This window comes from Notechis scutatus, chromosome 1, assembly GCF_049901735.1.
Source record: "Notechis scutatus isolate UNSWTSFEM ecotype Mainland chromosome 1, rNotScu1.2, whole genome shotgun sequence".
Classification (NCBI taxonomy): domain Eukaryota; kingdom Metazoa; phylum Chordata; class Lepidosauria; order Squamata; family Elapidae; genus Notechis; species Notechis scutatus.
Window position 1 is genome coordinate 100,372,521 of NC_142009.1, and position 144,179 is coordinate 100,516,699.

Genomic DNA, 144,179 nt, shown 5'->3' on the forward strand with positions numbered 1-144,179 from the left:
TTAAGAACCATTGTAAAAATAATAATAAAATTGAGTTTGCTCACATTGTGATTCAACTTATGGCCACAACATCATAACTAAAATTCTAGGTTCAGTTGTGGTCAAAAGTTGAAGACTCACGGTATATTCAATTATTTAAAACTAAACCAATGAAAAATTGGAAATTTTCTTACCCTATGATGCTTATAGACTTTTTCCCTATACATATACATATACAATTAAAAACAAAGGAATTGAATGTTTCCTCTATGACAAAGATAGAGGTGACATCCCAAAGATATGTTCTTTAAAATGATTATCAAAGCAATTTCATGACACAGCAAGGAGAACATGATGAGGTTGTGAAAAAAGAACCCAGAATGTCACATGTGCATATGAGCAGGAGGAAGGAGGGTAAAGAAAAGATACAGAAATTTGAGGTGTCACAGAAAAGTATTTTATTTACTTAGATTGAAATAAAGGCAGAAAAGATGCATGCATTTTATCCTGAGTCCCAAGGATAATTGTTCTGGAATTAGTTATCTAATCTCCTAAAATGCCAATGTGAAAGATTTTACTTAATTCACAGTGGTCAAGAGAACATATATAGCAATGTGTAAATTAATAACCTTATTATATTCTGCCCTGACTGTGAATCCATTAGTCATCTAACACCAATGAACTCCAAAATGGATTATGCCATGGGCATTGGTACCCAAATTTTGCTAATAGATGTCAGAAAAGAGCATAAAGATGTACCATTGAAAAGAGCATAAAGATGTAACACCATTGTATTGTGCAAGCCACTCTATCTTACCTTTTTGGATCTAAGTAGGGAAATGGGGAAATGAGGCTGAAAAACATAATACCCTGGGCTGCCTGCCAGTGCCATCACCTGGTTTAGTTGAGGAGGGCCAGCAAGTACACCAGGTATTCCTTCATTCTATCCAATTTGTTGTCTGCTATGCCTGGTGAATCCTATGAAGACTGTTCATCATTGAACCTTAAGGTGATTGAAGCTAACAAGCAGAGGTCTATCAACGACCAAAGATAGGATAATGGAAATTAGGCTGAAACTTTGTCAAGTGAAATTAGAGTGCGTGAAACGAAGGAATAATGACTGTTTTGCCTCAACAAGAGCATTTTTTTTTTGTTTTTGTTTTTTGTTTGTCCCAGAAACAAATTTTGGAATTTGCCATTTCTTTTTAACGTAATGCAACTCTCTTGCATGGCTGTTCCATTCACACGTACATAACAACAGTGCTAGTTGGTATATCCAAGCTGCATTCCAAGTAGCATAGCCACTACTTTTAAATCTCCACAGATGTTCCAGTTGTGCTTGGTATACTGGATATTCTTCAAAAAAAGGTTCCATGTTTTCATATGTCTCTTTTGTGTGCTCAGCAAGCCAACTAGTACTGAAAGACATACATTGCCATTGTATAAAATACAGTAGTTTTCTATAAAATGGTATGCAATAGGTTAAATTATGGTTTATTTTCGTGATTAGCAGCCAAACTATATAAGATACACCCAAGTGTTCATGAAGCAATTTTTTTGTTATCCACTTTTAAAAAAAAATAGACAAATGCATCCCAAAACTTATTGCAGGCATTCTGTAGTGGTCTAATGAAGCATGTTCACCCCCTTTCCTCACATACTTTGCTTTGGTAATCAGGCTCCTGGTTTTCTTCAAAAAGGGAAAGTTGCTTTGGAGTTTTACCAATAAAGGAGAATATTTGTAGTTTTGGTTGACATGAGGAGTCCTTGGTGCTCTCTGAGTTTGGTTGTTTTCTTGCAAATGTTTCATTACCAAAACTAGGTAACATCATCATCAGAACACAAAGGACCGCTCGGACTATTTAAGTCACAACATTTCCCTTCCTAAATTCTCATTTCATTTCTGACATTTACTTATCTATTTATTGTTGTTGTTCTCCCATAGTGAGACATTAATAAACATTTACATTCTTTGTGGGAAATGACCAACTTCTATCTACTTGCAGCTGCTAAATTGTTAATATTCTTACAATAGCCTTTAGGAATTCTCATTATTATACAAATTAATAATAATAGGCGAGGTAATGAGATTTAGAAAATGAATTTTAAGAGGATACTTTCAAATACAGCTACCCAGAGATGTTATTGGTGAGGCTCAGGGAATTAGGTCCATGTAAGCAGATAAAGAAAAAGACTTTTTAATTGACTTCAGATCTGCACTTTCTTTCCTATCTTTCCCATAGCAACATACTCAACTCCCCTGAATATTGGCATGAGACTTTTTCCAGCACATTTAGAGAGATGAGGAAGGAGAAAGAAGAAAAAAATGTAGGTGAAGACTTTAGGATTTCAAGAATTACTTTCAGGGGTTACTTTTTCTAGTACTAATTGGAATAGTTCCTTGTCACCCTGAAATCTTTTTGTGCCAGGAATAGTTTTGCCTTACAGTGCAGCTTTTCAGATGCATTATGAGGATGAACAGCCCTGAACAGTTGAGGAATGGGGAGGGTCACAGGAATGTAGGCGCAAATGTTATTTAATGCAAAGAACAAAGTTTAAGAAGTTCCTGATTCTGCTATTTTCTCTCATTGAGGTCCAATAGACTAATAGACAGTGGGTGCTCCAAGGTCAAAAGCTCCATGGCTGAGCAGGCACCTCTATTTTCCCAGCTCAACTCCTACTCTGTACACTAACCATTATATCATACTGACTCCTACTTTTAAAAAAATGTCCTAAAGATTATTGGACCAGAGCTTTTGAATAAACATCATTGGCTAGATTCACATAACATACTATAAGCCATAAACCATGATTTATAAATGATAGTAATTGAATTCATATACTAAGCCGAATGAAAAAAAATCATGTTTAACAGAATAGCAGGATAACGGAGTTGGAAGGGACCTTGTAGGTCATCTAGTCCAGTCCCCTGCCCAAACAGGAGACCCTATAACAGAGATGTCAAACTCAAGACCCGCGGGCCATACCTGGCCTGGCCCGCAGGGTGCTTAGATCTGGCTCATGGGGACAGCCTGGAAACAGCAAAGGACTGGCCCATGGTGCCTCTGCCAGAGAAAATGGAGCTTCGGGGGTGCTGGCAGAGGGCTGCAGGAGGCCTTCGCAGCCCAAAACAGGGGCCCCAAGCACCGTTTTCACTGGCAGAGGGCTATCAAAACAAACTAAAAACAAAACAAAAGGAGAAATGTTTCCTCTTTTGCATTTGAGCATGCAACAAGGGACAGGAAAGGAGAAAGGGAAAGAGGAAAGGCAAAGAAAAAGGAGGAAAGATGGGGCGAGAGCAAGGAAGGAAAAATAAGGAAAGAGGGGAAGGAAGAAGAAAAGAGAAGGAAAAAAAAGAAAAGGAAGGAAGGAAGGAAGGAAGGAAGGAAGGAAGGAAGGAAGGAAGGAAGGAAGGAAGGAAGGAAGGAAGGAAGGAAGGAAGGAAGGAAGGAAGGAAGGAAGGAAGATTATAATGAGAGTGAGGGAGGGTCTCAGGTAAGTCCTGCCTTAGCACTTGGCCATCACAGGTGCCTCCTGACACAAGTCCCATGTCACGCCCACCATGGCCAAGCCCAGGCCAGCCATGCCCATCATGGCCACTCTCACCCCCCGGCCACGTCCAAGGTCAAACACAACTCTAATGTGGCTCTCAATGAAATCAAGTTTGACACCCTTGCCCTACACCATCTCTGACAGATGGCAGTCCAGTCTCTTCTTGAAAGCTTCCAGTAGTGAAGCTTCTGAAGGCAAGCTGTTCTATTGGTTGACTGTTCTCACAGTCAGGAAATTTCTCCTTATTTCTAGGTTGAATCTCTCCTTGATCGGTTTCCATACATTATTCCTTGTCTGGCCTTCAGGTGCTTTGGAAAATAGCTTGACCCCTTCCTCTCTGAAACAGCCCTTCAAATATTGGGAAGTATGATAGTATATAACAGATCATTGTCAATGTAATATTCTATATCGCTTTTTGTGTTTTGAACCCAATATCTCAATGAAAAAGAGTGTGCCACAGAGCTTAAAGTATTTAAAAACTGGGAATGATATTTTAAGAGACTCAGTGACTGACTTAAATGAATAATTCCAAGTTCTGCCATTTCAATTTGATATTTGATGATGAAAATACCGCCACAGTTCTTCTAGAACCACAACTATGGAACTGGAAACATTAACAGAAACAGCAAATGATTTTCTTAATATCATGTCACTACAAACAGGCAGTGGCAGATTTCTAGTAACACATTATCTCACTCTCAATAATGGCTATTATTTTTGGCTGCATAAGCCGTAGTTGCAGATGTCAGCTTGTCTCTATTGCGAAATATAATAACTGCATCAAGGCTGTAATAGACTGATTTATCACTGTCATATTTTTTATTATTATTATTCAATTTCAAATGGCTATCATTATTAAGGTACTTTTAGTGATTACACACATATTTATAAGTATATTTTCTGTGGGCTTATAAGAAAACACTATTAGGGCCATGGAGTTTTCAGAGATATTTGATCTTTGTTAGGTAGTATGGAGTTTCTCATTCCCCATCTATGATAATTGTTGCCTGTAATTCAGAGCATCTGCTGTGTTTATTGCACAAAACCTTGCTTTCGTATGGATTTGCCATTTTCTTTAGGCCAAAAGCAGATTTTTATCTTGATAATAGGCAAACTCTATCCCAATGTACCAGAGCCAAGGATGCCAAGGGGCCCTACATTTTCTATCAATTCAAGGAATGATATGGAGTTAGGGGAAATTCACTTGGTTTGCTTTTTTTATACAAATTGCACTCCTGTCAATACAATTTAATAATTAAACAAGTATTCACTGTGGAAAAGGTATACCTTTTCATATTTGCAGACTTTAAAAATGAAACGATACAATGCAGAAAAATTACTTTACAAAATTATAGAAACCAATCTGATTTGTCCACCCTTGTCCACATTTACCTCATAACTCTCATGCTAATTGTTATTATCGAGGTCTATGTTTCTTAAATTCTTTTTTTCCAAGAACCCCTTCTCATTTTTTAAAAAATATGGAAAGCATTTGCTTATGTGGGTTATATTTCTTTGTAGGTTTTAACTATAGGTATTAGAAAAATTCAAATAAAATTGCTGTAATCCATTAGTTCAATACATCCCCTTTAATATTAACAGGACTATTTGTCAGGATGTGCTTTTGTATCTTCCTTGCAGCTGTTGAAACCAATGCAATAGAGTTATATTTATTGATATTTTTTCATGTTAAAAAGTGTGGTCATATAATATTTATTTATTTATTTTAAAAGATTTATATTACAGTTGTATAATATGGGCAAATATGAATATTCATAAGTGTCCCCCTCTCCCATTCTACCCTTCCCCTTCTGCCATTCGTAAGCTAAAGGGCCTATGCTACTTAAAATAAACAACAAGAAATAGATTAGATCCATCTAAGCTACCAATAGAAGAGGACACATCTCCCTCAGGGTTGAATTTTGGGGTCTTTGGTGCTCTCTGAACTTGGTTATTTTCTTGCAGACATTTCTTTACCAATCTAGGTAACTTCTTCTGTGCAGTAAAGGAGTGGGTTTTGCTCTCTGTTTATACATAGTAGCTTGCATTGTCAGAGTGAATAGGGATGTTGTTTTCTCTTTGGTAGTTCCTTGATTAAACTGTTGTTTATTGCTTGATTGTTTGTCTGAGTTGGTAGTTCCTTGATTAGAGTATTGTTTACTGCTTGTCTGGAGTTGCTTCTGGTGTTAGTTCCTGTTTATCTTGATTGCTGGCAGGAGGTATTCTGATCTTTTTCTTCCTTAGCTTTTTTGTTCTCTTTTGAATAGTTATGGATTGGTTTATCTTTGTCTTCTTTAATTCTGGATGCACTTTCACTACACAGTCAGATCTGGTCTGCAACTTGGGAATTCTCCTGGACTTGTGACTCCTGCTCAAAGAGCAGGTGGCACTTGTGGCTAGGAGAACCTTTGCACAACTTTGGATTATGCACCAATTGTGACCTTTCCTGGGTCAAGAGTCAATCATTTAGGACATAGTTATCTTATGATTGGACTCAGGGGTGGGATATGACAGGGTTAACTACTGGTTCAGGATTTACGAGCTTCCCTGCATGCTGTGAGCTGTGCATCTGTAAATCGTCATCGGCATGTTGTGTGCAGATACACAGCCTTTGAAACAGCCAGCTTTTCCTGCTTTTTTAACTGCAGCTGTGCCTCGTTCGGCAGCTGAAGTTGAAAAATCAGGAAATAAAGATCAGGTAAGAGTCCGGGTGGGTGGGTGAGCAAAAACATCAGCAGACATAGAACCGGTTCTACGTCTGCTGCTCTTCAGAGCTACCGGTTCTACAGAGGTGGACAGAACTGGTAGAAACCCACCCCTGATTGGACTACTGTAATGCACTCTACATGGAGCTACATGGTGCAGAATGCAGTGGTGTGGGCAGTTCTTGGGGTCCCAGGAATGGCTTATATAACACCACCTCCGCAAGCTATATTGGCTGACAGTCTAATCCAGGTACAATTCAAGGTATTTGGTAATCACCTTTAAAGCCCTTCATGGCATGAATCCGGGCTTCTTCGGGGACCATTTCATCCCACTGGGATTGGCCTGCCATACCCATGCTGGCAAATGAGGTATGGTGAGGGCCCTGTCAGACCGATTATTCCAGCTGTCCAGAAGACCTTTTTTGTTGTTGCAGCTGCCCTGGGGAACATCTTGCCCCCTGCCCCTGTGTGAAGTTGGCCCCAATCATCCTGACCTTCTGGAAGAACCCACACCTGGCTCTGCTGGTTAGCTTGGGGGACCAACTGGAGTGAAGATGATTGATTAACAACAGATCCCACCTCCCTACCCCATCCTGTTCCTACACCACCCCCCATCTTTTAATCGTGCTGTGGTGTGCTGGATTTTATATTTCTTATGTTTTTATTTTTTATAGTTTTATTTTTATGACTGTAAGCTGCTCAGGGATACCTTCAGGTAAGGCAGCATATAAATTTAATAAATAAACACACATGTAAACAAACCTGTTGATGGCTGATTTATCTAAATATCAAGATTCCAGGAATTCCCTAGCATTTTTGGATTTAGCTTGGTCTAGGATGGTTAGTTTCCCAGCCAAGAGGCTATCAGTCACCCCATCATCACTCCAAATGCAAGGGATTACAGGGTTGTCCAAAGGAAAAGATATTCTTTAAATTAAACATTCATGATGGTAATCAACTGGCACTCAACCACCAAATTCCTTTGATAAATACAGTAAGGGACATCTGATTTTTAATGAAGTTTCATTTTTATTCAGGCAGCTATTTGAAAACAAGGATGAGATGAGTCTGCTTCCCCCTTAGTCTTACTGGTTCTTCATATATCCATGCAGGTATTCAAGCAAAACTGAAATCACTTCTCTAATAAGAAGATCAAAAATTCATCTGTCAAATAAAGGTCAGTTGACAATCTGTTTAATAGAAATGCCAACCAATACTGCTTTAAGTCATTTCTTAACTCTGGACAGAAAGAGTTATAATATTTAGCAACATAAAATGTTATTTACATTATACATCATACTTATAAAAGGTATGAGTTTGATATTAAAGTAAAGGGGAAATATTTTCTCCTATACTTTTCAACGAAATACAAAACAATTATTCTAAAAAGTTTGGCTGAATGTCTTGTCTCAAGTGAATAGTATTAAAAACATGAAAAGGTGCACATTTTTCCTCTTTTAATCAGCTTCTTTGAATCTTTAAATGTACTTCATTGTTACACAGATGAAATCATAGGCATGAACAGATTTGGCACAGATAGAAGGATTCTAAAAAATACAAATACCAGGATTCAAAGGTTTTGTAAAGATGTGAGTTAAAAAGATGCATAAATCATATTTCACCCAAATGGTCTGCAACATACTACATATGAAATAATCCCTGATTTAGTCACTACCACTGAACTATGGAATTAGAAGGTATTGCAAGATTCATCTAGTTTAACTCTCTGCAATGTACAGGGAATCCAATTACTGTAAACCATCCTTGAAATATGGCTTTCCAAATTCTTAAATTATTTGTTAAAAACAGAGTACCGCAACTTATGAAGGTAGACTATTCCATTGTTGTACAGGTCTTACCATCAAGAGTTTTTCCCTTATGTTTAAGTGAAATAGATAGAGTTACTACTTCTACGTATTATTTCTGATCTAGTTTACCTGTGAATAGAAAATAATTCTTGACCATATTCCTAATGGTACCCTTTTATGAACTTAAATACTGATATCATGTTTCCCTTCAGTCTTTTTTTTTTCTAAACTGAACATATGTTCCTTCAACCTATTTTCATAATACATATCCTCAGTTTCTCAAATAATGTTTGTCATCCTCCTCTTAACTTGTTAATGTCCTTGTGGTGTCTAGAACCATAGAGACCTCCAAATGTGGTTTTCTTACCAGTCAAGTTTAGATTAAGGAAGCAGGGATTTCACATGTCTTTGTAATGCTTATTTTAACATAACCCAGAATGGTGTTAAACCTTGTATCAGCTGTCTTACACTAAGCTCAATGCAGAGGTGGTATTCAGCAGGTTCTGACCAGTTCTGACTGGAGATTTTACTGCATCCTTCCCCTGCCATGCCCACCAAGCTACGGTCACAGAACTGATAGTAAAAAAATTTGAATCTCACCACTGGCTCAATGATCACACATCCGGTTCTTTCTCAAATGTAGCCATAAAACCCAAACTTATATATATGATCTGCACTTTTCCTCCATATATGTAATGTCTTTTTGAAGGATATCTCATTCCTCTTAGAGCAGTGGTTCCCAAACTTTGGCTAGACCTCCAATTTTTATGTCAACTAAAATTCTGATTACTAACACTCAGCTGTTACTCCAATCCAATAAGGAAATACATCTGTTCTAGTTGTCTGAGCATGCTTAGCCAGCCAACTGTGGACCCATCTTACTGAAATGCCATGCAAGTCATCAAGAACTTCATCAAAAAAAAACTTGGCTTAAATTAAAATAGATAATAGTCCCAGCATTTTCCTTATCCAATAAAGTAGATACCTTATCAAAAGAGATTTGTCTCACATGATTTGCTTTTGACATTGCTGACACTTAAGACTCTCAGCATTTCCTCTCAACATGCTCACAAATCACCTGTTTTATTACCTTCTATAACATCTTTCCAGATATTGACATTAAGTTTACTAATGGAAAATTGCTAGATCTTCCTCTTTTTTAAAGAAGGGGGGCTGTATTTGCACTTCTCTTGGTCTTCTGGCACTTTTCCAGTTCTCTATGACCCATCAGAGATAATTGGCAGATAGCCCTGATAGTTCTTCAGCCTGCTCTTTCAGTTCTCCAGAGTGTATTTCATCAAGGCTTGAAGACTTCAAACTCACTTTAATATCTTCAATCAATTACTCCTATTAATAAGAACCAATAAAAGCAGCAGAACCCTAACACTTATCTCAAACTTTTGAAAAAGAAAGACTTGTCATAAACTTGTCAATTTACGTGACATCTTACAATTGGTAGAGTTAGTTTTCCAAACATCAAAATAATTGAAATATCCCATTCCAACCACTTCATGAGATATTTTTGTTCTTGAAGCTTCAGAATCAGCTTTAATAAGTCTTCATTTATCTTTTTTAACTTATTTAGCACTATGTTCATTTGCTTTTTATCTTAATTTGTTTCACAATTTACAAATTTGCCCACCATCTTGCAAATTTTGACGCACAAATCCCTGTGCACACTTATTAAATTTAACGTTCTATGAGTGGGAATTATTCCACTATATTTCTGTATTCCATATTAGAACATACTTGCCTTTGTGCCTAATAATATTCATATTATCTTGCCCATACTTCATACATTATAAATTATATGTGATAATGGGTTTCATTTCCTCTGTTCAGTCTCTCTTTTTCAGTTCCACTATTTCTGTGCTGCATTTAATTCATTAGATGCAAACTGATTCCTCACTAATGTCTCTGACTTTCCTGTATTTCAGCCACAAGCACTCCAAATCTAGTCAACTATCTATTGTTCAAAGATGTACTTTGCCCCTTAGTGTGATGAATTCTAATCTCTGCAAAGTACCCCTTCATCCCTGAAGTTTGCACCACTGTTGAAAAATCAAAATTCTTTCACTTATATCAATCTTTCAATCTGTTCTTTGAAAAAATAGCTTCATCTTGCAGGGCTTTTGCCTTCAACGTGAAGTTCTGATGAAAACACCATCTGGGTCCCAAGATCCTTCGCCTTCCTCTCCAAAGCCAAGAAATTGCTCTTGATATACAGGAGTCTTGGCTTGCAGTTTCATTTGTGTCCACATGGACAGGTCAGCAGGTTTGATTGAACTTTGCCAGTCTTTCTGTCACATCTTAGATTTGCTTCCAAGGACATAACATACATGTCAAGATGAAAAATCCAGATGATAAATAGGCAGTTCTCTGCCTCTTAAGAGGAGTCACCTACAGGCATTACTAAATGCCTTTTATAGCTCACTCAGGATTGTAGAATCCTGAGATATTCATAGTTGGAATCAGTTGCCATGGTTCAGGGGAATCATCATTTTTATCTTTTTATTAAAACTGTTTTCTTCAGATAGTTCAGGTTTCATGAACAACTGCTTCCAGCAGCAACTGTTAGAAGTTACAACAGTCCTGAAAAAAACTTTTTGCAACAAGGCACCATTTATGACTGTTGCAGCATTTCTCTGTAAGTATAATGATGAATGCATGTTCATCATTACATTCAATACACATTGCCCTGTGTCTGACTCTTTTCCCCCTCCTCCACAGATTATTTACACAAGCTATCTGTTCCTGAGCTGCTTTTCTCTACAGTGCAGCTTTCCCTCCCAAAAGATCCTGACTGCAAGTTAACAAGCTTCTTCTATGACCCTAATTAGCTGGCTTGCAGCTGCTACCTGTAACTGACAATATTTTAATCACTTTCATAACTTTTGCCTCCTAAGCAGCTGAGGATCAGAATCAGAAGCACACTAGGCAGATAATCAGTAGCTTTTATTTCAATGTGTATTCACTACTGTGCCTGCTTACTCTCTTGCAATCACTTTCTCTCCAATAAATGTGAATACATACTTTAATTCTCTTTCTGCTAATTATCCCAGCAGTAGGAGGAGCATTCCACAGTGCAGGGGAATGGGAGGAAAGAAAGCTGAAGTAAAATTGTAAACACAGTTGCAGTTGGGGATGGGATTCTACAGGTTCGCATCTATTCACTAGAACCGGTTGTTAACATTCTAAGCAGTTCAGAGAACCGGTTGTTAGAAGAAATTACTGGCCTAATCCTGTAAGAAAGGCAGGAAGGAAACATTCTGGTGTTGCTTACAGAAACTGCCTCTCCGTCAACCCTTTTTACATTCTTGGCAGGACTAGACTTCCTGTCTCTGGAACTTCTCTGGAGGTTTTTTTCCCCCTCCTTTGCTGGTACTTTGCTTGTGTGGAGTGACCATTGAAAAAAGTGACTTATGACCGTTTTTTATACTTATGACTGTTGCAGCATCCCCACAGTCACAAGAGGCCAGGCAAGGAGATGCGTGCCTCGATGTGAGTGATGTTGAGTTGGCCACACCCAGCCAATAACATGACCACCAAGCCATGTCCACCCAGTCACATGATCACCAAGCCACGCCCACCAACTAAGCCATGCCCACAGAATTGGTTGTTAAAAAATTTGAATCCCACTCCTGGTTGCAGTCACATGATTTTCCACTTAGAAGGTGCATCATTTAGCAGCTGTCCCAATAAACAAGGCCTATAAGTTCCTCCTTCAATTTATCCTTTTATTCAAGATGTGTAAAGGAGAATGGCAGTTACCTTGAAGGAGGAATTGAACAATGATTATGGAAACATTAGCTTAACCTGGATAGATAAGAGGGGTGAGGATTTTATATATGAGGGATGAAAGAGAATTTCTGTCAGACTTTCTAGATTCTATTATTACTCTCTGTGACAATAGAGTACCGGTAGTTCTTGTGGTATCTGTTTCCTGATCTGGTCTATCTGAAAAGGGTGACAAGGAGTAGTTATTTTGACTGAAATGAGTGTAGAAATGATGGGCTAGCCTCCAATTCATTGATCTTTGTCTTCCAAGTTTCCAACTGCTGACATGTTATCAAGCTGAAGTCTGCTTTATCTTTGAAAAACAGATAAACATAGTCCATCTATTGCAGGTGAGTGCCAGGACGCTATCTCCCATATTTTGTATAGCAGATAGATTTGTTAAATTTCACATGCCTTTACAGAAAAGTTTATTTGATACAGGAGATGGGGGAAAACATGTTAAACAGACTCAGATTCCACCTTAATTATGCTAGGTATAAGTTGATCTGCAGAACTGTTTGCTACCTCACTAGCAATAAAGATCATTCTAAAGAGTCCAAGTAGTTCTTGTTCCTGTGGATGTAAGTTTCAAATGACATAATGTCATCAGGCTTATGGGCTGCTAGCTTGAAATGGTCAGAAGTCCATCTTTTCCAGCTCTTGCAGTAACTTCTATTCCCTTCCCCAAATATGCCAGAATGCTCCTATAAATATACATCAGTTGGTCCTCAGATCTTGGTTGTTGTTTTTTTTAAAAAAAATCAAAGTCATGGCATACACACAAATGTTTTAGTCGTTATGCAGAAGAAATGAATATTTTGCTTCAGAGGAATGCAGTGTGGCTACATGTCCCAAATATTTACTGGCAAATTTTATATTATAGCCAAGCCTATATGGTTTTCCAGTACACAATTAAATGTGCATCTTTGAAAAAGCTCTTGGGATCAACAAATTACAGTCCACTTTGCCTTGAAATTGCCAAGCATATCCCATATTAATATATCTGGACAAGAAAGCTTAACCTTGGAAAGAGATTAAGTGAAGAAGATCAGTAGGATGTATAGATTTCTAAGCTAGATTTCCCTCGCCTATATTCAAAAAATTGCTTAGTAAATAAGAAATGCCACAGATAAATACATGAAGATGCCAAACCATCCAAACCAGTGAGGTTTATTGGGAGATTGCAGAGTTGCTGTCTGAATGCTGAAGGAAGCAGTCTGTCTAGTTATGTGAGCATAATTCATGATAGATGCTAAAGCCAAAGTGCCAAATAGTAATTAGCCTGGCAATCATTAAAACTGGAGCTAAATTGTGAAATTAGTGATTATATTTATATACTGTACTATACTAGAATATTTTAGGAGCACATATGAACTGAAGACCAGAACATACATATTGATTTTATTGGCAGTGCTTGAAATAAAGATAGGTCTAAAGAGGGATGATGTTATAGTCCCTTTATAGACCTATACAAATTAGAATTTGCATGTGATTACATTGAGTAAGTAGGCATTTCATCATGTGTCTAGTAAAATCAATGAGGCCATTAGGATGTAACTACAGATAATCCTAGCTTAATGACAGTAGACTGGAATTTCAATGAAATCATAAATTGTGACTTCACATCACCATATCACTTAAAGATGGCAACCCTGGTAGTCCCCATTGCCACCATTGAACAAGGATTGGAGTTGTTAAGCAAAGACCTCATGTGACCCTGATTTGTGACTTCCTGCTGGCTTCCCACAAGCAAAATCAATGGGGAAGTCAGAAAGAAGTTGCAAGTCTCAGACAACTTGCTAGCAGGCTGGACAGTTGGTGAATATTAGGTTAGAGGGGAGATGCTCCAGTAAGTATCTTTGGAGAGGTTTTTGCACCACAACATGAGAGTGCAGGTAGGCTGGAAAGGTAATGTTGTGAAGTCACAAGAGTGCATGTAGACTGGGGAAGGTGTGGTGCAGATCCATAGGAACACAGGTGGTATTCAGCAGGTTCTGACCAGTTCTGGAGAACCGGTAGCAGAAATTTTGAGTAGTTCAGAGAACCAGCAAATCCCACCTCTGATTAGCCCCATCCCCACCTATTCTCTGCTCCTGAGTCTCGGCTGATCGGCTGGGTCTTCTTTTGTTTCCCTGCGCAGGAGAACGGAGCTAGAAAGCAGGTTAGTGGGATGGGGAGGGAATGGGGATTTTGTAGTAACCTTCCCCCAGGAGTGGGGAGGGAATGGAGATTTTACAGTATCCTGCCACGCCCTCTAAGCCATACCTACCAAGCCATGCCCACAGAACCAGTAGTAAAAAAAAATTGAATCCCACCACTGCACAGGAATGCATGCAGACTTAGGTATCCTGTGGAGCCAATAGGAAGTTTGCACATCCTGGATGATTTGCAAGTAGGCCAGAGTATTGATAGATACTATGCAGTGGGAAGGGGGATGCTTCGGCGAGCGCATGCAAGCTGGGGAAGGAATTCTGCAGAGCCACACAAATGTATGCAGGCTTGAGATGGGGTGCTGTGAAGCTACATGAATGTGTGTGGGTTGAGAAAAGGAGGATGCGGTGCAATTGCATGCTACTGAGGAAGAAATCTCTGAGGATGTGTATGGGATCGCCTATGCCTTAGCAGGGAGAACAAGCGGGAGCAACTTGCAACCTTCCCTGCAGGCTTCCCTATTGACGTTGCTAGTGAGAAGCCACACAAAGAACGCAAGTGGTAATCAGGAGATTATGAGACAGTGCAACCATTGAAAGGGTGAGCTGGTTATCAAGCACCCAGGTTGTGATTGCAAGGCCACAATGGTCTGCCTATGTAAGGCAGTGGGGCAGGTCTTCAAAGACAACAGCACTTTGAAAGAACAAAGAGGCAGGATTTCATGAACATTGCGTCTTTCTAGGGAGAAATTTTCTTCTACTTTCCCAGAGTCCTGCTTGTCTCCAGTATATCTGGGGTCCCCAACTCCCAAGTCATGGGCTGGTAATGGGCCGCAGCCCATTTGGAACCAGATTGTGCAAGTAAGTGAGTGAGATCACTTGCGTGCGCAGCTCCACTTGTGCAAATAGTGAGCGTGTGCTCATATGTGTGAAGCTCCATTCGTGTGAGCAGTGGGCATACGCACCTGCCACTTGCACAAATGGGGCTGCCCAGGCAAGCCCACGTGCTGCTGCTCATGCCCATCATCCCCTCTCCCCACCCCACTGCCAATGCCACTGGGCCACAAAGCTAGAATTGGGGACCATGGCAGTATATTTTCCCATCTTACAGTACAGGTAGTTCTTGACTTACAACAGTTCATTTAGTGACTGTTTGAAGTTACAGTGGCACTGAAAAAAAGTGACTTATGACCATTTTGCACATTGATAACCATTACAGCATCCTTGTGGTCACGTGATCAAAATTCAGACACTTGGCAACTGTCATGCCCCCTGGTGGAGACTGACTCTGAGGGAGAGGAGGAACAGCTGACAGGGAGTGGAAGTGTCACTCCGGCGGTTGTGGAGGAGGCTGGGGAAGGGCAGAGGCCAGCTGAGCAGTCAGAGGAGGACCCAGGCCCATCCCCTATCCATCCTAGGGCATGCAGGGAGGAGACAATAAGGGAGAGATGTGGTCTACTCGGGAGAGGGCCTTGATCCTCTTCATGGGCTGCAGCTGTGACAACTGAATAAGAGGACAGACCTGTGTATGGATGAATGCTGGAAACAAAGCATGGAAATATCTCTCGTTTATGGTTCCTCTCTGAGTTTGGTGTCCTTCCCAGTGTGTGTTATCTGTGGACGCCCTCCAGCCCTTATCTTGCCTGGTTTGTGTTGCTTTTTCCCTTCTTCTTGTAACTGTTTGTGTGGGAGTTTTTTTTTTTTTTTTTTGCTTCCGTCAAGAATATTCAGAGCTTGGAAGCAAAGTAAAGAAATAAAAGGGGCTTCACCTGTTTTCTGTGATTTGCTTGTTTCCCACCCTGGGTCATCACAGCAACTGAGTCACATTTATAATGTTTGCAGTGTCCCAGGGTCATGTGATCATCTCTTGCGACCGTCTGACAGGCAAAGTCAATGGGGAAACCCAGATTCACTTAACAACTGTATGACTAGTTTAACAACTGCAGCTATGCATTTAACAAATGTGGACAGAAAGGTCGTAAAATAGAGCAAAATTCACTTAACAAATGTCTCACTTAGCAACAAAAATTTGGAGATCCATTGTGGTCATAAGTTGAGGACTACCTATACCAGCATTTTTTGGCCTTCGAAATGTTTTATGACTAAGCTAAAAATATTAGCTTTTCTGAGAAGCTGTGTATGGAGTAGTGGCTTTTAACTTGGCTTAACTTCCTATTTAGTTTCTTACAGATTCCCTTTGAAATGTGTCAAATAATATATAAATGTTTTTGAAATAAAGGTGAAAGGAAAAACAATAATAGGATTGAGTACAGAAAAAGCCAAGGTGTTCTTCAACATTGACTGCCTTACAAATATCTTAGTCTGTTAAAGAAAAACCTGACAAAAATAACACAATTACATCCCTAAAGGATGTAATATAATAATGATAATGATAATGATAATGATAATGATAATGATAATGATAATGATGATGATGATGATGATAATGATAATAATAATAATAATAATAATAATAATAATAATAATAATAATAATAATAATAATAATAATAATAATAATAAGAAGAAGAAGAAGAAGAAGAAGAAGAAGAAGAAGAAGAAGAAGAAGAAGAACTCAGTTTTGTTCTCAAAGTGCCAGGCATACTGATCACACAGCAGGAAATGTATTGTTTTATTTTATGATAATGAGTATACTTTGATTAATTTTTCAGCTGAAGTTGTCTATTGAGATCCTTTCCATGTTTATTTAATAAAAAAAACATTGCCTGTTAATAGATAGAAGTTTTTTATACGATTGGCTGGTCTGCACAGAAATAAGACAAACATCAGCCTGATATTCAGCAGTCTTGAACCTCACATAAGGGGTAATTATGCAAGTAAATGTCATGTCACTCTGTCCAAAGCAAAACACTACAGGTACTGTCAAAAAGGGATCAGCCTGCCTTAATATTTCTTCAACATTTCCTCTGAATTTGGTCTGATTTCAACCCATCAAAACAACAAAAGCTATGGTGGTTTGACATTGAAATGAGACACAGGGAACTGTCTCTGAGAAAAATGCCAACCCTGAGAGAACTCAGGTAGCAGTATTTATTGAGAAAAACACAAGCAAAATATACAGTATGCATATTCAGAAAACAATGACCTCAACAGGAGATTACTTCACCAGCATGAGAACACACAATCTTGGAAAGTCCCAGATGTTACCTTGCTAGGATGAGATCATACAGCCACGGAAAGTCTCATGGGAAAGTTTGGAAAGTCCCATGAGAAAGCACAACTGTGTATCTTGTACCTTGAACTTTCACCCATTTTCCTATTCCTTCTAAACTGGCAGAATCAAAACAGAATGAGGCACTCTGAGCAAAGATACTCCTACCCCCACCAAGAATGCCCACATCTTCCTAGACTTACTGCTAGTTATACAAAGGCCTTACAGAAAATGATAAAATGATCAATAGGTTATATTACCACATTCCCTCCTTTTTTATTTATTCAAAGATAGGGGTGTTTTAGTGGCATAGTACACAGTTCCCTCATGACCTGATCCCTCACGCCGGAAGACTGAGGTACAAAAGGCACTCCATGCAATGTTAGTCCTTCTCCCACTCTCCCAGGAAGGTGCATACACAACCAACAATTGGTGATGTTCAAGTTTTTGGCAGTTGTGCGCAAATCTTTAATGTAATTATTATCTGTCCACAAATCATCGCCCAAATCTCCGGCACGCTGAACATACTGTCGCTGCTCTCTCCGCACCCGAGCAGCCCAGGACAGATTAGGCAGAATCAGCAGGATCAGGAACCACAGATGCGCCATCCTGCTGTTCCGAAACTTCCTTCACAGGTGCCTGCGAATGATCAGGTCGAACACACCCGACCAGGAACCCAACGAATTTGACCAAGATGTTCAACTGCTGCATAACCACGTCCCCACGTTATCAGCTCAGCAGGAACCCATGCTGGATCTGGAAGGAACCGCACCAACACCCGAGGTCTTACCGCATCTGTAGAAGGAGAAGAAAATGCCTGCTGGCCGCTACGTAGGGGGTTACCAGACAAATTTAAAAATTTAAAGTATATAAAGCTAGATTTAATTGATCTTGAATCGCCGGAAGCCCCAGGAGCTTCCCTCCTTTTTATTTAATTTAGTCAACATGGTCTTGAGCGTGGCATGTGAGCAACAAAACACACATTCACACGCTGCTCCAAACATCCTTGTAACAGCAAAAGCAATCTTAAAATATCAGGTGATATTCCAGGAGACAAATAAGAACCTGCTACAAAGGGTAACAAATTATACACATACAATGAATCCACTATTAAATTAAAATCCTGATTGTGAAAATTTTGAAAAGCCAAAACTACAGCAGCAAGTTCTGCCTGCTGGGCAGACTTCTGCTCTGATGTCACTTTTGTATGCCAAATTCCAGATTTATCTTTCCAAACACAAGCACCAAAAACTTTCCCTCCATCAGTAAAAACTGTAGGAGCATCTGATATGCCCAATGGTATCCTTTCTTACATTTTGGGCACACTGATTTAGGACGAACACCCTGTCCCATTGATCTCTTATTCTGCTGACTTTGACCTCCTCCAGGAGCCCGACATTGTGCTTTAAAATGTCCAGGCTTCCCACAATTGAAACAATTCCCCTTTTGAGCATGTCCTGTTTGTAAAGCCAAAGCTAAAGTTTCCATGTTAAAAGACTGACTCCCAACCTTCCTACATGCATTAATCAAATCCGCGATTTCTCGCTCTCCACTTGCTACCAGTGGATTTAAAATCTTTCTGCAATCTGTGTTAGCTTGTTCTACTGCTAACTTAAAAAGCAACTCTTTCTGGGCGAATTGATTATCAATTTGTCTTTCAATAGCCAATTTCAATCTGCTAATGAAATTTTCATAGGGTTCATTGTTCCCTTGTTTGATGTTAGTAAAGGTCTTCTCACCACCTTCGCCGTCAGGGAGAGACCCTATGGCTTGAAAAATTATTTGTGGGAGAAGAATGAACCCTTCCTCAGGCATACCATCTCTCTGTTGTTCCACTGTTGTAAAATTACCAGCTCCGTAAAGCTGATCTGGGGTAACATTTGCTGTTCCCCTCTGGACTGCCAGCTGTCTCCATTTCTGATCTAACACCAAATATTGAGCTGGAGTTAAATCATATTCAACAGAGCTTTCCAGTCAGCTGGAATCATTTTATTTCCATAACCAACTGCTTCTAACAATGCCTGAGTATATGGCGTTCTAACACCATATTCTTTTGCTGCTTGCTTAACTTCCCTCAAAATTCTGAGCTGTAAAGGCTTCCACTCCCGCCATGGATTTAATGCAGCATCCATGACAATTTCCACTGGATTAAGTTGAACTTCTACTCCAAACTCCACCAAATCATCTCCTGATAATTCCCTCTATTCTTTGCTTCTTGAATAGCTGCAGTAACTGCATCCACCTGAACCCTTAAAGGTAAACTCTTATCTTCTGACAAAGTATTTCTAGCGCCAGACAGTCCCCAGATTTATCTGGAGGTGCCGTCGGCGGCAACAAACGTCCGCATGGTAAAGCGGCAAACCTTCTTCGGGGGTGATAGGAGCGGTTGTTCATAAGTAGCTAATGCATCCATAATCACTCTCCAGGTTAACAAAATTGAAGAAGGGGCACGAGGTTCCTCGTGCAAAAATTTCCCTATCTTTTTCCAGGACTCTACTTTAATACTACCTCCCTCCGGATATGACTTAATATTTTTCCAAACATACTGTAGTAAGTCCTCAATTTCTTTCTTTCCTACAGCACACCCCTACTGCCAATTCCAAACCCAAAACTATTCCCAATGATCCCTCTCAATTCCCTGATGTGCTCTTTCTGAGCCTTCGAGAGATCTCCCCCATACTCACGAAAAGAATCTATCTTCGTCCAGCGAAGAAGATGAGGGCCCAGTCGACGCGTCGACGATGAGTATAGGATGCGGGAAACGTATAGCCTTCCAGCTATCACGTCGGGGTCACCATTTATGGTGGTTTGACATTAAAATGAGACACAGGGAACTGTCTCTGAGAAAATGCCAACCCTGAGAGAACTCAGGTAGCAGTATTTATTGAGAAAAACACAAGCAAAATATACAGTATGCATATTCAGAAAACAATGACCTCAACAGGAGATTACTTCACCAGCATGAGAACACACAATCTTGGAAAGTCCCAGATGTTACCTTGCTAGGATGAGATCATACAGCCACGGAAAGTCTCATGGGAAAGTTTGGAAAGTCCCATGAGAAAGCACAACTGTGTATCTTGTACCTTGAACTTTCACCCATTTTCCTATTCCTTCTAAACTGGCAGAATCAAAACAGAATGAGGCACTCTGAGCAAAGATACTCCTACCCCCACCAAGAATGCCCACATCTTCCTAGACTTACTGCTAGTTATACAAAGGCCTTACAGAAAATGATAAAATGATCAATAGGTTATATTACCACAAAAAGCATTGACTTCCTTTATGAGTTTTCCATGCTAATCAATAGCAGACACAAATTAGACCACTTTTGATTTGATCTTAATATTTTTTTTCCCTATGTACCAAAGAAGGCCCAAACTTGTGGCAGTTGTACAAACTTATTCCCTTTATTTTGTGGAGAAACAAATAAAGCTGAAACCCGAAAACCATTTTTCCTTCATAGAAATTCACCTCTGACACTAAGAAATCAGCTCGGAAAATAAGATTTATCCTCCGGCTTTTCCGCGTTTCTATGCAAACCTTCCAAAAAGGGAAGTTGCTTAGTGATCAATGAACTGAATGTAAGGTAAGGCCACCCAATAATTACTCTGGCATAGAGTCAATGTTCACTGCACCACACAACCTGCAATACTAAAACAAAGTCATAAATCAGATCACTTCCCCCCTCCCCTTTGGGACACTTGAATCATCAAGAAAAACTGTAAGCTCATATTATGTTCTCTCCTCTTCCGATGCAACCAGAAAAAAGCAGAAATTTCCATTTAAAAAGAAATCAACAGCACATTTTAGTTTTAAGTGCAAACATTAAATGCTGGCAAATTATGGTTAGAATAACAGAGTTGCAAGGGACCTTGGAGGTCTTCTAGTCCAGCCCCCTGCTCAAGCAGGACAGCCTATACCATTTCAGATAGGAGACTGTCTAGACTCTAGACTCTTTTAAAAAACCTCCAGTGATGGAGCGCCTACGATTTCTGGAGGCAAGTTGTTCCACTGGTTAATTGGCCTCACTGTTAGGAAGTTTCTCCTTAATTCCAGGTTGCTTCTCTGTTTGATTAATTTCCAACCATTGTTTCTTGTTCTGCCCTCTGATGCTTTGGAGAATAATTTGACACCCCCCCACCTCAAATTTTTCAGTTTTCATTTTATAGTTTTTCAAATATACTTCAGTATTATTGAGAAAGTGCTGATGAGAAGTTGCATGTTCATGTTAACTAGCTAAAATTAACATCTTATATAAACACAAATATTTGATAACTTCCAACAAGCCGATTTTAGATTTTTCAAATGTTAGAAAAAGCATTTGTTATGTTTGATTATTGCTTGTCTTCAGGCAAAATGATATGTTATTATTTATTTTTTTAAAAGGAGTGAAATGTTCCCCTCTACTCCTTGTTCCCAAGACTTCTGACATGTAGAGATAATTTCAACTTATAATCGGTCGCTTAATGACCATTTAAAGTTCCAAAACCTACCTGGGAGGTACTTACAACCTGCATTCAAAATTACAACAGCCATTCTCATAGTCACATGACCACACTTCATATGCTTGGCAACCAGGCCACATTTACAGCCATTTGAAGTGTCCCACAATTTTTTGATAGTTTTCCTGAAAACTGTCTCACTTCCAGGTTTTGGTTTTTACTACAGCAAACCATTGGCTCATTTAACAACTACAGATTTGCTTAACAACTGATGATTTGCTTATCAAACATTGCAAGAAAGCTAATCAAACTGACTGGGAACTGATGCCACAAGTTACGACCATGATGAGCAGGTTCCACTACAGTCATAACTCAAGGACTATCTGTATTCTTTAATATATACATATAGAAAATATCATCAAATAAGAAGGGTTTGCCCATAGCAGCTTTCTAGTATTACTAGAAAGCAGCCTTAAATTGGCCTCTCTAAAAGAATCTAAAATGCAAATGACCAGCTATCTACAAGAAATATAAATCCTTCCATTCTCCACCATCCAGTCGGAGCTAAGCTTCTTGGATGAAAAGCAAAACATCTTCCAAGAAATCAAGAAAGTTCAGTTGCCTCTTGAAAAAGCACCTTTGGGATAATCATGAATGACTGAGAATCTCCATAGACATTCTAAGCTAGGATCAGCATTTTTCTCTGCCTCTCCCCTTTCTCTATCTATCTATCTATCTATCTATCTATCTATCTATCTATCTATCTATCTATCTATCTATCTATCTATCTATCTATCTATCTATCTATCTGGCAAGATGTTATTTCTGTCTATGTTATTTCCACAAGCAAAGCAAATGGGGAAGCTGACAAGAATTCCAGACATGTGAGCAGGAATTTTAATTGTTTGCTAGGCTATTCACTATTGGCAGAGTTCACACATAACACCAAGCTATAATGTATTACATTCACTTTTGGGTTAGTATGGGAAATGATTCCATTCTATATTATAACAGAATGTGCAAATAAAGATGGCTGTATTTCTGGAATCCCCTAAAAATAAATGTTCTCTGAAACATTATTTTTAACAGACATGTCTAGGATTAAATACAGTATTTGCTAGTCCTACTAACTAATCAGAGCTCATGATTAAAGATGGAGAGAAAGCAGATGAAAATCAACTGATAGAAATTTGGAAGGATTTCCACACTAGCGATTTATAATGTCATCCAAGCATCTCCATGATAACAAATCACTAATGCAGACAGGCTTTATATCACCATAGCGATGGAGAGGTGACGCCATAAATCACAAGTCAGGAAACAGTCTTAGTGATTTGAAGCAGATCAACAAGGATGTCTCACTCCCAATTGTTTAACATTAGCAAAGGCAAAATTAATACTTTCTAAATACAGTATGTGCACTGAAGGAAGCTTGTAGCAATTAAAATTTCTGTAGAACTGTGTTCTGCATTTTTTTCCTACAAGTTCTCATTCATTGTATTGAATGAATATGATATACTATCGAAATTAATTCCAAAGAGAAAATAATTTTTGAGAAATACTTATACATGGAGTGTAGGTTTATAGCTATTAGGTAGTCAATCAGTATATAGGAATGTTTTTTAAATCAAATAATTTTCCAATAAACTGCACCCTTCCTAACTTGCAATACTTTGAGCATACCCAAATAAAAAACATGAAACCATGCCCACTGTTTTCACACACACACACCACCCCCAGCAATGATACTGTTTTTTAAGCTATCCTGGAAAATTTGCTGAAGTTCTCTTTCCCTTGGAAAAAAATTAAGATAATTCTTTGATTTAATTTTTCTGATCATAAATTTGGTAGAGAATGTTGAAAGCTCAATAAAAAACAAGTCACAGGGCTCAGACTATATTAATCCTAAGGGCTCAGACTATATTAATCCTAATTCAGTTGCATCCAATTTTAACAATTGATTATACAATCTAAAAGTCTGTTCAGTCACAGACCTAATATTAAAATGGGATTGAAATAATTTGATTTCTCTAACTATGAAATGAATTTGAAAACAACGTATTCTTTACTTTTTTCTTTCTTTCCTTTCATTTTTGTGCCTTCAAATCAATGTTGGTTACTGCAAGGACAAGTTCCTACAGTTTTCTTGGCAAGATTTTGTAAGTGGTTTATCCTTACCTGATTCCCAAGATAGAAAAAGAGTGACTTGCTCAAGGTCATCCAACTGGCTTTATGCCTAAAGTGAGACTAGAATTCATGGTCTCCCAGTTTCTAGTCAGATGCCTTCATCACTACATCAAACCATCTCTCACTATTGCCAAAGATTTGTACTTACAGAGAAGACCGTGAGAGAGAGTGAAGGTTACTAACATGCTCGCTGCTAGAAAGTTTAACATCCCAGAGTAAACTATTAATAATAATAAAATAAAATGTATCAATGGTTGTACCTAGCCAACTTTGACTGCTCCTGAATTGAAAAGTTAATCAGGTTTTGTCCTGTTTAGTACTTGAATGGGGGAACCACTTGGGAATTTCAGACTATATTATAAAGTAAGAAAAAAATCTTAGCAGAAAACAATAGCCTAACAATGATACCGTATTTCTCCAACAATATGGCCTCCACCAATAGGAAGGCCCAGCATGATTTCTAGGCATGAAGTAAAATTAAGCACCGCCCCCAAAATTTAGGCCTATTTAAACCATGCGTTTCCCCGCCATTTCTCACGTCGTTCATTAGAACTACACGAGGTGAAGAGAAATGGGGGGGAAGGGCGGGGGGGAGAAAACTTGCCTTTAGGAGTGCCCTGCAGGTAGCTTAGGCTAAAATATTCCGATCTACTACTGATAGAACATCAGCCAATAGAAGCTCCCCGAAGGCAGAGTCACTAGCTGCTTCAATTGGCTGGTAGAAGCTTCGGGGCGAGGCGTGGCTGCCCATGTCCCCTCACCATTAGGCAGTGTCTTTTGGGCGATGGAAGCTCCCCAAGGGCAGTCACCAGCCACTTTGATCGGCCGATAGAAGCGGCCTCGGGCGAACACCCACGCACACTCCCCTCGTCGCACGGCCACTTCTATCGGCCGATCGAAGTGGCTGGTGACTGCCCTTGGGGAGCTTCCATCGCCTGAAAGACACTGCCTCATGGTGAGGAGAGTGTGTGTGGGCGCTCCTGTCAGGAGCGCCCCACGGGCAGCCACGCCTCGCCCGAAGTAGCTGGTGACTCTGCCTTCTGGGAGCTTTCATTGGCCAATAGAAGCGGCCTCATGGCGGGGAGGGTGTGTGGGCACTCGCCCCGAGGCCACTTCTACCAGCCAATCGAAGTGGCCGGTGTCTGCCCTTGGGGAGCTTCCATCGCCCGAAAGACACTGCCTCATGGTGAGGGGACGCAGGCAGCCACGCCTCACCCCAAAGCAGCTGGTAACTCTGCTTTTGGGGAGCTTTCTTCAGCTGATAAAAATAGCCTTGTGGAGAGGTACGTGCGCATGGGCCACTCTAGGTGGGGGAGGAAATTAAGTCACCCCCGAAAAGACAGCCTAGCCATTTTTGGGTGGGTCAAAAAAAGGCCCAGCCTTATTTTGTGAGAAGCATGGTAAGAAAATATGCATAAATGCAGCCCCCAGTGCTCAAGCTTGATTTGAGGATATCTTTACTTTTAAAATGATTTTTAAAAATTGTATTCCATTTTTTTTAAAAAAATGCTGATACACTAAATAGAATCTATTGTTGTCATATCATTTGTTCACTTGAAATACTTTTATATATTTTTCAAAATAGCATTACAATTCAAATGTATATTTCGCTGTGTTGATAAAAATGATGCATTATGATCTATCATATAATTTAAGGTATTCTCTATTTATAAGAACACAAATTCCAAATGTAGCGAAGGAAACACAAAATTAAAGATTTAAAGTTTATATTACATATTGCTGAATTGCCATTACTGTACCTGTATATTTTACCTTTTTAAATTCATGCTACCTTGCTTTTATGAATACTCATTCCTGAAAGCTACATGGACCTGTAGTATATCATATGATTAAGTCAACTGCAAAAATACAACACATGATCAAAGAGCTGACTCCTACAATCATTTTCACAACAATAAATGACAAGAATGTTATTGTTTCATCTACCAAAAATAAATGATTTCTGTTTCAGTTTACTATTTTTAATAACTTGTGTATGGCAATGTCTGAGTGTACAATAATTGTATTTCCATTCTTATATTTCTAGTGGGTTTTTTTAAAGAAACTGTTTTACTTTTGGGGGAAGAATACCAATGCTATGCTCTCAAGCCTTAAGGCTAAAATCACTTATACCATACTGTCATCCACTGTGCAGCTCAAAGTCGTGTTTTGTAAGTAATGCTTTAAAATGCTTCTTGTTATTGCTCATTGGTTTAACACTGAGGAGAAAAGTGTTTAAAATATGTGAAAATGGCTGGAAAATGCCACCAAAAAAGTAGTATTGTCATGTTGGTCTTGATAAAGGTATTTGTTTAGTTTTTTTATCTGGTTTAATCCACATTCAGGGTTCTTATAAATATACTGGACTTGTCTGGATATAACGTTATACCACTGTTTAATCATGTTTTATTGAATAAGCCAAGATCTGTTTTTCAAATGCTAGGCCCTCATATGTGAAATAATTTGTTTCATAACAGGCTGACACACAGCCTTCTCTGTAAGTACAAACCTTTGGCAATAGCCAGTGAGTTTTCACATTACCTACTGTCTGGCCAGTCATCAGCTACAAAAATGAAAGATGAATGCTTTGTTCCTCAGACTACTTTGGCCAGTCTTGGCACTCTTAAGCAATTGAGAAAAGAAGGAGCAGTTTGAGAAAATGTTGCACTTCAAATACTGAAGAAATTATTGCCATTTGGCTCAGAAAGTACCAGTACCAATACAGTACTTGCCTCGATACAAAGCAAAGTAACCTAACATGTAACCTTTCAAATGTTAGTTATAAATGCTGGCTCTGTGGAAGCTGAATTACTTAGGGACCACAAAATATGTAATTGAGATGGTCCATGCATCTTGATGCTAAACTGAAGTCAATTATTATTAATTATATGTACATTATACTACAGCAATCCTATAGAAGGAGGCAAAGAATGGAGGTGTAAACTATTTTTTCTTCCTTCCATGGAAGTAAGAATCTTATCTCTCCCACATTTAGAGATTAAAATAAGTGAATGTTCATGAACAACAGCAGAAAAAAACCATTTCTGCATGTTGTTCTTCAGAAAAAAAAATTTAAGAACATTCAGTTATGGAACAGATTACCTTTATTTTTTCAAGGTCGGTATCTACGTGGGCTGTCTCCCAAGTAATTGTCAGTCATTTATGTTGAAAAGGACCAGGGTCATTTTAACAAACAAAAGAGAACACAGACATTTGGTGTTTTCTTATTTTTGTCTTGTGTTATTATAGAATTGCTACTTTGACAAAACACATCAGGAAGACGTACTAAGCTGTCATTTTAACCACTAAAGGAACTTACTAGATAGCAAAAATTTTGTGGTTAGCACTAGACTTCTGCCACTGGGGGGAAAAGGTTGAATTGTTCTCCCATAAAAATAAATCTGGGCTCTCAATTTTAAATAGTTTAAGACAAAAAGGTGTTGTCAGGAGGGGTTAAGTGAGAAATCTGCAGAGGATGTGAGTTTGAGTGACTTATTCAGGACAAACAAATCCTAGGCAGCTTACTTAGAATTAGTTGTAACCACTTGTGATATAGATTATATTTTTGACTGGGCCCTTCACACATCCTAACATTACCTACTTTAGTTTCCTCTGTTGTTCTTGTTAGAACAAACTTCAAAAGGTTAGAAAAGGAACCATCCTAGAAAGAGTGCCAATGTAATTTACAAACATGACAGATATCAGGAGTAATCTGCTAGCACCTTTTCAGACTAACAAATGTCATTTTAAGGCACAGCTTTTGTAAGGTACAACTCATTTCATCCAATGCACTCTTATCAAATCATGAAACTATTCCTTTTGATAACATTTGTTAGTCTGAAAACGTGTGGCAAGACTTTTTTGGGGGGGAATTGAGATGTGTGCAAGTTTATGCAGCCTTTTCATTCCCGTGTTGAAGAAATGTCTCAAATTCCCTAATGTCCTTTTTTAAGATTCTATACACTATATACTAGTGCCAACCAAATATATATTGCAGAATTCTAAATATCTTTCTCCTAGAAAAAAGATTAAATGGCATAGCAGTATATTTGCAAACGGTTTCTATCCATTTCAATGGAAATTATCTAAAGCTTCTTCTGCAGAAAATGTAGCTAAATGAATATGGAATATGTAACATTAATATTCCCTCTGGGGCATTAAAACATATAGCCTCTCAATTTCCACTCATCAACACATATCTATAGCTGTCATATATTAAATAGGATACTGGAATAATCAGTGTTTTCTTTCATGTCTTGTAATAATGCATTTTGTTTGTTGGCTTTCTGGCCAATTTCACTTCATTCTCATTTTCCCAAAAATAAAACTGAAATAAATAGTCTCAGGTTAATATCAGTCCATAGATTGAAAGTATCCTTGGTTTGCTTGTTAACTTTGATCTGAAACAGTACTGTGAAAGAAAGAAAAAAGTTCTTCCACGTTATAAACATTATTGTGACAGTTATTTCACTCGCTCTTTCTTTTTCAGATCCCTGGTAGGCAACCCTCAAAACCATTGTGTTTGTATTGATTTATGTATTTTACGCTTTTGATCCAATATTTCCCAATTGCCAAATTTTAAAGCTTTTCATTCCCTTTCTTTTTTCACACTTTTTTTTGTTCAACATCTACAAAACAAAGACCAAGCCAAAAACCACTGTTCCAGTCTTTCAGTCCTCAACAAAACCAGCAAAGAAGAGTTATTTGCAAATTGACAAACCTAAGGTGGTGTTTTGCTTGACCTGGTGAATATAAAGACAGACACACAACTCTACAAAGGCTTCCATACAAAGTTTCTTTATTGGGTCACCAGGCATCCTCAAATATAACTCACGGTTATGTCAAGATCCATCTAATGTCCAATTCTTTGTATAGCTGACTTCATAGTGTAAAAGAATAGTGATCTTTCATCCCATAATGAAGGAACAAGGAGGTGAGGCACCAGCACGCTGCTGGGGTCCAGGCAAGAGTGAAGGAACCTCCCCCAACCCAACCAAGAGTCAATTCAGTGACCAATCAGGATTACAGATGTGACCACATGACATGAACTACATTTCCCAGGATGCATTAACTACATTTACCATGAAGCATTCCCTTAAGGGGACAGCTCCCAATTCTAACTTAACCATTTCAATTCCCATTACCTATATATTGATCTGGACAGCACAAGTGGAATGAAACTTGTTCAGTAGTTCAAAATATACAAATCGCCTTTTAAGATAAAGTTAAGGTCAGGCCGCCTTCCACGCTCTGTTTACTTTCTTCTGTTATTAATTGTTATTCTGTTAACAATTGGCAAATCAAATAAATAAATAAATAAATAAATAAAATAAATTATGTGTATTAAACATTCTTCTTTCACTGAGTTCTCATGCTGTAGTGCTCCTCTTCTTCCAGTAGATGGCACTCCTTCCAAGTTCCAGCATTAAACAGTATGTCAAAAACAGCTGATTTTCCAATAAATTCAGTGGGTTTAAGAATACAAATAAAAAACAGTTTCTCCCCAAAATCATCTTTCAAGTTGTTTAGCCTTTTTCCAGGCTTTCTATATTTTAAAACTTCCTTTGAGCATTCTTTCGCCTCTTAATTTTCAATCTTTAATCTTCTCCATGTGTCTAATCACCGCTTCCTTAGTGCTTGGAGGTTATTTTTTTAAAATTCTTATGTTTAAATCAAGCCTTTAGAGTGAGAGTTGGACATTATCTCACCCAGTTTCAGTGCTCTGTCCACACACCGCTCCAGCACAAATCTTACTGTCCCGGTTGTCCCAGCTTGTGACTGCCAAAAATGGCCGTCATCCCTACTGCCACTCAGGAGAGCTTGCTTCTGACCTAATAGGAAATTGCGAGTTCCTTGTGGTCCACAAAGTGCCTCTCCTTTCTTTGCTGCTCCTACAAGGCGGCTTTGATCCCGTAGAGTCTCCTGACAGCAGTTGCCGGCTGGCTTTTGTGGGGCTTGGCGGAGCCCGGTAATTTTCAAGCTCTTCTCACTGAGACATCACCCAGAAGTCTCTGACTTCTCAGCAGCTTTTGATACTATCAATCATGTAAACTCAATGTATCCTATAGACTACACAGGTATGTGGAGATTGAGGATAAGGGAAACTATTCTACAATGATGTCATTCTTTTCTCCATAGACAATGTTGGTCTGTTGTAGTGGGAGAAACTAAACCACATACCATCACCTATGGGCTATTACAGGGGTAATTCCTAAACCCTCTCCTGTTTAATGTCTATATGAAACCACTCAGGGAAGTATAATTCTTGTATGCTGATAATACCTAACTATTCATCAGTACCCCTCACTAGTGGGAAAAGGCTGTTATATATATATGCCAATGCTGGAGACTGAGAGTTGTCTGTCTTGGCACTACTGACTGCTAGCCAACAAGAAACTAAGCTGGATGCCTGCCACAGTCCAGCCATATGCAAACTCTGAAGGAATTTTCAGAAGTGTCTTGCTTGCCTATATCTAAGAACAGCAACAGTAAACACAATCAAAGGCTTGGCCAAGACAGAGACCAGGAATCCAATAAAACAAATGACAAGTCCAAGGGAAAACACAAGAATCGCAGTGGGTTTGAATCCAGATTTCAAAGTGTGGCACAGCCAGGTAAATATGACAGGCTGAAGTTTGAAAAGTTGATTTCTTAGCATTTTCTTTCAGCCTAATAAATAACCCAAGCTGTGCTGAGGTGCATTACTCCTTAAGTCTACTGTAGTGCTGTCCTACTTTTTTGGTTGGTCTATCTGACCTGCAGAACTCAGCCTCTGCTGTTAGATTTTTAAAGAATGTCTCTATTTGGGACTGGATGAATTGCTTGTGGGGGGAGCGTGCGGGTAAGGAATCCTGAAATCTTGTTGGATCTGCCTCAGCCAGAGTGAAGTCACTGGATCAAACACTACTGGAGTCATTCCCCCCAGGACTATTATTCCTAGATGCAGCTGGCTCTATTCTCTCCTTCTTTCCCTCACAGAAAACAAGTCCAGTAGGGTCTATGGAGATTCTCAGTCATACAGCTCACTGTTGTCCCAAAGGTGCTATTTCCAAAAGGCAGATGGACTCTGTTTTTCCCTTGGAGATGTTTTGCTTCTCATCCAGAGAATGAATTGAACTGAGGAAGCTTCTTGGATGAGATGCAAAACATTTTCAAGGAAAAAAGAAGTCCAGCTCCCTTCTGAAAAAAGGAGCACTTCCAGCAGGGTCACTACAGTGGAGGTGTGTAGGGGAAGAGAACCGGCTCAAATTAAAACCAAACAATATGGAATTGCTGTTAATACATTGGGGTCCTCCTTTAGTCAGTAATATCCTTAGACGAGCACTACCACAGCAGGAGGAGGTTCATTATTTTGGGATCCTTCTGGACCCATGGCTCCTGCTTGAACCATTGGGAGGGGGGGGGGCAGCTTTAAAAATTGCATCTATTGCATCTTTATCTGATGCAGAAAGGCCTAGTGATTGTAATGCCCTCATCTCCGCCTAGATAGACTTCTGCATCTGTTTTCCATAGGGCTGCCTTTAAATTACCCAAGAAAATACAATTAATCCAGAATGTGGTGGATCATATGTTAATTAGATCAGGCTGCTGAAACTGCAAACATATTACATCTGTATGCAGAATGCAAAATAAAAGAGTTGGAAGGGACCTTGGAGGTCTTCTAGTCCAACCCCCAACCCCCCGCATCGGCAGGAAGCCCTATACCATTTCAGACACATAGTTGTCCGATCTCTTCTTTAAAACCTCAGGTGTTGGAGCATTCACAACTCCTGGAGGCAATTAATCCACAGATTAATTGTTCTAATTTTCAGGAAATTTCTCCTTGCTTCTCTCCTTGATTAGTTTCCAATTATAGGCCCTGCCCCGGTTTCTAGTTCAGCTCTAAGAACAATTTAAATGCTAGTAATAAGCTATAAAGCCCTTCATGGCTTGGCATTTCAGTATGCTAAGAACTGCCTCCTCTAACTGGATTCAACCTAGCCTGTTGTCATAATGTAGGAAGGGCATCCTTGTTTCTCTCATTTCTGGGATGTTAATAGAACCAAATCTAGATGGCACTGTTTCTGTGCAGCAGTGCCAACACTATGGAATCACTCCTCCATGAGATCAGACAGCTTTCCCCTCTAATTAACTATGCCTAATAATTAGGGAAGTATTAAAATGGAAGTTTTGTTTTGTTTTTTAAAAAAAACCTTTCACCTGCAACTATTGTTATTACTTTGCTCTCTATTTTCTACTGGTTCTACTGTCACCATCCAAATTGTACCATTTCAATTCTATTGTTGTTTTGATAGATATCTAATGGCAATAGGATAAAAATCAAATCAATAAATAAATGTAAAGCATTCTTAAAGTAAGGGAGGAGTAAAGAACCAGTAATAATTTAAGTGTTTAACTTGGTGTACTTTCCTACAAAATTTAGATCTAAGTGCCTCCTTCTTCAGGATCACTGGTCATCTTAAGAAAACTTGTTTTGAAAGATGGCATAGAAAGTGTCAAGTAAAACTTCTATTCTGTCTTAGTATCTATCTGTTCCAAAGTGCAGCTCATTTTTTTTAGTTATTTGGTGGATTTAAATGTGTCTGATGGCAATAGATTGATAAGATGTCAGTGTTCTTTTCCTAAAATGGAAATATAAAAAAAAGAAAATAGAGAAAATAGAGAATATTTGAAGATGGAATAGGAAATATTTAGGACAAATTATGAAGACTGCATCCTATTCTCTTGTGAGAGCTAAAAATAAGTATTTTCATAAAACCTTCATCTTTAAAAACTCTCCCAAAAACGGCATCCAGCCGTCAACCAAATGATAAGACAGAAAAATCTGACAAGATTCCTATTCACATGCACCATAAAAATGGATGCATTATTCCAGTCAGAAAGCAAGAAAGATAATAAATACCATATGGCCACTCACTAATAAAGAGACTGCAAAAGAGAAACTTTACAAGAGTACAAAGTATGCAGGTTCCTTTTATACTCATGGGATACTTCCTCCACAAAGAAACTGAACCCATGTAACACAAATGACAGGGAGATTTAGGATTTAATGAGTAGCTTCATTCAGAATATTCCAACAGCAGAATATTTTAATACAAATTATTATTGCTCCCATCCTGTCACTACCAAGTGCTAATGGTGTTTTATATTATAATAGCTAAGCACCTAAAATATCTATGATTCAAATAACTCCCATACGTGGTTTTTAAGGCAGGACTTGGGATCTACTGCCCTTGTGTGGTTGGACTAACAATTCTAGTCTCATGGCTAGTTCTAAGTTAGCAATTGGCAGCAAGTTTTTCAGCCTCTTTTTAATGCCTCCCGTCCACCTAAAATAAAAGGACATAATCTTTATATAATATTTAAATTTTTAAAATTTCACAGAGCAAACTCACAATTCAATATTCTATAAGGTATTATATTCTATTATAACTTTTATATTATTATTATTATTATCTCTTATTCATTAAACATAAAACTCAGTCAACTGAACATTTAAAAATGTATCACAATATAATTGACTGGCACTAATGGTTGATACAGTTGGCTGCCAGCATCCTAGGTATCAACCAAGTATTTTCTTAAGATGTACAATGCTCTGAGTAGCGCAGTTTTTTGCAGTTCCACTGGTGTTATTGCAGGAAGCCGCAATTTCTTGATGTATTTTATAAAATTCTTGGACATGGTACCAAGTGCCCCAATGACAATGGGTATCACTGTTACATGTTTCATCCATAATCACATAGTTTCGATGGCCAGATCACAATATTTCATGATTTTTTCCAGTTCTTTCTTCGACTCTGGTGTCTCTTGGTACAGCGATATCAATAAATTGTACGCTACGATTTTCAACAACTGTGATATCTGGTGTGTTGTGTTCCAAATGACAATCTGTCTGTATTCAAAAGTCCCACAAGATCTTCACCTTCTCATTTTCAACAACTTTTTCCACTTTATGATCCCATTGCTTTTTGGATACAGGTAAGTCATATTTTTAACATAATGACCAGTGGATTAATTTAGTAACTCGATCATGTTTAGCTTTGTAATCAGTTTGCACTCATATATTAAATGTGAAACAGTTTCAACTTTGTTATTGCAAAGTCAGCAGTTTGGATTGTCAGTGTTTTTTTGTATCTTTGCTTTCATGACATTAGTTTATAATTCTTGTTCTTGAGCAGCAAGTATTAAACCTTCCGTTTTTTTCTTGATAGTTCCCATCTTAAGCCATGCCCATGTCAAGTTGTTATCACATTTTCCTTCAATGTTTTTCAAGTGCTGTCCATGCAAAACTTTGGTTTTCCATCCATTTAATCTGTTATCCAGTTGTTTTTCTTATATTCTGCCTTTGTTTGTTGTTTTTATATTGTTCTCCATTTTCACAGTCTGCAGCAATTTTTCTGTACTTTGATTCACATTGTCATTTAAATTTTGTTTTTCTTCTACTATAGTTTGATGGATTTGCAATCGCCCTCTGCCTCCTATTCTTCTTGGAAGGTACAACCTGTCAATGTCATTTTGTGGATGCAAAGTGTGGTACATATTCAAAAGTTTGTGCATTTTCCGGTCCATGTTTTCCAGTTCAGCCAAAGTCCAGTTGTTGATTCCAGCTGGGTAGCATATCACTGGAACTGCCCATATATTAATGGCTTATGTTTCCAGCATTTAGCTTTGATTTTAATATTTTGTGGACCCTCCTGATGTATTCCTTTTGCATTATTATTATTATTATTATTATTATTATTATTATTATTATTATTATTAGTCAGTGTCAACACTTAGTTACACAAAGATTTTCTCCAGGAGGGTCTGTCATCAACCTCTTCCTTCAGGGCTTACAATGGAGCACCTATCACCACTAGAATTGAGCCCATCTATTTTAATACTAAATATTCTCTCCTCTTTCCTTTTGCCTTTCGCAACATTAGATACTTCTCCAGAGAGCAAGGTCTTGTATATATAATATGCCCGAAATAAAATAATTCCAGTCTGGTCATGTGTGCCTTCCCTCATCCATTTGTTTGTTTTCCCGGGTAGCCATAATATGCTCAACATCAAAGATCAGAAACGTCAATGCTTTTCTATCTTGCTTCTTCAAAGTTCAGCCTGTTTCCTGGGATTGCTACAGGGGAAATTATTTCCTGCACAATTTTGATCGTTGTATGTATAATCATGTCATGACATCCAATCTGTTTGCTATGTTCTGTCCTTACTGTGGCTTCCTTATCTCTGTATAGATTTTGTACAAGAACAATTAGAAGTTCTAGAATTCTCATTTTTAAACATATTGCACAACTTGACATAGTAAGAACAATCAAAGGCTTTTCTATATTCAATTAAGTACACATTGACTCTTCTAGTCACACTTTGCTGTCTCAATTACTGCATCCAGTGTGCATCAGAATTAACATTTTTTTTCTAAAACCAGCTTGGACATCTGGCATCTCCCTTTCCATTTAGGGCTTTAATCTGCATTAGATGATCTTAAGCATTATTGTGATAGCACATGAAATTAAGGATATTGTATACAGCTTGCACTTGTAATTTGTTAAGTCCCCTTGGTATAGAATAGAATAGAATAGAATAGAATAGAATAGAATAGAATAGAATAGAATAGAATAGAATAGAATTCTTTATTGGCCAAGTATGATTGGACCCACAAGGAATTTGTCTTGGTGAAAATACTCCCAGTATACATAAAAGAAAAGATACATTCATCAAGAGTCAAGAATCATAAGGTACAACACTTAATGATAGTCATAGGGTACAATAAGCAATCAAATCATACTAGGAAACAGTCAATATAGATCCTAAGGATACAAGCGACAAAGTTACAGTCATACAGTCACAAGCGGGAAGGGATGGATGATAAGGAATGATGAGAAGATTAACAGTAATAGTAATGCAGACTTTGTAATAGTTGAACAGTGTTGAGGGAATTATTTGTTTAGCAGAGTAATGGCGTTCGGGGAAAAACTGTCCTTGTGTCTAGTTGTTCTGGTGTGCAGCGCTCTATACCATCGTTTTGAGGGAAGGAGTTGAAAAAGTCTATGTCTGGGATGTTAGGGGTCTGTAAATATTTTCACAGCCCTCTTTTTGACTCGTGCAGTATACAGGTCCTCGATTGAAGGCAGGTTGGTAGTAATTGTTTTTTCTGCAGTCCTAATTATCCTCTGAAGTCTGTGTCTATCCTGTTGGGTTGCAGAACCAAACCAGATAGTTATAGAGGTGCAAACGATAGACTAAATAATTCCTCTGTAGAACTGTATGAGCAGCTCCTTGGGCAGTTTGAGCTTTCTGAGTTGGTGGAGAAAGAACACTCTTTGTTGTGCTTTTTTGATGATATTTTTGATGTTAAGTGTCCATTTTAGGTCATGTGATATAGTAGAACCTAGAAATTTGAAGATACCGTTGATACTGTGTTGTCTAATATTGTAAGAGGTGGTAGTATGGGGGGGGGGGGTTTCTTCTAAAGCCTACCACCATTTAAGTCTGTTCAGTTCCAGATTGTTCCAGTTACACCACGAGGCAAGTTGTATTACCTCCTGTCATATACATATTTGTCGTTGTCTCAAATGAGACCAATCACTGTTGTGTCATCAGCAAACTTCAGTATTTTAACAGATGGATTGTTTGAGATGCAGTCATTGGTATATAGGGAGAAGTGGAGAAAGCACACAGCCTTCAGGGGGGGCCCTGTGCTAATTGTACAGGTATCAGATGTGATTCTGCCTAGCTTCACCTGCTGCTTCCTGTCTGTTAGGAAGTTTATGATCCATTTACAAGTGTGTTCAGGTACCGCTAGTTGATTTAATTTACTTAGAAGAATGTTTGGAATGATGGTATTGAATGCTAAACTGAAGTCTACAAAGAGGACCCTTGCTTAGGTATTTGGAGATTCAAGGTGTAGGATGTAATGCAGAGCCATATTAACAGCATCATCTGTCAATCTACTGGTGTATTGCCTGACCTCTTCCAATCTATTGGTCACTGTGCTATTCTCCAGACTTGCTGGCATAGTTTGATTAGAACATTTACAGATTTTTCTTCTGTTGCATGCCACATTTCTATGGATACTCCATCAACTCATCTAGTCCTCTGATTCAGAAATAGCTTCATCTTCTGCTATTAGAGATTCTTATAGATAGGGAATATCTTCAAAGGTATTGTGGATATTAATTTCACTGTACAGAATATGGGTACATTCATTCCATCTTTGTTTGATCTTTTTTGAACCCATTACCTTCATTAGTATTCTTTAGACTGCCAAGGCTGGGTATTCCTTCTGAATTTGATCAACTTTTGGGGAAAAATTCATATATTTCTGTTCCTACTGGTATTTCCATCTTTAATGTGTTTACAGATGTCCTGAGTAGTAAACAATATGATCTTCTGACTGCTGAGATTACATGCAGATAGTCCTTGACTTACAACAGTTTGTTCAGTGACTGTCAAGTTATAGTGGATTGTTTTTCATACTTACAACCATTGCAGCATCCCCATGGTCATATGATGAAAATTTATACACTTGACAACTGGCATGTATTTATGACAGTTGCAGAAAAGTTGTAAAATGGGGCAAAATTCCCTTAACAACTGTCTTGCTTAGCATTATATATTTTGGGCTCAACTGTGATAATAAGTCGAGGTCTACCTGTACTCTTGGCATACATTGCCAGTATTTTTCATTAATCTCTTTCAGGAACACATCTTTCCTCACCAAAATGAGGAAGCCTATATGCTTCTTTGAAGCTTCTCTTGTTTTCTATTTGCATTGATTTCTAATTATAATTATGGATTTTATTTTCATGCAGTCATGCTTCCAAAGAATTGTTTTATAGGTGCAGCCTATGGTACAACGAGGGATGAGTACATTGATAACTTTATCTGTATATATATTTTTAATATAAAAATAAATCTTGGTTCCTGCAATGATTTTGGAAAGTATTTTTTTCCTTTTTTCAATCATTTAAAAAATCCCCAGAAATAAGTATTCCAACTGGGGAATATAGTTTGGTTTTCTATGAAATAAGAATGTATTTTTTATAAGCAGAAAACTATGCATTCAAAGAAATATGTTGTCTTCTAACTTTCATTTCTTTTAAAATGATGTTCTGTTACAACTTAGAGATTCCCTCCCCAAAACAGCCATTTTGCAATAGCATTTTCTCAAACATCCAAACATGTCTACAGCCTCAAAAATACTAAAGAGATATTTATGTTGAGGTTCCCTGATTCAAATTAACCAAAGGAAGAAAATATGTGCTCTTCATTTCTTAGTCTATCGCATTCTCCCTCTCCATTTAAGAAGAAAAAAATCCCTGTGTACTCCACTTACATTCACATTCAGATGATCATGCACCTCATAATTGGTTTCTGGGTACAGATGGAGGAAAGTGCAATCTAATTTGCACATCTCAAATAAATGCATGAATCAGGTTAGTTCTCTTTCAGACTGTACACATCTAAGAATTCTGCTATACAGTATAGTTTTTTTATCTATATTGTTTTTTTATCTTTTCCACCTCAAAAAAATTGTGTCCCTTTAAATTAACCTTATTCGTTTCTCCTAATTTTTCCAAGAAGAGTCCCTTGGTTTTATTGCTGAAGATTAACATGTCCACTGTTCTTGTCAAAAATACCAACAACAAAAAAACCACCTTTGGATTAAAAAGAAATTATATTTGAGACTGGATTTTTGTTGATTTCAAATGGAAAGAGACAAGTATTCATAATGCCTAATCACCTATACTTGAGTTACATTAATCAGCCAGTAGCAGTTTTACCCCAAGAACTACCATCTCATGAGTGATTGGACTACCTAAACTTTTTAGGGCTACTAGACCGAAAATGGCAATACCAACTTGAACATCAGAAGTCACTAGATCACTGTTGAAAATTACTTTCAAAATAATGTTGTTATGTTCCAAAAGAAAGTTAAATACCTTGGCAGCAATAGCAGGCATACAGTGTAAGGTATTCAAAAGTACATGACTCTTTTCTCTATTATTGTTTTTGTTGTCTGTGAATAAGGTACATGCGATAAAAGTGGGGGCGGGAGATACTGACTAAAGGTGTTTCTTTCTCCACGAAAGAATACTTAAGGAAACTTAACTAAGCTTAAATTAACTAAACTAACCTTTTTCTTGAGTATTGTTTGATTCATGTACTTGCACTTAACACTTCCCTAACTTGGAGAATAGAATATAGTAGCCTGTTATAAAAAAAAGAGTTAATCATACTTCATTATAGAGGTAAGTTAGGTAGCTTTCATTTTCATACAGCTAAGAAAAGAATGGCTTGGTCTGACATTGTGCTAGAAAATAGTTAACTAAAGTTGGCAGAATTTGCATGACATATTTTCTACAAGGCACAATTTGAAAACCCCCCCACAAAAGATGGGGTTAAAAAACAGGTTGAGCCAAACCCAATAAACCACATTATGACTTAGTGCATAATGTAAAATCAGACAGTGAGTTATGATATGTTCAACACTAATCTGATGAAAGCTTAAATTCAATAAAAAAAAATAGTCGCATGTATGCAGTTACATCATGTCTGAGATAGAAACTGCAGGGGTGTTAAGACATATGAGACAGCTTTGGTTGAAAACGGTCTTTCAGGCATGCTGGTGCCAAATTATGAAAACATCAAAAGAATTTCAAATTTGGCCCAAATACAGAATGGAAACCAGCACAGTTTGGGTTCTCATATTATGTTAAGTCATAATGGTGTTTGTTTTAATTTTATTAATATATTATATGAAATTGCCCATTACATTTTAATCAACAAATTGTGATTAAACAATAGTTTAAATACCTAGGCCTGGTATTTAAATAAAGGATTTACATGCTTTCAGAAACAGCCTTGTTAGGAAGTTGCAGCACTATTAAGATAAAGCAGTCGGACTGGAATTCATTTTCTCATACCTATTCCACTAACTATATATCATATTCATTTCAAAAAATATATATTCCAAATGCCCAGGGTTTTATAGCATTTAAACACAAAATAACAATGTATAATAGATACAAGAAAAAAGCTTTCCACCCATTTCATATAAGGATAATTTCCAAACCTAACAAATCAACTAAAATGATGCTTGGATAATAATTTTTAAGCAATAATACATGGCAGAAGAGAAGCCAAGAAACAGTATAATGAATTTCTTTTAGAAGAGTTTTGTAGTTTATATGGATCCACTGGGAAGGGTCTCTAAGTATAGTGACTAACTACATAGGCAGGAAGAAAAAAATATCTGACTGATCAAGCAATATTTATTTATATACTTACTCAAGTTGTTATTTAAACCAAAATCAATGAAAAAGGCAAGAAAAGAAAAAGAAAAAACATATACAAAAGTGTAAGATTGAATAAAAGTTTTAAAGTGATATTAATTTGATGATGCATATTAAAGTATCTTGTATCAAATTAAGATTTTAGAACCATTATTATTATTAACATCAATACTTTGTAATTGACTAAAGCAGTCTGTATAATATGAATGATTATTTATTTTATTTATTTATTTGATTTGTCAATCACTTACAAGATAATAGGTATAAGTATAAACATGAGTAAGAATACAGGAAATAGGTATGAATAAATGGGGATAAAAGGACAGGGATGGTAGGCATGTTTGTACTTATGCATGCCCCTTACAGACCTCTTAGGAATGGAGTGAGGTCAATAGTGGATAGTTTGAGGTTAAAGGAGTGGGGATTAGAGGATGTAACAACAGAGTCAGGTAGTGCATTCCAGGCATTGACCACTCTCTTGCTGAAGTCGTTACTTTCTGCAATGAAGTTTGGAGCGGTTTACATTGAGTTTGCATCTGTTGTGTGCTCTTGTATTGTTGTGGTTGAAGCTGAAGTAGTCATTGACTGGTAGGACATTGTAGCAGAAAGCTTTGTGTACTGTGCTTAAGTCCAACCATAGGCGGCATAGTTCAAGGTTGTCCAAGCCCCAAATCTCAAGCTTGGTGATATAGGGTATTCTGTTGCAAGCAGAGGAGTGTAGTACTCTTCTTGTGAAATACTTCTGGACTCGCTCAATTATATTAATGTCCGATATACAGTGTAAGAGTCAAAGATTGCAGGACATTTTTTTCCTGAAACCAAATTGTTTTTTGGAGAGTAGATTGTTTGAATCTAGGTGGAGGGTGATGAATTGGTTAATGATTGATTCCATTACTTTGCACGTGACACAGCACAGTGAGATTGGTCTGTAGTTTTCAACCAGGCTGGGGTCACCTTTTTTGAAGATAGGGATGGCCGTAGCTAAGGACCATAGGTTTGGTAAGGAACTGGTTCTGAATGATATCTCATGTATAACGCTTAGGGGTTCCGCTATGGCAAAGGAGAGCTTTTTTAAGAAGTATGCACATAATCCATCAGGGCCAATAGATAGGGATGGTTTTGTGTTACGTAGTGCCTTTTCTACATTATCTTCTATAAAGTCAATATGTAGTAGATTATTAGAGTTAGTTGTGGTATAACTAGGAAATGTGGGGCATGAGCCATTGCTGTTTACAAACAGTGAACTGAAGAATGTGTTGAAGAGGTTGGCCTTAATGGCTTCATCATTGCAGTCTTTCCCATTTGGTCCTTTTAGAGGTGGGATGGTTCTTGAGTCTTTAAGTTTGGTGTTTACAAAATTGAAGAAGGTGCAGGTGGATTTTGTATGTAGGTGGTTTTCCTCTTGCTTGCAGTGGTAATTTGTGCATTCTGCCTTTATCTGTCAGCATAAGGTATTGTATTGGTTTTTAAAGTTTGCTACATAGCTAGTTTTGTTTTTACACCATAGCTATCTTTTTTTTATTGAAGTTTCCTTATTGTTATGGGTATTTTGGTTTTTTTTTGTTTTTGGTACTAATGGTACATATAGTTCAATGACTCCTTCAAGTTCAAACAAGAATGCATTATAATGGTCTTCTGTAGTATTAGAACTAGAGAACACAATATGCCAATCAAGAGATGATAGGTCGGCATCTATGAAATCATAGTTGGCTTTTTTGAAGTTGTATTTTGGGGATCCATCAATATGTTCCTCTTTGTGAGGGTGTAAATTGAGACAAAAGTCAATCATATTGTGGTCACTGTTTGCAAAGGGTTCTTGTATTTGTAGGCCATATATTGAGTTTGAGCTGTTGCAGAAGATGAGGTCCAGGCAGTTGTTGAGTCTAGTGTTGTTAGTTACTAATTGATCCAGTCCCAGTGTAGTAACGGCATTGTACAGGGTTTCATGGATGGGTTCAGATGTACATTCATTTAGGGTCCAATTTATAAGAGGTAGATTGAGGTCACCAAGGAAAATAAGAGGGTGTGGGCAAGAGGCAGCCCATGTTAGCAGTGAAGTTAGATTGTTTGCATGAACTATGTCATAATCAGGGGCTCTGTAACATAGTAAGAAGCAGATTGTGGTATTTGAGGACAGTTCACAGATGATGGTCTCTGGAAGAGCAAGTTCCTGTATAATTTGAATCTTTTTTAGATTTAGGGATTTTTTGTAGAAGATAGCAACTCCACCTCCTCTACAGATTTCGCAATCTGACCGATAAATGTGATATTCTTTAACTGTGGTAATGGAATCTGGAAAAGATGCATTTAACCATGTCTCACAGACAAATATGTCAGATGTGGTCATACCTAAGATGAGGAATTCATGCGTTTTGTTTGCGAAGCTTCTTGCATTGAGTAGTTTGCATTTTAGATATATAGTAGTGGGTCTCAAGGAAGTAAGGAGTAAAGAATTAGGAATAAAGTAGAAAAGTTTCTATCTTAATCTAAAAATTCTATCCTTATTTAATAAATTAAATTTAAGCTAATATATTAAAACCCTGTGTTGGGAGAAATATAATAACCACATAATTTAATTAAGACATTCTGAAAATTATCTGGAAAGAATAATAGCCAAGAATTATATGTTCAAGGATAATAGCCAAGAATTATATGTTCAAGGAATTTTTTGGCTAAATGAAAGCGAGAAATGGACCATAATATCTAAATGAAAAAACTGAAAATTTTGAGGCATGAAGTAACATGAAAAGATTTAGCCTATAGTGTAGCGTAATCTTAAATTGTTCTGATGATCACTTACAATTACAGAGTACATATAGAAAATTCCAAATAAATAATACCAGAAAATGCTAAAGGCTTACCAAAACAAAATACAACTATGAATACTGAATTTAAAAAATTGTAACTAGAATATAGGGACTTTTTTTCTTTCTGGATTAGGATTTTGTGTAAACCCAGCCACTGTGGGTTTATCAATAGTATTTTAATATTTAGTGTGCTGTACAAATTCAGCTGTTGTGGCTTATTCAATAAATTATCAAACAATAAAACAAACCAGGGCTTTGTATGAACTTTCAAGTGCTTAACTAAAAACAGCATCTCAGAGAGGACAGCCATGAGTAAGCCAAGCAATGCTTATTCTTCCTTTCCTTTCAGATTCATATGCTGCTCTATCAAAACATCAGAAACTGAACTCAACATAGAGGAAACTGTTCCTTTTTAACCTTAATATGAGGAACCTGGTGGTTAAAAAAAAACCCAACCACGTAGTAATCTATAAAAAGCATTATCAAACAGAATATTTATTAATTATTAATTTGAAAAGTTATGTTAAGAGTGCTTTTTATTGTCTCTTAATAAAATTCTACCTACAAAGCAACATCTCAGAAATTTTGATCTTCCTTTAAAATGGGGGAAAAGGTAATGTTATTATTGAGTTGTGACTTGCTTTGCCTTCCTCTTCACATACTATTTTGATCATGTGATTGAAAAATAGCAGCAGGAAGCTACACATGTTCTGAAGTTACTGTACCATAAATGTGGTTTAATGTCAAAGACTTCACATGTTACAAATTGTTGGATAAACAGTTCAGTAGCAAAGCAAAAGAACACAAAGAAATGCTCATTAAAAAGTTGAGTTAGAAATAAAATCCACCAAATTAAAAAGTTGACAATTTAAAAGCCTGGTAAAGTGTACATTTTTTTTTCTTATAATACAACAGAAAGTTTTCTCCTTTGCATCTATTTCTTGGTTCATAAAACTCACAAACTAATAAGATTTCTGATATCAAAAATCAGTACTGTATCCTCTGCTTACCCCTCTGCTTACCAAATGCCTTTCCCATTATCACCTTTAAGCCAGGAAAAATGCCTGACCATGGAACACATTAAGGAGCACTTGCTCTGAACATCTGTAAATTTGCTCATCCATTTGTACTTTATAGTACTGCTCATTTTCTACTATTGCTGGAAGGGCAAATTTAGTAATACACAGATCAGCCTGAGCAGCAAGAATACTTGTGCACAGAAAGAAAATTTTTAGTCTGGTTAACAATTTACATTTTAACTACAAAGCTTTTTATGTTGCATCACAAGCATTTAAAACTCTTGAAATAGTCACCAAATCAGAAGTATTTTGAGTACCTACCTACCTAACAACTTTGGAAATCTTTCTCTGAAGAATCACTTAAGCTATTGAGAAATGGAGTACTTCCTATTTTAGCAAATGAAAATAAGTTATGGTGCAAAGAAGGATAATGAAGAATTAGCATATTTTACCTGACCCAAATTTTTGAAATATATCAGGTTGAAAATAAACAAAGAGAGACAAACTGTTCTATTAATGAAGAGATTTGGGCAATTCAAATAATCAGTGATGTAGTACAAATAGGAAAAACTATTTGCATGCATCCTGTCTATTGGTAGTATGTACTGAAGCCTCAGCTATGTTGAGGAATTCTGGGCATTGAAGTCCACAAATCTTAAAAGTTGCTAAGGGTGAGAAACACTGGTATATACAATCCACCTTCCTTTAAGTTTCAAGGCAATTATTATATTGTTATGCCCCCACATTGCAAAGTTTTACATAATTTCCATCACCAGCTCTTGGACCATGACCATGTAAAATAGAGGTGTCCCCCTTTCTAAGCCATAAAGTATGCAAGTCTCAGAGTTCAATTTCTGGTAGAGGGTTTGAACCTTCCTGAATAACACTTGGATATTCATGTCTGAAGAGCCCCTATAAAAAACAAAAACTGGTCACAAAGTACTTCCTGGTAGTCAATGTAATTGAAATAAACCTTATAAGAGTCTCACCCTTATCTTCCAGATTTCCTTTTGCCCCATTCTTTGATACCATCTATAAATGAACATAACATCCCCATTGACTGCTGTTCCCAGTGCATTGTAAACTCCTTCTATCTTTGCTGTGTTGTTACTGACAGATCACAAATACTTCCAGAACCTCATTGGGTATGTGCAAAGGTAAGTAAGTATACAATGAGCAGTCAGTCTTTCTAATGAAAAAAGAAAGCACCAAGACAGATATCCACAATCGTATTTTCCACCAAAGCAACAGCATAGAAGGAAGAAAAAAAGCTGGGTTTCCCAAAGCTATAGAGTAGTTGGTGGTTTTAAGTTTTTGTTGCTTTCAAAGTACCATACCATCCATCTAGTGCTGCATGATTGATAGGTGCATGTCCTTAAGCAGACACAAGTCTAATTTTTTTTGTGGTAGACCTCAATGATTGGCAATTAAAGTTAGTGGAAGGCTGCATATCAGATGCAGAATAAAAATACAACTTACAGATCTGGATAAGACTGAAAACTTGCACAGTGCAATGCTTATTCCATGTAAGTAAGAGGAAATACAGTACAGGTAGTCCTAAATTTACAACCATTCATTTAGTGACCGTAAAGTTACAACGGCACTGAAAAAAAATAACTAATGACAATTTTTCAGTTACACCTGTTAGAGCATCCCCAAGATCATGTGATCAAAATTCAGATGCTTAGCAACTGGTTCTATATATGTTGGTTACAGGATCCCAGAGTCATGTGATCTGCTTTTGCAACCTTCTGACAAGCAAAGTCAATGGGGAAGCCAGATTCACTTAACAACCATGTGAACAAGTTAACAACTGCAATGATTCACTTAACAACTGTAGCAAGAAAATGGGGCAAAACTCACTTAACACTGTCTCACTTAGCTACATAAATTTTTGGCTCAATTGTGGTCATAAGTTGAGGACTATCTGTATAAGAAATAGGAGAGCAGGGAAAGTTTGAGATTTGCTAGATTTATATTTTGCCTTTCAAGAAGTCAAGGCACAATGAAGGAATCTCCATTTTATCCTATCAATTTGGTGGGATAAATTGGACTGAAAACAAGTGGTTGTCTAAAGTAACCAGTGAATTTCCATAACTGAAATTAGTTATAGTTCCCCAAAGTGGTCAATATAGACTCCCCCAACAATTGATGGGACTATAGAGCCATGTGGTGCAGTGGTTATATTGAAGAATAGAATAGAATAGAATAGAATAGAATAGAATAGAATAGAATAGAATAGAATAGAATAGAATAGAATAGAAGAGAAGAGAAGAGAAGAGAAGAGAAGAGAAGAGAAGAGAAGAGAATTCTTTATTGGCCAAGTATGATTGGACACACAAGGAATTTATCTTGGTGCAAATGCTCTCAGTATACATAAAAGAAAAGATACATTCATCAAGAGTCAAGAATCATAAGGTACAACACTTAATAATAATCATAGGGTACAATAAACAATCAAATCATACTAGGAAACAGTCAATATAGATCATAAGGATACAAGCGACAAAGTTACAGTCCTACAATCACAAGTGGGAGGGGATGGGTGATAAGGAACGATGAGAAGGTTAATAGTAATAGTAGTGCAGACTTTGTAAATAGTTGGACAATGTTGAGGGAATTATTTGTTTAGCTGAGTGATGGCATTCGGGGGGGGGGGGAACTGTCCATGTGTCCAGTTGTTCTGGTGTGCATGCAGTGTTCTATAGCATTGTTTTGAGGGAAGGAGTTGAAACAGTTTATGTCCAGAATGTGGGGGCTACATCCCTCTTTTTGACTCCTGCAGTATACAGGTCCTCTATGGAAGGGAGGTTAGTAGTAATTGTTTTTTTTTCTGCAGTCCTAATTATCCTCTGAAGTCTGTGTCTGTCCTGTTGGGTTGCAGAACCAAACCAGACAGTTATAGAGATGCAGATGTAGGTTAGCTCTGCCAAATGCCAGGAATTCGATCCTGACCAGCTCAAGGTTGACTCAGCCTTCCATCCTTCTGAGGTCGGTAAAATGAGGACCCGGATTGTTGGGGGCAATATGCTGACTCTGCAAACCACTTAGAGAGGGCTGCAAAAGCACTAGGAAGCAGTATACAAGTCTAAGTGCTATTGCTACCCAAGGAGTTGACATTATTTGTACTTCCATTAGTTAAATAGCATTCATTATATTATTTCCATATAATAAATGTTTGGGAGTCAACAAACTGAAGACTTTGAGTAACCCTGCCTTACAGCAAGGCTAAAAAAATGTCCCAGTTTTATAAAGCAGCTCTAAGGTGCTTGAAAATTCATCCCATTCTGTACAGTAGGGGATAATTCTATGCATATTTACACAGAAGCGAAAGAAGTAACTCAATATTTCATTCCCTGGCACACAACCTCCGTAACAAATCGTCAAGCGTTAAGTAACTATTTTTTAATAAGTGTCGCCGTGTTGCAAAAATATAGAGATAAACTCCGTGACCCTCCCACTCCGTGTATGAGACAGATACGAAAAAAGCCTAAACCCGCGCTTAAAAAAAAAAATCACCTCCAGGTCCAGCACACACACAGAGAGAGAGAGAGAGAGAGAGAGTTTTGCGCGGTTAAACAAACGGGCGTTTGCAATTTAATGTCCTTCCATGAAGCACCGACCCAAGTCGCCTGAATTAACAAGACAGAGTGGGGGGGAGCTAACGAATCTGGGGCTAACCGGGACTGTCTCTGGCGTGAGGGGAGACCCTCATCGTCAGGGAAACACGAGAACTGTAGCGGCACCCTCAGTTCGCAGGTTCGGATCCGGGAAAAGCGGCCCGGAGCCTCCTCCACTATTTCTAACGGAACGTCTTTCACGCCCACGTCAAACGCCCGCCTCGCCTCGCCTTCTAAACTCCGCCCAGCTTTTTCCCTCCCGTAACGTTTCCCTGCTCCGCCTACTCTGTGATTGGCCCGGCTCGCTCCTTCCCCGCCAAAAGGGAGCCTCCCCTTCTTTTCCTCTTTAGCTCTCTGGGCTCGGCGAGCCTCTCTCAGTTCCGCACTCCGTGTCCGGGCAAAGCGATCGTTCTGCTTAGCGCGGAAGGGGTCAGGCAGCACCTCGGCGAGGAGTAGAGGTTGCCTTTTCCTACGGTCGAACGGGGGCGCCTCTAGGGGACCGCAGACGCTCCGGGACCCGCCTTCCCCTCCGCTCGTCGGATACCTGACAGTCAACGTTGGAGGCATGGCCAGTCCTGGAGAGAGTAGCGGCAGCACCCGCCCCAGGAGCTGACAAGAGTCTGCCCTCCATCCCCCGTTCGTCGCCGGCCGTTTAACCACGGGTCGCCACCGCCTTCCTGCATTCAGCCCGGGGCTCCAACCGAGCGGGCGTCGTGTTTTTTGCGAAGAAGAGGCGGCGGCCGTGGCGGCGGCAGGCACTCGAGAAAACTTCCTGTCGCTGGGGAAGGCGGCGAAGTTGCCCCCGGCAGCGGCGGTCCGAGACGACGGGCGCGGGCTAGCCCCGCTGCTCTCTCGCTCTGAGTGGGGTTGGGGAGGCGGCAGCGGCGGCTGCCGCAGGGGAGCCTTGCAAACGGGCCGCCCCGTGGTTGTCCCGCGGCCGTCGCCATCCTCTAGCAGCCGGACTTTATCAGGGGGGCTGCCATGCCAGCCGTCAGCTTGCTGCCGCTTTTCGGCAGCCCCGCGAACCCGGGCCCTTTGGGGGGCTCCTTAGTCGGGGGGCCTTTGGGGGGCCCCGGGAGCCGAAAAGGGCCCGGCCCCAGCGGTGCGTTCCGACTGACGGAAAAGTTCGTGCTGTTGCTGGTCTTCAGCGCTTTCATCACGCTTTGCTTCGGGGCCATCTTCTTCCTGCCGGACTCCCCCAAATTGCTCAGCGGCGTCTTCTTCCACTCGACCACCCTCCAACAGCCGCCGCCGCCTCTGCCCGCCCAGGGCGATCCGCACGTCCCGCCACCGGCGGGGGCCGGGAGTAGCAGCAGTTTCGGGGCCGGCTCGGCGGCGGCGGAGGAAGCGGCGGAGAACTTAGCGAAGATCCGCGAGGATCACGAGCGCGCTTTGCGAGAGGCGAAAGAGACTCTGCAAAAGCTGCCCGACGAGATCCGCAGGGACATCCACCAGGACAAGGTGAAGCTTCTCCTGCAGGACAAGTTGGGCCGGGGAGAGCCGGGGGCTCCCGGATTGCCTGACCTGCCTTTCCGCAAACCTATCGGGGCCGTCGGAACGGAACCCAACGATCCCGCCATCCAGCAGAAAAGAGAAAAGATCAAAGAGGTGAGTAATTACTGCAGGCATTCAGATATACAGCCCTTATGGCTACCACACACACACACAGTTCATTTTTCCCATGGCTACCACACACACACACACACACACACAGAGTTCATTTTTCCCTTTCTCCGAGTGTAAATTGGTTTGTTTATTTGCACTCTTTATACCTTTACTTGGTAATTCGCGACCTTCGACCTGCTTCCGCTTGTTTGCAAGTGATTTAAAAGCTATTGTGCTTGGGTGCGGTCCTGTGATGGGCACGTCTTTTGACGTGAGCAGGAACTTCTAATGGGGGAATAGATAGGACACGTGTCACTCTTGTAAAATTGACAACGTGGGCAGTCTTCCGAGAAAGCAAATTGTACCAATCCATATTTCTGAAGCCCTTAGTCCGAAGCTAAAACATGGCGAACAAATTATAGTGATTTAGTTTTAATCTCTATAGTTGGGAAACCACAACTACAGAAGGTGTGATGAGGAGAATGGTGTCAAAGGCAGAAGAAGGGGAAGAAAGAAAATGTCTTATGCTTTTGCTTTAATTTTGCTATCAGAAACAACTACTGCCAGAAAGTTTGAAAGGGGTGGGGGGATAAACAATACAGTATTGGTGCACTTCTGTGATCAATTGTCACTCTAGATTTCAAACCACAATTGTAAAATTTAATGGGTAATGGGGGGGATTACTGAAAAACATAGGAGCTTTATAAACTGATTACATTAGCATACCAGTCTCCAAACTGAAATTGTTTAATATTTCAAGACAAAATTGAAGAACTTAAACCTTAGGTACATATTTTAAATTAATAGACTCATCCCTAAGATGTTAACTGGTAAGAATATAAAAATTGTAAAAAATACAGTACTATTTTACAATTGGTATTGTTTATTTTCTAATGCTGTAAAGTTTAGAGCACTTTCCTCATCATACCTTGAAATTGTTTGCCACCTCTAGTGAATTAGAGGTTTCCCTATTGTGCTGGGGAAACAGTGATAGAATTGTCTTTTAACCCGTTATTAAGAATTATTCTATCCAAGTATATCTCATGTTTGTTCATTGAGGGAGTACTAAAGCTCTTTAAAATATAAAGCGTTTAAAAGAAGCCTTTATATGGAATAAAACACCTGCAAGTAAAGCAAGTTATGTAGCAATAAATATGAACAGGTAGGTGTTTATAGGTAAGAGTGATAAATACTGTAGAAATTATTTAGTGTGTCATATAACCCACAAAAAGACTATCCTATGGAATATAAGTAACTGGCTGCAATTGCAATAAGATCTGTTTAGTGCAAAAATATCTATTTAGTATGATATATTAAGCAATATATTCCATAAAACGTTTGTGCAATTAAGTACCACTTTATTCATGCTAGGAGTCAAAGGTGCTGAAATAGAAGAATTGGATGAACTCCTAGGAAGGTATATCTAGTATCTAGAACAAATTGCTATGCAGAGTCTGGCTTGTGCTATCTATAAAACTATGTCACATGTGACGATTCAGGGTATATTATAGGGCATTTGATCTCTGATTTATAAGTTATCTGCTTTCTGAACTTTGAAACAGTAAATAGAACTGATAAAAATGTTCTAAAGGTTGTATATAACAGTGGTGATTACATGCATCAATTTTAAAGTTTTTTATTTGGGAAATTCAATATAGTTAATCTCTAGGGTTGGTCTAAGTTTATGAGTTTGAACTGTTCATTAAATCAGCAAAGTTTCAAATTAAAACTGCTACTGCTATCAATGACTGGCATGCAATGATTGGCATATCTGGCTCGTAATTCTTTGAATCTGATATTATGGAATTGTAATACTATACCTGTGGTGCATATTTATATGATAAGAGCTTTTTCACGTATTTCTGTCAGTATTAGTGAAAGATATTAAAGCTGTCTTCAAAGCTGTCTTAGAGTCATTATCAAAGAAGTTGAAATTGTATACATTGTATTCATGAATTTCTGCCTAGAATTTTTTATCTCTTAGAACAGATCTTTTGAGTAATAGACTCAGGAATATGCAGTGTGCCAATACTACATTGTTCATTCTAAAATGCTACTATCATACTCTGTAGACATGTGGCCACTGTGAAGTTTACAAAAAGTAAAAAAAAACATTTTGAAAAAGATGCAGCTCTTCTATAGATGTGCATCTATCTGCAAAATTACAGTCGCAGGACATTCCCCAAGCATAAAACAGTTCATTTGCCTTAGTTATCTGTTAAAAAACCCACAACTTATAAACAGAAGTATGCATAATTTGAGTCCTCATTGAAATTCATGAGGTCTCTTAATGAAGCTGGAAGAAAATATTATATGACTTGTGGGGCAGTAAATTTTTATAGTTGCTCTAGGGACAGGGGAAAAAAGAACCTGAAGAAAATCTGTAGAGTGTTGGAAGAATAAAAACGTTTGTAAATCAAATGAGAAATAAAATCATTCATAAATCAAATGAGGTGGGTCTTGAGATCCTTCTACTGTCCATTGCAATAGATGAACACCAATGTAGATCTTGATCCATGCCATGTCATCTACCACAGAACATTTTGCTTGATTAACATGTTCAAAATTTTGTCATGAAGGCTTTCATTTTCTTGTCATCAGCATACTTTCCACTAGAAAAATGTAAGCTGTATTTAGATAGTTGGGCTCTCTTTAAGTGTCATTGCATGCGAAATCCTGAATAAGTTAACATAAAGATAACCTCAACTTCAACATTTTTAATGTCTCTGTCCCTGAAGTTTCCTTTACTTTTTTGTCAGTTTTAGGGAAGTAATTTGCACTGCTTTCTTTGGCATGGGGGTGGGGTGGGGGTTTATACTCCAGAGTTGACAGTTGTAGAAGTCCCAGGTATTCCCCCTAGACAATAAAGGTCTATAACATTTCCAAACCAGAGAAAAAAAATACTTTTAAATATCTTTCATCAATCTGAAGTCATTTTGTTACAATATGATTGCTACCTGAATAAGAGTGAAAAATTGTTTTAATGAACTAATTGGAAAGAGAGTTTGTCCATTATTCTCCACAGGGCTGGTAAATTGAAAAACTTGTCATTGCAGCAATCCAGATAACTTCATTTGTGTTACCTATATCTGCATGATAATGTTGTTTGCTTCATGACACCACATTATGTCAAGAATGTTGTTTTCATAATGCTATTGCATAAAATGATGTAAACTGCTGCAGAATTTAATCCACTGCATTGACATCTAGAAAATTGACATTGCAGTGATTTGGTCTTGCCAGATTATCCTGTATGTAGTTGATCTATAGATTTAGTAACATAATTGGATAAGTGATTTTGCAACAGCTAGACTATAAATAAAGCATTCAGGTTATAAAAGGGCTTCCCTATTTTTCATTGTATCTGATCAAGTTTTTCTTCCTATGTAAACTACTTCTTTGTTAAAGAGTTGGCTGAAGTTCTGAGATCAGTGTAGTATTCTGCAGATAAAAATATCATATATTGAAATCTAAAATTAAGTATTTAGCTTTAGGACATTAACCAACTAAATGGATGATATTCCATCAATATAGGCTCCTTTAGCTTTTTAGCTTTCTATCATGGTGGGGGTTTTTATGATTCAGTGGTAAAAGTAATTTTTCTATATCTTGAGTACATTAGTGTTGCTTCCTGCTGGTTTTTTATTTGTTTGTTTAATTTTTGGTAATGTTTCTTTGAAATATATAATACAAGCATCTTATAATCTTGAGCCCAATCATAATAAAACTATATGATACAGTGTTATTCTGTTCATGTAAACTTTGAAAATCTCACTTGTTCAACAAAGTTTTTTAGAAAGGATGCATTGAATATACAGTAATTTGAAGAATACTTTAGAATACACTTCTTGAAGTATAAATTAGTAGTGCTAGCAGAGATAAAAAGATTCTTGGGCATTAATTCAAGAATGTAATAGTGTAGTCGTTAACTTATTAAAGCTGGTAGTTCTTTTTTAACATAAAAATAAAATAAAACTCCTTAAATTTGCTTTCTAAAAATTATAGTTTGGGCTACAGTTTTATAAGTTTGCTCAGACTATTAAATTAATAGAGCTGCGCAGAACAGGGATGGACATTTAAGTCATGGCAAGACTGCAAGTGAAACTTTCAAAACTTTGTGACCAATCTCTGCTTGACAATTCAGAGCAGCCTTATGATAGCCTTCTAGCCCTGGTTATCTGTTTATGCATCAATTTACCAAATAAATAAATCTATATGGGCAAGCACAATGAATGTTGCTGCTGAAACTGCCAGTTTGTCCCTGAAGTGAAGCAGCTTGCCTCATTGCAGTCCCAGTCAATTCTCCCAATGATTTGTACAGCCGTAGCATAAATGCCATAGCGTTTAGAAACTTTAAAAAGAAGCTAATTTTATCTTGACAAAATAATAGCAAAAAAGAATTTAAACTCTAGTAACACAGTAATTTAAATTTCAAAATAGGATGTATTATCATCAGAGCATAATGGATTTTACATGTTTTAACCTGATTTGATATTGCCATGTGATAATTACATTTCCGTTTGGCTAAGCCATTCCCCAAAAAAAACCCATTAAAATAATGTAGGCACTTGACCCTTCTTTTTAATTATGTCAATCTCTAGAGACACAGTTGTCAGGAAAAGAGCAGTAGCATGACATGAGATTCTTCATCACTCCAGTGGTTCTTTGTTCTCCCAAGAAAGGGAGAGAGAGAGAGAGAGAGAGAGAGAGAGAATCATATGCATAACTGGGGAAAACTAAAGACCATTAGAGTGATCGATGTTTATTTTTTGCATATCCACAAGTAGGATTGACTTCTCACTTCTCTCCAGTTGATTATTCCTCACCTGTGCTAGAAACATATTGTATAATGGTCTAGAACTAGAATACAGGGTTGCTGTTGTGCTTGTCTTTGAGTTATTGTTGACTCCTGTCAACTGCCTGGACCAATGCCTGCAGTTTTCTTGGCAAGGTTTTTTAAAATGGTGTGCTATTGCCTTCTTTCTAGGGCAGAGAGAATAGTAACAGATAACAGATAATCAGAGTTGGAAGGGACCTTGTAGGTCATCTAGTCCCCTCACCCAAGCAGGAGACCCTACACCATTTCTGACAATGGCCTAAAGTCACCCAACTGGCTTCTTGCCTAAAGCAGGACTAGAACTCATAGTCTCCCTGTTTCTAGCCTGGCGCCTTAACAACTGTATCAGTCTCATAATGCAGTTTAGGATTATGCGTTTTTAGGAGCTACATAAAATTACTTCTAAACATATTTTAGACAAGAGTTTTACTCTACATTGAATCAAGTAAACCACTTAATTATTAGAAATAAAATATCACAAGGTTATTGACAATGATATAATATTTCATTGACTAAACTTCATCTGCAGACATATGTTTAAGTATTTTATAATATATTTCGTTAGCTCTGGCATGGCTAACTGCTGAATAATTATCAAAATACAGCTTTCCCAGGAGTTGCTGTATAAAAGGAAGAGTTAGGCTTGCTTACATGGTTCTTGTTCTCCACCCATCTGCAGCTTTGAGAAATGCAGTGCATGTATAAATTTACAGGATTAAAAGTAAAATGTCAACATCGTTATCATTGTTCCCAAATCATTAACACATTTATAGTGGTGGTTTATCTATGAAATTTATATAACATTTTGTATAATATTCAGACTCAAATTGCTAAAATAATTGAGTCTTGCTTAATTTATAAAAGTTTTCAGGAAAGATTAAAACCATAACAGAATAATCCAAAATCAAATGTATAATATATTTCTTTACCAAGCACAAGAACCGTAGTTTTCATTCAAAAATGAGAACTTTAGTTCATTGCTAAATTATATTTTCCTGCTGTAAAGAGTTTCAGTGTTCTTTCTGACTATCTCTTGCTGTCAGTATATTAATATCTTTGTACTTTGAGAAGAAACGATCTTTTACTTCCTTCCTTTTCTTGACAATGCAACAGCTGATACACTCAAGTCAGCAACAATCCACAGTTTACACATATTTGTTTCCACAAAATATTCATATATAAATCATCACTGAGTTGATATTGACTTTGGAGACCCATCAGTCATAACTGTATGTACTCATCAAACTATTTTTTTTCTGAGATAAGCAACACAATACACAGCACAGAAAAAGAATAAAAGTAGGAGGCAGCATTATTCAGTATACTTACTTGACGTCATATTTCCAAATTTTGCTCCTTGCTGCCTGCCATTTTTCAGACAACTGCCAATATACCTTTCCAGATGAAACCTGTAAATCTGCCTGATGTTTTTGTATCTAATCTCTTTCTGTAACAATAATAGTATTGTTGGGAGAGAAGCAATCTTCATAAACATGTTTAACATCATAAGTATAAGGAACCCATATTTGTATTTTAGCATTTCTGCTGAGACGCCATCTATACTTGCAACTTTTTCTACATTCATGACTTCAGGTTTTTTCCCTTAGACATTATCGTTTATAGAATGTGTTTCAGTTCCACTCTTCAACATATCTTTATTAGTCCTATGCAGCTCTCTGAAATATGCCTCCAGTATACCCTACTTAAGCATAATTTCAAATAATTTAGCCATTTTTGTTTTAATTCTCTTCACTTTGCCCTCTTAACCCACTTCCAAAATCCTTTTTCCCCATCAATTCTGTGTTTTTGTCTCTTAATTTTAAGCATTTCTTACTCTTTTTATCTATAGCTATACTTTTCTGTATATCTTTCTCTCACTCTTGATTATTAAAACATTTACTTACATGTATTTTTTTTCTAATCTTTAGCCTGTATATTCTACTTTTTACTCATTTTCTTTACTTTTTGTAAGCAGTGAAACTTTTGTAAAAAGCCTTTCAAGTTATCTGAGATGTGTTGTTACGTATATAAAGCTATTTTTCTATCTCATTTTATAAATCCATGTTCTTTACTATACACTCTTTATACATTGCCTCATACTTTATATGCCATGGTCATCAACAGATGGCCCTATGAACCTCCACTATCCGTCATTCCTCTGGTCAGCCAAGATTTTGACATATTTCTTCTCGTGGCTCTTCCACCCAGAAGAAAGCTAAGAAAACTAAATAGAGCCATGCAGATGTTGTCACTTTTGTTGCTATTATTCTTCAGCCACTGTCTCCTTTGTTTCTCTGTAAATAATTCTGAACCACTATTACTGGTTCTCAACTTTGATCCTAACTTGTTAAAAGAAGCATATCACAGTGGCGATAATAAACCATGAGTAGAACCGTCTGGGTTAATTACTCATATCCCACTAGGAAGCAGAGTCCAGTGAGAGTGATTGAGTAGTATATAACAGCATGCTTTTTCTTCCTGGGTAATCTAGAATCCTGTTCAACTGTTTGTGGAAACACTTCCATTATCACTCCTTCATTAATAAAAATGAAATAGTATTATATGGTTGTATACATACATTTTTAACCAAAATGTTTTCTATTATGGCATCAGTTTTAGAGTATTTAGGTTAATTTTGTTCTTCTCTAGGGAAAATGCAAACCCTAGTGTGGATTAAAATTTATCTTCTTGCTTCACACTGAATTGTTTCCCTTGTTCTGAATAGGATTTATTACTATGCTTGTAAATCAGTTTTAGTTAATGCTCTACAATAAATATATGAAATTTGTTGTACATGTGTTAAAATACACACCAGAAGAGGATGACAAATAAATTAATCAATATCTTCAAGTCTTCCATTTCATACAATGCATGTTGCTGAGATATTTTTTTGGTGCCCAGACTCAGGAATCCTAACTACACATGTATAGTTAGGCCTTCTAATTTTGATGGTACATACATAGGACAAGAAAAAAATAACAAAAAAGTATCTTTGGTTTTTATACATATTTATATGGACTTTTACATTTTATATCCATGTTTTTTTAATATTGTTGTTTTATCTCATTGTGCCCTGCCCCAAGTTGCTTTTGGTGAGATAGGCGACTGTATAAATTTGAGTAATAAATATGTGAACCCACACTGTCCTTCTGCTCTATACCAATTATAAGGCAAAGGGCTTTTCATCGCATTTTTGCTGCGTGTATTAAAAAAGAGTTAATCCCTTTATTGCTATATTGATTAGGTCAGGACCTGTGGCACAAATGAACAGAGTGTCATAAAAAGTTGGATTGTTACTAAATGGGATTCTTTGCAGTTGCCAGGAAAAAATCAGATCTGGATAACCAAATAAAGAATTCCTCTATGATTTCCTCAAACTATTTCCATTTGTGTTATTTAATAGCTGTTGAATTATATTAGCTTTACATCTTTGGATCGCTGAGGACAATAATGTTAGAAAGTCATTTGATCCTTTTTTTCTAATGGCACATATCTAATATGACGCAGTTGTTCACTCAGGTACATTGAGTACTTGATAAAAAATAGTAACTTGTAAATAAAAGTACAACTTGTCTCCATTGATCTTTATGCAACAATGGTGACAGTATAACAGTGCTGATATTGTGGGGTAGATTTCCTGGGAATTTTCTGAACTTTCAGCAAGTTCAGTGGATTGGCTTCCCATTTTATCCTCCTTTACAACTTCCATCAGATGAAATAATTGAGGTTGGCTGGCAATTGAGAGAGGAACCTATTGGAGTTAGTTTTTTTGTCAGGATTGGTAGAATGTTCCTACTTTCTTTCTTGTCATCTTCTATCCCTCAGTGGTTGAAATTTAATCCCTGACGCAAGAGGAGATCCAGGAAAAAAAAACAAATGACTTCGCTTCAGGTTGTCTTTAAGAAATAAGGAAATGTTTAGGCAGAAACTGCATTACCAATTTCTTTGGTCTGGGCATGTTTTATTTATTTTTATTTATTTATTTGATTTGCCAATTGTTTACAAGATAATAAGTATAAGTATATACATAGTTATGAATTCATGAAATGGGTACATATAAGAAAAATAAAGAAACAATAGGACAGGGACGGTAGGCACGTTGGTGCGCTTATGCATGCCCCCTACAGACCTCTTAGGAAAGGGGTGAGGTCAATAGTAGACAGTCTAAGGTTAAAGTTTTTAGGGTTTGGGGAAGAAACTACAGAGTCAGGTAGAGTATTCCAGACATTGACCACTCTGTTGCTGAAGTCGTATTTCCTGCAATCAAGTTTGGTGTGGATAACCTTGAGTTTGTATCTATTGTGTGCTCTTGTGTTGTTATGGTTGAAGCTGAAGTATTCATTGACAGGTAGGACATTGCAATGTATGAATTTATATACCATACTTAGATCAGACCGAAGACAGCGTAATTCAAGGTTTTCTAGTTCTAGAATTTCAAGTCTGGTGGCATAAGATATTCTACAACGAGTAGAGGAGTGGAGAACTCTACTTGCGAAATATTTCTGGACTTTCTCAACTGTGCTAATATCAGATACGTAATGTGGGTTCCAGACTGATGAGCTGTATTCGAGTATTGGTCTAGCAAATGTTTTGTATGCTCTAGTTAGTAGTGTGATATTACCAGAGAAAAAGCTACATAGAATTAGGTTAACAACTCTTAATGCCTTTTTGGCTATGTAGTTACAGTGGGCTCTAGCACTTAGATCATTAGAGATGAGTATTCCAAGGTCCTTTACAGAGTTTGGATCATCAACAAGATCTTGACTATTCAGCTTGTATTTTATTTTCTGATTTTTTTTGCCAATATGTAAGACAGAGCATTTATTTGTTGAGATTTGAAGTTGCCATTTGTTTGACCATTCTGATACATAGTCAAGATCTTTTTGAAGGGTAGCAGTATTGTCTGTGGTATTGAACAGCTTTACATCATCAGCGAAAAGAACGCAGTTGCTCTTAATATGATCACAGAGGTCATTTATGTAGAGTATGAAGAGAGTTGGTCCTAGAACACTGCCTTGGGGGACACCACTATTGACAGGTACAGAATTTGATAGGACACTCCCAATTTTGACCATTTGTTGTCTGTTTGACAGGAATGCTTCTATCCAGTTATGCAGTTGTCCAGAGATACCATAGGATTTTATTTTTAGGAGTAGTTTGTCGTGTACCACTGAATCAAAGGCTTTACAGAAGTCTATGTAGATTGCGTCTATTGCTTTGCCATGATCGAGTTGTGTCGTCCATATGTTTTTGCAGTGTAAGAGTTGCAGATTACATGATAGTTTTTTCCTGAAACCAAATTGTTTATTGGAGAATAGGTTGTTTGTCTCTAAGTGGAGGATGATGGATTGGTTAATAATTGATTCCATGACTTTACAGGTGACACAGCGTAAGGAGATTGGTCTGTAATTTTCAACTAGGCTGGGGTCTCCCTTTTTGAAGATGGGGATGACCGTGGCTTGTGACCATAGGTTAGGCAAGGAGCTGGTCCTGAAAGATTTTTCAAAGATTATGCTTAGAGGTTTGGCTATGGCAGTGGATAGCTTTTTTAAGAAATAGGCACATTCTTGCACTGTATGCCCTTGTACTTCTAACAATCTACTCAGGGTCCTGATTAGAGCAACATATAAACCGCATCAAGTAACCAAGTAAGTGATAAGCAAGTCAACAATATTATATGTACTTTAATCATATATTGCACAGATGAGGTTTGTGTGAAAACACTTCATTGCTTCCAATCACTTGTAACAATTTTTCCTGAGAAATTCTTAAGAGCTCAGTAAAACTCAGAACCTGGGGTAGAAAGTGAAGTTGGAGAAAGAGTTGGGGAGAATCTAAGCAATCAAATTGTGGCTTTCCAGGGAGGAGGCAACACACATTCAAGAGACAGCCCAAGATAAGAGACTATGCAGTCCTGAACTGCATGGGGGAGCGAAAGAATCTCCCAGGGTATATCTATTGAAGTTAGAAATGTATAGCTTTAGCCTGGAAAGATTCTATTAGTGTAAACTAGGGTTGTCAAAGTCAATCGCGGGCTGTATTAAGATTTTGTTTGCCCGGGGGGGCGTAGACTGGTTGCAGCTGACTGGGTGGGCATGGCTGAGGTGGGTTAGGGCAGCACAGGCTAATCCCCCGCCGTCTCCAAGACAGCCCTGCATGACAATTCTGGGCCTATTGCAGATCTGGCCCGTGGGCTGTGTGTTTGACACGTCTGGTATAAACAAATAAAGAATAGGACTCAATTGGATTTGAGCCTAGGCCTGACAGAACCTGATGGAATTGTAACAGCCCAGCCCAGTGGTATCTTATGATTTTTGGATTTTTATTCTTGTTCTTATTATTAAGCCAATATACCAGCCGCTGTACATTGTAAATTGGTTCACTCTACATTTTCAGTCCTGCATATTTACAACTGTAAGATTTAAAAGTTGAGAAGTGTTTTTGCATTTCTCTTTTTTTCCCTAGTAAAGTTTGATCTTTCTTGCCATCTTGGGAGACTGGGAGTAAGAGAAAAGCTGATATCTCTACTGTGCACTTCTCAATGCTATATGATAAGGAGGCAATGCGATAGCAACTATTTCATTATTTCCTCCTTATATTCTGTATAATCAGAAAGAGGCTGATTAACAGAGAAGACACTAGGGAGTGTCCCCTTGAAAGATGGGTTATAAAATGTCTGCCAAGCTGCTACTTCTACAGTACTAGGCCACAGTACTAGGAATCTAAAGAGAGCTAATTTGTATTCTCTTATTTTCATGTTTTTCTTAAAAAAAGTATTTCAGACAAGTTTAATTTGGATCCCAGGAGGATGTCATTAATAACTTAAACTGTTATTTATTAGAGCAACTAACAAAACTTAGGAAAAAGTGGAGTAAACAACCACACATCCACATCCACATAAATACTTCATAATTCTAGCATCTGGCTAAAGCAATAAAGGCACACATCTGCAATATATTTAAGTGTTCTGGAGATTACTGCTTGCACGAAGAATGAGCTGTGATAATATGCCTGCAGCTTGTTTAATGTTGGCAAATCCCTCCTTTTTTTTTCTTAATCTTTATTTAGCTGTGTTTTATTCTTCATTGTGAAAAGACAAAAGCTCTGTTTGTGAAACTGAAATGTCCGTCCCTTATAGCTAGTTGACCTGTGAAAAGGAGCCTGACAATTATTCAGAAAGCCATAGAAAGTTTGGCAGAATGCTGTTCCTCTACTTGCTCACACAAACTCTTCTACCTCCCACAGAGCTTTCAGGTGGCAGTAACAACCCATGGTGCTTGCATTCATGTATAACAGGGATGTCAAACTTGTGGCATCACGTGACATATCAACTTTTTTCCCCTTCCCTAAAGTAGGCATGGGCATGGCCAGTGCATGATGTATCCGGCCCATGGCCCACGACTTTGACAGCCCTGATGTATAGAAGTGACTGTTGCTACTATAACATTATTATTAAAAAGTACCTCCCTTGAAGATGAGATATGGGTTAATGTCATTAAGCACAAGTTCAGAGATAAGGGCAATGTTTTCTATTTTGATTAAAAAGTATTATATAAAAAGTATTATATATTATAAAAAAATGTATTATATTATGGTCACCTCTGAATTAACTTCTGTGATGTCATCATACATTGAGTTAAGTCTTGGGGGTCCATGGCCACAAAAGGTATTTAAAGGGATCAGTGGTGAAGAAAAAGTTGCAAATCATTGCCTTATGATATTGTAAGATATGGCTGGTGGGAATTGCACAATGTAATGTAAGGAACATGAGAGTTCAAGAGTTCTGCAAGATTTATTCTGATTCCAAACACATACAATATGTTAGAAACAGAAACCGTTGTCTTAAAACAAAACTAGAAATAGTGGAGATATGGTTCTTATCAGTTTGAAATAAATCCTACATCAGTTCTTCTTGCTGCTAAAGTGCTATTGAGTGGCAAGCAAGGAATGGCCATAAATTTGCAGTTTAAGTATTGAGAAGACATTGGACTTGGCACTTACTGAGATAATTGCAATGGCTTGTTTGGCCTGTTAGAACAGATAATAAAATAACTTTTTGGTTCTCTTGAAAGCTACTTGATGGCACGTAGTCAGTCAATAGACTAAAATCACAAATAATTATATGCATAAAACCTCAGTGAAAGGCAGAATAATTCAACAGGCTAAAGAAATGCACAATAAACAACCAGCTATAAAAACTGTACAAAAGAGAGGTTTTGGTTCTTACTTTCTGAACAGTTAATGAAGATTGAATCAATTTGCATTTTTAAATCAAGTGGAAAGGAGAAAATTAGCTTATAGTTCACGATTTTAAATGGGCCATCTCCTCAAAGGTCATCTCCAGAATAGTTGCTGGGGTGTAACCAGACAACTTCAAATTGTCTTTGGCAGACTGTGTAAGCAGAGATTGTAAAGGAATATAAGCTAGGTTCTAGGAAATGAACCCATGGAGCCTGTAAACAGGGAGAGTAAATGGGAATTGTGAGTCAACCTCAGCAGGCAAATTTAAAGGGAATAGTATAAATGTAGAATTGAAAGTGACCAGAAGGATCACCTTAAACCAGCCTCCAGTAGTTTATACACAAGCCAATTAAAATATCCACAAGAAATGGCTGGTCAGCCTCTTTTAAAAGTCCTGCAGAATTGAAAATCCACAATCTTCTTAAGATTTGTGCTTATTGTGACACAAATCTTTGACTGTCAGGACATTTTGGCTTATAATTCAACTAAATTTTGATAATTGCTGTTTATACCCATTATTTCTTAAAAACATGAATTGGATTTGGAAACAAGACAAAATAAAAGCTGGCTGCTCTTGATTGCTTGGGGGGGGGAAAGGAACAGAACCTGTGGTCACACTTGCAACGCAGTATGTTTGGGTTTCCGCCTGAGAACATCCTGGCATATACAAACAAAAATTATACAATTGTAACACTCATTCAAAAAGAGCAGCAAGCAACAATACTTTAACTGAACGATTTAGATCACAGAATGAAGGGCATCACAAGAAACCAACACAAAGAAGCAAGCCCAGTGAACAAAAACAATACAGTAATGGATACAAGAGATGTAGAAGATATTCTGCTGTGTAGGAATGAACTCAGAAACAGACGAAAATACTGTAAGTCCTTGTGAAGATTGTTTGCTGTCCAAGGGCATGGACATGCCATAGTGTTAGTGTAGTAAATATATATAGGATTATTTTATTACAAAACACATCTTCCCTAAATAACAAGGCATTTGTGATGACCCAAGGCGTGGCACAAAGGCAACGCAGTCAAATAAGCAAGAAGAGTCCCTTCAATACCCCCAAATTTGCCCCCAATGTCCAGATTACCTTCAGCTGGAGAAAATACTCTCCCAAGGGCAGTCTTTAAGTGGAGGAAATTCAGTCTGAAAACAAAGTACATACAAACTGTAAATAAAAATCCACACAAACCACGCTGCAGTAATTAACTTGACAGGGCAGAAGAAGGAATTGCAGACTTGAAAGGCCAGCAAAACACACATAGAAAACGCCAGATAAGCCTCGACAGATAACTCACAATTTGTTTCCAACAACTTTGCTGTGCGTAGCTTCCCTTTTTAAACACTGTGTTCCCAGCTGCAGCTAATGAAGGGAATCAGAGCCCTTTCCTCAAGTCACGTTGCTCCCTTCTCTGTTCCTCCCTGCCTGCCCTAGGATGAAGAGGGGGTGGCCCTGAGTCTTCCTCTGAATTCCCTCTGCCTTGTTCTACCTCTCCCCTGCTCTGCCCTTTCTCAGTTTCTTCCACAGCCAATGGAGCCACACTCCCACTCCCTGTCAGCGGCTCAGCCTCCCCCTCGGAATCAGATTCCAACAGGGGCATGACAGTATTGCTCTGGATTACCCCCTCACTTCTAGGCTTCACAAGGTGATGTCATATGAATATGTCTTAAATACTCAGTCCTTTAATATTTATTCTTTTAATACTCAGTTCAAACTAAAGTCTCAAAGTCTTTAAAGCAACATACAACTTTTGCCTTTCTCCAAACACTCTTGTACTAGTTGGGATGAGGTGCTGTTTTAGTGCGGTTGCTGCTTTTCTAATTGCTGCCAAGATCAAGCAAGGTTCCAAGCTCCTATCAGGATAGGCTGCTCAGCATAGCTTATGGTCCCAGCAGGTGACTGAAAGTCCTCTTGCCTGCTTGCCTCTTGCCAATCTATAGATATCACTTCCACTTTCTTGTTTCTAGGCTGTATGCTTTTACCTTTCCTGCTACACATACCCCTCTCTCCACTCTGTCTTAGCATTTGCTTGGTAAACAGCTGTTTTTCCAAGCATAGGCAACAATCCCAACCTCCCTCCCTCCCAGTCCTTAGCCTTCGGAGGAAAAGAGGGGGAAATACACTGCAGAATAGGAGATAAATTAATGAATCCATAAATGGCAGAAAGGGTGGAATTGTTCCTTGCAAAATGGGTAGGAAAATAGGTATGGAAGATGGTGACTCACTAGCACAAAGCAAATGTGTTCAAAGTGAACCCAGAGGCTTAATATTTATTCTCAAATAGGACCAAAGGTTATGCAGCAGTTTAATGTAGTGGTCAAGGCATCAAGCTAGAAACCAGATGACCAAGATATGACGCCAACTGGGTGACCTTGGCCCACTCTCTATTTTAGCCTTAAGAAGGCAAAATATGGCAAAATAGTTCTGAAAATCTTGCCAAGAAACTTCAGAGATAGGTCCAGTCAGTTGCCAGCAGTCAGCACTGACTTTTGACCTTGGCCAAATAACTACTCTGTATTAACATTGTAGTTTCCTGGCTAATGTAACAATGCTTATGCAAAACAAATAAGCACTGACTGGAAGACATTAAAAAAAGAACCAAGGTTCAGGGATGTCTAAATCCCTCCCAAGACATGCCAAAGCCACTGATGATTTTTCAAATGTGCAGCATTAGGAAAAAAATGTTTCACAGTGCATGGGAACATGAACAAAGCATCTCTTATCAGATTGCTAAAACTGCCATGTTTTTTTCAGAAGCGAATGTGCTCTAAAAGATGTTCCCAGATGATTTGTCTTTGTAAAGAGAGAAAAGGGAAGATGCATGGTCCATAGACCAGCCAGCCTTCATCAATACAAAAGAAAGTGATTCTTCTTTCTGGTGAAATGATTCTTTTGGTCAAAAAGGATACTGAAAGTTTTGCTTTGTTTCCCCACCCACTAAGGTAATTGTTAGCATTTTAAAGAAAAAGCAAACAAAGAAGCACAGATAAATTCTTACAGTGCAAGCTGCCAGGAAAGATTACTAAAGCATATAAAAAGATCTTGAGTAAAGTATAAAAATTACCACTAGTTGGAAATATATAGTGTGGCATGCAAAGTTTAAGAAGTTCTACATAGATGAACTAGATGTGTAATAATAAAAGACAAGTGAGAGAGAGAGCTAATTTAATAGTTAAAAATACCAGACTAAAAAATGGAATACAGTGGTTTCTAGTGCTACTTTAGGCAAAAAGTCAAATAGATGACTTTGGGCCAGTCCACTCTCTCAACCTTAGGAAGAAGATGATGGCAAACCACTTCTGAAATGTTTATTTGTTTATTGTTGCCAAGAGAACGGTGTAGACTTACCCAGGTAGTGGCCAAGACTGACTTGAAGGTGAGATGGAAATAGATAGAAATGATATGTGAAGGTTAAAAAGATTGGAAAGAATAATCTGTAAAAATTGGCAGCCATATTCAATTAGCATATGCTTAGGATGGAGTTTTCAACATAGAAACATCTGAGCTTTGATTAAGGAGATCTGATCAAAGTTCTGTGCTTCACCATAAAGGGAAAATGAAAACAAGAGCCTGCAACACTAGTTCCAGTAGTCCTTGTAAAGTTTGCCTGACCTGCTACTTTGAAGGACTGACAGTAACACAGTGAGATGTATTAGGGGCAGATATAGTTCTTCACTCAAGAAACGTAAATATACAAGCATCAGATAAACAATAGCTAGTATGATGTAAAAAAAGATCCTGGAATTACAGTTGTTTCCAAACTGAATATGTACAAAGTAACGGTTAAAAAGACACTCAATTCTAAGTTGCATGAACAGAAGCATAGTTCCCAAACCACAGGTTGTAAGAGTTCCAATATATTCTGCACTTCTCAGACCTGACCTCGGTTATGATGTCTAGTTTTAGGCTCTGCACTTTAAGGGTTCAGCGAAACTTAAACCCAGGTTGAAAGAAATTGGGTCTATCTACCATTGGGGAAAAAAGAAAACTGAAAGGCCATATGTTGACAACGAGTCAAATACATATGTAAATAGACATACTGTTCTGTATCATCTCAGAATACAAGACAGAAAAAATGGATCCTCGTTACATGATTGCAATTTCTACCAGAACATTTTTTTAAAAACCACCTAATTGTAGGAGCCATTTGACAGGAGGATCCAGTGTACACCGAGATGATTGTCTGCCTTTCATTAGTACATGAGTATATTCATATAGAAGCTAGGCAGACATCTGATCCAGAGAATCAGATGTTTGGATTTGTTTAATTTGAATTTCTGTACTCAGCAGGACAGTTGAGTTTAATAATCTAGTTGAATATTTCTGATTCTGTCACTCTAGATAATTAGTTCTTCAGTCAAACATTTCACTTAGATGTTTCATTCAAATACATTTCTTAAATGAGACCATTCTGAGTATTCTTGAAATCTAGCCACAGTACAATATTTCTGTCTAGCAGATTTCATACTGGAATATTTTATCTGAATCCAAACTTTTACTGCAGAATGACTTAATGGAGTGCATGCATTGCCAGTTTTAAATATAATATGAATACCATTTTCCATCCAAACTCAAGTAGAAGCAGAACATGATGTATATGAGTTGAATATTACAGAATGTTAACACAGTTTAAAGAATATATAAACATGGAAGATTAGATTTGACTTATCTGGCATCTTTTTGATAAAGCCTTTTTTTAAAAAAAACAAACCTATTTTAGTACTCCATTAAAGTTGCTTTCTGCTAACTTGGAAATCAATTTAATAAGCTTAGATTAGAATGCCGATGTGTTTTGGAAAATAGTATCTGATCACTTAGCTGATTCACTTCCCAGATTATTTTCTTAATTCAGTCTTCATTGGCTTGTTGCACTTTAGCATATAACTTTGGATTACAGAATTCCCAGAATAATAAGAGGGCACCAGAATGAGAAAGTTGGCCTTGGTTATTTAAAAATTAATTTGAGTGAGACAATCTCTGTACTACTGAGCTGTTTTAGCTTTAGCTTTATATATCATTTGGGACAGCTTAGCCCAAATGATATAGCTTAGGGCCTTAGGCCCAATTGATATATAATACTTGAACAAGCACATAGGGTAAAAAACAAAATTAATCATGGGAGAATGGGAACTGATAGCAGAGAGCTCTCTTCAAGAAGAGAGATCTTTCAAAGGGCAAGTGATACATTTATACCAAACTGTGGTGGATCATGATGAGACTCTGAAATATATTTCTTTATGGAAAGGAATGCTCTTTTGCACAGAGGAAACATGTACTTCTACTCTCTTGTTTGTGAGAGGAGAGTTGTGACTATATTTAAATGTGCACATTCATATCTGTTATTCAGCACCTTCCAAGTATGAATTCTAGCCTATATATCAAAAATAAACATTTAGGGGATGCAATAGGAGGGTTGATGGGAATTTGCAAGCATTCTGGTGTTTGCATCTGGCCTGTGCATTGGAAATCACATCTGTCTTATGAAGGAAGTACTGTTTGCTGTAGAACAGGCATTAATTTGATTGCATCATTTTTTAAAAAGAATAATCTCAGAGTTATACTAAAGTCAATATGAACAGATTATATTTTGTTTTTAATGCCAGGAAACACTTTGGAATAGTAAGGAAGATACTTTTCCTGTCCTATCATCCAGAAAAAAATTAGCAGCATGCTAGGGTAGTACAGATAGAAGATTGTAAAATTTATTAAGCATTCTTTCCAAAATCTTAGGATTTAAGCATCTCAGTAGATTGTAGATATTTAAATTATTATTTCTTTTAAAAATATGTTCATTTAGTATCAGTCTGCTGAAGGTATACATCTTTGTGCCAACAGATGCCATTTTGCTGATTCCTAATTTGCATAATAGTATTCAAAAGTTTATGAAATTTATATAATAGATTGAGATGTAAAATAAGTATTTCTGCTTACAAAAAGGATGCCATCCTGTGTTTGAATTAAACAGCTTTGCATTTGCTGAGAATGTCCATTAGTTTTTCTTTTACCTTGCTAAATTATTTCAGTAAATTCTGCAATGACTAGAGTTTGGATTTGCTTTATGTCATTATATGCTGTAGGTGAATAAAATATCAGAATATTATTATTGTTGTGATTGTTGTTTATTAATTTTAGCCAACAGACTTAAAACAGAAATTCTGAACAGGAATTCTTAGTCTGTTCACTGAACTGGGAATATATGAGTCTCTATTATATATTTCTAAGTAAGAATTGGGATTAGAATAGAATTAAAGTAGGTTCCCTGTGTAACTGAGTAACTAAAACAGCAAACATCAATATGATGTTGCTGCTAATAATGTTTAACATTAAAATATATCTATAATATAATAGACATTTAATTTACCATTGAATGAGGTGCATTGATCTTTGGTTACAGTATATTTCCTGCTAGTTTTCTTGCCAAATCCAAATTATAATCCTGTTTACATTTCCCACCAGATGATGAGCCATGCCTGGAATAATTACAAACATTATGCCTGGGGATTAAATGAATTGAAACCCATATCAAAACAAGGACACTCAAGCAATTTATTTGGTAAGTAGTATGTACTTTCTATTTAATGATGTCAGCTGATTTACTAGTCTGAAGTTAAAGACTACATTAGAAGCAGTGTTTTTATCAAAGTTTTAACTCTCTGGTTGTATCATGTCTACTGTTAAGAAAATTAGCAGCTCTTGCAGCCAGAGTGAGAGGCAATGTTACTTCATATTCCAAAGATGGCAGAAGAAACTAACTTGCTACAGCTTTCCCCTTATATATTTTGGTACAAGTTTTTATATATTCCCTATGCATAAATCAGTAAGATAATGCAAACAAAGGAATTGATAGAAACTGTGAGATCCTGAACTCTTAACCGCATGCTATCTGTTAAGATATAGGCACTTAACAAAAGTCTTGAGTGTAAAAAGGAATATATATATTTTGCAATGCATGTTTGAGATCAGCTAAATATCAGTCTTAGCTGAGCTCCATCTGAGAGACTTAATCACTTCAGTGGTAGAAGAAATTATATGTTCAAATCAAGCATATATTAAAAGACCATTTGCCAGAAAATGTTACCAAGTACTATTCACTTAAACAAAATCTATGTAGAAGTACACAAAAGGTCAAATGGTGGTGAAGGAGGGGCTTTCCTAGTTTCTATTGGCTATCCTGGATTATAGCCTGCAGTAGGTAAACTGAGAAGCTTCTACAGTAATTGCTTCTTTGCAATCATAAATCCTGGTGTAAACCACAATTTTTCATCAAAGATTTCATTTTCCCTCTGCTTATATGCTCAATTTCATGGGCTAAATGAACAAAATATGGAAGCAGTGCCTTGGGGGCCACTGAGTATCCATCAGAGGAAGCCCATTGACTAAGAGTATTAATAAGAATCTTATGAGAGCTCCAAACATGCATTTTTGATTTGGAGTTCTACAGAGACATCTGGACCACCCTTTGCCGAGTCTGGAAAGGATTTAAATAAGTTTGTGAGGGAACGCATGTTTGGCAAAAACATCTGCCAATGCATTTCTAATAGCATCAGAAATACTCTGATGAGACAGAGAGTGCAGAGGAGAAGAGCAAGGCCTCTAGGAGATTTTTTTACCAAGGAGACGTGCTTAATAGGCGAATCTGAATTAGTTAGATCTCAGTTTCCATAAAGCTCAAATTATGCATAACTGCAAAGACTACATAAATATTAGCAGATTTCCCTTTGGCTAATTTAAAGGCACATGTTAGCACATCTAGCTACTTGAGTCTGGCATTTAAGCAAGAGAGGAGAAATAACATGTGATAACAAAATGCTGATGGCCCAAGGCAAAGATCCACAGACTAAAGAGCAGCAGCTATTGTGCCCAATCATGGAAGAAAAGCAAGAGCAATTAGACCTAACACATTTTGCTGTAGCAGGCCAGTGGTCTGTTTTGTTCCCTGTGTTTTGGTGTTGATAGATGGAGCAAAGATATAGAGTGCAAAGAATGCGAAAGGCGGTTAGAGCAGTCAGGAATTTCTACAGCAAAAATAGAAACAAACACAAATGTTAAAGCCAGAAAAGAGGATTTGGGGGATTTAGGGCAATAAAAGGGAGTAGCAGAAGTTTTCAGAGGAGTTAGTTAACTCTGCAAAGTTCAAAATCCACTGGCAGCATTAGCCCATTCTCTCAAAAGTGTACACCTCTGCCACAGAAGTTTTCAAGAGAAATTAACATGGAATCAAGGTGAGAAAGAGAGCCTACCTTGGGAAATACCATGACCTAGATAAGGCACAGAGGTTTTTCAGAGCTGCAGCTTGGTGTTAGAGACCTTGTGTCCTTTCTCGGCTGTAACGGACTGTATCGGTCTGGCAAGTTTCCAGAAGAAAGCCACAAGGAAATCATCAACATACTGAATTAGAGCAGAAGATGCAGAACAAGATCTAACTGATTATACAGGTACTCTACATACAAAACAAAGCTGTTTATTAGGATGAATAGAAACAAAAAAGAAAAGTTTACAAAGACTATTTCATGAAAATAGAAATAGAATAACAGGGTTGGAAGGAACCTTGGAAGTCTTCTAGTCCAACCCCCTGCTTAGGCAGGAAACCCTACACCACTTCAAACAAATGGTTATCCAATCTCTTCTTAAAAACTTCCAGTGTTGGACCATTCACAACCTCTGGAGGAAAGTTGTTCCACTGATTAATTGTTCTAACGGTCAGAAAATTTCTCTAAGGAGCTGACTGAAAAGTTAGGAGCATATAGAAAAATGCTGACCAGAAGAGGAAAGGTGATGATCATAAGTCTATTTGTCATTCTTAGATGCTACACAAAGTGTCATTTATTATTCTACCACCATTTTTAAATGAGGAAGATTGAAGTGCTGCTTCTAGTGGTTACAATTATACCCTGCTTCTATAGTACTTCAGTTACTGGTTTAATTCCTTCCTTACCTTCTAGGTTTAGGGGATATTGCATTTTCCTTGTTAATGGGTATTTTTTTGTCAATTGAAATTGAAATTTTAACAGACAGAACTGAAAGTATGCATCCCATTTCATTATTAGAATGTTTTGTCCACAAAATATAGCAACTTGCTTCAACTTGTAGTCCTCTAAAACATAAGACTGGCTTACTTCCCAAAGAGGCATTGCAAATAGGACCATTGTTGCTTCTTTATCCTGTGAAAGTATATCTAAATAAATCCCATTTGGTACACAATATGTAATGGCTGTTAATTTGCATAGCCAGACCTAGCTCTGAGGCCATTTGCTACAGAGAAATATTGGGAATTCTGATATCTTGAAAGCAGAATACAGAGCAGGAGTATCTGGAAGGCAAGGGATAGTTTTTCCTCCTATGGTGCAATCAGCAAATGGTTCAGAGACAAAAAGAGATAAAAGAAGGTGAGATGCTATTACTTTCACCTGCACACATCCTTGTGCTATGTTTAGGACAATATGTCTTCAAAGCCCAGGATCTCTATAGGAGTAATGTGATCCTGAGGGCTTTTGAGCCTGAAAGGATAAGTCAAAGACTTGTTCCAGAGTTTGTTGCCTGTTGCTATATTTAGAGATGTCCTTCCTTTTCCTTGTCTATGAGTTTGGAAAGTGGGGAACCTGCAACCTGACTCACTTGAAGAGCCATAAGCAGTGTCTTCAGCTTTTCCTTTCCTATAAGAGTGGTTGTTGTAATAATCTTATTAATATTTTCTCCTTCCAGCCCAGTAAGATAGAAGATGTTCCATAAGGCAAGCACCACAACAGAAAAGGCCCACTTCCTGGGACTCACCAAGTGAGCCCCCCAGTTTGCAAGTGGCACACAACATGGAGCCATGCAAAGGCCTTCTGAGGCACATCTGCTTTTTAAGCAGGAATCATGAGTCTAGAAGGACTTCCAGATTGCTTACTGGGTCTGTCTGGGACAGTGCAACCCCACCCAGAACCAAAGATGATATAAGCCTAACTGGAAAGTCCCCAAACCTCACCCCTACATGAGTTCACCCAGCAGGCTCATGTAGATGTTGAATAGGAGCGGAGAGAGCAGAACTGCAGAGTTCTCTGCAGTGCCCCCATGTCACATGATCAAATTTTAGGTATTTGGCAGCCCACCTTGGCACACCTTGTTAGCAGCAGGAGCAAGAAGATGGCAGTGGTGAACTGGGACAGTAGAGGGCCAAAAGGGCATAGATGTGGGAGAGATAGGTGAGTGGGGGAAGTTGATATGTCCCTGCAGTTGTAAGTGCAGGTGGGTTGCCAAAAACCCAAATTGTGACCACAGGGGCACTGCAGCAACTGTAACTTTCAAGATGAGTCATAAGTCTTTTTTTTTCTTTCAGTACTGTAGTAACTTCAAATGGTAATTGAATTAATGGTTGTAAGTCAAGGACTACCTATATTTTAATTCTGGAATTGGGAATATTTCTCTTCACCATGCTATGTCCCCTATCCCTCTTAAACAGTATTTTGGTATAGATTTTATGTATTTCTTGTGCATTTAGTCTGTGATGATTATTGCACATCTGAAAATATTTATGTGTGCGATATAATTCTAACAATTGATTTCATTGGCTCATGTACAAAGACCATCAACAAAAGGTTTTTTATCGTGGTATAGTTCATTCCTAATGCATATAATTATTGTGTCCCATAGATGACATTATGAGTCAGTATTATATGAGAATCAGGCTGTTTAATTCTTATTATCTGATTACAAATATCTTCATACTTTATATTAATTTATAATATTTTTATATACTATTTCTAATATATATAATACATCTAAAATTAGAATTCATAAATATATGCTTTATACTTTCCTAGTGAATGATGGCTTCAGGTAGCAATACTTTTTAATTTGAGGTAAAATTTTAAAATAAAAGAATATTATGGACAGCAATATAATAGGATGCTTATATTGTATATTTTAAAAAATATGGTCATTTATCTTTATTTCTTAATGGCATCCTAACTTTCATGTCACTTTATTTGTTTCTTCATCCAGTTTTTTTTTTTTTAAAGGAACGTGTGTTGTCCGTTTTTGGAAATAGCTACTTTTCTTCAAGGGGAAATTAAAGTTTGCTTTTTCAATCTAACATATTGCAGGAAATTTGTGAAGAACATAAATATCAAGAAAACATTTAAACTTGACTCACAGGTTAGGAAAAGTATAATAATAAAATAGTAATAACAATGATAAATCTGAATTGTCTGCTGTCAAAATTAGGAGCTCTGGTTTTCTAATATGGTATTGATGCTGTGTTTGCCATACTGTAAATTTCCCCACTTTTATCTCACTTCATTAGTTTTGAGTGTAAAAAGAAACTGGAGGAAACTGAGGTAATTGTATTATCTTCTAAAGTATACCTTTGCCTACCTGCTCTTTTTAGCAGAAGCCTGTATTTCAGCCAACTAATTCCAGATTTCATTTCACTTCCATAATTTTCTAGGATCATTTTTAATTGTTTGGGTCTTCAATCTGTCAGACCTTTTTCCTGTCTAATATTGTCTATGTTGCCTTTCAGTCACATCACAAACTAGCACTGAAGCTGATTGTTTTATCTATAGTTAGTTGAAACCAAATTGTTTTAAAGTTTGAAATGATAAATCACAAGTTAAAAATATAATTCAGTTATATAACAAATAATTTAGATTTTTTTATCTCACTTTTTTAAATAAATAACTCAACCCAGCAAACATAGCTAATACTCCTTCCTCCTATTTTCCCTACAACAACAACCCTGTTGGGCTGAGATAGTGATCAATCACCCAGCCAGTTTTCATGCATAAAGTTTTCATGCCTCGCAGTCTCTTGGTCTCTTGCCTGGTGCCTCAACAACTAGACCAATGATAAAATATTATTAAGGGGAAAGAATATCAGTGAGTGAGAGTCATATGTTTCAGTTTTTATTTGTTTTATCTTTTAACAATAGCCCCTGAATTTAAAGCATTTCTTATACAACTGTGTACTGTCATACTATATGACAAAAGATGGGAATCTGAACCTTTGCAAGCTTAGTGTTTGAAATATGTATTGTCTAGAGTTCTCCTATTACCAGCCCAATTGCCATTAACCCTTGCCCTTGCTGGAATTATTAAATATGATCATTACTGTAAATTAATTTTAGTGGATGACTGTTTTGATTAGCAATTCAGAATTGCTACTTTTCCTCTTACTTTAGAACTACAGTCTGAAATGTCAAGGTTGAAAATTAAATGTCAGACTCTTTTCTGTCAGGCCTTCCATAAAATGACCTTTGTACATGTTCTTCATTTTTAGCAACCCAATGAGCAAACAAAACAAATAAGTTTCAATACCACAGAAAATCAGATGCTGTACCATATTCTAGCTAACTCAAAGCTTATCCTTGTGTAATTGGAGGAATATATTTGCCTGAGCGTGCCATGTGAAATAGTACCAGATCACTTATTGTACCTAGTAGTAAATGTTAGATTATTTTCTATTATTTACTATTAATTTCAATATCTCTGTCACTTTCTGGCTTTATGTTAGGAACAAATGTTAGCAAAATAAGTGTTTCCAAATTTGCCAGTTTTTAATTTTATAAAGAAACATTTTTGGAGCAAAATTACCACAGCCCCATTGGAGAAGTGCCAACATTAATCACAGAATCATAGCATTGGAAAGAGCCTTTTAAGTATTGAGACCAAGCTCAGTTCAGAAATCCAGATTAAGACATCTCTGACAGATGTCTCTCCAGCCTTTGCTGGAACACATCCAGCGGCAGGGAGATCACTTTCAAACAACTATCCACTCTTACTGTTAAGTAACTTCTCTATCACCCCTATTTGTGGGACACAGAACGATGATCTCAAGTTAACAAGCGGGTAGATTCCAGTTGTATGTTACATAACATTTCCTAATAGTATTACTCACCGGTTGATTGAGTTAACTGACCTGAATTGATTGATGTAGCTAATTCTTTCTTCTTTATCCAACAAACCCTGCCAAAATATAAACTGGGCAGTAAACATTGCTGCAATACTTAATAAGCAGATAATCAGACTGAAGTTAGTTACCTATTCTTAGTTCTTTGTGTGTGTAAAAAATTAAAAAGATAACTGAGTTAGTAAAGGAAATGAAAACCTAAAGTTTACACAATGCTGGACCGAAAATGCTTTGTATGTTATCTATTTACCATTAGGACATCCCACCTTTCAAGATGACTAATAATTAAATGCAATAGAAATAATTGTAATTGAACAAGTGTCAGTACAGTGTACTAAAAAGGCAACTCCTCAGCCATTTTTTTTCAAAGCACTAGCTTTTCAATACTTGGTTTCTCATGGAAGGCAGGCACTCTCCTGCAGGACATTGTGGATAAGAGCGATGTGAAAACACAGCCAGCTAACTTAGTCATGAAGTCTAGCAGCAACAAATCTTACGTAATAATATAGAGAGAAGACACTGGGATTGCTTGGGGAGGAGCTGAAAGGGCCTCCTCCAGATAACGCTTTGAAATATAGTTGCCTCTAGATATATCTGCTTACATGTTTTCTAGGGAGAACAGGACACTCTGAACCAAATTAAGAAAGAATACAGGGGAGTGGAAGGAGAGGAAACCATAGAACATTTATGTCATTGCTCTCCCCAGCTGTGCTCTAATGAAAAAAAAATCACTATTCTTTTATTGGTGTGTGGTTAACTTAGAATTTAGAATTGGGAGAAAATCTTAGTGTGAAGTGCTCATTTTCAGAGTCCCACTACCCATACTTTGAGATAAGTATGTTGAGTTTAAGAGAAGGATGAAAGTGGACACAGAGTATAACATTATAGAAAAATACAGTGGAAAATAGTGTTCTTGCTTTCTTCTTAATTCCTAGAAATAGAGGAACCCGCCTTATACTAGTATTCCAAGTTGCAGCTCAGCCTACTTTATTTGGCTTTAGCTCTTCAAAATAATTGCTCCCAAATGTAATCATTTTATCCATGAAACTGCCGAGCTCCTGGTTTTTTTCTTTTGCTAAATACTGGCATATGCAACCAGTATATGCTATGCAGCTACTAAATGTAATAAAATAACATGAAATCATTGTATTGTCTGATTCCACAATACATTTGGTTTTTTTAAATAATTTTAAATGAAGAGTGCATTCAACAAATAAAACTAACACAACTGCATACCACAGAAATACATTTAAAGAATTAAACATTTGAAAAAGCGCAGATAAAAAATTACTTCTATCTTCAGCTTTAGCAAGCAGCAACAACATTAACAATGTATCACTGTTAAAATACAACCACACATTCATTCTCTATAAGTCCATCTCTAGGTCTTCATCTCTCCATATTAGTCAAAATCCAGTGAAAGTAAGAACATAAGTATTACAAACTATATTTATTACACCCAATTTGAATCCTCTCATTTATATATTGAATCCTCCCATTATATCTCGATTTCCATTGAAATAAATCCCCCCTTTCGTCTCTTCAGTCTAATCCCAGTAAAAAAAAGAAAAAAAGTAAGATTACAAAAAAATAACCATCATCATTCAGGCCCAATCAAAGAAACTAATAAACATCATCAGAAATAGCAACCTATTATTTGTATACAAAAACTAAAAAGATAGTTTTACATATTAAATCCTTTAACATTCAATTTGAATCATTCCTTTTATATTTATGTCCATTTCTATTTAAACAAATCCTCTCTTTCTCTTCTAACAATCCCAATCAAAAAAAATTGAACCTCATCAAAAACAGCAAACCATTATTTTAACCATGATAAAATAAATCAATTTTCCTTTTTTTCCCCTTATTCCCAGCAATCTTTAAAGTTCAAAAAGAAATTTCTAACTTATGCTTTCTCATACAAGTAATCCTTGATTTACAACTATTTGGTCATGTGATCAGAATCTGAGTGCTTGGCAATTTGTTTGCACATATATACCAAGTGCTCCACAATCATGATCACTGCTTGTAATTTTCTCTGTTGACTTCCTTGGAAATCAAACATTGGCTGGCTGAGTGAAAGAAAGGACTGCCTGCCAGAGAGATTCAGCTCTACAAAGAGCTGAAATCCTTTGGTAGGCAGTCCTTTTGCTCTATTCTCTTAACAACCTTAGACAACCTTAAACTTAACTTGCAACTGGGAGTGCAAGGATTGTGATAATTGAGCAAAGGAGTCACATGACATGACTGTCTGAAATACATTTGTGTTCTCAAGATCTCTCCTTGATCCGCAGAGAATGTTTGGCAGTATGGATCCAGTATCTAGCCGCCTTCGACCATAATGCCTCCTGCTAAACCATGGAATATCAGTTCAACATTTATCACTAGATGCTTCTCCCAGATTCCATAATACATTTTGGTGGTATTCTAAAGTTGTACTTGCACAATAAACCTGAATGAGCCTCAAACAAAGGATGAAAGATATCTATTATTCTAGTTACTCTTGCTCTTCATAGGTTGTACTAAATTGCATTTGATTGAAATCAATGTCTCCCATAGTTGATAATGCAGAAGAGTTGTTAGCTGTTCCTTGTGATTTTAAGAATTGCTTCACTTTCCTTTATTATTACATAGAAAAAAGCAATAACCTCTTCTGCTGGAGAAGTTTTAGTTTGGGTTCCTCTACACGGTAGGTATCTAGATTTAAGTACATACCTGACCCTTTTCTGTGCCTTCCTGCAAAATTGTCACTTCTACTACCATATTATCTTCTGTGTGTCATTAAAAAGGCTGCACTCTAAGCCCACTGAGCATGCTTACTCTCACATGGGTTTCAGGAGAGATCTCTTAATATGGTTTAAATATCTTACTCAAACAATTTTTTAGGATTTCTTTAATTGAAATGTTTGTAAATATTTATTGAGAAGTCAATATCCTTTGCATTCAACAGCTCAAGACAGCATGAATGACCCTCCCTCACATTTTTAGTAATATCCTATATTATTTAGATCTTAATAATATAAATATTATGTATGTTTATTTAATAGTAAGTCTTACAGAATGAAATGGAATTCATTACCTAGTAAGTATGATCTGGATCCAGCCTGAGGAGAAGGACTGGAAATACTTAAAATTAAGACATTAAATATTAATATGCTCATATATCATGCCAGCTGTTTGCATACATATATGCTTCCTAGCAGTAGGCATCTGGGGAAAAATTTTTGTTGATATTGGTTCCTTTCCAGTTATTCAATTTATCTTGTGTAACGTTCAATCATTGTAATGAACAATTAGCTAGTATAATTAAATTTCTATTTTCAGGACTATGAGTTTCTAATGTCTGAAAACCATTCAGTGTAAAAAGTACAGTACTCTACTGAACCTTTTGCACATAATATTGCTCTGCATAAGTTTTCTCTTGTCATTTTACCATTAGAAAGCCTATAATTCTTTATCCACATATGGCGGTGTAATGTAAGAAATGTCTTTCATGATAAGCACTTCTGGTCTTTCCATATGTTTAGTATCCTCCCAAATGATGTCAGCTTACTAACTTGCTTTGTCCTGCTAATCTTTCTTCGCTGTGTTCAGTTGTGCTTTCTTCTACGTTATGTCTCTTCCCTCTATCCTTTCAAATTTGATTCCAGTGCATTAGGACCATGCAAATTTTCTACTTACTATGGGGTGTTTTGTTGTTGTTGTTGTTCTTTTGGAGGGGGGGTTACAGGCAGTTGTGCATTCAACAGGTATTGTGAATTAGGAATAATAAAAGATTGTCACTTACACAGCATCTGTTTGAAAAGCTGAAGTCAGGGCCCAAAGATACGTGATTTCTGCTCAGCATGACACTGTTAAAGTCAGAGGACATTAAGTTTTTTTGCAGACTATCACTGCTTTTAGAAATGATTAAGGAATGGTCAGTAAATTGAATTGTTTACTGGAGCCATAAGCTGGAGTTTGTATTTATTTCCATTAAACTACTTAAAATCAAGGAACATTTCCTTCTGACAGTTTAGATAGATTCTAAGATTAATTGGTAAATCAAATAATTTTATTCTATATGAGCCATGCTCATTTTAAATAGAGTTTTGTCAGATTGCAAATACGTTTCTTACAAAATTTTGTTGTTTTTTTTAAATTTGTTTGAACTATGATGTAAGATGTTTTGAAGACCAGAAGTAATCAGAATCTACCTTCCCAACATATCTTGTTTAAAAAGCATTGCATATTTGTGAATAAAATAAATAACTGCATGATGATACTTTCCCCAGTTTTCACAACAAATTGTTATAAACTATTTTACTGAGTACAGTATAGGAAAACAAATTTGATGTGAAGCAACTCTGGGCTAATACCCAGAATAAACATTAGATCAATAAAATGCTTATGGATTAATCGGAAGGAGTTACTTCTCTGTAAATATGTAAAAGATTTAAACAGAACATAAAAATAAAAAATGCATGATATACAGAATAGCCTACATTTGTTTTTACATGAATAGTAATATTCTTTTTGCTCAGTATATGCTGATTTCAATATTTACTTCCTGCTTCATTTAATATTTATTTATTTTTATTTGTCAATTGCTTACAAGATAATAGATATAAGTAAAAACATAGTTATGAATACATAGATACATATAAGAAAAATTATATATATAATAAAAAAATATAATATATATATATAAAAAAAACAATAGGACAGGGACGGTAGGCACATTGGTGCGCTTATGCACGCCCCCTACAGACCTCTTAGGAAAGGGGTGAGGTCAATAGTAGACAGTCTAAGGTTAAAGTTTTTGGGGTTTGGGGAAAAAACCACAGTCAGATAGAGTATTCCAGACATTGACCACTCTGTTGCTGAAGTCGTATTTCCTGCAATCAAGTTTGGTGCGATTAACCTTGAATTTGTATCTATTGCTTGCTCTAATGTTGTTATGGTTGAAGCTGAAGTATTCATTGACAGGTAGGACATTGCAATTTTATATACTAAATTATATACTTACTTAAATTATATACTATACTTAGATCGGACTGAAGGCGACATAGTTCTAGGTTTTCTAGGTCTAGAATTTCGAGTCTGGTGGCATAAGGTATTCTGCAACTAGTAGTGGAGTGGAGAACTCTTCTTGTGAAATATTTCTGGACTTTTTCAACTGTGTTAATATCAGATACGTAATATAAGTTCCAGACTGATGAGCTGTATTCGAGTATTGGTCTAGTAAATGTTTTGTATGCTCTAGTTATGCTCTAGTGTAATATTACTAGAGAAAAAGCTACATAAGATTAGGTTAACAACTCTTAATGCCTTTTTGGCTATGTAATTACAATGGGCTCTAGCACTTAGGTCATTTGAGATGAGTACTCCAAGATCTTTGACAGAGTTTGGATCATCAACAAGGTCTTGACTATTCAGCCTGTATTTTATTTTCTGATTTTTTTTGCCAGTATGTAGGACAGAGCATTTATTTGTTGAGATTTGAATTTTCCATTTGTTTGACCATTCTGATACATGGTCAAGATTTTTTTAAAGGGTAACAGTATTGTCTGTGGTGTTGAATAGCTTTACATCATCAACGAAGAGAACGCAGTTGCTCTTGATATGATCACAGAGGTCATTTATATAGAATATGAAAAGAGTTGCTCCTAGAACATTGCCTTGGGGGACACCACTGCCTTGGGGAACACCAAGGTACAGAATTTGATAGGACGCTCCCAATTTTGACCATTTGTTGTCTGTTTGACAGGAATGCTTCTATCCAGTTATGCAGGTGTCCAGAGATACCATAAGATTTTAGTTTTAGGAGTAGTTTGTCGTGTACCACTGAATCAAAGGCTTTACAGAAGTCTATGTTGATTGCGTCTATTGCTTTGCCCTGATCGAGTTGTGTAGTCCATATGTTTTTGCAGTGTAAGAGTTGCAGATTACATGATAGTTTTTTTCCTAAACCAAATTGTTTATTAGAGAGTGGGTTGTTTGTCTCTAAGTGGACGATGATGGATTAGTTAATAATTGATTCCATGACTTTACAGGTGACGCAGCGTAAGGAGATTGGTCTGTAATTTTCAACTAGGCTGGGGTCTCCCTTTTTGAAAATGGGGGTGACCGTGGCTTGTGACCATAGTTTTGGCAAGGAGCTGGTCCTGAAAGGTTTTTCAAAGTTTATGCTTAGAGGTTCAGCTATGGCAGTGGGTAGCTTTTTGAAGAAGTAGGCACATATACCGTCTGGTCCAATAGATAGGGATGGTTTTAGATTGCGCAGTGCTTTTTCAACAATGTCTTCTGTAAAATTGATATGTATTAGATCATTGTAGTTGTCTGTGGTTTGACTAGGAAATACTGGACATGATCCATTGCTGTTTATAAATACTGAGCCACAGAATGTGTTAAAGAGGTTGGCTTTAAAAGTGTCGTTGTTGCAGTCTTTACCATTAGGTCCTTTCAGGGGTGGGATGGACCTTGAGTCTTTTAAAATTGTAGAAAGCGCGGGTAGAATTGGTGCGTAGAAGGTTTTCTTCTTGTTTAATGTGATAATTGGTGCATTCAGTTTTTATCTGGTGGCATAATTTGTGTGTGTGTGTGTGTGTGTGTGTATATATGTGTGTGTGTGTGTGTGTGTGTGTGTGTGTATGTATATATATATATATATATATATATATATATATATATATATATATAATATTATAATATTATAATATAATATAATATAATTAATATAACATTGCTCAACTAACAACAGAACTGCTTTCTCATAAATATTAGTCATACTTTCTAGTTGAAGAGAGGGCATAATGGCTTAATGGTTAAAGATGCTGAGTTTTCGGTTGACAATCCAGATTTGAGACCTCAGTGCTATGCAACGGGGTGAGCTCTCATTAATGCCCAGCTCCTGCCCACCTAGCAGTTTGAAAGTATGCAAATGTGAATAGACAAATAAATATCACTTCAGTGGGAAGGTTACCTGCACCTCGGCGTATAGTCATGCTGGCTACATGACCATGGAAATGTCTTTGAACAATGCTGACTCCCCCAGCTAAAAAATGGAGATGAAAATGGCCCCCTAGAGCTGGACATGAATGGACAGAGGAAACTTTAACCTTTACCTTTTCCACTTGAATCCTTGACAACTGATTCAGTTTTTCCCTGATTCAAATTTAAGGAATTATGGAGAAATTGAAGTATTTATGCACATAACAGGTCTGGAATAGTATAGTAGTATTATTTTTGAGCTATTGGTGTAAGATAGTTTCATAATGTTATTGTTGACAGGGGTAGTCCAATTAACTTGGATAATACTTTCAGAGAAATAATACTCATCATGTCTAGGCATTTTAATGTACCTGTATTGCCAGAAAGATATTTTAGATATATTTCATCAATCACTGAATGAAATCAACCACATCAACCATTGAGAGCCTTTAATAGTTTAATGTGGTAATAGAATCTATTAATCAAAATTAACTTTTCTTCCTGGAACTGATGGATAAACAACTAGAAAAGAGTCACAGAACTTTGCTTTTAATATATGAGATTATTGAATGCATCAGCATGGAAAAATTAGCAATACTTGGAGATAATAGAACTTGCAAAATGTCTGTGGAGATTCTCAGTTATCCAGATCATAGTTGTCTCAATGATGCTTTTTCAAATGGTTTTTTCCTTTTTTTTTTTTTAAAGCACCTTTGAGACAACTTGCTGAATGTTTAAACTGATGTTTGGTTAAGGAAAAGATAATAGCTACATTTATTGATAACTGGAAACCCAAAGTGGACTTTTTGTGGGGGGAAAATGAACCTATAATTTATGGTTTTGATATCAAATAGGATAGATTATAGAAAGAAGGGAGTTAAATATAACTATAATTATTGCTACTATGAAGAAGATCAGAAGCTTCATTTTATTTTTCCTTATATATTTTTTCTTATCTGCACTTTTTTTTTCTCTTTCTGTTTTTTTCATTCTATTTCAGTTTTTGTTAATTCTCATTGTTGCTAAAATATCAATTGTACAATAGACTAGATTGTACAAAGGACTAGAACAGTTAACTAATAGTCTAGAAATTTAAACATGAATATTGCTATAACTTCTCTCTTCATAAATATGGAAGAATAAAAAAAACTTATCAATAAAGTTGCTGACTCTTTTTCAGGTAATATTCAAGGAGCAACTATCGTTGATGCCTTAGATACTCTGTATATCATGGAAATGAAAGAAGAATTCAAAGAAGCCAAAGAGTGGGTAGAAAAAAACCTTAATTTTAATGTGGTGAGTATTAACCTGTAATGTTGCTTCTGTATACACAGTTTGCTGATGTGACTGGAAGAATGTTCTTCTCCCTCGAGCCGCTCGGAGCATCCAGACTGTGGGATGTGCTTCTGAGTCCTCTTCTTTCAGGCTGAGCTTTAGGCAGGAAACTCTCCGCCCCTCCCACGTGGCATCGCGCAGCCTCTCCCCAGTCTTTTGCTCAGCCTCGAAGAATCAGGCTGCGTTTCAAAGAGCTCCTTGGCTGTTTCATTGAATCCTCCGTCCTAATAAGGTTTGCTTCCTTCCTCCTCCTGCGCAAAGGGTCAGGACTCAAGGAAATTTTTCCCTGTCCTCAGGCGGTTGCGGGCTCGCAGCGCCTTCAGCGACGCCCCCCACCCTTATCAGATCGTGTCGCTGCCTGCGCGTTGCCTGTGGCACGCGCTCCTCCGCTGGATTCCCCCACCCTAAACGCCAACCGGGAGGGCTCGCCCCTAGGGCTTTAGGAGCGCCGAGCTGACCGGCCAAGCCTTCCTGTTCTTTCCGTCCCGAAGGCGCCCAGGCAGTTCAGCTCGCGGACGCCATTTTGGCTCCACCTCGTGGCCGGGCGCTGAAAGTTTCTTTTTATTTAATATTCAGCTGCGGTGAATTAAATCTCCAGGCCTAGGGTTAAAGCCTAGCTGCCCATCGAACTGCCTGGCTAGTCTTGGTTAGTGCTTGTTGGCCTCCCGCAGCCCTTTTCGGGCGAAGTTGCAGCCTCCCCCTCCGGTTTTTTCTTCTGTTGTCTGGAGGCTGGCTGCCAGAGGCCTCCTATTCAACTCTAGGCCTCAGGCGTTATTCGACTGATTCGGCACTGAGAGATATACATCCAAGGAAATAACTATAATAGAATTTATATTTGATCCAAATACAAAAGGAATAATAACAAAAAGAAATAATTTTTTTGGTACAGCAATTTTTCTCTTAAGATATTGGATATATCGGAGTACCTGTATATTCAGCTGATATAAAGAATATAAAAAGCACTACAGAAAGGATCAAAACAGGATTACATAGCTAAATATATATATATATATATTTCTGTTATCTCTGTACAAGTAAAATTCCAAAAGGGGAGCGGGCCAGCCTCATCCTCACCCGGCCTTATCCAGGCCTGATCTGGGCGAGCCAACCGCCCTTATTAATCTCTATTGTTCAATATGGCAGACGACAATTCCTCTAAACGTCCTTCATTGAAGGCCAAGGCAAAGTCCCACTATTTGCGCAAGAAGCAGGACAAGGAACCTAAGGGCTCTAGAAAGGACAAGGAACCTTCCAAGGCCTCTCAACGTGACGCCTTAAGGCGCCACAAGGCGTTAGAAAAAGAGTTCGACAGGCGTTCAAGGGAGTCCCGCTCTGAACCGTCTCTACCTCCTCCTCCACCCCTACCTCTATTCAACCTCTCCCCCAGGCCTTTCTTCCCTACCTAGGCGCAGTTCGCCCCAGGGTCTCCCGACCCCGGTCCCTACGATGAGTCTGACACCGAAGCCACTTTTACACCCACGGCTGCTGGTCTGCGCCAGGACGAACCTTCTACATCTGAGGTGCCACACTCACATCAGGGCTTGGATGGAATCAGCCATCCGCCAGAGTGTTATAGAGGAACTACAGCACATGTCCAGATCAGGCTTCTCTCCTCGAGTCTCCGAGCATGACTCCTTGTCTATCAGATCCCTTCCACAACCGGTCCCCCGGTTGCTCAGGTACTCTCTCAGAGGGACAGCCCTCCTCCGGTTGGGGCCCAGGTTGAGGAGGAAGGGGACTTTAGGGATTCGAGGAGGAGGATTCCCAGATGGGATCCTCCCGCTACAGTGAACCTCCCTTAGAGACTGACATCATGGAGGAGATGTCCGAGGGGCGAGGGCACTTCGACTGACCAACCCTCCTTTGGGGGCTCTTCAAACCACACATGTTCAAGTCCCTCCTTCTTAAGGCCAAGAATGTCTCGGGCCTTCTTTCCCAGGCCCCTGCTGACCTCCCCCATCCCAGAGGGCCCAGAAGATTCCATTTTCACCCAACCAGTGGTTGAAGCTGAGGTCATCCCTTCCCCCCCATATTCGTAGATCTGGTAGCGAAGCAACTATCCTCCACAGGGACCCCTCCCACACCCTCTAGCCAAGACAAGAGGTTCTTTAATCTCGATTCGGCACTGTCCAGCCTCCTGAACATTCCAGAGGTCGATGACCCTATTGTGGGTCTAGCTTCCTCCTCTACACCTAGTGAGGCCCTAGAGGCCTTGAAACCTGAGGATAAGCGGGTGGAGCTGGCCCTGCGCAGGGCCCACCTATCCGACGCCTGGGCCATTAAGTCAGCTACCGCCGCCTCTTTTTCACTAGGTCCTCTATCCGCTGGCTACGTCAGCTCAGGGAACACGTCCCTGCTTCCAACCTGAGGCGCACCAGGACATTGCGAAGCTAGTGGCTGCAGCCGAGTTCTCGGCTGACGCCACTTACCAGTCGGTGAAATTCTCTTCCAGGGCCATCACGTCCCCGTCACGGCTCGTCGCCTGCTATGGCTCAAACACTGGCAGGCGGACGTAAAGAATAAGGTCAAGCTGGCCACTGCCCCTATTACAGGAGACAAACTGTTTGGCCCGGCCCTCGAACCCCTGCTGGTCGAGGGTCGCAGCAAGAGGAAGTACTTGCCTTCCCTTCTTCGAAGATCGGAGACCAGGGCTCTCAGCCCTTTCGGAGGAGCTTTCCCGCCTTTCTACCAACCCCCTTCCCGCCCAGATTCCCCGACCCCCTTCCTTCCGATCCCAGGATCGCACGGACTCAGGCGACAGGACCAGGCGAGGGGTGGTTATAAGAGACCCTTTCGGGCACGGGAGGAAGGCCCTACCGCAGAAGGTGAGCCTCCTTCTCCCTCCCCATTGGTGGCCGCTCCGCCACCGCCGCCCAATGGGACAAATCCACTTCCGATGCATGGGTTAGAGACACAATAAGGTTTGGTCTCGCCCTCGAGTTCAAATCCACTCCCCTGATCGTTTCTTCCCATCCCCTCCTCAGGGGATCCCACCAAACGTGCATTAATGGATGCAGCCATCCATCACCTGCTTGATATTCAGGCCATTCAACCTGTCCCTCCGGCTCAGAGAGGAAAGGGATTTTACTCCCATCTCTTTGTCGTGCCCAAACATTCTGGGGGCTGGAGAGCCATCCTAGACCTGAAACGGCTCAACCGTCACCTTATCCAGCGCAAATTCAAAATGCACACCTTGCAATCCATTCTCCTAGGCACCAGGTGGGGAGACTGGCTGTCCTCCATAGATCTCTCTGAGGCATACCTTCATATTCCTATCAGGCCCTCTCATCACAAATTCCTTAGGTTCTGTTATAATGGCCTTCACTATCAATACGTGGCCCTACCCTTTGGGCTGGCCTCGGCCCCAGGACCTTCACCAAGGTCCTGGCGGCCCTGGCGGCCCACCTCAGGAGCATTCCTGTCCGCCTCCACTGCTACTTGGCGATATCCTTATCCTGTCCCGTCCAAGTCCCAGGCAGTCAGGGATACCAGGGTCACCCTTCCGCCCCTACGGGCACACGGGTTTCTAGTCAATTGGCAAAAGAGCCAACTTACCCCTTCCACCCGAATCAACCACCTGGGTGCCATAATTGATTCGGTCTCAGAGAGAGTTTTCTCTCCCCAGAGAGGTTTCTTAGCATTCAAACCTGGTCAAACAAATTAGACGTTCTAGGAGGGTGGCCTTGCTTGACCTCTCTAGATTGTTGGGAAAAATGGTGTCATGCATCTCTATTATTCCCTGGGCCCGCTTACACAGCAGGCCCCTCCAGTGGTTCCTGCTCCCGCTCCAAAGATCCGGAAGAAGCAACTCGAAGATCAGAGTCAATGTCCCTCCAAAGGTCCTCACGTCTCTTCTCTGGTGGACCAATCCCGCCATCAACAGAGGCCACCTCTTTGCGGAGCCTCAAAGACTCACCGTCACTACCGACGCAAGTCTATCCGGTTGGGGCGCTCATCTCAACTCACTCGGGCGCAAGGCAAATGGTCGCCGACCGAACAAAGATGCAGCATCAACTGGCTAGAGCTCCATGCCGTCCATCTGGCTCTGCGCTGCTTCCCCAGATCCGCAGTCGCCATGTTCTCGTTCTCACAGACAACGTCACGGCCAAGGCCCATATCAACAGGCAAGGGGGCACCCAGTCAATTCAACTGATGAGGGAAGCCGAGCGCCTTTGCCGCTGGGCAGAGGCCAACCTCCTATCACTAAAAGCCGAACACATCTCCGGGATAGACAATACCCAGGCGGACTGGCTGAGCAGGGCCACGGTGGACCAAGCAGAATGGCGACTTCATCCATCCCTGTTCGAGGAAGCGTCCAGGATATTCGGCCTTCCAGTGGTGGATCTGTTCGCTTCCCCATCCAACACACAACTTCCACGGTTTTCTCCCGGTATCCGTCTCACGGGCGGAGAACCACAATGCTCTGCGCTGCCCATGGCCCCCAGGGCTCCTATATGCCTTCCCTCCGCTCCCGCTAGTGCCCAGAGTCATTCAGAAACTCATTCAGGAGAGGGCAGACCTTCTCCTGGTGGCTCCCTATTGGCCCAGGCGACCGTGGTTTGCGGACCTCCGCAACCTATCGGTAGCGCCCCATGGCGGATCCCCGGACAGGGTCTCCCTCTCTCAGGGGCCCCTTCTACATCCGGAGCCTCAATGGCTACAGTTAGCCGTCTGGAAGTTGAGCGGATCCGTCTGACTAGCGAGAACCTATCAAGCCATGTCATCGACACTATTTTGCCGCCAGGCGACCCTCCACTACACGCAATTTATGATGCCACTTGGAAGGGTTCTGCAAGTGGTGTAGTGGGTCCCAGGTTGACCCTCTCTCTCCCTCCGTGGCTCAGATTCTGGAATTTCTTCAGGAAGGCCTTCGCAAGGGCTTGCACCTAACACCCTGAGACGACAAGTCTCTGCCCTCTCAACAGTGGTCTCCTGTGATAACTACGGCTCCCTTTCCCATCACCCCGGGTTAGATCCTTCCTTAGGGGTGCCACCAACCTGTGCCCTCCCACTGTTCACAGGTTTCCCACATGGGACCTCAACAAGGTCCTAGTTTCTCTTACTCGTTCTCCGTTTGAGCCTTTGAGGGAGTCATCTCTTCAGTTCCTCACCTTTAAGGTAGTTTTTCTAGTAGCCATCACTTCTGCTCGTCGAGTGTCGGAATTAGCAGCTCTGTCAGTCAGGAGCGATCTATGTGTGTTCCATGCAGACCGGGTCGCCCTGCGGCCTGACCCCACTTTCCTACCCAAAGTTAACTCGCCCTTCCATAGATCTCAGGAACTGGTTCTACCAAATTTTTGCCCTAGACCCTCCGGGAACAGGGAGGTTCTTTGGCACACCCTAGATGTTAGACGGGCCTTGCGTATATATATTAAGCGCACTCAGTCCTTACGAAGGTCGGAATCTCTTTTTCCTGTCCTTTCAACCCAAGACACTAGGGCTCAAGGTTTCTCCTTCCACTATCAGCCGCTGGATCAGGGCAACCATCGCCAGGTGTTACCTTTCCCATTCTCTGCCGGCACCGGTGGAATAACTGCCCATTCCACCAGGAGTGCGGCCACTTGCGGCCTGGGCCACACAAGCCCCATTGCTGACATTTGTAGGGCAGCCACCTGGGCCTCTCCGTCCCCGTTTATCAGGCATTACAAGATCGATACGTATGCCTCAGCTGAGGCCTCCTTTGGCCGGCGGGTCTTACAGAGGGTTGTCAATGATCCGGAGGGGCCTTGGGCCAGACGGAGTCCCACCCATAGGACAGCCAAGCTTTGGTATGTCCCACAGTCTGGATGCTCCGAGCGGCTCGAGGGAGAATGGGGCGTTGGTCCTTACCTGATACGCCCCTTCTAGGCGAGCGCGAGGAGCATCCAGCCCCACCCTAGCATCTCCGTCTGGTGGGGACTCCTGTTTTCAGCCAAGGAGCCAATAGTTGATTAGAAAGGATTAATAACTTCTCTTCTCGTTATCGCAAAAAACTGGGGAGGCTGCGCGATGCCACGTGGGAGGGGCGGAGCGTTTCCTCGTCTAAAGCTCAGCCTGAAAGAAGAGGACTCAGAAGCACATCCCACAGTCTGGATGCTCCTCGCGGCTCGCCTAGAAGGGGCGTATCAGGTAAGGACCAACGCCCCAATTTGCCTACATTATTTATCATTCTTCTCAAAAGGCACAGGCAAATTCTGATAAAACTAATAAAAGGTTAAAAAATTAAATTGATTAAAGTTTAAAAGATTAAATAAGAAACTAAAAAACAAGGTAATAGGCAATGTGGGGGTTTTCTCTAACCCATCAATCACCTCGCACTTAGAGCACCCCTATCAGAATACCAGGCAGCCAACAGAGCCAGGTTTAAGGCTTTTCCAAAAGGCCAGGCGTATGGAAGTTCCAGTGGGAAAATATTCCAGACGGTGGGGGCCACAGCCTTAGCTTCTCTTCTGACTCTGTGGATATTTGTTTATTTAGAAGGTCGATTCCTTTCTGCTGCTTGAAATACAATATATAGATAGGTGATTGGATCATTTTTAAATGAAAAGGTACAAACTGCTTTAATTAGTGCCAGATTATACAGCTACTGTTCTGGAAACAGTATGTGAATGAGAAAGCAGAATATGAAAAATAATTGTGTTGACATGAGACCTGGCAATAAGTATGGTCAGTTCAAAGTTACTAATCTCACATATGTTTTAAAGAATCAGTATTGCCCACATATTTCAGAACACTTAAAATGGAAGAAAATCCTTCTCACAGGAAGGGAAGCAAGTGCTGACTTGCCTGATTTATTTCCTACATGATTTTTATGCAAATATATTTTTGTCATTATTATAAACATAGAATTTATCATTGCCTATTGTAAAATGATCTGAAATGGTATAGGATCTTGGCAGGGGGTTGGACTAGAAGACCTCCAAGGTCCCTTCCAGCTCTTTTCTGATTGATTGATGACGATGATCCATAGTCCTCATACAAAGGGAAGAAAAAAGACCTTCTATGAGGCCCCTCAAAGAAAAAGATATGACTCAAGAAAATAGGCATGTCTCAATCAGAACTATTAAAAAAGAGCTTTGACTTCTATTGCTAAACACCTTTCCGGTCTTAGACCTAACCTGTATGGAACTTTAGCATCTGAAGTCAGCTTGTTTGTTTTCCTGCGCTCTCACATTCCTGCACTACAATAAAATGCACAGCTGCCATAAAGTACTCTAATCTGTTAGGTCTGACCTCCTGCACTTATAATTACTGGCATAGAACAGGTTTAAACTGTCTGCAATTTATCGTGGAGATGTCTTCAAATTATAGTGGATAGTTCACTGGCCATGTCAATTCATTGTACATGGCTGATGTGGGGGGAAAAAACAAATTTCATACTAGGCGTTCCTTAAGAGATCAACAATAAAACTGCATTGTTAACACTGTAATACCCTTATACAAATAATGTGTTGTATGTCTGTATCTGAAGTACTTTATACAGTCTGGTTGCCACAGTTAGAGAAAAAGATATAAGACAACATGCAAAAAAGAGCAATGAAAATCATCAGGGGTTCAAAATCTTCTGTATGAGAAAAACCAAGAATGTCTGGGAATCCTTAGCTTGGGAGGAAAAAACAACAACTGAGCAGGGATAGGGCCATCTAATGAAACTGATTCAAAGAAGTTTAGAATTGGGGGGGAGTTATTCATACAGCATGTAACAAACCTATGGAATTCATTATGGGAAAGTTGGTAATTACCATGTAATTACCTTTACATGGTGATTTAAACAGCTTTAAAAGGGCTTTGGATAAATTCATGGAGAATGGGTCTAGTCAGAGCTATTGTTATTGAAGATACAGTGCTAATTCTCAGCAAATACCTCCAATTACTGGTTCCTGGGAAAGTGATGGAAGGTGAGTGTGTCTACTGCTTGAGAAACAGCCCAGAAGCATCTTGTTAGTTAATGTGAGAAATAAAAACAGAAATAAAGTGAACCTTGACCTGACTAAGAGCTGTTCGTATGTACAGGTCAGAAATAAACCAGCATGCAATATTCAGGCAGTGAGTCTAGAGTTAAAGCTCTTCAAGTTGCAATAAATGCATTTTTTCAAACAAAACAAAATGTGACACTGAGATATAACTTATTGTGAGCAATACATCAAAACCTTTGTTTGGAATAGCTTCCTACAAATCTAAGTGAGGATTTATTTGAGAAGCAGAAGTCGGCAACTCTGAAAACAATTTTCATTAAATGTGGGCTATTCTAAAGCATAGTGGTAATTGTTTTCAAACTCTGATATGAGTAGTAAAAACAGCATAATTTTCAATTAAGTACACATTGATTTCTTAAAATTGCTGTTGGCAGCCCCATGTCTGGTGTTACACGTTATATTTATTTATTATTTTGATTTATATTCTGAGATTCCAACCTAGAGCATTCACAATGCCTAACAACAACAGAAACAGTTAAAACAACAGCCAGTATAATCATTAACCTCAGAACAATCATTCAGCTCAAAAGAATCCTGAGGCACTCAATAATTCAACTGCTATGAGGAAACAGACATATCTAAATAGAAGTGGAAGCACTTTAATACAGTGACCTCCTCATCCTAACTCCAACAGCCTATCCAGAAAAAAAATATTGATGGAATCAAAAGCTGCTGATAAGGTCCAGCAGAACTAATAGGGATGCACTCCCCCTAGATTGGGTTAGATTGGGTCTTTTATGGCACAGGTGATCCCACAGAGAAGGAATGGGCAGTTAATTTTCCCAAAGGATGACTTGAGAAACTGGGACTGTTGTGGAGGGTTGCCCTCTCCCCATCGCTGCCTCTCCCCACCAGACAGGGACAGTCAAAGGCCAGCTGTGGCCCATGGACTGTAAAATGCTCAAGTCTGCTACAGAGCAACCAAAATAATTTCCGTTCCATAACTAGACTTCAATTCACATTGAAAAAGATCTAGAAAATGTGTCTCATTCAAGCGAGCCTGGAGTTGATCAGCCGTTGATAAGGAAGAAAGAAGGAAGAGCATATTAGGCACTAGCATGTTAACCAATTACAGTTGTTTTCATCCTCTGGAACCACATTTGGTTTCTTCAGAAATGGCCTGAGAATTGCCTCTTTTGAAGAAACTTCAGTACTTCTTGCTTTGCTGAGGTATTTATAACTTTTGGTGCTCACCCAACAGCCCCTCCCTATTAAATAAGATAAGAAGGGCAGGGATTGAGTACATGGTGCTATTTCAAACACTTCAAGCTCAGCAATTGAAACTCATGCAATAAAACGGAACAGAGTGGTGCTTTGGACACTTCCTCTTCTGGAGTTACTTTAAGTGCAGACTGTGCTGTATGTTATATTGGAATCAAGAATAGGGAGCTGGCAGTGAACACAATTCTTTTACCACAATTAATATTAAAATTCTATTACTCTAATGTTTTATATCATACTTTTTTGTATACATTGTATGCATAATAATACATATGTAAGGCATCCAGAAAGTATCCATGATATCAATCACTCCGAGACATTTCTCTCTAATTGATTTATTTAGGAACAGATCTGGCATGTCAAAGGCAATTTCCCAAGTGAAATTATTTTCATGCTTTACACAGAATCCACCTTCTCTCCTCCCTTCTCTCCTCCCACTTCTACAGTTCATAAATCACAAGAACCAATTAACTGCCACTGGAATTTCTTAATAAGACATACAGAATAACCTTGAGCTTTTCAACTCCTCCAACTCTCTTAAAAAAATGTGGCAGCTGAATTTTAAAGCTGACAGGCGTCCCCCCTTGAAAACTCCTCCTCCTAAAAGAGAAGAAAACAAAACCAGATACAGGGGTTAACACATTTTCCTTAACCCCCTCTCCACCCTCACGAGGACCCTTCAGTTTATGGGGAAAATCCTCATGGAATTGGTTAACCAATTGATCAGCATGAACATTCCAACTTTTTACCCAACTAGCATCCGAGAGACAGTATCCTTTCCATAAGACCAGATATTGCAATCAGCCACGCCGTAATCTAGAATTGAGAATTTTTTTAATTTCATAATGTGTTTCCCCCTGTACCATTAACAGTTTAGGAGGAGCGATTGGTGGTGGTCTTATCATTGATGTAGTAGCTGGTTTTAGTAAACTACAATGGAATACTGGATGAATTTCCCCCAATATTCAAGGAAGACTTAATTGGACAGTGACCGGATTGATTATCTTTTAAATTGGGAACGGACCCAAGAATTTTGGACCCAGCTTCTTACTGGGCAGTTTCAATCTAAGATACTTGGTCGACAAATATACTTTGTCCCCAACTTTAAAAGGCGGTTGAAGGGATCTATGTTTATCCGCCTGTTTTTTATAATTTTTTTGCAGCTTTGGTCAAAGCTTTTTTTGTATCTTCCCATCCTTTCTTTAATGAGTTCATCCATTCTGTTAGGGACATGGATGAGGGAGGTTGTCTAGGTAACTCTGGCATCGGGACAAAATCCATTCCAGTGTTGATTTGGAATGGAGTTAATCCCCTGCTGCTATGTACTGCATTATTGTAAGCAACCTCTGCAAAAGGCAATAACTCAGCCCAATTTTCTTGTTGATAATTTACATAGCATCTAATGTATTGTTCAATCATGGCATTAGCCCTCTCTGCTGCTCTGTTACAAGAGGATGGAAAGAGGATAACCCTTGAGAGGAACCAATGGATTTCAGAAATTCCCTCCAAAATTTTGCGGTAAATTGTACCTCTCTGTCTGATATTACCCTGTGAGGTACACCATGTAGTCTATAGATAAGTTTCACGAACAGCTTTGCAAGTTTTTTCGCAGATGGAACTCCTTTGCAGGCTATAAAATGGGCCTGTTTAGAGAATAAGTCAATTATAGTCCCAATGATCGTATTCCCTTCACTCTTAGGTAATTCAACAATAAAGTCCATTGTGATCTCTTCCCAAGGTTAGGTTGGTTCAGCAACTTGTTGCAGGAGGCCAGGGGTTTTACCAGTTCTGTGTTTCATTGTGGCACAAATTGAGCAACTTTTTATATAGTCCTCAACATCAGGTTTCATTTTTGGCCACCAGAACTGTCTTCTCAGTAAATGTAGGGTTTTTAGGAATCCGAAGTGGCCTCCCAGCCGGGAGTCATGGCTATGCTTTAGTACCAGTAGTCTTAGGGTTGTGGGTACATAAAGCTTAGTCCCTTTCCAAGCCAGTCCATCATTCATTATCAACTTGGTTTGATGGTCCAGGAACCAAGGGTCGGTCAATAGGGCCGTTTTCAATTCTGTAGTCGGCTTATCTTCCAGGTGTTTGGGGTTGCAGTTGGCTTGGGCTCGAGTAGTCACTTAGCCTGCCAATTGAGCTTCTGAAATTAAGTTTTGTACTATTTCCTCTCAGTGGCTGTCAAACTGAGGTTTTCTGGACAGAGAGTCCACCAGTACGTTTTTCCCTCCAAGGATATATTTAATGTTAAAGTTGAATTGTTTGAAATATTGGGCCCAGTGGACTTGTTTGGGCGATAATCTCCTAAGGGTCTTTAGAGCCTTGAGGTTCTTATGATCAGTCCATACCTCAAAGGCCTCTGGCGCCCCTTCTAGAAAATGCCTCCAAGTCAACAAAGCCCGTCATACGGCGAATGCTTCTTTCTCCCAGACCACCCACCTTCGCTCTGTGTCTGTCAGCTTTTTGGACACATAAGCACAAGACATCAGTCGGCCTTGAGAGTCCTTTTGTAGCAAAAAAACTGCCACCACTACATCACTTGCATCCGTTTGGACAATAAAAGGTTTGGTCGCATCTGGGTGCTGGAGGATGGGCTCAGCTGCAAAGAGGCATTTTAAGGCCTCGATAGCTTTCTGACAGTCCATAGTCCAAGCCAGGGGTTGACTTGGCTTTGGTTTGATGGGCAACGGGCCTGTTTTTAATAGCTCTGTCGATGGGAGGGCAACTTCAGCAAAGGATGGAATGAATTGTCTATAGAAGTTGGCAAACCCCAAGAAACTTTGAAGTTGTTTTCGGGTTCTGAGGGGTTGCCAGTCCAGCACCGCTTTCACCTTTTTGGGATCCATTTCAATCCCCAGGTTGGATATTCAGTAGCCTAAGTAGTCCAACGACTCTGTGGAATTCACATTTTGAGAGTTTCACATATAATTTGGCGGCTAGAAGTTTTTCTAGAACTTGTCAGACCAATTGAACATGTTCTTCCATGGTTTCGCTGAAGATAAGGATGTCATCCAGGTACACAAGGACACCCCCCCCGGTAAAGGTGAGGGTGTAGCACCTCATTGATGAGCTGCATAAACACTGCTGGACCCCCTGAAGTCTGAAAGTCATGACTTTGAATTGGAAGCTACCCAGAGGGCAGTTAAAAGCAGTTTTCCACTCATCTCGCTCTTTGATGCGGACCCGGTAGTAAGCTTCCCTGAGATCTAGCTTGGTGAATATCTTGCCCTTCGACGGGTGGTTCAATAAGTCCTTCAAAAGGGGGAGAGGGTACATGTTTTGATGCATATGGCGTTCACGCCTCAACACACAATCTCAACCCGCCATCTTTCTTCTCCTTGAACAACACGGGGGCAGCTAGTCTTGATTTGGCAGGCTCAATAAAACCTCGCTCCAAATTGCTGTCGATGTATTTCCTTAATTCAGTCATTTCAGCAGGCGTCATGGAATACATCTTTGGTTTTGGTAATTTTACCCCAGGCTCTAATTCTATGGCGCAATCAGTGGCTTGATGGGGAGGTAAGACATTACATTCTTCTTCACTGAATGCTTTAGCCAAGTCTTTGTATTGGTCGGGTACCTGGGGGTTATCTGGGAGATGGTGGGATGCCATGGATGCTGGTTCAGGCTCTGGGTTCAAGCTGACTGGTGACTTTGTAGTAGGTGGAAGAGGAGGCAATGGGCCTGGTCCAATGAGGATTTTTCTGAATCCATCCTCCCATTTGATCGTTGGGCCCATTTGCCTAGCCAAGCAAGTCCCGGTATGATTGATTCTGACATCTTGGGGGCCACTATGAAGTGTATGAGTTCACAATGGGGCCCTAATTCCATCTTGATCAATTCAGTCATCTGAGTGGCTGCCCCCCCCCCAATTAAGGTTCCATCCACTTGCTCAAATCTGATTGGGCATTTTAGCGGGTTAGTCTTTATGCCCAATTGTTCAACGATGGGGAGTTCGATATCTAGAACATCCAGTATCAATGACAGCTTCTAACTCCCCAGCCTCCCCCGTGTTTGGTACCACTAACTTGACCTTGACTGTAAAAGGTATGATGGGATCACTCACCATTGGGTCGTCTTCGCAGGCCGGGTTCTCACATGGTGGCAGTCTGGTGGTCCATTGCTCCCATCTCCCAGCTGTGTTTAGTGAACCTGCCCCTGGCCGGAGGTCTTTCTTGATTCTTCTTAATTCTAACAGCTGGATTAGACCAACTGCAGAGCTTGTGGTGCAGGAGCAGGGGCCAGATAGTCTGCTGCTCTATGGCCGGCTTGGCCACATTGGTAACATTTCAGCACCCTGGTAGGTTGGGTTAGAGCAGGTTCAGCTGATCCGGTCGGCAGTCTCCTAGCCACACTTCTCTTAGGCAGGGCTGCTGGAAGGGGTTTCCTGTGTGGGTTGATACTGCGATTTAAGCAGAGGGATGCGACATACCACAATTGTAAGGTCTCTGGGATTCCCCTAATTTCACAGGCCTTCTTTATTCTGTATCAATGGCGTTTTTAAAATAGTGTAAAGTCATTCTTTCAGGCCAATCCATGAGGTGGCTTTCGACCCTTCTAAAGTACCAAATAAATTCTGACAAGGGTCGCTTGTCTTGTCTCATTTCCATTAACTTTTCTTCATTCTCTGCTACTCTGTCTGGATTTTCAAATCTGAGTCTTAATAATTGAATAAATACATTTACATCACATAATTTGGGGGCTTGTTCATTGTGTAGTTGGGCCACCCAGTCTGAAGCATCCCTTCATTCATCCCATTTGTTATGGCCGTAACCAAATCGCGCTCTGTGGTGTATTGATCTCCAAATTGTTCTATATGGGATTGGATTCGAGTGAGGAAGTAATTGAAATGTTCATGGCAGCCATCAAATACAGCCTTAAAGGGTATTTGGTCCAGCCTTGGTCGTGGTTGCGGAGGTGGCACAGGCCGGGCCCCTGCAGGTTGTACTGGAATGAAAGGAACCGGCCTGGTGGCGTATGTAGGCTGGGTAGGCCCCCTGTATCCTGACTGGATGGTGCCTCTCTGGAATAGGGGTCCCTGTGGCCTTTCTGCTGGTTGGGGCTGCATTTGTGGTGGCCAGGAGGAAGATGGATGTGGCCTGGTTCCCTGATCGGGTGGAGGGGAAGTGGCTGCTGTCTGTTGTCTGTGCAACCCCACTTCAGACAAGGGCAGGGTTAGTGCTGGCTGCCATTGGCATTGAATCCACCCCTAGCCTGAATAAAATCCCCACCCTGGAAGGTACTCTCTGCAGGGGGCAAACTTCCCTCTGGAAAATGAGGGGATTTCCTCGAAGGCTGCAACATACCTCTGTCAGTTGATGTGTCTTTCTGGCTTCCTCCAGCTGGCATCTGTACAGTCTGCTCAAAACAAAGGCTTGCAGATTCAATTAATGTTCTGGAGGGAGGGCCCCCATACTCTCCCCCCAGCATATCTCCAACTTCGGCTGATTGTTGATAATTCTCCATCTCAGGAAAAAAGAACTCCGGGGTATCAGCCAAGCTCCCCCTTCAAAAAATAAAAGTTTGACTTGGGAAGTAAATGTAAGGGATCCAGAAAGTATCCATGATATCAATCACTCCGAGACATTTCTCTCCAATTGATTTATTTAGGAACAGATCTGGCATGTCAAAGGCAATTTCCCAAGTGAAATTATTTTCGCGCGTTATACAGAATCCACCTTCTCTCCTCCCTTCTCTCCTCCCACTTCTATACTTCATAAATCACGAGAAACAATTAACTACCACTGGAATTTCTTAATACGACATACAGAATAACCTTGAAATTTTCAACTCCTCCAACTCTCTTTAAAAAAATGTGGCAGCTGAATTTTAAAGCTGACAACATAATAATTTATGTATGCAAATGTATTCCTTCGATTTTTGAACATGTTACTTATGTTAGATTCTATCCAAACTTGTTAGTCTGGAGAGAGAATATATATTCTGCTTTCACCTGCTTCCCAAGATGCAAAGCATTCTTGATTAATAATGAGACTTGAATATAAAGAGATGGGCTTATAGAAAAAGGGGTGAAGTATGCCTCAGAAACGCAGGCAAAGCCACCACAGCAGTAGCACCCTGAGTTGCTTGCTTCTCCACTACTGCCTCCTCCTCCTCCAGCACCACTTCCTTCTCTGGGTAGGGCGATTCTTAACTAACCAAGCATGCTAAGGCAACTCAGGACGCTACTGCTGCGGCGGCTTTGCCTGCGTTTCTGAGGCTTCGATGTTGGGAGAAGCAGCAAGGGCTGGAAAAGTGCACAGCTCTGTCTCTCTTTCCTTTCTGCCTGCACGTGGGTGGGGGGGAGGAAAGAGAGCGAGCCAGGAGCAATTCAAAGCTAGAGAACTAATGGGGAAGAGCTGACAGTAGGCGCTGGGAGAGGTGACTGCTGTTGCCGCCACCACCGGGTGTAGGAACTGGTTGGTGCATGCATCTCGGGCCTGACTCCGGGGTCCCTCGGAGAGCCAGGAGGCACAAGAACTGCACGGCCAGATTAATTGCTTTTGGGGGCCATTTCTTCTGCGGCCCACCAAAATTTTTCCGTGGCCCACTGGTTGGTTACTGGTGTTCTTGAGGATTATATTGAATTATATAGTATACAAAAAAATTTTAAATGCAGAGAAAAATCAAAACAAAAGAAGTAAAAAAGAAAAATAACAAATCCTCAGCAAGAATAATCAATAGTAACAATTTCACTGTGTCTTAAAATGTAACCAAATATTTCCATACTTCATCCCTTTTTCGATAAGCCCATCTCTTTATATTCAAGTCTCATTATTAATCAAGAAAAGTCCAGAAAGGATGATCAGAAATAAAAAATATTTATATCTCCATTTCCATTTAAGCAAATTCCCCTAACCCCTCTCTGCAAATAGGCAAAGTCCGGTCCTAATTAAAAACAAACATAACAAACATCTAGTCCCAATAAAAAAAGCATTAAACATCACGAGAAATAGTAAACCATTATTTATGTATAAAATAACATATTACAAATAAATCCATTGCAACAAATTAAACTTTACCTAAAGTAACCATCACTTTCTTGTCCTAGTAAAAAAAAAAAAAGATATCACCAGAGAGAGCAACCCATTATTTTAACCATAATTAAGTGAACCCAAACATCATTCTCTTTAAGATAACAATCTGGTGCCCTCCATTGTCCACCTTTCAAAGTTTTCTTGTCAGTTCAAAATATAAACAAAAGAGCTCTTCCCACAAGAGGGGATCCTTTTAATTAACTTCAAAGTCTTTTTTTTTTTAATTCAAATTCACCTGAACCTTTAATCCATTTTAAAACTTTTTGAAATCAGCACTGTAATCATCCTTTTGCTGTAGTAAATTTCAAAGAAAACAGTTCTTATAAAACTTGAAGCACATAATTTTCTTCTAAATGGATTGAAGAGAAACTACCCAGCAAATTCTAGAGTTGCAGTTCTAAAGGTTTTTAAAACTTTAAAAAGCATAAGGGAAAAAAAAACTCTTCAAAGTGATTCAGAAGATAAAGTGTGAGAGACCTTTGAGTCCATGAAAAGCTATATTAATAGCTCTGAGCATGATGGATTCCTGTGACACCTAATTGTTAGCAAGAGACTGCAAAAACATTAGTTTCTGCTGTCTACTCACAAAACAAAACAACATAGATACACAGAGTATATAAGTATAAGTTCGGGACATCTTTTTGACAGTCTGGATGTGATATTCAGCTGCTCTTTTGGCCACAATATCTCCCATGAACCAATGAACGTCAATTTGCCATTCCTCACCAGAAGTGATTCCTGACAGAAAGGAGAATTGATAATCCATCTTGTAAAAAGTGTGGGTGCTTCTGGAAGCCAACAATGTAGGGAAAATTTACATTTTATATTAAACATAATTTTTTAAGGAAAATAAGGAATATGAGGATAAGGAAATGAAAATAGGAGCAAAGGGCACAGCAGCCAGTTTTCCACTGATAATGTTGTAGCTGATAGTCAATGGGAGGATTCATGGAGCAACGGATGGTGAACCCCAATTATATCAAGAATATATTCTGAACATCTTGAATACATGGGTTGCCGAAAATAGAAAGAAAATTCTGTATCTTATTTGCAACAGTGGATTGTGAATGTGTGTGTGAGTGTGTGTGTTTGTCATTATTTGAGGGAGAGTTGGCAAAAGGGGAAAGGTAAAATATTTCAAGCAACATAATCCAACTTTTTAGTTACTCTGTTATAATTCCCGGACTCATGTGCTTTCTTTCTTTTTTATCAGTTTTGAAGTTAGTATTTTTTTATCCTTGCTTATGCATTTATTGGAAAGCTTATGGGTGCCTGATTGGCAAAATAAAAGTCTCTAAATCAAGACTCCCCATAGCCTCTTTTTCCATATAAGTCTATTTTGTCAGATAATCCTTGAGTTATGATTGCAACTGGGACCAGGATTGCCATCACTAAAAAGAAAGTGGCCATAAAGTGCAGTGTTACATGACCACATTTCTTAGGGATAGCAATCCAGGCAATCCCCGTTATCATCATCACCCCAAGACACATGGTTCATTAAGCAGAGGACAGAGGAAGTGCCAGGTAAAGAATGAATAGGTGCCACAGGGGATGGGGGAGGCCCTTAGACCAGGGGTCCCCAACCGCCGGTCCGCGGACCGCACCGGCCGCTGAACAAGCCTTACCGGGCCGCTGGTTGCTGGGCGCCGCCATCTTTTTGGTAAAAAGCGCTTCTGGTGAGCTTTTCCGGGTAGAAAGCTCACCGGAAGCGCTGTTTCATCAAAAGATGGCGCGCAGCGCTGGTGAGCTTTTCCGGTAGAAAGCCATTTCTACCCGAAAAGCTCACCAGCGCTGAGCGCCGCCATCTTTTTTATGACGAACAGCGCCCGTGACGCCACCGGAAGCGCCTTTTCGTCATAAAAGATGGCGGCGCCCAGTTGACGCTGTACCGGGCCGCGGTGCCCAGCTGATGTCGGAACCGGGCCGCGCGCCGAAAAGGTGGGATCCCTGCCTTAGACCACAGGCCATGGCGGGTGCTGCAGTGTAGTACAAGCTCACAAAGGCAGGAAAACAAGAGCATAAAGTGGGTCAGTATAGGTGGGTCATAATAGTCTTTGAGTGAGACTCAGATGCACACGGGGGAGAGAAGTGAGAGAATAACTCAGGTGCAGGAAACTATAAAAGCACACATAGCTGTAAATCTCAAATTACTTGATTGAATTCCCTTTAGATGAGATAGTCTTTTAATCTTATTTCCACAGACTAATATTCCATAAATAGGTTTGTACTTATTTATGGAATAAGTGTTTAGAGGAATAAAGCATAACTTCCCTCAGTATTATGCAAAATACAGATACTAACAGTATTAAGAATAATAGGAGAAAGTTATTACATTTCTTGTGTTCAAATTAATGTATAGCTTAAAATATATTTATATTTCCAGAATGCAGAAATCTCAGTTTTTGAAGTAAATATCCGTTTTGTTGGAGGATTACTTTCAGCATACTATCTTTCGGGAGAAGAGGTAAGATTGGATGTGGCATTTGCTTATTTGTTTGGTGCCTTTGCAATCAGTATTGACCTCTGGCATTTGCCTTGACTAGTCCCTTTAGGTTTTTTCCCCCCGGATTTGCTCTTGCCTCATTCCTATGGCTGAAAAAAAATGAGTGTCCTAAGGTCACCCAGTTGACTTTGTGCCTAAGGCAGGACTAGAACTCACAGTCTCAGGGTTTCTAGCTTCAATCCTTGTTTCTTCTGTTTTGTTACAATAATCCTGTTTTTCTCTGTGTTTTGAGTTGACCCTCTGTTAGCTGATAGGCAAGTTAATTCATAACAATTTGAAGGATCATCTCATGTTCACCCTTATTCCCATCAATTTTTAAAAATAAAAAATAAAAAAAATGTAATTAATACTGTTTGTATTAAACAGAATTTTATTTAGTCAAATTGCCAAATATTTCTAAAGAGTTTTGAAAAAATATTCTGAATTTTATCTGAAATTTCAGATTAAAATATAGAAACCTTGCTTTCATTTCTTCCTGTATTGCCTAACTCTTGTTTATTTGCATTTTTAGATATTCCGAAAAAAAGCAGTAGAACTAGGAGAAAAGTTACTTCCAGCTTTTAATACCCCCACAGGAATTCCTTGGGCATTATTAAATATCAAAAGGTAAAAGCTTATCATTTAATTTGAATAAGTTAATCTTGCAGACCAACTTTCCTTTATTCCTTGCCAATTAAGTTCCTTGATCCCCTGAATTGCTACCAGGTAGTCATTTCTCCTATGTTTTTGTTGCAAGTTGCAAATGTGACTCATTTTCAGTGTAAGACAATGGGAGCAGCAGGGAGCAAGGCAGAGACTTTCCATCCCTAGCAAAATCAGGTTTATCCTGGAGACTTGGTCATTTTTCAGTCAAACCATTAAGCTTAATGTTTCCTGCTTTGAAACTGGAGATCCGTGAGATAAATAGTTAGAAAATCTTGCATATGTCTGAATCTGAATCTTTTTTTAGAACTGAAAGCAATGGTGGATATCCCAGTCTTCCATGATCCTAAGTAGTCCATTTCTGATCCAAGTCTTGTTGCCACACTGAACTTAAGATGTATGACTGGAAGCATTAATAGCTTTTGGTTCTGAAAAGAAACCGTGAACATGTGCTATAGAGGTCATAATGAAGTATATGAACATGTTTTCTTTCCCAGATCACTGTTCCCGAAACATAACTCATAATTGCAGAATCATCTCAAGTAAAAGCTGTTTCTAAACCTTTTTTCTTAACATTTTGAGTCAACCATTTTTTTTTTCAAATAGATTAGCTATATTTTCTTAGAATCAATGTAGTTCAATTAACAAAACGTCTAAAATCAGCAGTTTGCTCTATAGTTCAGGTATATTAACTCTACCAGAGTAAAAAGAAGTCACATCAATAAAGTTTTTAAAAAGTCAACGTATAATATATATTTTTTCACATAAGATGATATGAATTAAAATGAGAAACATGTTGCTTTCTTAAGTAATGAAGGAGGAGGGATAATTAATAACCCAGACCTGGAGTAGGAGCTGTATAGTGTGGAATAGTATATCCTGCATAACTCCCTATAGTTTTGGTATAGAATTCCTATGCAGCTTTGGGAGGTCATTCACAGGTTTTGAATTGGTGGAATCATAAGACTACTCCTTTCAAAGTAGCTGTCTCATTATAGAGCTCCTTATTAAGAGGAGATTAGCTCCTTCCTTACTCTTCTTTGGATTGACAATATTTATATACAATGTCTTGGCATACTCTGATTTTAACTGTCTTCTCAGATTTTATTGTATGAGGTTTCCACCTATATTTCTTAGTTCTGTAATATTTAATTGATGTGTCTGTTTTGGTTGGCAATATTCATACATTTAATTAATAGCCTGGATACTCTTCTTCCATTAATCGGATGTTAAATTTCTTAAATATATATAGTTATTTTTCAAAATAACATTCATGGAAATCTCATCAGAAGAGTGTGATCTTGAAGCAAAAACCCCAAGCATTTCTGGCTCCATAATTTCCTAAGTATATGGATGATCCAACAGTAGTGGGCCTTCTTCAGTATGATAATGAGGGTGATTACCGGAAGGAGGTAAAGCAGGGCTGTCAAATTCCCGGCCCATAGACCGGATGCATCACGCACTGGCCACACCCATGCCCAGTTTAGCGAAGGGGGGCAAGTCCAGATACATCACATTGCCATGACAATGTGAGTTTGACACCCTTGTAGTAGAGGTTTTGATGAACTGGTGCAATGAAAATAGCCTGATTTTAAATGTAGGAAAAACAAAAGAGGTCATTATCTAGTTCACCATAGGCAGGCTCAGCTATACACCTCTGTGTATTAATGATTCATATGTGGAGCTGCTTAGCAGTGTCAAGTTTCTAGGTGTGCAGCTGACAAGCAGGTTGGCTTGGTTGCTTAAAAGCGAAACACTGGTGAAGTGGGCACAGCAGCGGTTGTATTTTCTGCATGGTATGAGAAGAGCATTGTCTTCATTCCCTGCCCTTACCACTTCCTTTAGATTGAAAGCATCCTGTCATATTGTGTGGTTTGGAAGTGTTACTGTTTCAGACAGGAAGGCTGTGCAGAGAGTGGTGAGGGTAGCAGGATGTTTATTGTTAACAAAATTCTTCATTTTACTCTATTTTTATATAGGTACTTCATTTATAAGAGTATTCATCACAAAAAATGATGTAACAGTACAGCTGCCCTGAGACTATTGATGAAACTAGATTCTTAAGTAATGATCATCTCTGGCTAATTAACTAACAATATTGATAGGGAAGAAAAAGCAATATGTGTATGCTTAGAAAATAATGTTCAAAAGAGACATTCCTAGCATATATCGTGCTTTTGAGCTCCCGAAAGATATCTTGTTTCAGCAAATAGTGTTAACACAAATGTTGGACTCCAGTTTCCTTCTTCAACCTCATTTTATTCGAGGATGAAGAGAGCTGGGAGTTCTAAACCAGAAGAAATGTACATTACGTTCAATTTCACACTACTTGAAATCAAATTGTTCTATTTCTCCACCTCAGTTAATTTTACCCTACCTTTCTTTTTTAGTGGCATTGGTCGAAACTGGCCCTGGGCATCAGGTGGAAGCAGTATTTTGGCAGAATTTGGAACACTCCATTTGGAGTTCATACATTTAAGCTACTTATCTGGAAATCTGCTGTTTGCTGAAAAGGTTAGATTTCTACTTTAAATGGGCTATCAATTGCTGACCACATATCTGGAATTTGTACATTTTAAACTTAATTATAAATCCTCTGGACGTATTAGTTTCAAAGCGCAAAAACCTTTCTTCTGCGAGGTTCAAGAACTTTCTTGAAATTACTGTACTTACAGTGACCTTGTACTACTAACAAATGAAACTTTGAGAAAGTATTCATGTAACACTAAAACAAGATTTAGCATTAAGGTAAAATCTCAGAGTCACATGTTTCTTCTACCCATGCAGCTAAAAGAATAACTCTTTGGCATTCTTGGAGATCTTCTTATTCAATAAGAGACTAGTTTAATTCAAATATTGATTAGCTAAACAAAAAGTTTTGTACAATAATTTCATTGATTCATCACACAGCAATTGATGTTTTATTTACTTGCCTTTAGATTTCAAGCATAGAAATATATTTTCCTATTATATGTTTTATTTTTGGCTGTCCTCCACCTTATTTCGTAGTGGAAATAAATAAATAGTACTAAAGTAAAATAAATCAGAAAAATAATTTGAGGGGTGTGTGTCTTCATTTGGTTGGTTTGAATGTTTGCTGAGAATGAAACTAAACTCAAGAGCTCTTCTATTAGCTACATGAAAGGAAAGAACAGGAATAGTGAAGTTTGGTACTATAGGGCAGGGTAGGGTAGGGTAGGGCATAGTACAGTGTAATATATTGATTAATCAAATGACCATAGCCACCAACCATGATAAGACACAGTTAAATGAGATATGGTAAGGTGCAATGAAATGTGATAAAATAGCCTACAATGGGATAAAATGTATTAAAATATAGTCAATAAAATAAAAATAAGGTAAAATAAGATTGAAATAGTATAACATAAAATAGAGTGCAGAGATATCAAATAACTCTTAAAGTTCAAAAAAAGTGTGTGCTTAAGTGAATTCATCACCTTTGCATGCAACTCCAGTGTGTTCTATAAACTATATTCTTTATTGGACAGCCCTGACTTTAAATGTAATAGTTTTGGTGACTACATATATAATGGAAATAAAGTAATCTTTAACAAAAGTCTTAGTGTATGGTTCAGTCAAATAATGTCTGTAAGTACAGGGTTTTTGCTGCAGCATATAACTGACAATTGAATAGAACATGTGCAATAACTTCTATTTCTGACACTCCACAAACACATGTTCTCTCAAGACATGGCACTTGAGGGAGTTGTCCTTATTTGATCATAGTATATAGATGCTCAAATCTTGCTCTAATAAAGGCCATCCTATGGTATTAGAAAGCACAGAAAAAAAGACAGGAGGCAGCCAAGGTTTCTCTTAGGCTCATTCCACATTTATGCATTAGATCCTTATATTCATAAGCAGCATCTTGCTTGTGCTTCCATAATGCTTGTTATGGACAATAGTCTTATCTGTTTCAATCACTGAGCCTGGAAGATACTTTCTAACTTGTGTGTTTATCAAATCAAAATCAATTATAGCTTTGAATATGCTTTAGATATAATCATAGGCTCTGTATATAAGCATAGATGACAATAAGAGACAGTAAAATGAGATTACTTCCTCAAATGCAACTAAGCTATGTATTCAGTTCTGATCTATTTTTATGTTTCCATCCATGGCGGATAGGTTTCCTTTAAAAAAATATTGTTGAAAAAGATCCATTGTACATGTGCTTTGGGCAGATTCATTTCTGTAGAGCGTGTATCATGAAGGAAGCTATTGTTTGAGATGTTAATTAGTACCTTAAAGAAATACTTCAAAATTAGAATAATATTATGACCAATATTTAAAGAATGCATTTTATGTAAATGTATTATATAGATATATTTATTTTTAAAAATTTACATTTTTTTGTTTTGAAATAGGTTATGAACATTCGAAAAGTGTTAAATAGATTAGATAAACCAGAAGGACTTTACCCTAATTATTTAAATCCCAACAGTGGTCAATGGGGCCAGCGTAAGTACTTACGTTTACCATAGTATACACAAAAGAAAAATATGTTTTCTAAGTTACTTGAATTATGCAGTCAATTTGGGTATTTCTCCTTGAATGATTGCCACAGAACTTAGTATTTTGTTTTCTGAACATTTGAAGGTATTTAATTTATGTACATAATATTGGGTTTCATAGCATCTTAAGTTATGAATTTTCTTGTGCTAATTGTGGTAGAAAAGCCAACAACTGGAGAAGATTCCAAATTATTGCTTATTTCATTAAATTAGCAGATTGCAATGAGTCATTGATCTGTTACACACTGAAGATCTAAGAGCAAAGGCTACAATATTACATCAGTTTTGTATAAAATGTTAATCAACAACAGCTTATGTATACATGTATATTAATTAATAAGAGACCTCAGTTAGGAAAGAATTATTGTGTAACTCATAAGGATACAAGGTAACAGAAAAGAAGAGACAGTATACTGTATTCTTCATGGAATGGAAACTACATATACCTTATTTGAAAGGAAACATAATTGATTTGTTACACAAGTTGTACCAATTATCTGTTATTCTAACAGGTTATACAGTACTTTATTGCAGGAAGAGAGTTAAGGAAACAGAACAATATGCTTTCTTGAAGGTGTGAACTTTATAGCCAGTTAGTGAGTAACAGGCACAGATTGGCACAGTAGTACAAAATCCCATTCTTAAAAAAATGGGTACATAAGAGGTTCAAGAAAGGAGATGTACTATGGTATTAGTGTTATAATACTATGTTAGTATGTACTATATTAATATGAGTAAAATATGCTTTTTTATTGATAAACATTTTTAAACTCAAGTTCTTATTGAAAATCTGCACTAATAAACCTTTCTATAGCAAAGTTTTCCTCTTTATTTATTTTTATGTATTCAAGTCATATGATTGCCCATCACAACTAATGACGCTGGACAATAAATAGAATTAAAACAAAATAAAAACAATTATAAACTTTACAAAAGTTAAAATGTGCAGCAACCAAGTAACATCAACCCCAAACACTTACATAACCAAGATGTCTGCCCTTGCACACTTTTAGGGCCCCAGACCCAGCAGAGAATCAGGTTTTCAGGGCCTTAAAAAAGGCCAACAAGGTCGGGAGCATCCCTGATCTCTAGACAGAGAAGGTTCCAGAAGCAGAAATGGCACATATTCTTTGGCTAGCAGAATCTGAAGCACGCTCATCCTGCCTGACTGGATGAGCCCTCAGATAGCCCAGTTCTAGGTCAAGAAGGAGTTTAAAGGTGATAACCAGCACCTTGAATTGTATCCACAGTGACAACCAATGCAGTTCATGGAATAATGGTGTTATGCCCACAAAATAACTGGCAACATTTACTACCCATGTTGCTATATTTTGCACCAGCTTTGATAGAACATTTCGAGAATTATTAAAATTTCCAAGACATTATTACGGTAACTTCTAAATATTGAATTGGGAGAGAAGAACATACTTAATGAGGCATTTAGGAGTATGTTATTGTGAAACCAGCAAGCTATATCTTTGAGAGTCTCATCTGGTTTTCTTGTTATTTTTTCTGCCATTGAGCTTGGCTTTTTTTTTTTTTACTTTAGAAGTAAATTGAAAGTGATTTGTGGAACCACGGGTCAATTAGATTTGTTTCAAGCAACAATGGCTACAATAACAGGACTTATTATTGATGAGTCTCTGTGTAAATCCTCTGTCAGGATTTTCAGAGGTAATTCATTTAGGAAACTAAAGGTCATTTATATGGTGCTATTTAGAGATCAACCTTCCCCCCAAAAATGCATTTTAATCATTTGTTTGTTGGAGCTCTCATTTTTCTATTAATTGAATTCATGAAATGTTCTTTACAACAGATAAACCACTCTTCATACTTCTATCCTTTTATCACGTATGGTTTCTTTGGGAAGGGAAAGTAAAAGTAGCATTTTTAAAAACAAAATGCTAAGTCACAGGCTGATAGACAAGAAAACATTCTTTAAAGAGGAAACCTTTAATGAAAAAAAATCTGTGCATGTCTGGTTTCTTAACCTTTTTTTAGAGGACAACCTATCCGTCTTCATTTTTAATGGCCATAATTTGAGAACTTTTCATGTAAATTGTTCTTTCTCCCCTGTCCTCAAATAGCATGCATATAATTCTTTTTAATTTAAAACTATATTCAGTTGGCCAAAAAAAATATATCCAGATTTGAATTATACCATTTTTAGAGCTCAATAAGTAGCACAAAAGTAAATGTTTGAGTTCTCCAGAATTCTTAACAAGTCAAAATGTTATAAAAAGCAGGGGATGCAGAAAATGGAGAAAACACCCCACTACACCAGAAGCTTAAATTCACAAATAAAAAATGAATGGATCCAAAATAGGTTTGTTGCGGGTGAAGAGTTCCTTGTTTCAACATTGGGGGGGGGGGGGATTGGGGCACGCATTTAAACCTTTGTTATGCCTACAGAGCATCATGTTTTTACATAGTGTAGTCTAATGGGACAGATATATCAAAGAAAATATAGCTTGAATAAAGCACCATGCTGAAAGTGGTTTGACATAGCTTTTCTATAGTATTTTGCCATTAATTTTTTTTGTCTTTGGGATTGTGGGTACATAACATTACCAGATTGCTCTTTTTTCCCCAGATCATGTTTCTGTTGGAGGACTTGGAGATAGTTTTTATGAATATTTGCTGAAAGCATGGTTGATGTCTGATAAGACAGATGAAGAAGCCAAGGAAATGTATTATAATGCTGTTCAGGTAAATAATATGCAGAGCTTTAGAAATTATTATATATAATTGTGAAAGCTAATATTATGATAGGGTTTTTTTTAAAAAAAAAAGTTTTGACTATATATATATATTCCTTTTATAAATATTTTTAAGTAACTTCACTTAAAATTTAGTAATCTTTTCAGTAAATGACAGTGTTATAGATATAGAGAAGCAACTTTTTAAATACAAGCAAATTAAAACAATTTTAGTGAAGATGGTTTGGGTTGTTGGAAGATATTTAGGTTTCGTTTATATCTCCAAATAAATAAATTTAATCAATTGGGCTATTGCTTATTAAAAAGTTGAATCAAACACCTAAAGCCAGTCTCCAAAGGAATATTGCATTGACAAAGCAGTTCTGACCAATCTTCCCTTTACTGTGGCAGCTACTCCATTACATATAGTGCTTTTGAGGTGTCTTGTGCTTTAGAAATGGGGAAGGGGAGGTGTGAGAAGAGGGTTTCCTGATCACCCATTATGCATTGAAAACAAATTAGGATTTTTTTTTTGTCCCAATGTGTCAATGGTTTATATTTACCACACATTTTCTTTTATTTGACATTCTATTTGCAAATCCTTTTTTTGCAAGACCAACTTGATTTAACTAGGCCAGCTCACTCATCATTCTGAACTCCAAATCATTTTTAACAAGTTCCTTGTTCAACTAATAAGATCAAACTCTTCCTTGGAGATGTCAGCAAAACCCACTGATTCTGTTTGCTTTTCTTAAGGAAATCTAATTGAAAAATCCATAAGAAGATCTGTTTTCCTATCCCATATCTAAATCTACTCAGAAACCTTTCCATTTTGGGCTGGGTTGGGTAGGCAAGGTTTTGAAAGTTCAAATTCCCTTCACTGGGTTCACATACCACAGTATACCATGTTATTTTAGCCATGTTCCTTGAATGAATTACAATTGCTACATTCAAACATTATGCCAAGCAGGCCACATTATGGCTTACTATAATGTATGATTTAACTATTGTTTGCCAAATCATCCCTGTCTAAACACTTGTTAATGCATACAAAGTTAATTCAAAGGTTTTTAAGACACTGATTCCTTTTGTCCAAGTTGTATTAATTCTTCTACAACAACAATTGCATTCTGTGTTCATTAATCATGTTTCTTCCATCCTTTGGCTGGATTTGGGATAAACTGAGCAATCTATAACAAAATGGGCAATCCCCCGATTCATTTTTAACAGTGTTATGTTTAGTGCTTTCAAGTATGTGAAAAATATTTAGAGACCTATATTGTAATTATTTATTGTAGATTAATCAGTGTTTTTAACTTCTAGTCCATAGAAACCCATCTAATCAGGAAATCCAGCAATGGGTTAATGTACATTGCTGAGTGGAAAGGTGGCCTCCTGGAACACAAAATGGGTCATCTCACTTGTTTTGCTGGAGGGATGTTTGTTCTGGGTGCAGATGGAGCACCAGCTGATCAAACTGGACATCACACTGAACTTGGAGCTGAAATTGCCCGCACATGTCATGAATCTTATGATCGTACAGGTAATTATAAATTGTTGAGTGCTCTTGTTCTGACTTTAAAATGTTGCTTGTTCCTGTATTTGAATGCAGGGCAATGTATTTGGGGCTTTTTCCAATCAAACTGATATAAATTGTGTAAGACATTTTTATTACATGTAATTCCTACCTTTACATATTATAGAAATGTCCTTGGAAAGTTTTCCATCTGTAACGTACTTTCTGTTTGTAGGGGAAGTAGTTGGATTGCTTATAACAGAAATGAAAATATATCACCCTACAGATTTGCTGAGTTATAGTTCCAGTAATCCAAGCTAGCATGAGCAATGTTGAGAGAGCTTTAATTAGATAACATCTAGACATCCAAATGTTACCCTCTCTTGCCTGTGAGTGTTCTCCTTTGGCATTAGCAGTCTGATGTAAAGATTAGTATTAAAAAAATCCAGGATGCTGCCTAAAAATACTTGGTTAATACAGTATATTCAGAAACAGAGTAACACTATGTAGCAGGGAAATTGAATAATTTTCTTAAATAGCTAATCATGTGCATTGAAACTTAAGGGGAGATACTCCACAACGTCTAGAATCTTAGTAGGTCAGAGTAGCCAGTGTAAAAGGTGGAAGATTTTTTTTGCCCTTCCCATTCTGATTGTTTTTCTTTTTAAATTCTTCTTCCCATGGGAGTTAATGGGCAAGAAAATATCAGACTAAGAATTTGGGGAAATATCATGAGGCATCTGGTAATTTAGGTATCAGTCCATTCAACTTAATGAAGGTGAACCCAACTCCTTTCTTGTGTATATATTGTCACAAAGCTGTTCTCCATCAATGGTGCAACATACCAGTATCATCTACCTAATCTTTTCCAGCCAGAATTTTAAGTAACAATAGCAAACTCAGTAATAGCTTCAACATACTGATTGCATAAACTACTTTCAGAAATAAGGGAAAAGCTATCAAGTTCCCTCATTCTGAAATGCTAAAAAAAGTGTGCAATATGAAACCTAGGTATGCTGCTGTTGAAATATAGCAGATGCTAGGCAATTTCACAAGCATCAATAAAATAAACACATCTCCAGATCCATGTGCTTGAACATGCAAACATTCATGACAATAGTCATGCATGATACATTTTAACTTCATATATTTAAACATTTTGGTTTATTTAATTTGGGGGTCTGCAGATGCCATGTTGGTTTGTTACCAGCTCTGGCACTACAGCTGCCACATACTTTCTTTTTAAATAAAAAATAAAGTAATGCAATGTATTCCCCAGAATGTTTTGTTATGTTTTTATATCTGAGTAATTTTCCTCATTTTTGTTTGTTTGAATAGTTGTGTTAAACTTAAAAGAAATCGTTTAAACAAAATTTGTTTTGAATACAATAAAACAATGTTTAGGAACATTTCATGGCTTTAGACACCCTTACACAAGTTTGTAAAGTATTCCAGCTAAACAATTTGCTGGATAACACACACACACCCCCGCAAAAGTATTCAAGATTGCTTCAAACATTGTTTTTCTTATATTTTGATATTTCTCAGCTATTAAGTGCCATTAAGTGCACAAACATCACACGATTTCCTATCATGTCAAGGCAAGAATCCCATTAAAGTACTGTATAATGTAATACTTAACAGGGTTCCTCCTCTTCAAACTAAGTAGAACAGTTCTACACACTTTTCATCATTTTTCTGGCTGTTGTGGCTCTTCAGATTCCAACACGGTTGAGTGGATAACAAATGTTTATCAACCTGCTTGTACAGCAGGATAATCCTATAATTTGGAGTTCAAAATTATAATATGTTATATAATAATAAAGTAATTTACATACCTTAAGATCGTGGTTCTTTACTAACACTTTTGAAAGGGTTTCATTCCAGTACTGATAAAGCTGAAAACTTGAATATTGTGTGTAGGCATGAAATTGGGGCCAGAAGCTTTCCGATTTGATGGTGGAGTTGAGGCAATTGCTACCAGACAGAATGAAAAATATTACATCTTACGTCCTGAAGTTATAGAAACTTATATGTATATGTGGCGATTCACTCATGACCCCAAGTACCGGCAGTGGGGTTGGGAAGCTGTAGAGGTGAGACATTTCAGTTATTTCTTTGAAGTATCTTATAATTTATAGGTTTGCCATTTTAAAGAATTATTTGAATTTACACCTACTAAAAGTGGAATAAAATTACCAGTTTAAAAGGATAAAACAGATACAAAAATAAGCATTAATTGTGGTGTCTAAATAATGCAATATAAAAATATGCATAAATTAAGATCTATAGGGCAAAAAGTACTTGATGGAAATAATATGGGCAAAGCACTATTATTTTATTCATTAAACATGAAACTCAGCCAATTGTTGTTGTTGATTATGATCATCATCATTATCATCACACAGTCAGCCAGATGTTCAGAGTGGGTTTGCCATTTTTGTTTACCTATCAAGTCCTTACCGAGGACCTGGGATAGACAGATGTGGATGTTTGACAATATTTCAGATATCATTGCAGGATGGAAGCTGTTCCCAGTAAAGCCGCCTTCTGCAATTGAATGATGGCGAATTTGTCAATACCAATGGTGTTCGAGTGGTGCTCCAGTTGTTTATTATTATTGTTGTTGTTGTTTGTTCAAACAAATCAGGTTTCTGAATTACAAAAAGGCTATTCCTTTGTTGCAATAAAAATAATGTGAGTTGTAGTAAGATTCTTAATTAATTTGACTCCAAATTTCAGTTCAACATGACTGAGGTGTTTTATGCAGAATATACTATTGTTCTGATAATTGCTTTAAATTTTAAATTATGAAGCAGTATCATAATGCAAATTACCCTACAATGTTTTGCTTTGAAAAAGATACTTATATAATACCCTATTTTTCTTTTTTAAATTCAGGCATTAGAAAAATATTGCAGAGTAGATGGTGGTTATTCTGGCCTTAGGGATGTTTACAGCAATCGTAAAAGCCATGATGATGTGCAACAGAGTTTCTTCCTTTCAGAAACACTCAAGTAAGCAATTCAACGGATTTTTAAATGAGTTATTAATTAATATTTGCTAAGTAGGAACAGTAAGTAGATGAAAGTAGCCCTGTGCAAAGCAAACATACATTTGCTTTAACAAAATGAGGTGGGTTGAAGAGGGGATCTGATTTACTTCAGAGTAGCAGAGGTCAGCTGAATCTCCTTGATGAAACATGTTAGATCATCTTGAATCACTGGGCAGCCAGTGCTGTGGCAGAAGGCTTCTGCCAACTTTCTTGCCTAGCACTAGCTGAATTGTTTTTGGGCTGGGTGGCTTTGGATTATCTGTGGTCTTTTTGAAGCTACCCAGCCTGGAAAATATTTGACCTGGATACCTGTTTGAAGCTATGTATAGCCAGAGGTGGTATTCAGCAGGTTCTGACCAGTTCTGGAGAACTGGTGGCAGAAATTTTGAGTAGTTCAGAGAACCGGCAAATACCACCTCTGACTGGCCTTGCCCCCATTCTATTCTCTGCCTCCCGAGTCCCAGCTGATTGGCTGGGTCTTCTTTTGTTGCTCTGCACAGGAGAACGGAGCTGGAAAGCAGGTTAGTGGGGTGGGGAGGGAATGGGATTTTGCAGCAATCTTCCCCCAGGAGTGGATGGGAATGGAGATTTTACAGTATCTTCCCCTGCCACACCCACCAAGCCATGCCCACAGAACCAGTAGTAAAAAAAATTTGAATCCCACCACTGTGCATAGCATCAGATGATCTGCCTTTTCATCCATGAATGTTTTAATAACTTTTAAAGCTTCTCTTTTTTAATTTTAATACTGCCCCTTGGGGAAAAGGGAAAAATACGAAGTTTTTAAGAACATATACATCCTTGATTTACGATTAGTTGTTTAGTGCCCATTCGAAACCCATAAAGCACTTCCAGCTACATAAAATGTTGCACACATACCTTGCAGTTAGATGACTGTGTTTCAAACATTTGACACAGATTTACAACAGATTACAGCATCTGGCAGTCACATGTCTGGAATATTTTTTTTTCTGTGTTTCTGGTACTTTTTGCCAGTTTCCAGCAAAAAACATCCATTCAACCGAATGGACTCAGACTTACACTATGTGATTTGCTTAATGACCACATGATTCAGACTTATGGCTGCATGATTCACTTAACAACCACCTTAAAATAATTGTAAAATTAGGTCCTATCACATAGGTGCCTCGAGTTACACCATTATGAATTACAACTGAAATTCTGGTCCCAAATGCAGTCATAAGTTGAAGACTACCTGTATGTTACTGAACAAATTTAATATATAAGAATACAATTTATGAAATGTAACCAGATTGTTTTTAAGTTGAATAGCTGATATATTTCTAGTGGAAGTTTGGATATTTCTCAATGTAATACTAAGCAAATTCTTAATATAATAAATTTTCAGTATAAATAAAATAAATATGCTACATGTACTTGTACTTCTAGTTTTATAATGTATTAATAATGCATTTTTGTTGTTCTTTACTAGGTATTTATATTTATTATTCTCTGAAGATGATATTCTTCCGTTTGAACATTGGGTCTTTAATACGGAGGCACACCCTCTCCCAATTATTAAAAGAGGAAAAGAGGAAAAAGATAGCAAATAAAGCTGTTTGAATTTTATTTGGCATATTATGTGGCTGTTAATTTTCTAGCTGACATTTTTTTAGTTTTAAACCAGGTTCTGTTTCATGTTTTGTTTGATTCTTGTTTTTTGTTTGTTTGTTTTTGCAGTCTGCTATCAACCTGGCAATTTTTCTCAAGGGACCTAACATGATTAATTTTAATTATTAATATTTATGTTTTCCCAGAATGTAACATGTCATCTCTAGTTTTTGTTGACCGTCAGTATAATGAGTACTTGGTCAAATAGAACACAGAATTCATCGTATTACTTACTTTTTACTTTATGTTTAGACTGCAAAATTGTTTTCTCCTCTGTGAGGAGATGTCTGCTTTAAGCTGTAATACTTTGCTGTGTTGCAAAAAGCCATAAAGAATTAAGTACGAAGAGCTTTTTTCTTTTTAAATCTGCTCCAGTGGGATTTGTCTGATCAGTGGAGACAAATCAAACTGTGACAGCCTCTTCTTATGCGGGTCTATCATTAATTGGTAATCAGAATACTTAGAAAGATGTACTATTCGTATAAACCAGATATAGTTTTATCTTATCTGTATATACCATTACATTGAACTGTGGCTTGTGTTAGAAGCCTAGATTATGAAATCTTTTTCACATATTTACATATCAAGCCTAACCACAAATAACTTTGGTGCCCATCTATTTCTTTGTCTCTGAATTTGTTTCATAAACAACTGTGAAATTGGGTTGACATTTGGACATGGCTTCACAGATACCCTTTGAGACTGCACAGTTCTCAAAGCCTGTCTTGGTGAAAATAGAGCTTCAGCAGTATTTTCACTGAAAGGAAAAATCTGTTTCCTGTAAAACTTCAGTTGTTATGCAAGATTAATTAATCTAATGTGTGATATCCTTTTTGTGCTTTCAAATTTGTCCTATTTAGAGATTGGTTAGTCCAATTCTATAAAGTCTGTTCTTGCTATTTCCAACATTCCATTAGCTTTTTCTTCCACTTGACAGATATTGGGCACAATGATGTGGAAAGAGGAGGATAATATACCTCAGAGGTACCATGTTTTAGAAGTTCACATTATGTGGCTCTAATTCTCCTTTGAAAGAATTGGCCACAGTACTTTAATGCTTTACTGCAGGGGGCGGGGGAACCTAAACTGTTCCCTACTTTATCAAAGTGATAATGTTGACTGGTTTTGTTTTTTTAGTTTTGTTATGGAATTGTTTTTTTTTCCCTGTTTACATGTTTCTGTAAATATTATAGTTTTAATAAGCAACATTAAACAATGTGAGTAGGGATGAACTTTATATGATATGTCATGTTTAGCAACCTTCATGTAACAAAGCAAAATTTTGTTGAAAAGAAAGCTGGGGATTGATGTACAACAGAAAGGAACCTGTTGTGTTAGCCTTTCTTCATTGTGCAGCTTTTAAAACTGAATTTTGTCTATTCTCTAGTCCTAAAAGTTTCATTGCAGTCCTAAAAATTGTATTTACTACATTGCAGTCCTAAAAATTGTATACATCCTCCTACCTGGACACTCAAATCAGTTTACACCATTAGTGCAAGTAGGTTTATGCTATCAAATTTAGCTATCCAGGTTTTGAGCCAAGATAAGAGGACTAATTATAAAAGTTGCATAAATTTACTCCCTGATCCACAGACAATCTGATGATACATAATGTTGTGAGTGTCTGCCGTGAAGTGAGACTTTTCAAAACTTGCTACACCTCAGTACAAATAGTTTCCTCTGCACTGTGGCTTAGTCATGCTACAGTGCTGCTGCAACATCACAACTCTATTTATGAACCCTATGGATGAACATATTGTGCTGGGTTTTAGATTTGGCCATAATGATGATCTGGTAGGCTGAATAGGGAGAACCACAGCAATGATTCCCTTTCATGCCCCTATACTCCCAATTTTACCTGAATCTTTTTCTGTGACTCTCTGTGCCAGTTTGCATATTACGTTTCATACCCCTCTCCAAGTCTTAAAAACTATTCTGAAAATCAAACATGGCAACTGAAAAATCAGCAAGTAAAATTATTGGAGGTACAAGGATATTCATGTATATTTGGAACAGGATTGTTGCAGCTAGCAAATCATTATTATATTAAGACATTTTTCTACAAATGATGTCATTTTTTGATTATATAGAACACTGCTCACATGCATATAATTTTGAGTATCAAACTGAAAAAAATGCTTCTCATTTGTTAGGTGCTTGTATTTTCTGTTTGGCTCTTTACATCCTGAAGTATCTTCACATTAAGTTTTTCAAATGCTGATTTACAGAAAAGAAAATACAATTTCTATCATGGAGCATTGAGGGAAATTAATTTCTACTTTATTTCTAGATTTAATGCCAATAGATGTAACTTGGGTAAAACATTACAAATTATATATCACAACCTGTTTTTACATAGGGACAGTTGATTTTCTTGCCATAGTAATGGAATAAGTAGTAAAGTTTCTTTTGGGTTATAGTAAGTGTTATAATGCAGATATAATATAAAATTAATTACCAAATAACATTAACCTCTTATCAGCAAAGAAAGTTTCTGTAGCTGCTCAGCATGTTAACTAGTAAGATATATATGCAGTATATAATTACATAGAGTGAGAATCAAACTATATACTGCTGTACAGGATTTATTATTAATATTCATCCTGTAACAAATCACCTGGTATTGGTTGACCAAAATACTTTTAAAATCAATGCACTTTCTGAAAGTAAGTATAATAGGGCAGCAATCATTTGTGTAGCTAATAATGTGCAATATTATCAATTCAAAGCCATCACATGATTTTTTTTAAAAAAAAATATGTAGCAGTTTTAATGTAAAAAAGTGCAGTTGATTTCCACTTCTTAATCTTTATTGTTCCAACTAAAGTGCCAGTTTTACTTTCTTTGGGAGCCACCATTGATGGTAAAAGTCTGTTATAGCCTCTAACCTTGGAATCCTTTTCCAAAAACACACAGTAAGTTATTCTCCCTCCTTATGACGCTGTGCACTGCCATGACTTGCCTTGCATCATCCAACAGCTGATAGTTAAATTTTTAACTATCTTCAAAAAGGTCTTGAAATTCCTGTTCAAGACCTTTTGAAGAATGCATTTTGTTAAAACTTTTTAATTTCCTAAGAATAAACTCATAAAACTAAAAGTGGTTACCTGGTATGACTATCTCTGATGCAGTACTTCATGTTTCTTTGTGTTGTCAGTTCTCTAAGGCACTACTGTTTGGTAGGACGATCAGTAGTCCTTTATTGTGCCAGTCCACTGTTTATCTTCCACATACAGTATATCATGAACATGTCATGAATCATTTCCTCATTGTTATGTTTACATGAAGACATTTGGAATAGCAAATAATTTGTTCCTCTTTTTAAGGCTTTGCTTAAAATTGGTATGGGTTGGGTTTTTGTTTTTGTTTCTTCTTTTGTTTTGTCTTTTTGTTTTTGTTTTTTATTTTGGTTAATATAAGTGTTCCAAGACTGTGTATCATTGGACTCAAATATCCTTCACAGAAATGCTGTGTTAGGCATTCAGCAATCCAGTTCCAGTACTATACCAGCTTGTTCCCAAAAAGTGCAGTTTTTTAAAAAATAAATAAATACAAGGGAATTATTTCACTTATTCTTTCTAATCATTATATTTAGTTTTGTGACGCTGATATTGGCTCATATGTGGCATTTCCCCTCCTCTCTTTTCACTGCCAGTCCTCCAGTGTATACGGCATCAAGGTGCCATTTGGGGTAAATTGGACTCTGACCTGTTCACATGTAACTTTAAGCTATAATAGTCTAATTTGGAGTTCCCATTGTGATTTATTTAATAAATCATAGGCCAGTGATCCATGGCTTAATTTAATGTCCGTGAAGTTAATATTTTCCTATAGTCATCTTTGTCTGCTTCTATAAATTGAAAGGAAAAATGAACAATTAAAAAATTATACCCTCCCACTTCCCATCCTTTAGAAGCAATTAATTGCGCATAATCTCCTCAAACGCAGTGACTCAAATGTTTTTATCAATTTCATATTTCTTTCTAAAGGGAGTTGTAATTTTCTCATAGGGGTTATTATTTAAAAGAGCACAATGTTTCTATAGTTCTATAACTTAGAGGTAATCAGGTTGTATGTACAAGCTGCACTAATGTATCTTTTTTGTAAAGTGATGTAAGTAGACAAAAAGATTGTATATCCCTTAGAATTGCTAAGTAGAGAAACATTGTTTTATATCTTCAAAATGGCAAAGTCGAGTTTTACAGAAAACTGCCAAAGTATAAAGTTTCAGATTGATTGCCATTTTAAAAGTTATTGCTAAAATCCTGAAATTATTTACAATGGTGTGAATAGCTTCAATTATCTTTTTTAGAATTTAGTCACACAAGCAACTTTGGGATTCCCTTTTATCCTTCCAGAAATGACTGAATTAATGCTGATCACTATGTATATAGTTTAACAATAAAGTAACTCTATTTTTTTTAAGTGTCTTTTCCAGATTAGACAGCGTCTAAATTTCCATTGCTTTTTAGCAAAAAAGCTAAATCAACCACATTGATGTGCCCAATGTGGCTGTTCAAGAACTTAATTTACAAAACCCTGGAAATTCTTAATTTAAGTGCCATGTGCATTGTATGACAGCTTTATAATCCCAAATGACACTTCGTTGGTAAAGTGAACTGATCATGCAGTCATTTTGTTATAATGTTTTTGTTTGTGCATATTCCGCGTAGTCTTTTTCCACCTTTATAGAAATATCTGGTTATAAGAGAACAAAATGCTTAATTTTTAAGAACTATATTTGTAAAAAAAATCAATTGTGAATAAAGTCTTTTAATAAATGCTTTCATTTGGCAAAGTGTGTTCATGTATGTATGGTTATTGAAGAGACACAAATAATAAATCTGCAGTGGAGGAAGATCTGGACTGATTACATGGAAGATAATGTGTCTGGTGTGAACGATCTATTTTGGCACTAGATAAGAGTCAAGTTAATTCAAGAGAGATTGGGCTTATTTTTGTGGCTACATAGAGACTAGGCTGATTCCTCATTTGACTCCACCCCCTCAGGTTCTGCCACTCCTATACTACAGGTGTCAAACTCAGCGCATCACATTGTTATCACGTGACATAGCGCAATGTTTTTTCTTTTTGCAGAGCTGGGGTTGGCTGTGGCCTATGTGTCACACATCTGGCCCACAGGCTGCCAGTTTGACATCTTTGTCCTACACAAAACTAGGTTTGCTGGTTGATTGTTTTACTAGAACACATAAAAATGAACATATAAACTTCCTAATCCATGTCAGGCAGTCAACAATGTACAACAAATACTGTAAATAAATATATTTCACTGCATTCATCCAGAATCTAATAGGTTTTCTCAAACATACTTATCTGAAAAATTTCATTTCACAATTTATATCTGGAATGTATATTGTATTGTTGAACTATTTAATCCAGGGCTGTCCAACTCCCAGCCTGCAAGCATCACGCGCTGGCCACGCCCATGCCCAGTTTAGCGAAGGGGGGGAAAGTTGTGGTATATCACATGATGCTGATGTGACAACATGAGTTTGACACCTCTGATTTAATCACTCTGGAATTAAATTGCCTTATATTGCCTATGATAGATGACTTGGGTCAGTAACATTTAAAATTTAGTGAAAAAGTTATGGATATGTTCACAAAATGGAATGGAAATTATGATTATTATAATGAAAACACTACCATAAGGTAAACTCATGACTTTCACATCTAGCTGCCCAAGCACCTCCACCCGTTTTGGGAGCATTATTTCTAAACAAAACAATGGTGCAGTCCTTTGCTTTTTAAATTTTTCTAATAACCCCTGTAGACAACAGCATCCACAACAAAGCTCAATGACACCAAAATGTCACCACACAAGACTATATATTTATGTGGCTCAACTATGTAAATCAGAATTGGCACAATAAATATTGGAATAATATTGAAATTTATCAATTGACATTTTTGCTCTGTGGTGTCTGTGGCTCAAATATGCTAATCTAATGACAAAGCTATTGACAAAGCTTCTTTTGACAGCTTTGCTTTTCAACCTACTAGCTTTGAAGTGTTGTTTTTTTTTACTTAAAATAGTTAAAGTAAAACATAATTAAGAGGGCCAAAAGCTGGAGTCCTCTTGCAGATGCTCCATGCAACAACTCCATTGGGTTGTTCAGTATAGGGTGACAATCCAGCATCCTGTTTCCAACAATTGTACATTTATTAGCTGATGCTTTGTTTGTTTGAATATTTGTGATGGTTCCCTTTGGATTAACCATGGAAATGAAAGGGAACTTGAGAAATGTTGCAGAAAGGAATGTAATGGCTTTATTTTCTAAAAATGTAGAAGCTACAGAAAGAGCTGATAGGAAATAAATACCAACATTAATATACCAATTTTAGAAATATTAATTTTTCCTCCTATCAATTCAATTACTTGTACTCATGCCCAGAATCAGCTCTACTATTAAATATGGTAAAACAGTCCACTTTGAGCACATCAAACTAGTGGAAGAGTGAGCTGTGTCAAACATAACTTACACATTCCCTCCTTTTCACATTAGGCCTCTGCTTTCAGGAGAAGTGGAAAAAATATTCCTTCATCAGTATAGAAAACAGTAATCTTGTATATTGAAGGAGACAGAAAGCTATCCTGTCCACTCCAGTAGAGGAGATAAGCCTGCTTTAGCAATGCATTTGAAATTTAGAAATTCACTTAATACGGACATTCTTGAAGATTCAGAAAGGTTCTTCAGTATATTTCTTTCCAATAGTCAGATTGTAGAAATGCTAATTAAATTTTAATTAACTTTTTATGTTTTAACTGAACGTGTAGCTAAGCTACCCAGAGTTACCCTATGATAAGATGGGTGACCAATTAAAAATTCACTTAAAATATCTAAGGGTTAGAGTTAATCCTATCATGTAGAGTGCAGACTACTGAGCAGTACTACAGAAAGATGGAGTTACATTGATCTGATAATAGCATTTTAAGATAAGACAAATTGGAATGACCAGGATATTTAATAAAAAGTGGAAATAATAACTCCTGGTGTGCTCCTGTGTAGAAGGATCGATAGAACATAATATTGCTTCAATAATTCCCCCATCGCATGGGCACAGGCTTTTTGGAAGAGGATTTTTTTTTGTATCTTCCTTTGGTAACAGCTGTTGGAAGGACATTGAATCTGGCTAAAGAAAGGGTGCTTCTGAATTTTGGGATTATTATGCAACTGAGATGTCTGGCTAGTGGGAGAGAATGTGCAGAGTGGCTCAAAAAGGTATTTCTGGGAAGATTGAGAAGTCAACTTGCAGCTCTAAAACAGTGGCCTACTATCTGAGATTAGTTAGAGCGTGTTCGTAGCCCATCAAGGTGGTTGGCTATGAATAGCCATAGACTTGCAGTTTAGATTGCATTGCCTGGCTCCAGGAGCACTGGAAGCTGTCAGTCATCATTAGAAAGGTCAGACCAACTGGAAAGAAAAGGGTGTTAAGTCATTGGGAGAAAATGTGAATCCAGGCAGAAGTTTCAATTTTGAGAAGGCCAACTTCACAGTAAAGGTCTGTGCTCAAAACATAGGGAGACAGTTGAAAGCTAGTTCTCAGAAATTTGACTGAAGTCTTTCCAAGAGGAGGAATGTCCTGTAGGCACCCAACTGAGCTCCAAAAAGCTGGGTCTTAGCTGAGAAGACTTTAATAACTGCAGGGACATAGGCAGCCCAGATACAGACAGTTACGTAGATGACCCTACACAAAAGGTGCCAGGTTTTGACCTTCCTCACCAGCATTGGTCAACTCTGAACAGGATCCATACCCAACATGGTGTCTGCCAGGACTCAATGTTTAAGTGGGGTCTTGTCTCTACCCCTCAGTGTGACTGTGGTGCTTAACAATATATCCATCACATTGTGTCCGAATGTCCATCAAGAGCTTACACCAACCCAATGTCTGGGTTTTTTTCAGCATAGACCATCCTGTCCTTGAATGCCTGGGTGGACATTAACATTTGAACTACTGTAAGTCTGTGTATTTGCCATATGCTAAATAAATAATAAAACTGCTGGTATTTGCTGAGTTCCTTTGGAAAAGTAAAAGGATTGTAAGATTGACACTTATGTTGCATTTAGAGTGAGGTAGTCAACATGAGATTTGCATTTACCTGTAGCTTGGAAGACAATCCCCACATATTTGAAGGTCTTGACTCATCAGCACGTCCTATGCTGAAAAGTATATTGCCTAAGATCTTAGGCAGAGATTACAGTAGGAATTTTTGGTAAGAAAGGGACAATGCCACTCTATCCTTAGAAGTCATATACTCGTGGATGGAGCTGAATAGTAGCCTATCTAAGTAGATAAAAATCAATCACTGAAAGTTTATGTCTTCATTATAAATGACGAATACAATACTTTAATATTAAAATCTCTGGGGAAAGTAGAGTTTTGTTTCTAGCATGTTGGGACTCTGATTCTTTAATATAATGATTAGTGAAACTTAAGAAAGGTTGTGAACCTCCAACATATAGCAATATTCACAAATTTCCTACCCCTCTTGCAGATGGGTTAATAGAAGTCAGAAATTTGCAATTTCTCCCTCATTAATGGTGAAGCCTGTGGCATACAGGGAAGCTGTAAATAGAGCAAGGGAGCGGGGAATCAAAATTCAATTTTGTCTCATTTCATTTAAATGAAATGTAATTGCAATTAAACACAGTTAAAATGACTAGTTATACATGTTTAATAATTGTCCCCTGCTATTCAATTAAAAAAATTGTAATGTGAGGGTGGGGGCAATATGTGGCCTTGCAGCCTTACATTTTGCATTTCTGTGTTAAACGTTATCAGCCAATAGATCTACCTTCCAAAGAATCTGAAAAAAGAATGATCATTATCATAATTAGTAGTAAAATGAAACAATTAAAATCTGCCTGTATGATAAATGCAGCACTCAAATATTCCAGCCAAGACAACTGCTCTCCCAAATCACTGAGTAAAGTCATAGGTTACTAATTAACATAAATCAGTCAACATTTTCTCTGACCCATAAAATCATTACAAATATGAGATTGCTATTTACAAGCCTGCCAGCTATTTCAACAGGCTTTCTTCAGTAGAGAACTGCTTATTAGAGTCCAAAGCAATAAGATTAGCTTCAAATAAAAAGAGCCTTTTACAAATTGTGAAGCAGACACAAATCTTCAAGGCTTGTTCAGGACCCATGGAATTGATTGGATGTAGGGGACACAGTAGCCTACCCATTAAGACGCTGGGCTTGCCTACCAGTTTGAGACCCAGGTACCGTGTGACGTGAGTCCATGAATGCTCCAGCTCCTGCTACCCTAGCAGTTGGAAAGCGTGCAGATTGCAAGTAGATAATAGGTGCCACTTCAGTGGGAGGATAACAGTGTTCCCTTGAGTCTCTGCGCATTGTCATGCCAGCCACATGACCACAGAAGCATCTTCAGACAACGCTGATTCCCTTGGCTAGGAAATGGAGATGAGCACCATCCCCTAGAGCAGGGGTGGGCAAACTACGGCCCGTGGGCCACATCCAGCCCGTTGGTCTTTTTTATGCGGCCCGCCGAAGATTGGTCCGTATGTAACCGCGGCCACTTTATCTATCTATCTATCTATGTTGTGCAAATTTAACTATGACACCAAACTTGAGTTTTGGAGGGTGTCTCGGAGAAAAAAATAGTTATTTTTCCTACCCTGAGTACGGCAGGCGTCTCTTCCACTTAAAAAACAAAACTCTTTCCTCCCCTCGCTTTGAAAAGGGGAACTGTTAACAAATGCAGTTTTTTATATGTATCGTATCTTGTGCTGACCCGGCCCGTCCGTCAAATTTTAAAAGTCAATGCGGCCCCCGAGCCAAAAAGTTTGCCCACCCCTGCCCTAGAGACAGACATGGCTGGACAAGGGAAACTTTTTAAAATCTCTTTTTATATGGATGGAAATGGATCTCCGCATAAAGCATCAGTAATTGCAAATAAGAGGTCTGTACATGTGTATGCTATCATAAACCTCCTTCCCAGATCTTTTTCAAAACATAGATTCATCATACACAATATTTCAGAAGCTATAGCCACAGATACACATAGTGAACCCCCTAGTGAGGCATGGTTCCCATATCCCTTTTACTTTTTGTGAAAAGGGACTCCTAATTTCTAGTATTTGCATTATAGCAATAGCAATAGTACTTAGACTTATATACTGTATATCGCTCTTAGGGCTTTACAGCACTCTCGGCAGTTTACAAAGTCAGATTGTTCCCAACAATCGTATTTTATTTTTCAAGTTTTTTATTTTATTCTGCATATACACATCAATGTGTGAACACCTGGGTATCATATATTTTGGTGCAAATAAAAATAGTAACATTAATCATATCTGTTACATTCATCAAACTTATATAATTCTAGTGTTAACACACATCTTTATATTAAATGATGGTTTTTCATTATTTGATTATTCAGTATTCGAGTATATTATTTTAATGCCAATCGCAATATTATTTATGGTAATTCCATTATTCAATTTCTAATCTTCCCTCTAATTATTGCTTTTATCTCATTATATAAAAATGTGTGTGTTAATAATTCCCCCTCAAAAATAATAACGTTAATCATACCTGTTACATTTATTGAACTTATATAATTGTAGTGTTAATACACTTATTTGTATTTAATGTATCAGCTTTCATTATTTAATTATTCAATATTCCAATATTTCCCAACAATCTGAATAGTCATTTTACCCACCTCAGAGGGATGGAAAGCTGAGTCAATCTTGAGAATTGAACTGCTGGCAATTGGCAGAATTAGCCTGCAATACTGCATTCTAACTACTGTGCCACCACAGCTCCTATTATCTGTAGCTTAGACTGTATGAATGTGTGGTTATGGCTGGGATGAAATCCTCACCCATGAAACTCTGAAGATGAGTTTGGTCCAGTCACCATTTTTCATTTTATTCCATTTTACACAGATGATAAAGAGATGAAAGAATTGCTTTGGGGGAAAAATGTACTAAAACCAGGATTTATTTATTTTTAATGCTGAAATAACAGCAGCTTGGATGACTGCATCAATCCCACTTTCATCAGTCATTTTGTATATGAATATCCTTTTACTTGTCATTTCCCTGTATTAAATCCCACTCTTTGAAAGTCTTAACCTTTAGACAACTGTTACTGATTTCTGAAAACAACTACAATCACATCATGGCTTTCATATCACTGAGCATTCAAAAGCTTAAGTTCTCCCAAGGGGATGTCGACTTGGCAAATTTTGATTTTACATTTCCTGGCCAAGAATGAATTAAAGAAACTATAAAGGATGAGGTCCCTTTCAGCTATTGCCCAAAAAGGCTGAACTTCATCAAGAATTTGGAACAAATCACAGGATAGACTCAACATTTCAAAATCACATTGCTCAGGGGGACTGCCAGGAAAGAGAACAAAGCTCTTTTTGGTATTCTCTAAATTTTCTCCCACCAGCCGGTCCTCAAGGTTGCTTTTATATGGAATCAACAAAGGTGTCAGGAGGACAGATGTTGACAGGACGGAAGGGAAGAATGGGGCTTTACAAAAATAAGGAATTAATTGGAAAATGTAAATGGAACAAATAGAGGAGCAGATGGAATGGGAGTTGGAGCTCCTTTCTAGGTTATATCCCCAAACATTTAGTTTCAAAGGCAATTTTGTTTATATAACACAAAATTTATGTACTGAGCAATGCTGCGGTTAGAGACGATACACAGATAATGTACAATGAAAAGACTTGCATTTTTAATATAGCCCTTCCTTTTTTGGTGGAAATGCACTTTAATCTTAAGAAACAGTGCTTTCTGGTTCAAAGAATCTAAACTGGAAACAAAGAGAGTTATCAGAATAAACAATAAACTAGGTCAATGGGGGGGGGGGAAATGAGACCACAAAAAGGTCAATTAATTCAATCAGTGCACCCACAGGAGGTTAGATAAACGGACCAAGCCATGCATAGGGTTAAACTACTTGCCATCAGCCATGAGGGTTCACTAGTTTTCATCTGTCCTGTGCTCATGCAAACTGTGAGAAGACAGACACTGGGAATTAAGAGATGGGTAAAATTCCTCTGTATAAGTTCTCTACTGGGGCTTCAACTGCACAACTATTAATTGGGGGGGGGGGAGGGGTTAATGCTTTAACTTAAAAGAAAGAAGAAGAAAAAATGACAGCTTGCCAGTTCCTGCACTGGAAGATCTGGATGAACTGCAACAATTACAGCCCAGGCTCTATTAACCTTAGCAGTGTGCTTTGACATTTCACAAAGATGAACGTGTGGCCAGAAGAGAGGGTTGTTGAATTCTTCGTTTTGCGGGGATGGGAGTTTTTCTGGAAGAAAAAGGGGATGTTGATGTGGAGCTTCATATTAACAGAATGGAGTATTGTTTATGGATTCTAAGTGGTGGGATTCAATTTTTTTTTACTACCGGTTCTGTGGGCGTGGCTTGGTGGGTGTGGCAGGGGAAGGACACTCTCCAATCAGAGGTGGAATTTGCCAGTTCTCCGAACTACTCAAAATGTCTACTACCGGTTCTCCAGAACTGGTCAGAACCTGTTGAATACCACCTCTGATTCTCTTAAACCTGATCAGCCAGGTGGTTTATAACAATTATTTGGGTAAAGGAGAAACTGGAAATAATTTTTCCCAACCTGATACAGAATAACCACGTTAGTTCCAGCAATAGACATACAGTAGATTTCTTTTTTAAAAAAAAATTTTTACTGTTGATCTTCATTTTGTTGCAGTTATAGGTGAAAGAAATAATTATGAAGATCAGGCCCCAAAACACAATTAAAACAATTATTTCCTTTTCCAGGTATCTTCTGAAATATGAAGAAAATCATCTTTCTTTTTATACTTATTTCAGTCAGGTAAAATATTGTATCATTTTAATATACAGGATATAAATAAGCATTTCCCCAAATAAACAGCTTTTTTTTTAAAAAAAAATAGAGATTAATGAGTTTATTCAGAAACTATGGGTAGCAACCTAGGAAGAAGGCTATTAAACACAATCTTTATCTAATCAGTGTGTGCATATTAGTTTATTAAATTAAGATAAGCTTGATTGGATAGAGCCAACATCATGCTCAATCCTTGATATTTTTAATACCACTGGGTGATGCATATGGGTGACATTTCTCCAAAGGAAGCAGTGTTTGTATATGTTGTAAAGTAGGATTGCCAAAGTTGAGCTTCAAACATCTGGATGACTCGTTAAGTGTCAGCAAAAAAATACAAGAATTTTTGAGAGATTTTTTTGCAGCCCATATGTAAAAAGTAAGGGGAAAAAATTGTCCTGGATATCTGAGCTAGAATATTAGCCCCAAAAAGTTAGATATAAAATGAACAATTTGTGCAGGAATCTAAGCTTTTCTCTATGTGCTAAGTTATTAATAATTCGCTATTTTTACTGCTTCGGTTTCTCAGCTGTCAATGTGACATTTCTTGTCAGACCCAGAAGTCAATGGGCCTAACATGTCTTCACACACAAATGAACAAATCCCATACCTAAACTTAATGCTTCTCATACAGTAGAGCTTCATCTTTAGAAGATCAGCCATTCCTATAGATAGACCATTGACTAAAACAAAATTGCTATTTTCCTTTTAAAAGAACAGATCTTTTGCCATTAACCAGATTTTTAAAAAAACACAGTATTTTTAATGAAGCAGATTTCCCAAAACTGTAGGAAAATATTGATCCAATCTAGTTTCTGAGAATTAACTGAAACCTGAAACCTATTGAGTTTTTGTTTCAAACACCAAAAAGAATTTAAACAGTTCAGTTTCTTCGGGGTAGTAATAATATTCATCACTATAGTTATAATAGTACATTTTCCTCCAAAATTTTGATGGTTAAGAGAGCTGATCTGACTTAATGATGTTTCTTTTATTTGGCTATAAAGAGTTATCTCAAGAAATGTCTAATTTAGTTTACAGTAGTAGCAACAAAGCCCTAGGCTACCCCATTTGCTTAAAAAAAACCCAGCAATGTTCTGTAAGAAGCCATAAGATTAAGAAATGTTTTGCATAAGACTTGATTCATGTTGTGGTTAAAAATCACATTAAGAATTCTGGGAGTTGAAGTCCACAAGTCTTAAAGTTGAAGTCCAAATCTTAAAGTTGCCAAGTTTGGAGATTCCTGTTGTATATAAACCTGGAGGGATCTGATTAACCCCTGATTGGGGCTAAAAACAATCCATGTCAGGGACTTCTGCGAGCAACATGCACAAAAGTCAGGGATAGTTGTGTGAGATGACCCTCTATAATGAAAATGAGATTTAATTCATGCAGATGCCTACTCAAGTGGGTAGACAGCTGGCAGCTCAAAACCTGTCTCCTCGTTGCAACCTCTTTTTTTCTGAGGGAAAAGAGCAAGGCAACTCTTTTACATAGGACAAGAAGTCTGATCACATGGCAGTGAGTGTAGCCTACAAGGTTCCCCACCCAACCAGCTTCATTGGGGCTAGGATACAGGCAGACAAGCTAACTGGCACTCACTGATGCCTCTGACATCATGGTTCACTGTATGGTTTGAGCTTCAATGGGAGCATATATATAGTCACAAGAAATAGGTAAACGGAATGACGTACGGTTCTTGAGTTATTGGGTTGGGTGCAGTTAAGCATTTAACAAAAGCATTGCCATAAGAAATGATTTCTCATCCAACTACCATTTAAAGTGGTAGATTTAGCTTTTCAAGGAACCAGGTGTGAAGGAAGGGAGTTGGCCAACTCAGGCATTTGTCCAGCTTTGCTAGGGTGACTCACTCCATGCATCATCACTTTTCAAAATCTAAGACACAATACTCTAGGGAGTCAAGAGCAGATCTGAGGAGGGTTGAATTGTTTCCCACTCTGCCTAGACACAGGCAGTGAGCTGATAGTACCAGAAGCCAATTTGGGGGCTTCAGGTGCCAGGATAAGCCTTCAATGGTTTTTGTATTAACTATCAACATACAGGCAACTCAATCTACTGTAAAAAGTCATCCAAGGCACCAGCCAGGATCGTGTCATTCTTACCTTCTGTCACCTTGCTCCCTCTTTCAAGGATAGTTCTTCCAAGGATTCTTCCTTGGAGTCACCATGGCAGATACTGGTGCTCAGCCTGCCTACCAGTTCTAGACAGCTTGAGCACACTTGACATCCCATCATGAGGCATTATTTTCCTTTGTCATGGCACCATAGAGTTGGAAAACCTCTGCTTTTCATTATAGTTGTCAGTGATGTGATCATCAAAATTAAATCGAAAAACCAGTGTTAGAAGAAATATCCATCTGGTTCGGTTCCAAGCCAGGAGAAAGACACTGGAAACGTGGAGGGTGATTGGAAAGATGTTTAATGATGAAGCAGAACCACATGGGTGGTGCAGCTGACCACATGGAGTTGAGAGTGACAGGCTTTTATACTTAATACTTTCTCTTGGGCTTTGAACTTGAGCTTCCTGTATTCTATTGGCTGTTGTCAGATTCCTATGGGGTCATGTTTGCCTGAGTTCCCAGGTTTGGTTGAAGTTTGCTGGGTGATGCAATGTCCTTAGGAGATTGCAACGCAATGGGCTCTGTGTCTTCTGCTAAATGGTCCTATTATGTCCTAAAGGGCCATGTCTTAATCCCATCACCCTGGAGCTGAAGGTCTTTCATCTTATAGATAGGTTGGCCCAGTCCTACTGGGGATATTAAGAAAAGTGTGGGCTGCTTTCCAAGATCATGTTTCTCCTTTCTGCCTTTTTAATATTTCCCAAAATATTTCATTCTTCTAGAAGAGAGGTGGATGCTAACTTTATACACTGGGATTTCTTCTGTTGAGAAATAAAAATAAATGGACATTGATGAGAATAAGGGAAAATTTTAATTCAGTGTGCATTTTTATTTTGCAACTTACCCAATTGTAAAGTTTTAAACAAAGCAAAACAGAAAAAATACACAATTATCTTTTAAATGCACATTTCTCCAAATACAATTATGCTGTTTTCCCAAAACAAATCACTCACAATACTATATATATTGGTGAAAGTAGTATACTGGGGAAAGTTGCTGGCAGCTTGGGAAAAGAGTATGTACGAAAAGATGAACATGTATACATGTTTTCACATAGATTTACCTTCACGCACTCTCACAAACTGCACATTAAGGAGGAAACTGAAACTGTCAAACTGAAGATATGAAAACTGAAAAACTGAAATGGATACATTTTCCTTTTGAGTCATGCCTACATCACTAGAAAAGGGGGAAAATGAATAACCACACATGCTCTTATAGTGTAGAATTCATTAAATTATTGACATGGGTAGCTTTTTGTTGCCATCACCTGACTTTGTGAAGTTATTCAAGGCTTTTATTCTGTAAAATACTGTAAAAAATCCATGTCAGAACATCTTGATTAAGCCTCTGCAGAGATCATCAAAAGCAAGATTTTAAGATGTTTCAGCAAATAAGATGATACAAAAGGCAGGTGAGGGGGAAGAATTATGATATTAGAGTCATGAAGTCTATGTGATTGGAAGTCTTGTAGCCTACAAAACTATATTCTTTTGGATGTTTCCTTCTTCTTTTGGGTAATGAATTAGCTCATGCCAACATACCTCCTTCTCAACCTCTGCTATTTTGGACCCATTCAACAGAAACAATTAATGATTTTCATACTTTGCTTTTATTTTCCAAATCATGTCATTTTATTCATGTGCGTAATAAATTTCTACTTACTCATTTCAATTTGGGAAACTCCATTCTTATGAAATCAGTTGCTTGGGGTTTCTCTGAAACAATGTGTGATGTTCAAATGAACATTTATCCCGAGATCTGACTGAAACTACAATTAATTCTTGCTTAGGAATTTTTTTAACAGTTCATGATTCTCTTTTCTCTCTTGAGAGTGGGGCTGGCTTTAGGCTAAGGCTGAGTAGACGTTGGCCTAGGGTGCCAAAAGTTATGGGGCACCGATGCTGCCCCTCTTTCCAAAAACAAAGGCTATTTTATTAATGCAAATATTTGCATTTGCAGGAAGTAGCAGTTAATATGGCCTAGGGGTGTCATGTACTCTTGAGTTGGCACTGGATGTGGGTGGTCATCTAAGGCAGCAAAAGTCCAGATGTGGTATTCAGCAGGTTCTGACCAGTAGAGAACCAGTAGCGGAAATTTTGAGTAGTTCGGAGAACCAGCAAATACCACCTCTGACTGGCCCCGCCCCCATCTATTCTCTGCCTCCCAAGTCCCAGCTGATTGGCTGAGTCTTCTTTTGTTGCCCTGTACAGGAGAACGGAGCTGAAAAGCAGGTTAGTGGGGTGGGGAGGGAATGGGATTTTGCAGTAACCTTCCCCCAAGAGTGGGGAGGGAATGGGACCTTTACGGTATCCTTCCCCCTGCCACGTCCACCAAGCCACACCCTGCCCACCAAGCCGCACCCTCAGAACCAGTAGTAAAAAAATTTGAATCCCACCACTGCAAAAGTCCCTTCACCCCATGCAAATCAGAAAAAAACAGGCATCTTTGCTCTTGGCTCCTGTACTTCATACATAGATCTTTTAAAAATAGCATCAAGTGGAGAAAAAACAAATGGAAGGACTGATCAGACCATATATACAAGACCAAATCTGTATTACTGAAGAATGCCAAAATGCAGCACATAATCCAGCTAATGAAACTATGTGGCGGGCTGTTTAATACAGAGATCTGACCGTGTGTATCTAACCTTTGAGCTTTGGAAAACTGCAATGACCTCCCTTGTCACTGAATGCAGCAAAAGACTAATACAGGTAGTCCTCAACTTACAACCACAACTGAGCCCAGAAATTTCTGTTGCACAGTGAGACATTTGTTAAGTGAGTTTTGACCCATTTTACAGCCTTTCTTAACACATAACAGATAATCAGAGTTGGAAGGGACCTTATAGGTCATCTAGTCCAACCCCCCACCCAAGAGGGAGGCCCTACACCATTTCTGACAAATGGCAATCCAATCTCTTCTTGAAAGGTCCCAAGTGATGACGCTCCCACAACTTCCGAGGGCAAGCTGTTCCATTGGTTGATTGTTCTCACTGTCAGAAAGTTTCTTCTTATTTCCAGGTTAAATCTCATCTTGTTCATTTTCCATCCATTATTCCTTGTCTGGCCTACAGGCACTTTAGAAAATAGCTTGACCCCTTCCTCTCTGTGGCAGCCCCTCAAATATTGGAAGACTGCTATCATGTCTCCCCTGGTCCTTCTCTTTACTAGACTAGCCAAGCCCAGTTCCTGTAACCATTCGTCATATATTTTAGTCTCCAGTCCCCTAATCATTCTGGTTGCTCTTCTCTGTACTTTTTCTAGAGTCTCAACATCTTTTTTATAATGTGGTGAACAAAACTGGATGCAGTACTCTAGGTGTGTTGTTAAGTGAATCATTGTTGTTAAGTGAATCATTGCAGTTGTTGTTAGTAACACGATTGTTAAGTGAATCTGGCTTCCCCATTGATTTTGCTCGTCAGAAGGATGCAAAGGGGGAATCACATGACTTTGGGACACAGCAACAGTCATGAGTCAGTTGTCATGCATCTGAAGTTTGATCATATGACCATGGGATTGCACCATGCTCATAAGTGTGAAAAAGGTCATAAGTTACTTTTTTCAATGTTGTTGCAACTTCAGTCACTAAACGAATGGTTCTAAGTCAAGAACTAACTGTAGTACAAAATAGAGGGGCTTGTATTTCTTCTTTTTCCCCCCTCTGTTTAAATTTATTCAGAAAAACAATGGAAGACGTCAAAAACCAAATGGAGGGGTTTTTTTCCATGAGCTTTCAGGATGTTAGACTTTTCCTACAGAGGAGCAGGAAATGTGTTTGGAAATGATTTCAGGCTGCGTGAGTCAAAGCAATAGAATGCTTCATTTTGTCACCAGCACACATACTTTAAGAGCAGTTTCATAAAGTATCATTTAAAAGCACATTTCAATTATAAACGGCATCAAGAGAGTCTTGCAAGTCATCCAAAACGTGTTAGTCTTCTAATTTTACTTACTCTCTTCCGCTCTACTCAGTTGTGATCTGATTTTATCCTCATCTTTGTTTTTAATTTGCCTGGTTTTCATGGAGCACTTACTTTGCCTTGTGATATTTGTAAGTCTAATGTGCCCTCTTGTACTCATTCAGCTCTCAGCAGAAAATTGCTGTAAGTATTAAATGACTCATTTTGCCAAAGTGCCTGGTGCGGGAGACGAAAAATCTCACAGAAGTGCAAGGAAATAGCGGGGGGATTGTTAAATGCCAGTTCTCCCTTCACAGGCTGGAGGGTTAATAAGTAGGCTACAGGTTCCTACAACCGGATAATACAAAATTCTCTTCAACTCTAAACTGAAAGCTGCTTTAAAGAGGATCATTCCTCAAGCTCCGTAACTAAAACAAAAGCCCAATGCAGAAGCAATAAGCAGCTGTGGTCTTTCAGCTATTGTTGAACTACAGTTCTCAGCATACCTCACTGTGGGTCATAATCTTCTGTTAGGGATATACACCCTAGCAGAACGTGCAACGGCAGTCTAGCAGGCAGGCAGATATGTGAGATAATAACGTTGTTGTAGCTTACACTCAGTAAGACAGATACACTGTGCAAGTTAAATAGTTTTTATTCCAGCAAGAGTTATAGCATAGTCAAAACAGTCCATATATCATACACTAAGTTCAGTCCATCCGGGGTTAATCAGTTTGCAAAGTCCAGTGTCGAAGAAGAGGTCATTAAACTTACAATCAATCAGTCCAGTGATATATCTCTTTTGCAGTCAGAGATATGAAGAAAATCAAATCCCTTTTCTTCTTTCAGCAAACAAGCAGTTTATCACCATCAATCCTTCATTGCCAGCATTCCAGTAAAAGCCCAAACAGTGAGCTCTCTTGCTCCCTCTTATGGTGATTTTACAACCGCACCCAAAAACTTGGTTTACAGTTTAAAGTGATACATACACTTAAACTCACTAACATGGTTTATATATTATTTAACCCAAACTAAGTTAGGTAACCAATGTTATCCCTAACATCTTCAGCCTGATCTGGTGCACCACAACTACCTCTGTCAATGGAAAGCAAGACTTTGGTGTGTATAGTATTGTTGTGCAACCCAGTGGTAGCAACAAAGTTGGTTCATGTTAGGAAATCTTCAATAAGACCGATAAGATTGCAGGATACAGGAAAGAGAAACAGATTGCCTTTGCTGTTAAAGATTGTGACAATCACAGAATACAGTTTAATTACCCCTTAAATGTCAGGAATGGGATGACAGAAAATAATGGGGGGAGCTGGTTCTGGAATTAAGCAGAGAATCAGCTCAGAGTTGTGGAAAAACAAAGTTTAGATACAGCAAGTAAGAGCAGAGATAGAAAAAAAGAACAAAAAAGAGTGGTGGGCAGTGGTGGGATTCCAAAATTTTTACTACTGGTTCTGTGGGAGTGGCTTGGTGGGCATGGCAAGGGAAGGATACTGTAAAGTCTCCAGTGGTATTTCTCCAAACTACTCAAATTTTCTGCTACCGGTTCTCCAGAACTGGTCAGAACCTGCTGAATACCACCTCTAATGTTGGGACCAGTAAACCAGGGACCTGCTTCTCCTTTGCCTGATTCACTGAAGGGTACTTGTGAGTAAGCAAGAAATAAAGGGAGAAAGCATTTCTCCTTCAATCTCTCTGCAGTTTGCATTCTATTCTTTGTAGCTAAGAAGGGGAGAGGAACAGCTTGGAGAGTGGGGTGTCACAAATTCATAAAACCAGTTGGGATGTTCGGCCAGTGTACAAAAAGAGAGAGAATGGACAGTCTCTTGTCTGAAATGGTATAGGGAGCTTGAGCAGTGGGCTGGACTAGAAGACCTCAAAAGTCTCTCCCAGCTCTATTCTTATTCTGATTCCAAAGTGTCACCATGAGGAAATTGTCCAGGGCATTGGCTGAAGGAAGACTGAAACTTGAGCAATCAGGAAGAGAGTGTGAGGAGGACCAGCCAACTGAGGCTTGATCCAAGATTCGAGGAACCAGAGAATATGATTCATTTTACAAAGATCGTTGCAGTGAGCGGTTTTGGGGAACTGAGTGGAAAAGAGTTGTTTGTTACATTTATATTCCATCATTGTTCAGAAACTCAAGGTGGCATATACTGTAGTGCTTCCTCGTCTTGTATTTCCCATAATAGCAACCCTGTAGAATCAGTTAGACTGAGAAAGTGACCGGCCTAAATTCATCCAGTGAGCTTCTGTGGCTGAAAGTATACTAGTCTATCTGCTTCCAGTTGAGCACCTTAATCAGTACAACATACTGTGTGCTGTACCTTACTGGAGAAATTCCCAAGAGTTTGCTTAAAGCCAGAAACCAGCATAAAATTCCACAGAAGCACAGATTGCTTATGATGATACTGGAGACAATAGGTAAAGCAAAAGGATCTTGTCGTGCATACGTGCTAGTTATTTCCAGCTCTAGGGGGCAGTGCTCATCTCCGGATGAGACAATAGGCAATATTGATGAGACAATAGACAACAGACAATATTGTCTCTAGATGGAGACAATAGAACAACCCTAAAGCTAGGGATCCAACTACTCTATATAGATATGTTCAAGTTACAATATACATTTAATCAGTATATTAAGTCTTTGATTGGATTATGGTAGGTCTCTTAATATAGATCAGGGGTGTCAAACTGGGCGCCCGCGAGCCAGATGCATCATGTGCAGGCCACGCCCACCCCAGCTCCACAAATGGGAAAAACATCGCGAAACGTCACAAGAAGGCAACATCACATGGTGAATTTGACACCTGTGAAATAGATGGCATACTGGAGCAAATTCAATGGCTTTTTGGAGTGATGTTTTAAGAACATTCTTCATTAAGTGCTTATAAAATGTTTGTTATCTACTTTCTCCCAGATATTATCTAACGTGCTTGCTTTACAATTTTTACTAACTCATAGTGTCTCAATCATCATCACGCCTTTGGGTCTGAAGTGTTTTATGGGTTAGCTAATAGTTTATTTCCCCTGAGAAAGTATATTTGGGAAATGGGTGATTTATCTAAGTTAAAGCCATTTTCCTACTGTGTGAATCTGTATGCAGTTTCTTTAAAAAATACAAAAAAGTTCATAGCAAGATATACAAAAGTTCTTATTGTAGCACCCACCCCCAAAGAGGGAAATCACACCTTTGAGCCTCCTGCTAATGAAACATTTACCAACAGGATGTTGTAAACTAAATTCTATAGAAGCTGAAAGAGAAAACTTTAAGGGGGAATCAACTCCAAGCACATAGCACCATGGGGTAAAAGTTGCATCATATGCTTATTTATTTATATTTCATATTTCTAAACTGCCCATCTCTCTTAAAGAGGGGGGGATCTGGAGTATTTAGTTGGAATAAGCCCACCTGAACTTAATTGGAGGTAAATTGTACAGGAAACAGCCTACCATTGTTTCCAAACAGATGGATTCTAGCATTAATGACTGCTGATGTTCTGCAGTAAGTTACAAGCAGGCAGCAAAAAGGCAAGTCCAGACTGCGTTCTTTGATTTCATTAGCATTTGCCTGATGTAGTTCACACCAACATTCTAGAGAAATGAAGAAATTAGAACATCTAAAGAAAAAAGGGTATTAAATTGATTTCTGAGCTGAATATTCTACGCTTTAAAGGAAAGAAGTACAGTTACCAGAGTTTATGGTTTGTTGTAACGTTTCAGCTTTTTAGCCTTGTTCTGCAAATCTCAGCAGATACTTTCTCTTTATTAAATAATGTGTGGCTGCGGCTTCAGATCTACTGATGTTAATGGAACAAGAGAGGCTTACAACTTCACAAGAATAATAGATCACATGTCTGCCTACAAAACCACAGATTCAGGCTGCACTATATAGAGAGTTGGTGGGAGAGAGAAAGAGGGAGGAACTGAAATATAGATAATCCTTGACTTACATCCACCCATGAGCCCAACATTTCTGTTGCTAAGCAAGACAGCTGTTGAGTTTTGCCCCATTTTATGACCTTTCTTGCCACAATTGTTAAGTGAATCTCTGCAATTGTTAAGTTAGTAACATGGATGTTAAGTGACTCTGGCTTTGTCAAAAGGTCACAAAGGGTGATCACATGATCCCAAAATCACTACAACCATCATCAATGTGAGCCAGTTGCCAAGCATCTGAATTTTGAACTTCAAACAGTCACTAAATGAACGGCTGTAAATCAAGGACTATCTGTAAATCAAGACCTTCCCACTTGAAGCAAATGACAAGAGAAATCTCATATCCACCTTTGCTTCCACTCGTGGGGAAGGGCTGATTGTCCTTAAAAAGTGGAATTTTAGAGCTGATAGGACCAGATCCAACATACCTGAACACAAAACAGCTCTTTGGATGATGGAGATAAAATGTGTAAAAATATATTAAAAGCAGTGGTGGGATTCAAAAAAATTTACTACCAGGTCTCTGGGCGTGGTTTGGTGGGCGTGGCAAGGGAAGGATACTGCAAAATCCAATTCCCACCCCATCCCACTAACCTGCTTTCCAGCTCTGTTCTCCTGTGCAGGGCAACAAAAGAAGACCCAGTCAATCAGCTGGGACTCGGAGGCAGAGAATAGATGGGGCAGGGCCAGTCAGAGGTGGTATTTGCCAGTTCTCTGAACTACTCAAAATTTCCACTACTGGTTCTCCAGAACTAATCAGAACCTGCTGAATACCACCTCTGATTAAAAGATGCCTTCTACACACTTTGCCACCTACAACCCTACAGCAGGGATGGGATTCAAATTTTTTAACAACCAGTTCTGTGGGTGTGGCTTAGTTGGTGGGTGTGGCTTGGTGGTTATGGGAATGGGTGGACATGGCTTGGTGGTCATGTTACTGGCTGGGCATGGCCAACTCAACATCACTCACATCAAGGCACACATCTCCTCGCATGGCCTCTCGTGACTGTAGGGATGCTGCAACAGTCGTAAGTGTAAAAAAGGGTCATAAGTCACTTTTTTCAGTGCCATTGTAACTTTGAATGATCACTCCACACAAGCAAAGTACCAGCAAAGAAGGGGGAAAAACTCGAGAGGTTCCTGAGACAGGAAGTCTAGTCCTGCCAAGAATGTAATAAGGGTTAACGGAGATGCAGTTTCTGTAAGCAACACCAGAATGTTTCCTTCCTGCCAGGATTAGGCCAGTAATTTCTTTTAACAACCGGTTCTCCAAACTGCTTAGAATGTTAACAACCGGTTCTAGAGAATAGGTGCGAACTGGTAGAATCCCACCCCTGCCCTACAGTCAAATAATATGGGCAATCCTCAGCTAGCTAGATCAGTGGTGGAACTTGTATACAGTAATGCAGTTTCCTCTCTTTGTAGGAATTAACTCAGAGTGAAGACCAAAAAGTAAGACAACTAAATATTATCCACGGTCCTCTACTTGAGCTTTTTTAGCTACTCTAGATATAAATCTGAGTTACAGGAAGTCCTTAACTTATAACCACAATTATGACTGGAATTTGTGTTGCTATATCATAAAGCATGATGCCATATAACCACATCACTTAGTGATGGTAATCTTGGCAACCCTTATGCTGTCATTAACCAAATTCAACTAGTCGATAGGCAAGGACCATAATCCAAGTCATTTCTGGCTTGGTCCCTCCCAGCTCTGAGCCTTGGTAAGGGAGGGGATTCCCCGCTTATCTCTGCCCTGCACCATGTCTTGTGAGGCAGCAAGCAGTCCCAGAACTGTGCAGCGGCAAAGCGCACACTCACCAAACTGATTGTTACACCGGTTGAATCCCACCACTGCTGTTTAGTAAATATCTTTGAAATACAGATTCTTTCAGAATATGATTTATTAAATTTAACATATACAGTACGCGTAGCCTACAGCTTGTGTATGAGAGCATTTGGCAAAAGAAGCCTCAGATGGTGGTAGCAATTACGTTTAGAGGCAGTCATTTAAATTTCTCATCACAGAAAACAGATCTGAACTCTAACCTCATAATTTGTCTGTTTACTATACCTTGAAAGGAGTTAGCCACTCAGTGAGACCTCCCTATTATTAACAGGCCATTTGTCAATGCTTTTAAAGTTAAAAGACAGCCTCCAGAAAAGACAACAGAACTGGCAGGAAATGATGACTAATGACTGGTAATTTTATTTTACATATTCAAAAAAAATGTCATTTAGTGGCTAATAAGCAGCCTCTTAAATAAAATCTTGCTTCCCCTGGCAACTAGATTAACACAATTTTATCTGAGATTACTGGAGGTAGTGGTGATTAAATATAGCAAGTATCGTCTTCAAACTGTTTCATCTTGTTAGGAATTTGATGGAAAATTCATGAATGCCTTTGTAGGTTTTGGTACATGAGATAGAGACTGTCAGCCTGTCATTTTATCTACACTTTTTAGTTCTAACCTGAACGTGGCTGACTTTACATAATTTTCCTGAGCAATTACATTTCACCAGGACAAAAGGGGGGGGGAAAGCCTATTTTTCTAATTGTCACCAAATGGTTATGCCAATGGAAAAAAATGCCTGTAACCAGGGGTGGGATTCTACCAGTTCGCACCTATTCGCTAGAACCGGTTGTTAACATTCTAAGCAGTTCGGAGAACCGGTTGTTAGAAGAAATTACTGGCCTAATCCTGTAAGGAAGGCAGGAAGGAAACATTCTGGTGTTGCTTACAGAAACTGCCTCTCTGTTAACCCTTATTACATTCTTGGCAGGACTAAACTTCCTGTCTCAGGAACCTCTCTGGAATTTTTTTTCTCTCCTTTGCTGGTACTTTGTTTCTGTAGAGTGACCATTCAAAGTTACAATGGCACTGAAAAAAATGACTTATTTTTCACACTTACGACTGTTGCAGCATCCCCACAGTCATGAGAAGCCAGGCAAGGAGATGTGTGCCTCGATGTGAGTGATATTGAGTTGGCCACGCCCAGCCAATAACATGACCACCAAGCCACGCCAACCAACTAAGTCACGCCCACACAACCGGTTGTTAAAAAATTTGAATCCCACCCCTGCCTGTAACCCAAAGAATTTTCATCTGTGAGAATCATAGTAAAATTTAGTATCTCCTACAAAAATACATTGAATCACTACCACCCAAAGCCCCTCCCCAAAATCCTGTTGAGGAAAAAGCCTTAACTTTCTCCAAGAGTAGCCACACATATAGCCGTATGCATTTTTATATGATTCAAAGACAAACATTCACTAACGTAGAAGAATGTAAAAGGTTAAATTTGACAAAATCAGACAAGAGATCTATTTATTTATTTTTATTATTTAACCCCATCAAGGAGAACATGTAATCCTCCACTTACTATTATGTCTGCAATTGGGGCTAGAACTTCCATTATTAAGCCATGCAGTTATTGAAAGAAATATCCATCTGGCTCAGTTCCAAGCCAGGAGAAAGGCACTGGAGACAAAATGGAGGCCGGAGGCTGATTGGAAAGAGGGTCCATTTATTGATGAACAGAACCACATGTTTGTTGTTCTAGTACAGCTGACCACATGGAGTTGAGTGTGTGGGGTATTTATACCTTCTCCTGGGCTTTGCACTTGAACTTCCTGTTCAAGAACCTGTATTCTATTGGCTGTTGTCAGACTCCCATGGTGCTGGGTACAAATCCTAGGAGTTTGTCTGAGCTAAGTTTGGTTGAAGTTTGAACTGCTGGGGGTGGAGCAACTGAGATGATGCAATGAAGGGGCTTTGGGAAATTCCTATTGGGGTGGAGGACTAATCCTACATTTGTTAGATCATGGGTGAGGGTATTTGCTTATGAATAGACCTAGCTATCTCTTTATCTCTTAAGTGCTGACATCTGCTGAGGGCTATTAAGGGGGGCTGTTTTCCAAGAGCATGTTTCTCCATTTCTCATCCATAATATTCTGCCTTTTTAATATTTCTCAAAATATTTCATTCTTCAAGGAGAAGGATGGGTGCTAACTTTCTACACAGTTGTTAGTTGTGCCTGGTTTTACAGTCTTTCCTCTACAGCCTCATTAAACACGAAGTCTTAATCATAAACCACTTATTTTGGTGCTGCTGTAACTTCAAATGGTCACTAAACAAAATGGTGGTAAATTGAGGATTACCTGCAGTGATATAAAAATTACAAGACACACAAAATTACAAGACACACAAACCCCAAAAACTTTAACCGTAGCTGTCTACTATTGACCTCACCCCTTTCCTAAGAGGTCTGTAGGGGGCGTGCATAAGCACACCAATGTGCCTACCGTCCCTGTCCTATTGTTTCTTTTTATTTTTCTTATACGTATCCATTTCATGTATTCATAACTATGTTTTTACTTATACCTATTATCTTGTAAGCAATTGACAAAATAAATAAATAAGTAAATAAATACCAGAACACCAACTGCAAACTCTCTTTTTGTGAAATTCCAGATATTGTACTGCACAATTTTTTTAGGGTGCAAGGAACACTTTAATGCCTTTAAAATTTAGTAGAAAAATCTCTCTAGCAGCCCCTTCTACCATCACACAAAGTTGCTAGCTTTACATAAAGTTTCAGGAGCACAGCAACACTCACATAATATTTTTTGCAGTTTTCCAGATGTTGTACCAAGAATTCTTACTGCTGAATGTTTTCTTTCCTTAAAGTAGCTTAATGAAGTAAGGCCCTTGGAGCTGTGCCATTGTGAATGAATTTTAAACTGTATTAACTCCAAGTACTTAGCTGTTTGTTGGAAGTGCTTTGCACATATCTCATTTGATGACTGATTAGAACACAATGTGAAGATTTTAACAGAATGCATGAATGAAATCATACGGATGAAATCCAGTGACAGAAATGTCCTCTTTTCCAGCGGTGATCCTTTTTTCTCTTCAAACATTTAGCTGTTAGTCATAAAATGCAAAACAACGAAGCTATCAAAAACACCAAATAGGTTTAAGAGTTCTATGTGGATCTATAAATTGGTCTGTAGCATATGGACATTGCAGTTTGCTCAATTCCAATTCTCTGTCTCTAGCATAGCCATGGCCA

General features: G+C 38.3%; 1 protein-coding gene across 1 annotated transcript; it reads left to right on the forward strand.

Annotated features, from left to right (window-relative positions):
- Positions 1-47,840: 47,840 nt before the first annotated feature.
- On the forward strand, positions 47,841-121,002 carry MAN1A1 (mannosidase alpha class 1A member 1). Its single transcript, XM_026666051.2, has 12 exons — positions 47,841-49,126; positions 68,665-68,761; positions 83,252-83,367; positions 102,006-102,086; positions 102,637-102,731; positions 105,158-105,281; positions 107,156-107,249; positions 109,896-110,011; positions 111,325-111,544; positions 113,441-113,613; positions 114,419-114,534; positions 116,026-121,002. Exons 1-12 carry the CDS (start codon positions 48,500-48,502, stop codon positions 116,144-116,146), a joined length of 1,980 nt encoding a protein of 659 aa, XP_026521836.2. The 5' UTR covers positions 47,841-48,499; the 3' UTR covers positions 116,147-121,002.
- The last annotated feature ends 23,177 nt before the right edge of the window (positions 121,003-144,179 follow it).

Excerpts from the sequence above, each read along its gene's own strand:
- MAN1A1 (XM_026666051.2), top strand. The coding sequence starts at position 48,500 with ATGCCAGCCGTCAGCTTGCTGCCGCTTTTCGGCAGCCCCGCGAACCCG. Across the intron at positions 68,762-83,251 it reads ACACTCAAGCAATTTATTTG|GTAATATTCAAGGAGCAACT; the intron begins GTAAGTAGTATG and ends ACTCTTTTTCAG. Across the intron at positions 83,368-102,005 it reads AAAACCTTAATTTTAATGTG|AATGCAGAAATCTCAGTTTT; the intron begins GTGAGTATTAAC and ends TTATATTTCCAG.